This window comes from Ambystoma mexicanum, chromosome 9, assembly GCF_040938575.1.
Source record: "Ambystoma mexicanum isolate Mex_15411 chromosome 9, UKY_AmexF1_1, whole genome shotgun sequence".
Taxonomy (NCBI): Eukaryota; Metazoa; Chordata; class Amphibia; order Caudata; family Ambystomatidae; genus Ambystoma; species Ambystoma mexicanum.
Window position 1 is genome coordinate 172,636,176 of NC_090931.1, and position 142,302 is coordinate 172,778,477.

General features: G+C 46.1%; 1 protein-coding gene and 1 long non-coding RNA gene across 2 annotated transcripts; both read right to left on the minus strand.

The window, feature by feature from the left end:
* Window positions 1-33,856: 33,856 nt before the first annotated feature.
* Window positions 33,857-108,587, minus strand: NLRX1 (NLR family member X1). The gene is made up of 9 exons (XM_069614375.1): window positions 107,915-108,587; window positions 82,507-82,624; window positions 82,269-82,347; window positions 78,210-78,304; window positions 55,940-56,553; window positions 50,657-52,047; window positions 48,246-48,332; window positions 47,024-47,275; window positions 33,857-35,958 (listed from the first exon to the last, which is right to left on the minus strand). Exons 2-9 carry the CDS (start codon window positions 82,610-82,612, stop codon window positions 35,640-35,642), a joined length of 2,943 nt encoding a protein of 980 aa, XP_069470476.1. The 5' UTR covers window positions 82,613-82,624; window positions 107,915-108,587; the 3' UTR covers window positions 33,857-35,639.
* LOC138489606 (uncharacterized) lies at window positions 62,352-63,073 on the minus strand. The gene is made up of 3 exons (XR_011274831.1): window positions 62,961-63,073; window positions 62,737-62,851; window positions 62,352-62,599 (listed from the first exon to the last, which is right to left on the minus strand). It is a non-coding gene; the product is annotated as an uncharacterized lncRNA (long non-coding RNA).
* Window positions 108,588-142,302: the final 33,715 nt, after the last annotated feature.

A 142,302-nucleotide genomic window follows, 5' to 3' on the forward strand; every position in this document is an offset into this window, starting at 1 on the left:
GAACCAAGCTGCACCTCACTGAGGAGGCCCAACAAGGCCGAAACATGTCTGGGGTTTCTTGCGGTTCCATGCAGAGGGGACCTGGCCTAGCAGTTCAGGATGGGCCGATACCATTCATGGTAGCACCCCACTGATATATGGCTGGATCCCTTTTGCAATGGTGCAGACGGGCAAACAAAAAAAAAACAGTGGTGTGGAAGGTTGCCCAGAGCACTGCCAGTGGCTCAGATGTATTCAAAACCTTCCACCCATCACCTTTTTGGTTATGGTCACAGAAAAGGCAGATCAGGAGATTGAAAGCAAAGGAAAGACACCAGCTAGCCACAAAGAAAGATTGTGAATTTCAAGATGGCAGAAATACCTTGAATACATTTGGAACTGAACCCCAATCATTCAGAACTTTCAGTTCAGCCTATTACAGCCAACCAATTCCAAGTCGTCAATAAAGCCAAAGCACAGGTGCAGACCATCCAAGGGAGCATAGCCAGGAGGGTGGAGCTTATAGGTCTTCCAGGCAATAATTTTGAGACGATGGGAAGAAGGCAGGTGTTTGTAGATGTAGGTTGTTGGGGGGGGGGGGGGGAGGAGCTCGAGAAGTTAGAGGCGAGATGTCAAAAGGAGATCGATCAGGTGCGAGACCAAAGGGTGGAGGATTCAGTGGAAGATTGAAAGGAGGATGTTGGGAAACATCACAAGGGAAGGGAAGGGTGATGGAAAGAGACCATGAGATGGTGGTCAATGTGAAATATCAGGGGGTGGGAAGAGAACATTAGGTGGAGAAGGTAGCATGCAAACCTTGCCTGGAGGACAGTACTCCAAAGGAGTAAAGAGTTTACCCAGAAGGGCAAAGAAGGTCTAAAATTAGAAAGGCAGTGGGAGCGGTGGTGCTCAGAGGAGCAAAGAGGATGCCCAAAGGGGTGAAGGGAGGAGCAGTGCGGTGATCATCACAGGCTATGTCAGGACCTTCACAGAGTGAGGTGCCAACCACCCGAGACCTAAACAGGTAGGACAGCCTTCCCAGCTATCTGTGTCTGCCTTTTCATTCTACATCTTTGTAGGCTGATAAAACAATAAACCTCATCATAAACTAGAGCCTAGTGGAATTATTAAAAGAAGAGTTTATGAAACCCAGGAAATCCTTAGTACAAGATTTGGAGATCCAATAACAATATTTCAAAGGAAACTCCTAGAAAGCGGCCAATGAAAAGCACGGACATTACATCAGAGCCTGGCATCAGCTGTAGCAAGCCCCCATAAGTCCAGGAGAGACCCAATGACACTTCTGGAAACAAGGCTTGTGGTCCCAGTGGAAAATACATAAGGGATTTTGATAAGGGTCGGTCAAGGAAGTTAATCCAAAATTGCTGTTCCATTTATTCTAGTCTCTTATTTGGTTGGCCCATCCTCTACACATTATACCAAGTAAACAGCACATTAACCAAAATCAGTTTTTGTCTTGGTTTCTTTTCCGTTACGCGACACCTTTGTAGCCAAACTTGTCACCAGACACCTGCCATTCTGGGACAGATGAATGATATGCAGCCTTTCCCCAAACATGCCAACACCAGAGGGTCATAACTTCAGAGGATCCAGGAACCATCTTCAAGATTTCCAGGGGAATTGATGAATCGGCTCATTGGGCCAAGTCTTGCTAGTACATTGCCCCGATTTTGACTGGAGAACTCCAGGCTGACCAGGTAATGAACGCTGATGGCCAACCCAGCTATGAAACACTCAGAGATGGCACATTAGGATATTGTCAATATGATCCCAAATATCATCAGAAGATAAAAGAGATAAAGCTTCCTCCCTCTGAAATGCTGCACCACAACATGTGTAGGATTCGGGTTGAAACTCGAAATGTGTGGGGAGAACACAGTTAATGAAGTAAAAAAACACTTTGCCCTGGAACAGTTTAATTTCTTACCCTTGCAAGGTGCCCATTAGACAGTTACACGAGCAAGACGTGGAACGGGTTGTTTAAACAGCCACTGTCTGGCAAAGTACTAAGCAGCATGACCACTGTGCCAAGAAGTCATCCAAAGGAAACCCCCTTTTGGAGTTCCGTCAGTGAAAAACAGCTGATAATCTGATGAAGAGCATTGGCAGCGCTTTGGAAGTCCATCTGAAAGTTACAGCGCATTTAAGTCCCTTTTCCACGGGACGGCACCCGAAGAAGCGAAGAGGACGCCACCAGCAGGGTCTGGGAGAGCACCAATCTGTTGTTTTGCATGTGGAAAAGGGGATCCTTGGCCAGGAATAGGCCCCCTGTTGCAGAATCAGCAATGAAGGACACTAGTTTATGTTTTTTGACTACAGAACAGCTAGAGTGGGACGACACCAGGACTGCAGTAGAATCTCCGGCACCATTCCTAGACGATACCCAGACCATTGTTGATTCAGGGGGAAGAACCGCAAAAGATTCTATTTACCAGTGGAAATAGAGGGAACGACCACTAGACCCCCTACTTGATTCCTGGAGCTAGTCAGTCCATCATAGTTTATTCAGTTAACACCATTAAATACATCATACATACATCCACCAATCTGCAGTACGGACCCAGCTTATATACATAGAAGAGCCTCTCTTGGACTGTACCTATCACCTACATTAATGGAGGTCTACCAGAAGCCTACGTCCATCTGAACATTTGCAGTAAACCCAAGCAAGTAGAACTGGAGGTTATTCCTCAACCCATGCTCCTTGGAATGGACTTGACAGAATATCATACCTGGTTAGATTAGTTTCAACAAGACCACCTCCTGATAGTGGACCAAGATAGGGCTTTATTTGACTGGTATGAAGACAGAGGTAACTGTTGAGGGTGGATGGGATTGACCTATGGATTGCAACCTAGAAAAGCTCGAGCCCTCACTGATCCGACCCTCAAACGAATCACACAAGGATGGAATGGTAGGACTCAAGGCCATATATCAAATTTGATCACAAAGCCGTAGGGCCCTTGAGACCTTACAGGGAGTAAAAAGGGTGGGGGCGGGGGTGTATGTCCTCATAGGGGAGCCCAGAGAATGAGGGGGCAGGGGGTCGGGGTGTATGTGACGATGTACCTGGTCTTGCCATGGTTGCTGGTGTAGGTATGTCGTGGTGAGGGCTGGGTCCCATCACCCGCTACATAATGTGGCATCTGGGATGGTGTAGGGACGACCCTTCCTCCACCCCCCTCACAGCACAAGGATAGCTGGAAGGGGACTGCTAAATTATCACTACACAAGTTCTGGTGAAAGCACTCTCCGAAATAATTATAAAGGAGTTTGTGGGTCCCTATAAGGTGGGCCATGGGGTGTCAAGACTGGGCAAATTAAACCACAGTAGCTACAGATGTAGAACACAAAGTTGCTACTAAGACATACTACATCCAGGTGTGCGAGTGTGTGTGTGTATATATATATATATATATATATAACCATGCCTTACTTACCGTAAAAGCATTTCTGATGGTTGTATCTGCTTAGATTCACATGCTGTGCATAGGTCCGACATCCAGTGGTCACTGCGGAGTATTGCATTTTGTTTTTCGTAGTCGAAAAGGGGACGTCGACGAGGCGTGTCTGTAACACTATCCCTATAGTGACGTGCGTTGTACCCACAATGCCTCACGCGTCGAGGTCCCTCTGTTTGTATTTTTTCTGCCCTGAGGGAGCCTTCTATACGCGAGTGAGTACAGAAAAGAGAGAGAGATGTAGAAAGATGTCTATGTTCCTTCCATCCGAGCGGGGAGGAAGGGTGGGCGCATGTGAATCCAAGCAGATACAACCATCAGAAATGCTTTTACGGTAAGTAATGCATTGTCTTCTGATGTTTGTTAATCTGCTTAGAATCACATGCTGTGCATAGACTAGCGAGCAGTACCCGGAGTTGGCGGTGGGTTATGAGAAGGAACAGTAAAGAAAAGATGTCTTAATACTGCCTGTCTTACCTGGGAGTCAGATCTAGAGTGTGCATCTAGACAGTAGTGTTTTGTAAAGGTGTGCACAGAACTCCAGGTAGCCGCTTTGCAAATGGACTCAAGGGGAACGTTTGCAATGAATGCTATAGATGCCCCAGTGCCTCGAGTGGAATGTGCTCTTGGCTTGAAGGGTAGTTCTCTCTTAGCAAGAGTGTAACAGAGAGTGATGCATTGAACAATCCATCTAGATATAGTGGACTTTGAGACTGCATCTCCTTCTCTTCCTGCTGCCACCGAGACAAAGAACTGATTAGTCTTTCTCAGTGGTCTGGTTCTTTCCATGTAGAACATGTACATATCGTGTATGCAGACTTTTTTCTCCCAAGCTGGAAGGGTTTTGAAAGAACGTTGGTAGTTCTATTGACTGGTTTACATGGAATTTCGAGATGAATTTTGGTGCAAACCTTTGGTGTGTGCGTAGAACCCCTTATCCTTGTGAACTGTTACGAAGGGGTCTAGAACAGAAAGAGCCTGTAGTTCACTTACTCTCCTAATGGAGGTGATAGCTATTAGGAAAGCAGTCTTAAGAGTGAGGTCTTTAAGAGTTGCCTTGTGCATGGGTTCAAATGGAGGGCCCATGAGTCTAGAAAGTACCACATTTAAGTCCCATCCAGGAGCTGGGTTAGCTATCGGAGGGTGTATTCTCTTTACCCCCTCCATGAAGGCCTTGATAACTGGTATCTTCCACCACGACACTTTAAGTTGGGAAGTGGTGTATGCAGAAAGTGCTGCCAGGTGGACTTTAATGGAATTGAACACTAGACCTGAATACAGTACATGGGTCAAGTACAGAACAATGTTTGTGGGAGAGCAGTCAACCGGGTTGATGCTCTTACCTCTACACCAGATGACAAATCTTTTCCACTTGCTAGAATAGCAGTGGCGAGTATTAGGTTTTCTGGCTTCCCTGAGGATGTCCATACATCTCTGCGGGAGTTGTAGATGTCCAAATTCTATGATCTCAGGAGCCAGGCTGCTAAATTCATGGTCTGAGGGCATGGATGCAGTGTCATGCCCTTGTCCTGTGACAGCATGTTGTACGGGCAGGGAAGTCTCACTGTTGGAGATAGGGACATTTCCATCAAGTGAGTGAACCATGGCTGCCGGGCCCACATTGGGGCCACTAGTATCATGGTAACCTGCTCCTGGTGCATCTTGTTGAGGAGGGGAGTCGGGGGAAAGGCGTAAACAAATTTCCCTGACCATTATCGACAGACCGTTCCCCTTGGACTGGTTTTGGGGGTACCTGGAGGCGTAACTTTGGCATTGTGAGTTCTCCAGAGTTGCGAACAGGTCTAGTTCCGGGAATCCCCATTGCGTGAAGACGTCTAAGACGATGTCTTCGTGCAATTGCCATTCGTACTCTTCGGGCAGGGGGAAGTCTCTGCTGAGTTTGTCTGCTAGCAGATTGAGTTCCCCTGGTACGTGTTGTGACAGTAGGAACATGGTGTGTCCGAGAGCCCACTTCCATATATTCTGGGACAGCTTGGACAGTCCTCGAGAGTGGGTGCCCCCCTGCTTGTTGATGTAGTACATGGCTGTGGTGCTGTCTGTAAGGACCATTACTGTCTTCCCTTGTAGGTGTTCCTGGAAGGCTTTTAGTGCTTTGAACACCGCCAGTAGCTCCAGTAGGTTTATGTGCTTGGATGCTACGTTCGGAGTCTACACTCCGTGAGCAGTCTGATGGGATAGGTGAGCCCCCCATCCTGTGAGGGATGCGTCTGTGGTTAGAGTGGCCTCCACCGGGGGTGTGGCAAAAGGTTTCCCTATTATCAGGTTTTCCTTTGTCCACCACCATAGCGAGAGAACCAAGGCTTGCGAGACCACCACTAGATCGTCCCATTGTCCACTGGCCTGACACCACTGGCTGTTGAGCCACTCTTGCATTGGGCGCATGCGCAGGCGCGCGTGAGGTACCAAATAAATACACGACGCCATAATTCCTAGCAATTGCATCGCTTTGCGCACCGTCACCTCTCGACCTGCCACATATTGGGGGATCTGAAACAGCATGTTTTGGACCCTCTCGTTGGAGGGTAAGACGAGGCCGTCCTTTGTTCGAATTAGAGCCCCTAGGAATTGTTTGACTTGGCTGGGGTCTAAGCTGGACTTCTTCTCGTTGATGGAGAAGCCCAGTTGGAACAAAGGTCTACAGTCTTTTGGGTGTTTGAAAAGCATGTCTCGTAAGAATCCCCTGTTATGAGCCAGTCGTCGAGGTAAGGGTATACTGGGATGGATAACCTGCGCAGGTGGGCCGCTGCCACTGCCAGTACTTTCGTGAATACCCTTGGTGCAGATGCTATGCCGAAGGGTAGCACTCTGAACTGGTAGTGTGTGTCCTCTATCATGAACCTGAGGTATTTTCTGTGCGCTGGCAACATTAAAATATGAAAGTATGCATCTTTCATGTCTAGTGTTGTCATGTAATCTCCCTGTGATAGCAGTGGGATCACTTCCTGTAAGGTCACCATACGAAACTTCTGGGGTTTGACAAACTTGTTCGCTGGGCGCAGATCTAATACAGGGCGCATGGTTAGATCCTTTTTGGGTACAAGGAAGTACACTGAATAAATACCTTCCATTACCTGAAATAGAGGCACGACCTCTATGGCTCCTTTTTCCAGCAGTTGGTCCACTTCTTGGAGAAGGATGGCGAGGTGTTCTGGTGTCATGTGGCGTCCCCTCAGGGGTCTGTATGTTGGGGAACTGTTGAACTCTATACAGTAGCCGCGGGCTACGGTGGAAAGTACCCAGCGGTCTGATGTTATTCCCTCCCATGCTGGAAGAAAGGATGTTAACCGGCCCCCGACCGGCGTTGCATGGGAGGGGACGCGAATCTTCACGTCACTTGGTGGTGTTGTTGGCTTGGGAGCCCCTGGGGGTGGAACCCCAGCCTCTTCCCTTGCCACGACGTTGACCCCTCTGATTGTACTGGCCGCTATTACTCTGGTAGTTGCTGGCAGAGTACTGTTGTTGATTTTGTTGCTGGCGTTGTCCACGAAAAAAGCGCTTATTACCAAATCCCCGCCTATTAGGGGGTTTAGAGATTTGGTCTAAGGTCTTTATTGTATCAAATTCTTTCTTCGCGTTCTCCAGCTTGTCATCCACTGCTCTCCCAAAGAGGTTGGACTCCTCTATGGGTTTATTAATAAGGGACGCTTGTGTTTCCGCCTTAAATCCGGAATTGCGAAGCCAGACGTGACGCTTCAGTAAAATTCCTTGTACCAAAGTGCGGCCAGCCGTTTCTGCTGCATCAAGGGTATTCGTGACGATGCTTTGATTGACCAGAGAGCCCTCGTTAACTGTAGCCAGTAAACGAGTCCTTAGGGGTTCAGGAGCTTCTTCGATGTCCTGTCTGAGCTTAGCCCATTGAGCATCGGCGTAGCTTGCCAATAGGGTATTATTATTGGCGATTCTGGTAGAGAATGCTGCAGAGGTGGTGATTCTCTTGGCTAGGGCATACAGCTTCTTCCCCTCTTTATCTGGGGGTGCCTCGCTAGTAGATAGTGGGACTCCTGCCCTTTTCCTGGTGTTGGTCACGACCAGGGAGTCCGGGATTGAGTGACCCCTAATATATAATGGGTCTGATTGAGAGGGAGAGAACAGTTTCTCAATCCTCGGATTGACCCCTCTCACCAATGCAGGAGTGGAAAGAGAAGGTGTAATACGTCTCTTAACTGAGGTGAGGATAGGTATAACCTGGCTAGTGGGGGGGGTTTTCTTTGATAATCCTCTCCACAAAATCGGTGTCTGGGGTGACGTCCCCAGTTTCGATTTTGAAATGTGCTGCTGCCTTCTTCAGCAGTGCATTGAAGGTGGGTTGATCATCGACAGGCGAAGGGTTCCTGACTGGTGTAGATTCAGTAGACCCGATGACTATACTGCTACTGCCTGTGTCAGTCGACCTAGCCGGTGACTGCCAGGGATTCTGGTCGCCCTCGCCTGTGTCTTCCTGGAATCCTTCCTCACATAGGTTAGTTTCCTCGTGAAAACCTTCCTCTTCTTGTTGGTCCTCAACATAGGTGAACTCATCCTCCTCTTGGAAGAAGGAGTCTTCCTCAGTGGGATTGTAAGAGTTTATGTCCTCCTGTATGGGGTTATAAAACTTCTGGTATTTAGCCCTTGGACTCTCAAGGGGTGCCTCCCTTGGTCTCTTGGGTGCCCTGTCCTCTGGGATGGACATGAACCTATCTAGTTTGTCCATACAGGTCTGGAACCTTTGAAAGGTCCACTGAGGACGGCCAGGACGGTCTGGGAAAGAAAAGGGTGTTTCTTCCTCCTGTAATTGTCTGGTTCTGTCCCATAACGTCGAAGAAAGAGGGCCTTCTCCTTCTGAGTAACCTTCTTGCTGGCTAGGGCCTTCTGTCGGCGTCAGGAACTGGCCTGATCTGTTTTCCGGCGCCTTCGGCGTATCTTTGGCCTTGTGCGCGGTTTTCGGCGTTTCACTCGCCGTACGTCTTTGGCCGTCCTTAGATGCTATGCGCACGAGGCTTTCGCCGATCATTCTCTCTTCCGAGGGATCGGTCGCCGTCGCGCTATGGAGCGTCGAGCCTTTGCTCGTCGAGTCCTTGGTCGTCGAGTCCTTGGTGTTGGCAACGTGAGCGCTCTTGCGATGCGCGTCGCCGGAAATGTTGGTGTTAGCGCCCTTATTTTTAGAATGCCCAGTCGCCTGTCGCAGAAGCGGTGGCGGGGAGGGCTGACGACCCTTACGGTCGGTGGAAGACGTCGGTGGGCCCGGCGTCCCCGTTGGCGCTATGGCTGTCTTCGTCTTCGACGAATGTGTGCCTGGGGGTATGTGCTTTGGTGTTTTTTTGTGTGCGTCCTTGTCGCCGGGGTGTTCATCCCCATAAAATAGGAGTGAGCCGGGCTTGTCGGGGACGGACGACGAGGAGCGTGAACGCTCCTTTGAGAGGTCTACAGCCTCCGTTACGGGGGCCGTGTAGTCACTGTCCTCGTCACACTCGGCGGCGGCGGGCGAGGAGTCAGGCCTAGACATGGCATAGGCCGCCCACCTTTTGACCCTGCGGTCCTTTAGAGTTTTGGGCTTTAGAAATTTACAAGCCGCACAGCCGTCCTCCTGGTGATCGAGGGGTAAGCAACGGTTGCACCGTTTGTGCTTATCCTTCCAGGTATATTTACCCTTGCAAAGCGGGCAAAACCTAAATGGCGTTCTCTCCATAGCTGAGGTTAATAGGTGTGACTACGACCTCGAAAGAGAGGGAGGGGAAAGAGAAAGGCATTCTTAAAGAAAGAAAGACCACAAAGCCCCACTCTCCCTACTGTGTATGGCCGGCGAGGCCAGGCCACGTGTTCGGCAGCGCCGAAGGATCTCCTCTGCTCGTCCTTCCGTCGAAGATCTTGCTCGGTGGAGAAACTGCTCTGCGTCGAGGGAGGGATCTACGATATTGATATTAATAACAAACGACCAAAGGTCGAAGAAACTATTTGGCAATATCTCTCGAGGAGCTCCGCATAAAGGCGACCAGTAGCTGGGCGGAAAAAAACAATCTGAGGGACCTCGACGCGTGAGGGATTGTGGGTACAACGCACGTCACTATAGGGATAGTGTTACAGACACGCCTTGTCGACGTCCCCTTTTCGACTACGAAAAACAAAATGCAATACTCTGCAGTGACCACTGGATGTCGGACCTATGCACAGCATGTGATTCTAAGCAGATTAACAAACATCAGAAATATATATATACACACACACACACACACACACACGAAAAAAATGCATCAGGACAGTTCCAAGTACTGCAGTCAGATTTTTAATAAAACTGCAGTTTACGTGTTTGTAGATACACTTAATTGAGAGTAACACAAGATACAACAGTATTTACACATTTTGAAGGTATAGTAACCAGTTTGTGAGTGACAAATTTCAAATATTTGTAACGTATTTCCAATGCTTGCACATCCACTGAGGGGTCCTTGGGAAGGAGACCAGTGGATTTAGTGAGGTGATAGCATGTAATAATCAGCACATATACATCAAAACAATGTGGGGTTGATAGCATGTAATAATCAGCACATATACATCAAAACAATGTGGGGTTGAACAAGGACAACGCAGACAATCTTGTGAGGTCTGTTGAGACAAACAGACGAGATGTTAAAGGAGTGGGCACATTTGTGGGTATCTAGCACAGGTGAAGGTATCAATACATGAAGGACCGGTAGAGTCCCAGTCTGCCCAGGATTCTGTGCTGTGAGGAGCTGCTGCTACAGACTGTGTTTGGTGAATTTACCTTTCTGGCCCTTTAACTGGTTGACTCCACCCTTAAAAGGGTGTAGCAGGCGCGAAGCGCGGAGTCCCGTAGAGTCCCAGTCTGCCCAGTCCGCCTCTGAAGGCGAAAGACCTGGCGATAACTAAGATGTCCGGAACTAGTGGAAAAATGACTGCACCAGGCCCTCAGACGCTGTTCGAGCGACGGCAGTCAAAACTGCCCAGAGCACTCGGTATAATGGCTTCCCCTGAAATATTCGAAGAGGTAAGCGCTGATATGTCATTAGCAACCTGCACTCAGTTATCCGTGGCACTACCGGTGCCTTCTTTACAATCGCTTGCATCAGGCCCCTTAAGTCCCAGGTTGAAGGACTCGGGCTTAACACAGGCATTGACTCCATTATCTAATCAACAAGTACATGTTGAGACGCATGCTGAGGCACAAGTCTCGTTCGTAGTAACAACTGATGGACCTGTTTTACCTGAAGTTTCACACGAGGTCCTGCTTGGGGGAGCTATTGATGCCACTCTGTTGAATGCCGATGAGACTGAGATTACAGAAGATGTCGGATATGGACTTCCAAATAACATTACTATTGATCCCTCGTTGTTTCAATCTCCGTTCGATGTCACAGACACCGAACTACTTGAAATACATGTCCCGTCAAATGCTATAGAACAAAGGGAAGTGTTGTTCAATCCTCGGCTCCATGAGGTACAAAAGAAATGCCTCGTGGGTCTTGAAGTGTGTCGACTGTCAACGCAGGTCGAATCAGTGGCAGCAAGTCAATCTGCTTCTACAACATATTCAGCGGATTACGGCTTGATCTCATCCGCTGATCCTTCGACCGTGCCCCGCTCCTGTGGCATTAAATCAAAAACAGACGACGTTTGCTTTTCCAGTTGCCTGCAAGGAGGCGCGTCCAATCATTCATAGAGCCGCAGTTACAAACTGGAACGCGCTTGACAATCAGAGCTGTGAAGTGACTGATACTCGAATGTCTACGGGATACGATGCCGTTGGCCTGCACAGAGCCAATCCCCTTACATCCAATAGGGAAATATCAAACATTGCTGTACCTGACACACTGAAAGCAAAAACCGCAGTCTTGGAACACCATCAAATTCAGACGGCTGCGCAATTAAAAGCAAGCTCTGATGCTGTCGAGAGGGAAGCACGTTTGACTAAACACCTGACCGATGACTTCTTGCAAATAAAAGACAAACTAGCGAACAGCTTTTCACTCCCAGCCAAACCGGTGCTGAGTAATATGATTTTGAGTTCATAGTCAAACAATGTAAACATTACAGAGGTGCGTCGCTCGACAAATAACAGAGAAAGAACAAGTACCCCACAGACAAATAACATGAGAGCCAATGAAAGCTCTCAAGGGATAAGAAGCATTTCAAACGCTCCACTGCACCATCACTGCAATGAATCGACATCGGAAATAACACAAAATAATGGAGACTATTCAGCAGGCTCGAACAACGGTTTATCGAATCAGCCACATATTGAGCAGCCACATAAAGAGCATAACGTGGAAAGTGCTTTAAAGGCAAACATTTCAGTGGCTGCATCTATTCAAATACACAACAACGTGTTAGCTGCAACGTCTCTGGCATTGTTGCCATTTGTAAAATTATATGAATCTCTGAATGAATCCATAAGAGATCAAGGGGCAATATTGGCAAACCTGGACAATAAATTGTCAGTTTTAACTCACAGTTTTGAATTGTTACAGAAGAAAAACGAAATGGAGGCAAATCTATCTCTCCAGTGGCAACACAGATTAAGTGATATGGCAATGAGAGAACATACCAAGTCAGACGACCTCATGGAGGCCATCCTTGAATGTATGAAATGGTTTCGCCATCTGGACAAAAATCGTTGGAATGACCAATCTTCTTGCTCTCATGCACATGGACGTCAACATGTTATGGCCGGAGTAAATACAGCTAAAACAGGCACTCCACGAGAGGCGATGAGTTCTATGACTCAGCGGCCCGCTCATCCGGAGCAGGCTGTAGCTGAAAAAGCTCTAGTACCTGCTGCCGCTCTAACAGTCCTAGTTGATTCGGGAGAAAAAACGCAGGATCAGATTCCATCCATCGTGATAGTGGAGGAAAGCCCCACTTCTGTGTGCCCGAAAACGTCAGTGCAAAATAGCACAAAAGAAAAACACTGCAACACACCTTTGATATTTTTCTGGGCAACGCTAAGATTCTAGAGCTCTCCACAAAAATATTCGATGTTACTAGCAAACAGAAGCCAGCGGTAAAAAAACAACAGAGAAAGCAAAATCCTGCAAAAACCAAACAGTTTATACGAAATCTGTCGACACCGAGCAAACTGGGTCTTTTCCAACAGGCTCTGCCTGATAAGACACAAGCAGTCGTAATAGACAAACTCAATATTCAGGGATTGTCGAAGATTGTTGAACGATCGACTGCTCAAAAACCCAAAAAAACGAATAAGGCTGGACTCAGAAACAAAAACAGTGGAGTCGGTAAAAGAGTCTTCTGACCTTGGAGATTGGTCAACCTATTCGATCGATGAAAAACGATGCTGCAAGAGATGAAAACGAGAGTGCCCCCGGAGCAAATGTGCAAGAGATGATGCCTGTAACGGCACCATCCATTCACTCGCCTTGTAGTTGCAGAACGAACAAAAGCAAAATGAATCAAACAAATAATGGCAAGGCTGACAGTACCATAGCCCCAAAATCCGCTTCGAGGAAGCAGACTACTGAACCAAAGGCGGAGCCTCAAAAAAGAAACCATTCAAATATAGCGCTAAATCCAAGAGTAACTCAAGCGCAAAGGTCAAAAAATTCTGTTCAAGAACAGCAAGTGCGTTTTGAAAAAAACCCTGTCACAAAAAATTCGACTAGAAGAGTTCAGATTGAAAATATCTTCCCGGATGGCAACGAAGTAAATCTAAATAGAAGTAACGTGATGCGCTTATTTCATGTTATTCCATCACTGCGCACAATAACCTCAGATGACATCCGTATTGTAGAATACCTATCAGAGACTTGTTCTGACCAGGTACTACTACATATACGTTCACAGGCAGTAGAAAAAAACACTACTGTCAGCTAAAGACGAACTTCTGTCTTACGGATTTGAGGTTTCACATCAGATGGAAGACTCCAACGAACATCTGTCCGAGTGTACCTCCCCAGTTGAAGATCACCGTACGACGAGCGAAAAGCGAAGAGATGCTTTAAGGGAGGCATTTAAAATACAGCCTAGAGAGAAGGAAAATGACCGTGTGGCTAAAGGGAGAGCAACAGTGGAAATTCAAGGAAGGATGTAACTAGATAGGCCAAATGGAAAAGTGATTTGTGAACTGATTTCATGGAACACACGTGGCTTTAGCCATCTTTTTCAAGACCTACCTTTTTCCTTAGATAAGAACTTCGCGATATGCCTACAAGAAACGTGGCTGCGCGAAACACCGGCAAGAGATGGATATTCCATTCTTCTAAACCCAGCTGGCAAAAATCATAGCGGTCGCCCCTTCTCTGGGCTTTTAATAATGCTTAATAACTCATTTGGATGGGAAATAATCAAAACATACATGCCTAACTTGTTCGTTCAAGGGAATTCATGCCATCTGTCTTTAAAGATTCCAAAAAGTTACTCTTGATCAATACATATTGGAACCATACCATGATCGCAACTAGTGAATACTGGTTATCAATAACATTAGTTATAGACGACAGTTTAGTGCATGCCACGATTTACAGATAATCATATGTGGTGACCTAAATTGTTCTTGGTTTGATGACACCGAGCCAACAAATTGGGCAACAAAAGAAACAGCCGACGCTAATATAGAGAGAAAAACACAATGGCCATGAGCCATGGAAACACCAGACTGATATGTTAAATGGGATGACGAAAAGTGATAATCCACCAGAGTCGACTTGGCATGGTGGACTGCGGCATAAAACCCTGGATTACATATGGTTTTGAAACAACGTGTGGGCTGACATTGTTGATCTAGAAATCATTAGGTGTGCTAGTAGTGACCATGATCCATTACATCTAGCCTGGAGATGTGACAAATACACACCTGAAGGATCTTATGAGACCCCCGTTGTAGTCAACCACGGAGGTAATAGATTAAGGATCAACACCAGCCCAATTAGTCAAATTTTCACGGAATTTTAAGTTGGGGAACCAATCTCCAAAAAGCAAAATAAATGTTGCCCCTATGTTATCAGAATTTCGTGTCATAAACAAATTGGGTGTGAGCGTGCCTAAAGTTCAGAAGCATGCCTTTAGCAGTTCCGTGCAGACGGAAAAAAAGTTGTTGCGAAAAGATCTAAGACTGCTCAAGAAACCTCATGGTCACAATGCTGGTCCATTAATCAAAAAAAGGAAGTTGAAATACAGGAACTGGTTGAGGTCCTTTGTCTGCTTGCGCGATCAGGAAAGAGGTGAACAGATGTTAAAGTTGATCCTAAATCACAAGTCCAGAGAAACTTGGAAGATCTTAAATCAAGGGTCTCTAAATCAAGACATAATGCAATCAAACGGGATATCGAGGACGACATGGGAAGAACACTTCTGCAATGTATTTAGTTCATCATCTTCAAGCGAATCTACTCAGACAGAAGTTAGTAATGAGCCCTGGGATGTGGTAGAGAACACTATAAATATCGAAGAAGTTATTAAACATCTAAAGAACTCGAGAGCTGCAGGGCCCGACAGCAGTACAAATATCATGCTCAAAGAAAGAAAAGAGAAGTGGTCTCATTTCATTGCCTACCTGTTCAAATTAATAGCATCAGTGAAAGAAGTTCCTGAGTCATGGCGAACAGCCATTGTCGTTCCAGTGTTCAAGAAGGGCAGTCGGGACAATCCCTCGAATTATCGCCCGATTGCTCTTCTAGACACTATTGGAAAAATCTTTGCAACCTGTTTACAACAGAAACTAGCGAAATGGGCCCTCGGCGCTGGTTTGATGGACTGTCGACAAACAGGTTTCTCCAAAAGTGTGGGAACCGAAGTAAATCTCATGATACTAAACTTGTTAAAATTGGAGAAGTTAAAGAAAAAGTCAAAGCTATTTTTAGCATTCATCGACATGAAACAAGCATTTGACTCAATAAATAGAGCCAAATTATGGGGGAAGTTGGCAAAGTGGAACTGTCCAACATCACTATTAGATCCGGTGAGAGCCTTACACTCAAATACCACCATGTGTGTACGGATGAATGCTCTAGGTGAGTTAAAGGGATGGTCTAGTAAAAAATTTTATTTAAAAAATAGATAGGCAACATAAAAAAAAATACTAGCATTCTCCGTTTTAAAACTTCCTATGTAAAATTTTGAGCTATTCAAGCTCAAAATTCGCAAAAGCAAGCACATGGGCGCATCCATTTTGTGAAATGGAGGCCCTCCTGTGCTGGCTTTTGCGGCACTAATGAAAGAAAAGCCAGCCAGCTGTAGTAAACAAAGGCTACCGCTGGGTGGCTTTCCCTTCATTAGTGCTGTAGGCGGAGGACGGGGACCGGAGACCAGAGCAGGAAAGCTGCAGCTGAATCTCGGTAAGTGCTATTTATTTATTTTTTAAAAATAAGCACTAGCTGCAGTTTTTTTTCTAAGTTTTCCGGACTGGAGGAGCCCGGAAAACTTAGAAATAAAACCGCAGCTTTAAAAACATTGTATTTATGTTTGCGGTCGCTTTTGAAGCGACCGCAAACATAAATACAACGTTATTGTGTTGGAAAACGCTGCGGTTTTTCTTTCCAAGTTTCTCAGGCTCCTCCAGCTCGGAGAAGCCTGAGAAACTTGGAAGGAAAACCGCAGCGTTTTCCAACACAACCGCGTGTGTTTCTGCCTGCTGTGGCTATCACTTTGGATCTCCGCACCCGGAGACCCAAAGTGAAAGCCACAGCAGGCAGAAACACACGCGGTTATGTTTACATGCCGCGTAGTGTTTCTACCTGCAGCTGATTTCCCATTTGGGTCTCTCGGGCTCCCCACGAGAGCCCCAAATGGGAAAGCAGATTCAGGTAGAAACAACGCGGTTGTTTTCCGCAATGCCGTGTTGTTTCTGCCTGAATCTGTGCTTTACCATTTGGGGATCTCGGGCTCCCTGTGGGGAGCCCGAGAGCCCCAAATGGGAAAGCAGATTCAGGTAGAAACAACGCGGTTGTTTTCCGCAATGACGCGTCGTTTCGGCCTGAATCTGCTTTACCATTTGGGGCTCGCGGGCTCCCCGTGGGGAGCCCGAGATCCCCAAATGGTAAAGCACAGATTCAGGCAGAAACAACACGGCATTGCGGAAAACAACCGCGTTGTTTCTACCTGAATCTGCTTTCCCATTTGGGGCTCTCGGGCTCCCCGTGGGGAGCCCGAGAGCCCCAAATGGTAAAGCAGATTCAGGCACAAACAACACGGTTGTGTTGGAAAACGCTGCGGTTTTTCTTTCCGAGTTTCTCAGGCTCCTCCGGCGGAGGAGCCTGAGAAATTTGGAAAGAAAAACCGCAGCGTTTTCCAACACAACCGCGTTGTATTTATGTTTGCGGTCACTTCAAAAGCGACCGCAAACATAAATACAATGTTTTTAAAGCTGCCGTTTTATTTCTAAGTTTTCCGGGCTCCTCCAGCCCGGAAAACTTAGAAAAAAAACTGCAGCTAGTGCTTATTTTTTAAAAAAAAATAAATAGCACTTACCGAGATTCAGCTGCAGCTTTCCTGCTCTGGTCTCCGGTCCCCGTCCTCCGCCTACAGCACTAATGAAGGGAAAGCCACCCAGCGGTAGCCTTTGTTTACTACAGCTGGCTGGCTTTTCCTTCATTAGTGCCGCAAAAGCAAAAGCCAGCACAGGAGGGCCTCCATTTCACAAAATGGATGCGCCCATGGGCTTGCTTTTGCGAATTTTGAGCTTGAATAGCTCAAAATTTTACATAGGAAGTTTTAAAACGGAGAATGCTAGTATTTATTTTTTATGTTGCCTATCTATTTTTTAAATAAAAATGTTTACTAGACCATCCCTTTAACAAACAAAATTCCAACCAATAGAGGTGTTAAGCAGGGCTGCCCATTGGCAGCACCATTATTCAAATTATACATCTCTGACATCTCATCAGCACTTGGCAATGTCTCATGCTTTCCACCAAAGGTAAATGGGCAGCATCTGAGTTGGGTAATCCATGCCGATGATATTGTGTTAGTGGATCTCACACAAATCGGACTCCAAAGGTTAACTGGATTTCAAGCATATTGTAACGACAATGAGTTAACAATAAACGAAAAGAAAACTAAGATTTTGATTGTCAGCAAGGTGTTAAAGAAAGATTGTGCCTTTAAATGGTCTATTGGTCGTGAGAGTATAGGAAATGTTCCCTCCATTCGCTATTTAGGAATTCTCTTCAACAATTCAATAAGCGAATCAGACTAGTTGAAAGATCTAAAAAATCGGATGGCATGCTTTGGAGTGCAGGGAGCACGCATACATGCAGAATATGGGAAATTCACAACAATTCCAGTGTTGACATTCTTTAACAGAAAGTCGTTCCAGCAATTACTTTCGGCTCCGAGGCAGGCTGGAACCTGAGCTTTGTCTGTTGGGACATTCTTGAGGCAAAGTTCTGGAGACGTGTTTTTAGTCTTCCGTCTTATGTCTCAATAAAAGCCATAAGATATGAGCTCGGTCTTGTCTCCTTATACACCACTGTGCTATGGAAATCTATATCAACACTAAGGAAATTACATTTGAACGAGCCCATGTCTGCATACAGAATCTTGACAGAATCCACACAGCGACCATATGAAGGACTGCTGAGATGCTGGGTCAACAAAATAAAACAAATTGTTGACGCCGCTGACATCAAATGGGAAGCCGTGATGGAACTACCTCAGCTAGCCAAAAAAAAATTCTATCAGTGGAGTTGGATACAGAACGCAGAAAATCGTGCGAACATGAAGACTTCCCTGGATCTAGGTACTGCGATAAATGGCTTGGATAAATTACCAAAATATCTAAGCCAATTTCCATCAAGATATCATCGAAATACATTTTTGAGACTACGCTTAAACATGTGCCATACAAAAGATATATTATGGACCCGACATGATGTAAATACAACCGACGTCATATGTAGATTCTGTCTGGCCAACGACTAATCTTTGAAACATATAATAACTGAATGCGACAAGCTAGTAAAGACGAGATCTCTGTTTTTGGGCAAATATGCTCCTCTAAATGACAACTCTGTGGAGTGGTGGTGTAGGACGCTTTCCAGTCAAAATGTCCATCTAACCTGTGCGGTGATTAACTATTTAGAAAAGATCCTTCCTTATGAAGAACTCACAACGTGAACACTCACCAATATGGGAAGGATTCTGTGATTATTTTTCTGTCCGCTTATGTATATCTCTTCTCTTCTCTCCTCTTGTTCGTGGCTCTGCGTTCTCTTTTGTGTGTTCTTTTCGGTAATAAGAAAGTTTGTAGTAAGTTTGAATAAACTAAAAATTACAATAAAAAATAATAAAATTAATAGATGCACAAATCGAAGATAGCTGACTGGACATTTAAAAGGCTCTGCCCTCGACTATGGCAAAAATCTAATAACCCAATTAACTACAATTGAAAAGGTAAATCCTTCAAGTGCACAGGAATCCCAGAGAAGCAACGATCATGGACCTCATGTTCTAACCCATAGGGAAGACCCAGCCTAGAGGTAGTTTACTGGGTGGTGTAAAAACCTGATGCAGGGAAGCTGTGTGGAAAATTTGAGTAATTGAGCAACAAGGGGTGCAGAGTGGAAGATGGAGATAGCTGAAGGTACAGGCGTTGGAGGTGTAAAGTGAACTGGATAAGCAGGTGCAGGAGAGATAAAACTAACTTTGAAGTGGGTAAAGATCAAAGAAGAGCAAAGAGTACAGGAAAGGCAGGTGGAAGTAAAGATGGAGGAGAAGGGAAGAGCACAGAAGAGGTTGAAGGAAAAGAACATCAATAAGGTGGGAGAGGACAAAGGATGTTACAAGAAGGAAAGGCCATGAAGAAGGTGAGCAAACGATGGAGGGTGGAGAAGGAAAAGAAAGACAGAGGGAGTTGAAACGTATACATCTGGAAGAAAGGAGAACAGGGGAGGGAAAAACTATTCATAGTTGTAGAAGTAGAGAAAGAGTAGGACCCCAGATAAGAAAGTACGGCAAAAGCCACCCCCATACCTGCTGTCTAAGCAGAGTAGGAAATGGAACAAGCTGGCATTGCAACAGCAAGGCGGTCTAGCAATAGCACTTGTAGGTCAGAGGGGAAAGTTTGAGGCATTCCAACAGGCACAAGTAAACATTGGTCTTGCAGGGAAAAGGGCAAGTCCAGTTTGGGTGACAGTTTCGGACACCTTAGAGTGGGAAGCAAAGTAAAACCTAACCAGGCCCCTAGTAATACTCTTAGAACACATTACTTCTAGGCAACAATGTAGGTGTTGCAGTGTGAGAAACCCGACGGCATTTGCACACCTATTCCCCAGGTATCTTCTATTCAGGTGGCCAGGGAAAGGCCATCGCTTTTGGATCCCAACCCTGGGAGTTGGATCACCTGTGTAGAGGTTCTCTGGGGACAGGAGAGAGAATGCCAAAAGGCTAGATATGGTATTCCCCCTGTCCTGACAATTCATCCTAATGTAGGCTACTTTGAAAGTACCTTAACCATCAACAACATACAAAGTACTGCAAAGAGGAAGAGGCATCTTCGAGTGAAAAAGATCACCTATGAAAAAAACAATTATAGTACTGAGAAGAAGATGCGAGCCAAGGTAAACCAGTACTTTCAATACACGTGTCCCACTAACAAGCTCAGGCAAAGTCAGGCACTTAAAGTACCATCACCTTCATCCTATCAACCTTTGCTGGGAGTATACAATGGACAGTCAGGCACCCCGGAGAGAATGGGAAACACAGAGCGCGAGGAGCAGCAGGATCTGGTGTCCCTGAGAGAACAGAATGGTGAGTCATCAGAAGGCTGCACAGGAAAGTTGGCATTGTGGCCAGGGAGCCAGACGGAAGAAGAGCATGGAGACGCTTCTACAGGTGGTCGCTGTGGTGAACACCCAGAACTGGTAGTTATCAAAAATGCCAGAGATCCAGACGTGAACGCCAGGGAGTTTCAGAGGATGAAAAAAACCTGGCGCTCCTCTAATCTGAAGATACATTGTGAGCGCGTAGTCGCGTGCAGCAGGCTGCTAAATTATACAAGTGTGAAACTGAAGGAGAGCTCCTGGCCAGTAATTCAAAGCAACATTAACATTGTAACAAGGCAGAGTCTCCTGATACCACTGAGTGAAAAGCTGCAGAGGGGAGCTAGAGAAGTGGGAGCAAAAGACGGCGAATATATCAACAGCGGTGGAAGTCAGAAAGCGGCAGAGAAGCCTAGCAAAGTAGGGGTCTGATGAGAGGGTCCCAGAGATGGAGTAAAGAGAATGATAAAGACTGTAGAAAGGCCAATGAGCTTGAATCTTTAATAGGGACAGAGAAGTTAAAGTTAAAGGACATTTATACAGCACACTATTCATTTATTTAGATTTGTAGAGCGCACTGCAGCCCATGGGCATCGAGGTGCTAAAATGAGCTTAGGAAGGCTTGATTCTGGGTTACATGAATACTACCCACGGAAGCTTAGATCTGGTAGAAGTTTGTACAACATACAGGTGACACCGTTGCATGGTTACAGGTGCCGTGGTAGTCAAAACAGGTTTAAGCAAATGTATCCGAGAAAAAGCCTAGTTTTGATGCCTTACGGAATGCTGCATGAGGTTCAATGCTCCTGATGTGAGGCGTTAAGGCATTCCAGTTGAGAGCAGCCTGTGTAGGGAAGCTGCTTCCGCCAGAACACCTTTTGTGAGTTTTTGGGACAGTGATCAGGTCTGTGTAGGGCGTTCTGGCTGGCCTGGAGGAGAGCTGTTTTGTGATCCTCTGGGCGAGGTAAGGGGAGGCAAGATGATGGAGGCACATGTGGGTAAGGGCCAGGGTCTTGAAGATGATGCTCTGCTTAATTGGAAGCCAGTGGACATGCCTCCCGGGTCCTGAGATGTGGTCTCTACGCGAGAGACCCGTGGCGGCCCTAAGGGTGTTATTTTGAGCAACCTGTAGTTTAGCTATGTTTTTTCCTGATGAAGAAGGCCGTTGCAATAGTCCAGTCTCAAGCCAATTATTGCCCTTGCGATAGTGAGACAGTTTTGCTGAGATAAGTAAGGTCCAACTGCGTTGAGTTTGGAGAGGTAGGCTGAGGAAGATGCAATGGCGTTGACCTGCCGGTCCATAGTTAAGTTAGTTTCGAGGTAAACACCCAAGGTCTTAATTGCCTGAGACACATTAATGGGAATATTGTGGACAGAGAAGCAGTTGTACTGCTTGTCCAGCTTGCCCAAGGTGGACGGGGATCCAATCAGCAGAAGATCAGTTTTCTCAGTATTGAGGCATAACCAGTTATCTGCCATCCAGGATTGAATTGTAGATAGATTCTATTGAGAGTGTTCGAGTCTGACGCGTAATCGCCCAAAAGGGGGACTAGTACCCGTGTGTCATCAGCATAGTTTGTGTATGAGATGCTCATGACGACAAGAATTTTAAAGAGAGGTCTGGTGAGGAGGTTGTATAGTGTGGGGGCAATGCAGGAGCCCTGGGGTACACTGCATTTGAGGATGCTAGGTGTGGCACATGAGGATTCTGAAAAGACCTTCATGGCTCTTCCCTGTAGGAAGGAGGTTATCCAGTTGCAGGCCCTAGGCGAGAAGTTGGCCACTGTGGTGAGGTGGTGACACAAGGTCTTGTGATCAACCAGGTCAAAGGCTGCTGACAGGTCCAGTAGGAGCGCAGGTTTGCCTGCGTCTCGGAGGTCATCCATTTGGTTCTTCAGATCAAGGAGGGCCGTTTCAGTGCCATGACGTGGCCGAAAGCCTGATTGCCGAAGACTGAGGAGGTGGTTATCCTCTAGAAATGTTTGCACTTGCAGATAGGCTGCCTTGTCAAGTATTTTAAGAATGGGACAGTGGTGATGGGCCTATAGTGCCCTGGGACTAATGGGTCTACGGATGGTTTTTTAAGGAGCAGACAAACCCACGCTTCTTTGAGTCCAGAGGGCACATGGCCCGACTGGAAGGAGGCATTAATGAAGGCAGTGATGAGGGGGGCAAGGGATGGAACGCAGTCTTTGATGATTTGTGCTGGGCAAGCATCACCTTTGCAGTTGGACGGTTTAATACAGTTGAGGAGTGGGATGACTTCAGGGACGGTCACGTCCTTGAATTCAAACAGTGGAGAGTGAGTGGGAGTGGTAGGTGACAGTGAACTACTGTGGCTATGAGGTTGGAGAGAGCTTGCTGGTGAGCAAGGATTTTAGAGTGCAGGGTGACGAGTTTATTCAGCATGGCTGACTGAATATTATTACACCACGCATCATCCTTCAGAAGTGAGGCAGAGGGGCCGGGTTCTCTAACTCTCTGAAGATGGTAAATATTTCTTTAGTTCCTGACTTGGCATTGGATATTCTGGTATTGAACGATGAGGCTTTCGCTTTGATGATCGCCAATTTGCAGTCTTTGGCTAGAGCCTTGAAGGCCGCTAGTGTGATCTCCTTAGGGTTGCCACCGGAGTGTTCCCCTGGCGCTCTGGTGGATCTGAAAGGTAAGAGGGTAGGATGGGTTAGTAGGGTATAGCGGGAAGAGGTAGAGAGCGAGAGAGTTGTGATGTCCTGTTGACAGCTTCAGTTCTGTTCACACTGTTCGCTCAACATGGGTGCGATTGTCATGCCTGCGCCATGGGCACATACATTGGCGATCAATATGGACAAATTGGTATTCATTTATCTACAGAAAACTCTTGGATCAACCGCTATTCCCTTTTTGGACCTTATTTCCCATTTGCGAGAATTTGGTGCTTTTTTATTTTTCCCAAAAAACTACAATAACCACAATGCACTTGGCTATAACCATCTATTCCTGGCTATTCCTATTTTTCTTCATCAGAACTACAATCCCCAGAAGCCCTAGGGATTTGCTCTGCTTCCACCAGCTCAGGAACAGAGAGGGAGGTGGCCGATTGTCTGCAGGTGTGCTGAGCCAGGTGCAACCAATTAGCCTGCCTCTGTACTGGGCTGGGCGGTATAAAAGCTGCTGCCTGCAGGAGCTCAGTCTCTTGCATTAAGAGTCCTTCCAGCACCTTTTTGCTTCGAGCTACAAATTTTTGCTTCCTGTTGCTGCTTTTTCTGATTCCTGTTTTTCCAGTGCCTTGTTGCCCTGCTCCCCTGGGCTTACTCCTTGTTGCCCTGCTCCTTTGGGCCCCCTGCCTTGCAGCTTGCCTCACTCCGCTGCCTACAGCCCTTGTCCTTTTGGCTCCCTGCCTTGCAGCTTGCTTCCCTCCTTTGCCTACAGCCCTTGTCCTTTGGGCTCCCTGCCTTGCAGCTTGCCTCACTCCGCTGCCTACAGCCCTTGTCCTTTTGGCTCCCTGCCTTGCAGCTTGCCTCACTCCGCTGCCTACAGCCCTTGTCCTTTGGGCTCCCTGCCTTGCAGCTTGCCTCACTCCGCTGCCTACATCCCTTGTCCTTTGGGCTCCCTGCCTTGCAGATTGCTTCCCTCCGCTGCCAGCAGCCCTTGTCCTTTGGGATCCCTGCCTCAGCCCCTCTCCTGCTCCTCTGGGCGTACTGCCTTGCAGCCTGCTACACCCTGCTGCCTTCAGCCCTAGCCTTTTGGGCTCCCTGCCTCAGCCCTGCTCCTCTGGGCGTACTGCCTTGCAGCCTGCTACACCCTGCTGCCTTCAGCCCTAGCCTTTTGGGCTCCCTGCCTCAGCCCTGCTCCTCTGGGCTTCCTGCCTTGCAGCCTGCTACACTCTGCTGCCAACAGCCCTAGCCTTTTGGGCTCCCTGCCTTCAGCCCTTATCCTTTGGGCTCCTTGCCTTGCAGCCTGCTTCACTCCGCTGCCTGCAGCCCTTATCCTCTGGGCTCCCCCCCTTACAGCCCTGCTCCTTTGGGCTTGCTGTCCTGCTCCTCTGAGCTCTCTACCTTGCACCTTACAGTCCTCTGCAATCCTCAACATTTTTCCTGCATTTATTACTTTCAGTTACTTGCAGCCCCTCTGTATCCTGACTGCTGCTCCCTTGCTATCTTTCTCGTTTTCAACTCTCAGTTCTTTATCCCTGTTCAGTTCAGTTATACTGCTTTCCTTTCATTTCCTTCTGCCAGTTTGCTCATCGACTTCCCTATTCCTGGATATGTCTGTTATTGTCTTCTCTTGTATTGTTTGTAGACCCTTTTGTACAGGGCTTGTCTGGTGGTTTCCGCCAAGCAACCTCTGCCCCTTCCCTTGTCTTGTTTCTGTGTTACAGACACCCACAGCTGTTGTTCCCAGCCATGAGCAAACAGCGTGGGCCTCTGTTATAGCAAACTGTGCAGAAGGCTAGAGTTGTTTCCTAAGGTCCGTGGAACACTCTTCCCATATCTGCATACACCCCAAGAGGGAATCCATTCTGTTGTACCTTATTTCCTTGCTACACTTGCCTACCCTTTGTTCTCTTTTACTTTCAGCTGTGTGCGTACTTATCTGTCCACCTTACTTAGGCACAACCACCCAAACCCTACCTGGGTGCCCTGTGCCACTCTTAACAGAGTGCCATCCTTGACAGAGATTTAAGGACCGGTAGACTCGAATGTGCTGTTGTGCGGGACTATGTGTGGTTTGATTTGTTGTTGCAGTGTAGCGAAGTGCATAGGGATTGCTGTGCAAAGATCTGGTTGCGTTTATTTAGCATTTGAGAGGTGTATGCAGAGAGGTGAGGTTTTGGCGGTTGGGTTAGTGGGGCTTTTTTTCACCCAGTTGTTTCAGACATCTGTGTTAGGTGTCTCTGCCCATGTTATGTACTCGGGCGTTTTGTGGTGGGTCACTCGCCAGGTTCTGTGCATTGTGAGGGCTTGTCTCTGTAACCGTCTAGTGCTTTGTGGGCAGGAAGTTGGTGAAGGCCTCCCCCTGCCCCCCACTGCTTCGGTTCTCCTTGAAGTGCCCGGGACTATACGAAAGCCAGTTGTCAAAGGGAAAGAAAAGGCTGATGGCAGCACTGGGGTGACTGGTTGCGTGACCTGTAATTGGTGGAGTCTGGTCTAAAACTGTGCCTAGACCAGGAAGCCCCAATATATAAAGAAAAGCCCTACGCCCCAACGTTATGCCAAGGATAAAGAGCCACTGGTTGCATGACCTGTTATGGGTGGACCGTGCAGTCTAAAACTGTGCTACGACCAGGAGCGGGGTCAATGAAAGAGTTGTAAAGGTGAAAATAACCTGTGAACTTTGTTTGGAGAGCAAGAACTGTATTGAGCTTTGGGAAGGGCACACTGAGCCTTGAATGAAGACAACAAGGCTGCTTCTTGGAAACTTTGTGTACTTTTGATAACTGGATACTCCATGAACTGGTACCTGAAGTTTGGGGAATGTCGCCTAAACTTCTTATGAACCACCTTTTTTTCTTTTTACTGAATTTTTGCCAGTAAACCTTGTGTGGATTATAACCAGAGACTATATCCCAGAGAATACGAGCTTTGCAATATCCTACTATTCAAACTGTATCCTGACTTGGGAAAGGGAGCTAGCTAGGGCTCCAAACTTTATGGTATTCACTTCTTCAGTTGAAGCATCCCTTCCCTATAGTGGTCACTTAGTTGTGAGGGCCAAGCATAGGTTTGGACACAGACAGACCTTTTGATTTTGACACCCTGACTTTGAGGATCCTTAAGTTTATTTAGGCACGACAATCCTGCCATAGCGATAGGACCAGATAAGCATTTCACCCATGCTGATTCATTGAATAAAGGTTTTGAAATTATGCCACATGTGTCTGTGTCTCTCTCTTGATATAATCTCCAAAAAACAAAGTGACTCCACTTTGCTAGGAAAGGCGCTTCACAGTTAGCCCCAATTAGGTTGCTCATATACAGTCTACTGTAAAAAGTAGCCAAATGTTATTCCAAAGAAGTTCTGAAAGTCATGAGTTTTCATAACAGAAAATGTTTAATGCACATTTCTGAAATGTTTTCTGGTAAAGTTGTTCTAACAATGTTCACAAGATGCATTGCAAAACATGCATAGCAAATATTATCAAAAATGTTTATAAAAGCACATACCCATTTGTGAACCACATCCGTTTTGGTAGAAAATAAAAAGGAAACAAGAAACAAAAAGCATTTCAATTCGCTTGGTGCAATGGTTATGCATCTTCTATCAGTGTATCCGCCATAAAGGCAAGTCATGCATCTTGTGAACATTGTTAGAACAACAGTTATGAGATATCATTTATTGCAATAATACCGCCCTGATGAAGGTTTTATCCGAAATGCATTGGCACCAGAGTATTATGGGCAATTTCAGATGAATACTCAATGTGTAATTCACACAGATGAACTTTACCAGAAAACATTTCAGAAATGTGCATTAAACATTTTCTGTTATGAAAATGTCATGCCGCCGTCCTTTGGTGGTCGCTGGCGGCTATGGAAGGCTTGGCGTTGGCGGCGCCATTAGAATGTTCCGTGTTGTTTCTCTTCACTTCCTGGTTTGACTGTCTAGTCTTTTTCTCTCGTTCCTGTATTTAACCACGCCCTCCCCTGGGCTCTTTGCGTTGCAACTTTGTTTTCCTGTGCTTTGTTGCTGTGCTACTTTGGGTTCCTTGTTTAACTCCTGTTACCATTCCCCGCGACCTCTATCGCGGTATCTTTTCGTCCTACTTCTCTCCTCTCCTTCCTTTTTCCCGTTCCTGGTGCATGGCGGTTTTTCCACTCCGGTCTCTCGCACTGCTCCTTGTCCAGTATCAGCTTCACCGGATCCTCCAGCCTACCTGCTGCACCGAGGAATACATACCTTGATTATCCAGCTCCGGCTTTTCCTGCATTCCCGGGCTCACAGTCATCTCTTCCTGCTCAGCATTGGTACCAACTACATCCGTAGAGAGGTTTTTTTTAAGCAGCGGCTTTTTTTCCTCTCATCTTGGTTTCTGTGGGAAGGGGGCCGGCTGCTTCCCTGTCTATCAGGGGATCAGGGTGGCTTCTTCCCGCGGACGGCCGTACCTCTTCACAAAGACGAAAAAGCCCCAGACCAAGACCTTCAGAAGAAACCCTGTTCCGGAACAGACAGGTGAGGAGAAAGGGGAGGTGGACATTGATTTATCAGATTTGGAGGAAAATACGCTGGTTCCTAACACTCGCGACAGTTTGCAACGCCAGAAAGAGATTACAATGTCTATTCCGGAACAAGTCCAAGAGCTGCTCACGGCAATGCAGAATGTAACTTTAGAATTACAGGCTGTGAAAGCAGAAAACGCTGCTCTACGACAGCGAGTTGACCACTTCGAACAGTCCCGGAGTGATCTGCCTCCTATGCCCTTACCCTGCGGTAAATATGATGGTTCACCTACTGGATTTAAAGAATTCATGGAGGCTTGCATAATCTATTTCACCTTCAGACCTCAGACATATGCCTCAGATGCAGCCCGCATAGGGTTTCTGCTATCTAACCTTACGGGTAACGCTCTTTCCTGGGCTACTCCGCTTGTGACCGGTGCCAGTCCGTTACTACATGATTACGCCGGTTTCACCGCCCAGTTCAAATTGGCCTTTGAAAGGCAAGAGTCTGCGGTGGTCGCCAGTGAACAGTTACTGGATATTCGACAGGGAAGTTCCGATCTTCTGTCCTACATCTCCCGCTTTAAACGGGTGGCTGCAGACGCAGGCTGGCAAGAGAACGCTCAGTACACCATTTTTCGCCGAGGATTGAGGGAGGACCTTAAGGATGAATTAGCAAGGGTTACCAGACCAGCTACTTTAACCGACTTGTGGTCTACAGTGGTACAGCTGGATTTCCGTCTCTCAGAACGGCGGTCTGAACGTAGAAAACAGCGTGGATTTCCTGCTACGCCTGATCCTGGGATTACCTCTCCTTCTCCTACCTGTACGTCGAAAGAGGAGCCTATGCAAATTGGGACTACTCGAGGACCACTCACCTCGGAAGAAAGAAGAAGACGCAGGGAGAACAACCTGTGTATGTATTGTGGATCTAACCAACATATCCTTAGAGATTGCCCTAATGTACCACCAAGACGTTCGGGAAACGCCATTCCTCGGAGCTAGTAGGGACGAGCTACCGAGGGGGATTTACTGGTCCCTTTGTTTCTTTATCAGTCACACCAATGCTTACAACAGAAGACAACCGTCTTATGGCAGTCGGAGTAGAGTTATTTATCTCTCAGCAGTCCTATGAGGTTCTGGCACTACTGGACTGCGGCGCTGCTGGTTGCTTTATGGATTTGGTTTGGGCGGACAAGGTCGGCATTCGCCGTTTGCAGAAAGACGAGGACCAAAAGGTTGAAGGTGTGGATGGTAGACCACTCAGCTCGGGTCTAATCACCCATATCACACCTCCGATGCAGATGAAGATCCTACATCACAACGAGACCATTCAATTCTACCTCATCCGAGCAGCCCATTTTCCAGTAATCCTGGGAGTCTCTTGGCTTCGGAAGCATAACCCGACCATTGATTGGACAAAGAACCAATTGTCATTTACCTCATCTTTTTGTCGTCAGTCATGTTCTTCACAGACCCTGCATACTTCTGTCCACATTTTACCAGATATAACCTCCAGTTTAGATGTGTTGAAGGTAAACAGCATCCCTAAAGAATATCTCCGCTACCAGGAGGTGTTTACGGACGATGGCCCGCAGGATTTACCTCCTCATAGACCAGAAGATTGTCAGATCATTCTTCAACCCAATGCTGTTGTTCCTTTTGGACAAATGTTTTCCCTTTCCCTCAAGGAAAAGAAGGCTCTCAAGGAATATCTGGATTCTAATTCACATCATGGCCTGATCCGACCTTCATTTTCTCCTGCAGGGGCTTCACTTTTCTTTGTTCCAAAGAAGGGTTCCAATGAGCTTCGTCCTTGCATCGATTATAGGGGCCTAAACCAAGTCACGCTTAGGGATAGGTATCCCATGCCACTGATGGGAGACATTCTGGAAGCAGTACAAGGAGCAAAATTCTTTTCTAAAATCGATTTAAGAAGAGCCTACCACCTTTTGAGGATACGAACCGGTGATGAATGGAAGACTGCTTTTCGCACTCCCTTCGGACACTACGAATACTGTGTCATGCCTTTTGGCCTAGTCAACGCTCCAGCAATATTCCAAAGATTCATGGATCGCATCTTTTCTGATCTACTTTTTCATTGTACCGTCGTCTATCTTGACGACATCCTGGTCTATTCTAAAGAAACCCAACTCCATTCGGATCACCTCCAACAAGTCCTTCAAAGACTGCAAGACAACCTACTTAAAGCCAATGCTGATAAATGCATATTTCAAGCCTCCGAGGTCAACTATCTTGGCTTTATCCTGTCTTCAGAAGGAATCCGCATGGATCCCGCTAAGATCGACGCCATATTGCAATGGCCTACACCCCATTCTATCAAGGACGTCCAAAGATTTCTAGGGCTAGCCAATTTTTATCGCAAATTCATCCAGGGTTTCTCGAATCGAGTTCTTCCCATTACAAAGCTGTTAAAGAAGTCTTCAATGCCTTTTATCTGGTCTTCTGAGGCAAACCGAGTTTTCCAACAACTTAAGGAGGAATTCTGCTCTGCCCCGGTACTTCATCAACCAGATCAGAATCTAAAATTCATTGTGGAGACTGATGCCTCCTCTGCGGCGATAGGTGCAGCCCTTCTACAGGAACATGAAGGTTTGGAACATCCAGTTGCCTACATGTCCAAGACACTGAATGACAGCCAGACACACTATTCAGTAATAGAAAAAGAACTCCTGGCCATGAAAACTGCATGCGAAGAATGGAGACATCTTCTACAAGGGGCTAACCATCCCTTTGAAATCAGAACTGACCACAAGAATCTTAAAGTACTGCAAAAGATGGAATGTGGCAACTCCCGTCAGGCGCGTTGGGCGCATTTCTTTTCCCAATATGATTTCACATTGACCTACTTACCGGGTTCCAAGAACATTCTGGCTGATGCTCTTTCTAGAAGCCCTTATTCCGACATGTCTCAGAAAGAATTAGAATTTCCCAGTCTCATGCTTCCTGAAGTCAAAGTAATCTGTTCGGTGGAGTCTTTCTTAGAAAGAGTCCGCAAGGCCACGCGGTCCACCTCTCCTCTCTCAAAGGATCTATCCCTTAAAGATGGTTTATGTTTCAAGCAACAGCGATTGTTTCTGCCAGACAGATTCACACGTCAATCGGCTTTAAGGTGGTGCCACGATGATCCAACGGCAGGACACAGAGGTGTTAAGAACACTTTGGAATTGCTTCATCGCAGGTTCTGGTGGACCGGTATGGCCAAAGATGTTTCAACCTACGTCAAATCATGTCCAGTATGCTGCCGATCCAAACATTGCACTCAAAAGTCGATTGGTTTTCTCCAACAACAGGATCTTCCCAAGAGACCCTGGAGCATTATTTCCACGGATTTTATTGTGGATCTGCCACCTTCGGAAGGCTGTTCATGCATCATGGTAACTGTCGACTGCTTCACTAAGATGGCACATTTCACTCCCTTGGCTGGTCTTCCTACTGCCTCTGAGATGGCGGTTGTATTTGCCAGAGAAATCTTTCGCTTACATGGTACTCCGGACAAGATTATTTCTGACAGAGGTTCACAGTATACTTCAAGGTTCTGGAAGGAGCTTTGTGAGAGACTGGGAATGGAACGGGCCTTATCATCTGGTTTTCACCCTCAGACTAACGGGCAGACTGAAAGAACCAATGCCACGCTGGAGCAGTATCTTCGATGTTTCACAAACGCCCAACAAGATAACTGGGTTAGTCTGCTGGTCACAGCGGAATTTGCCTATAACAATGCCGAACACAGTGCCACTGGTCTCAGTCCTTTCTTTTGTTCCTATGGGTTCCATCCCAGCTTTCTTCCTTCTCTCTCCTTTCCTCCTTCTACCACTCCATCGGTGGATGCTTTGCTTACCAGTATCTCAGAGGCCCACAAGTCAGCCACGGGAAGCTTGCGGGCGAGCAGTCTTCGGTATCGATCATACTGCAACCTTAAGCGCCAGCCCGTTCCAGCTTGGCGAAAGGGCACCAAGGTCTGGTTGTCTACTAGGTTTCTGCCTCGCTGGCTTCGCCCCTCTAATCTGTCTCCCCGGTACCTGGGTCCTTTCCCTATACTACAACAGATCAACCCCGTGGCCTTCCGCCTTCAGTTGCCTAAACACATGCACCGTCTCCATCCTGTATTCCATTCCTCTCTCCTGAGAGAATGCAAGGATGATCCCTACCATCGCCCTTTGCCACAGGACCCAGTCCCCAAGGCGGTTCCTTCCGATGAGTATGAGGTGGCCTCCGTTCGTGACTCCCGCCATCGGCGGGGTTGCTTGGAGTATCTCATCCACTGGAAAGGGTATCCACACTCGGAGGACTCCTGGGAACCGGTGTCTCATGTTCACGCTCCAGCGTTGATTCAGCGGTTTCACCGTCTGTTCCCGGGGAAGCCGGGGGGTGTGTCCCTTGGGAGGGGGCATACTGTCATGCCGCCGTCCTTTGGTGGTCGCTGGCGGCTATGGAAGGCTTGGCGTTGGCGGCGCTATTAGAATGTTTCGTGTTGTTTCTCTTCACTTCCTGGTTTGACGTCTAGTCTTTTTCTCTCGTTCCTGTATTTAACCACGCCCTCCCCTGGGCTCTTTGCGTTGCAACTTTGTTTTCCTGTGCTTTGTTGCTGTGCTACTTTGGGTTCCTTGTTTAACTCCTGTTACCATTCCCCGCGACCTCTATCGCGGTATCTTTTCGTCCTACTTCTCTCCTTCCTTTTTCCCGTTCCTGGTGCATGGCGGTTTTTCCACTCCGGTCTCTCGCACTGCTCCTTGTCCAGTATCAGCTTCACCGGATCCTCCAGCCTACCTGCTGCACCGAGGAATACATATCTTGATTATCCAGCTCCGGCTTTTCCTGCATTCCCGGGCTCACAGTCATCTCTTCCTGCTCAGCATTGGTACCAACTACATCCGTAGAGAGGTTTTTTTTTAAGCAGCAGCTTTTTTTCCTCTCATCTTGGTTTCTGCGGGAAGGGGGCCGGCTGCTTCCCTGTCTATCAGGGGATCAGGGTGGCTTCTTCCCGCGGACGGCCGTACCTCTTCACAAAGAAGAAAAAGCCCCAGACCAAGACCTTCAGAAGAAACCCTGTTCCGGAACAGACAGGTGAGGAGAAAGGGGAGGTGGACATTGATTTATCAGATTTGGAGGAAAATACGCTGGTTCCTAACACTCGCGACAGAAAACTCATGACTTTCAGAACTTCTTTGGAATAACATTTGGATACTTTTTACAGTAGACTATATATGAGCAACCTAATTGGGGCTAACTGTGAAGCGCCTTTCCTAGCAAAGTGGAGTCACTTTGTTTTTTGGAGATTATATGTTTGAATAGGTCCTAGTGCTACAGGACCATTTATGGACTGGCAGCTCCAGGCGAAAATATTTTGAAACACACCTTTGGATCTCTAGGATATTTGATGCAATAATCCTAAATTTTAATTTTCAAGTGGTGCCCTCCTCTCTCTTTTCATTTTTGTGTCTCTCTTGATACCATGCCTGTCTCACAACAGTTAAACCTTAGGAGGTGCAAACAAGTGCCTACAACACCTTAGCTTAGAGCCATTGCACAAACCAAGATCAGCAGAAAGATAACCCACCCAGGCTTCAAGAGGCATGACTGAACCGAGTGGTGCCTAAAAGACTGAGTGACATTAGGAGACTCTCTGGCAGAGATACGATTTGTCCCAAAGACCGTTTTCTTTCTGCAGTGGAAAAGGAATGTACTTGTACATTCACTACGCCTCTGAGAGCAAATTCCACCAGTACTGGCTGGAAGAAAATATGCTAACAGCAACCAGGAACCCTACCGCCAGAATGGAAATTTACAGAGGGTACAGATGAACCTTGCAAAGTATGTAGCGCCAAGACACAGCAACACCCATGAAAGGGAACCTGGGAGAGACTTTACTCATGGCATCCTGACCAACGACTTGTCCAATACTCGCTAAGGAGCGCTGCTGCGGAAACATATCCATAAGGCTGTTAGTTTGTTATTTCGTTGCCCTCAAAAGAAGTCCAAGCAAAGCTCTAATTTCCAAAACACTTTCATTGTGTGCTGTCATGGTCCTCATGGCATACATCTACAGAAGATACCCACCCTGAAAAAAGCCATTTACAAAGCCCCCACTTTAGAAGCATGCACTGGGGATGGGCTGCTGACACAGAAGGGACACCCCTGTCCTCAGCCTAGCAGGGTCCCAGTCAAAGATCTCCACTCACAGAACATTCAAGGCTCACTACTTTAAAAGTAACATACCGCCCTTCCAGATGTTTTGAGGAAACATCATATGCACCTTTATGTAGCACAAGATATAGGGTTGATGGTGGCTATCATGAGTGAAACGTTGTCAAACTTACCATTTCAATTACATTTTGGCTCCTCCCCGTACATTTATAAAGTGAACCTCACTCAATCGGATCTGTCCAATTAAATTAAAGCATTTGTCTTTGCCTTATGCCATTGGCTGTTTTGCCCTCTGCTCTGGCCAGTTAGGAATCATTCTTCCTCACACACAATGACAGTCTCAGAAACAAAGCCACACTGCGGCCACTTTAACAGATTTTTATTTAAATTAGCCACAATATAGTATTGCACAACCCTTAATTGCGTGTCCTAGGCCCCTTCCCCTCCTCCCCACGTGCCCTTTTTGACCCAAGGACTAGTGCATTTCAGAATTGCAAGGCACAAATAAGAAGGTGGTATGTGGCTGGATCAAGTACATTGTTAGGCGACGGCTGTATGTACAGTTTACCTGTGTCCACCCTAAAGGGATAAAACAAAGTCTGATATGGCTTTGAATCTCAGCTCATGTCATGGCATTCACTAGGATTCCAGTGTACAAGCAAGGTCCCTATTCACATGTGGTCACACAGAAGATAGCGTGATCTTTAGGTCACTGGGACACTCACATGTTACAATAAGTGAGCTCTGTTTACCGGGTTTGCAGTTTAACGAGCCAAAGGCTGCCACAAGACATTCCAACACTGCATCATTGTATGCTAAGGCAGTATGAGTGTACCAAGACATTTTCAGATAGTACAGTCTTTGAATTATACTGTACAGCGACGTGACAAAACTATCAAGGGGAATGCAGAGGATGACATAGGACATGCTCGCGGAGGGAGTAAGCACGCATGCCAATACCGTCAGGCCCAGAGGTGGGATGACCACACTTGATACAATGAAAGAGAAAATGCTAGAACAGAGAAGAGTGAAAGTGTAATCCACAGCAAGGTAAGTGCACCCAAAGGTAGTGAAAGTAAACCATTGGGGGGGGGGGGGGGTGGATACAAATCCATGGCGCAAGAGAAAGAATCCAATGTCAACTTGAGACAGCCAGGTATACAATCAAATAACACATGGTCTAAGGCACTTAAGCTGAAGCACAATACTAAGGCAAGAGGGGCAGAAGAGCAGAACTGAGAACAAAGGGAAAAGATGCTTACAGTGCAAGAATTCAGCAAGGTCCGCTGTAGGCAACTTATTTACTAGGACATAAGACCCCGGGCAAGTCATCTGTACTAGGTTCCCTACATTGCAGTCAGTACAGTCATCACACTGGTCCTGCTATTGTACTCGTACTAGAACAGATCATGTGTATGCACATCACAGTCTCAATGTCAGTACCACCATGGCCCAGTTAAATTCAACGCCCATGTTCAGAATGTTCTTGTGATGGACCCAGTTAAGCACCAACAAAAAGTGTCCATGTCTTAGTACTGCATGACTTCCCACCGAGAGAGAACTTGGTTCTGTGTGACCTCTTGGTACATTAATATTAGACGGAAAGGACGCAGTCAGTAACAGCAAGAGCAGATGTATAGAAAGTTACTGTTCTACAGCACGGTCTGTACCGGTACTGCCCAGCCAGGGCAGCAGCACTCTTGCTCAGCATCACATCATAATACAAGTATACAAGTGCTGTCTAACTCCATTTCAACAGTTGTAGCTACTAAGAGTGTGTTCAAACCCATTGTCTGTACTAGTGATATCTTGATAAGGAATTGTGAAATTATAGTGAGCGCCGCCAGATCGATGTCCAAGACATCCTGATCACTCACAGAGTACATTAAATGCAATTTTATGGAGCTACCCGTTTCCCCAGTTTAGTCCACACTAGAAGCGCCTAGCCCATCGTGGGTGCCCTGCCAGTGCCGGCATGAAGTACAGCGCTAGAAACTGTCAGCAGAATCCCTTTCCAGTTCTCCAGGATACCCGCATTGTTCGGTCAGTGGTGTTCCCATAGCTGCCATCTTGACCTTTGCTTTATTGATGTACCAGAGGCACAGTTTCACCATGCATATGAACATCAGAGGAGCCTGCCATCTGGCTCACATGGACTCCTTCTGAATCTTCTGCAGGACTTTCTGTACCTTGTTTTCCACGCGCAGAAATTTGATCTTCTTCCACGGGTTGTAGGTTTGGCGCCGGCTGCACTGCAGGTCCTCTAGCAGCAGCCGCAGATGCCGCTCTAGCCGCTCATGGTCCCATCCCTTCACGTTCTTGGTCACCACGTTCAAGATGAGGGACCAGTATTGCGACACATCGGTCCCCTCTGCCAGCGACACCAGAGCCTGCACGCCGTCTCTACTCCTCCGCAGCTCGTGAAGTGCTTGCCTCCCCTCCTCGCTGACATTGTTGAAATACAAACTGTTTGGGCATAAAGAAAATATATTAATTTGGTGGAAAAAGCATCACAACGGTTGTGTGCAAAAACAAGGAGGCAATTGCTGAACACAATGAGAGAACCACCAACAATAACCATGGTGGGCAGCTAAACAAAACTGCTTAAATTGTGTACACAGATGACTTAATAGCACTGGAACCCTTCTGAAGGAAATGGATAGTCACCCATCAGCTCAGTGTTCGAATGGTACCAAATTAAATTTATCTTGATCTAATAGCCTGTCATGTCACCCTACAGACGTTTTAAACTTGAACACCCATCAGCCCCAGGCAGTTTGGTCAGCGGTAAATGATACTGGGAGTTGTAGTCCAGAGCCTCATAATGAGTAACCATAGTCTGGGGTGGGGGGTAATCTGTGGCTGCTGTATGAGAGTTGTGGAAAGGTTAAGAGGGTCTCCCTTGCACTCAGGCAGCCACTGCTCTCTACAGACAACACATTGTGTGCACTCGCTAAACTATGACAGCAGGCCACAGACCTTACTTAGAGAGAGAAATTAGGCGAGGCCAGCATTTACAACTGCATGTTGCCCTGGCCATTTAAAGGGCACTTACACACACTCCACGGCTGCAGGACATGGCCGCGGGCGGGCGGGCGCACGCACGCACGCACGCACGCATGCACACACACACACACACACACACACACACACACACACACACACACACACACACACACACACACACACACACACACGCACACACACACGCTCAGGTGCAACGTGCTTGTCTTGGAAGCAAGACGACACGGAGCACCACAGGTTCAATCCCCGGGTCTGCGCTTAGAAACCTCTGGGTATTAAGCGCGTTATAAATAACCTATCATATCATAATTAAGCTCCTGATGGGATAAGGTAAAGCGCCGCAATCCACCACTTGAGAAATGGGACCCCCCCTGCTGTAGACTGCCATAGGTCTAATTTTCTGGACTCTGTCCTGAACCTGCTTTCCTTTGTGTGTTTGACGGTTTTTATTATGAATATAAAAATAAAGTAAGAAATAATTTCCAGATAAAACAGCACGATTGGCAACGAGCCAGCTGACACTACCTCTAATTGGAGCTTCACACGAAGAGTCTGGAGAAACGTACACATTTTCAAGTATTTTCTCTACACGTTATAAACTCTTATCAAAGCTGATTAATGCTCAGTGCTCTAGGCTCTTGTTCTGTCAGGTTTGTCTTTGGTGGAGACCCTGTATAGTTTTTCCTTGTAAACCTTCCCACCATAGTTTTCACAGCCGGTGAATAAACCCCACACCACTAAAGTTGCATGATGCGGTCTGTAGACGTATTGTCAGTGCGTTTGTCCCTGGCAACTTGTCACATCAATGAGTGGCAGTTGTCTATAGACGACTGTGTAGAATGTTTGCCAGTGATCATAAGGAAGTGGAGCAGGGCAACAGAAGACCACAGCAGTAACGGCAGAGACAAAACCACAATGGTACTCTCAGGAAACAGCGAACATGTGTAGTTCCTGAAACCCTGCATTCTAGACCACGTGCTGACGATCACATGCTACTGTGCAGGTGACATCCATGCAGACTGCTGCGAGGGATCGGTAATGAGAGACGGACACAAAGTTGTAGTTTTCTCAACTTTTGACATATTTATTAAAATTAAGAGGGAATGGCATACACACCCGTCTGTCCATATCCTAACCAGAATGTTCCTATCTAGCAAACTAAAAGCTAAAGAAAGATGACCTTGTGTCCAATTGTATCTGACCCTCACAATAATACACACAATCAAAATACATAAGGTAAATACGTCTATTTCAGTTTAACCAAAATGTGCAAAAGCTCAAACTTAGATTTTCCCATAAAGCAATACTTTTAACAGACTGTAATTCCCTTCCCCTGAATCAATTCAGGAAGCCTTTAGAAGTTATTCTGTTTCAACATTGTTCTATTCAGTTCAATGATAAATGTCTCTTTCATTCAACACCTCTTTCAAATGGGTAAAGAAAATGGCTCTTTCAGAAAGCACTTGTTCAAAATCACAGCACCCGTTTCTTCCACAAAATATTCATTCCAAGTAAAAAATAAATATTACTTAAAATTGATGTCACAACCATCCTTTCAATAGAAAACCTTTTGTCACGACAGCACAGCAAATGCCTGTGGTTAAGTAACAGTTTGTCAGAAGGATAAAGTATTGATAAAGTAAATATCTTTTATCCACTGTACTCTGTATAGAAAAAAAGTTTCTCCTTGAATGCAACTGCTCTTTTCCTGGTTCACTACCCTGCCAGGAATGGCTTTCAAGTTCATTTACAACCCTTTATAAACAACAAATATCTCTCCTTGAAAACAACCGTTCTTTTCCTGGTTTACTCACCTGCCAGAAATGGTTTCTACTTCACACAACTAACAATTGTTTCCCTGCTCGTGGCAACTTTTGTTTCAGGTTTCTCCCCACCAACATCTCATATGAAGAGAACTGTAAAATGTTTGCCTGATTATTTGCTTCTGGCAATGTGGGTTCCAGGTTCGCCCAAACTGATATCCCATGTGAGGAAAATTGCACCCTTTCTACCGTTCTCTCCCTTCTTTAAAGTCTTTCGGCTGGTGGCAATGCAGGTTCCAGGTTTCCCCAAACTCAAATCCCATGTGAGGAGAACTGCACCATTTTTGCCCTTCTTTTCTACTAGGTCGGTATTCACAATTGTCTCTGAATTGCAATTGTCCCTTGCAGAGCGCCCCGGGGCTACCTCTGTCTCTAGGTTGACTCACCGGCTTCTTTCGGCACCTGCGCTTTGTTTCCCAGTGTTGCAGTGCAATACTGAGGCGGGCAAGACCTTGGTGCACTGTCGGACCCTTTGCGGCCTACCAGCACCGTTGACAGCTCTCCTGCGGCTGCCGCTGCTCATGAAGCACTTCCCGTTATCTTGCAAGGCTCCACCGGGTCTTTGGGTACTCTGGTCGGCCGGAGCGGTATCCGTTAACTTGGAGCACTTTTTCCTCTCGGCTGGGCTTCTTGCTCCACCTCGGCTTTCTTCTCTCCTCACCTCCGGCTGGGTTTTCGATTTAAATGTCCCGCTCAGCTGATTAGAATAGAAAGAACTAGAATGCACATTTGCTTGGTCTCAATATTGATCCTCATTAATTCTTCCCGTCTCTTCCTCGTCCCAGTACCATAGGCATTCTGACCATTGAAGTCATAATGTTTTTAGGTTTCCCAAAGTTATTATGTTTCAACTGATGGTAAAACGAAACAGAAGATGTCATATGAACATCATGTGCAACAACATTAAGTTTAGGATTTTTACCCAAGACAAAATCATTGCAGTCAGGGAGTACCACATGTGAGCCATACATTTCCAACGTAGAAAGCTCATTCTGTTTAGGTGGTTGCTCATATATTATCATCTGGGCTTTAACATGAGTGGGTTTTGCATATTGGCAACATGCCTCAGGTTTTTGGGAATTATAGGCTCTTCATCCTTCCAAAAGGACGAATACTGTGTCTCTCGTGAAGGAGTCACCACTTCTACACGACAGCCATCTCCTCCCATGCGATCCTCCCTCATAATGCCACCCCCAGGGTCAGGATCAGGTAGTGGCAGCCTCCCCCTGGCCACATGTGAAGAGACTTCAGGCTGGGGACCAGTGATGACTCAGTAGGATACATCACATGCTTTACTCTACTTGCACGGATGCCACTTCAGTCACAGCAGAGCCGAAGGTAACCAAACAGACAGAATAGGGCCTTACAATTATTTGCTACAGTAGGGCTGAGGGTTGTTTTTCCCTGCAACTCTTTTTTACTATTGCTACTTTGAGCAACATTCCCTTTTGGGTTTCTAACCCGGTTTGTGTTCCGGCTCCCAATACAGTGCTCCGAATCTCTTCCACATAGGCTGGGTAATTAAACCTCTGCAATTAAACTTTAGCCATTAACCAGATCTGCGTCCCTGTCCAGCACAAGAGGTATGATACTGATCACAGGAATGCTAAGGGCTGGTGCGTTCGAGAAGGCTGGGTGACAGGTCAGAAGACAGACGCAGGCTCTTTAAGAAAATTTTAAGCACATTTTATTAAATAATAGTAACAACGGCCTAGCTATCCCTATGGCTATGGGGTGTTCCCCACCTAAAGAATAACTAAGGTGCTCGTCAATCATCGGTTTCTCTATGTCCAAAGAATAATCTGTTTACTGTCCAAAGTTATTACAAGGAGTTCCAAAATATCCCTCTCTGGGAACGTTACTCTTTCCTGCTTTATTTGATCAAAGTTCACATTTAGTAACCGTTCTGTATTTCTACTTTCCTACAATCCACGGAATAATCTTGTACTTGTCCATAAACCATCACGCTTTACCTTTGACAATGGTATTTCTTTTGTATCCAATTCTCCTTCACTGAGCGTCATGGATATCTCACTTATTTTATCACAGTTCACAATAGTAACTCTTCTTTTGTACTGGTATGAATCATTTGTTCCGTGTTTCTTTCGTAGTTATTATTTCTGTGCCTTCCCGGCCCCCAGTTACCTTCTCTCCTCTTCTGAAACATCCCTGGGACTGTGACGGGTCTGTCAGCAGTTCCTGTTCTTCGGTATACTTGCAAAGCAGACTTTCTCTGCATTCCTCGCCTGCGGTCCTCACACTTCTTCTATTCAGTATCTCACCAGGGAGCCAAGTCATCTGCAGCAGCGTGCCTCCGATGGTCTCTGCGCTGTTGCACATGACTCTCCAGGGTCACACCACCACGGATTCTTCTTCTCTCCAGCTTTTCAGTATTCTTGACAATTCAGCATTTGTTCACTTGCCCAACAACAAGTTTGGATTTCACGGGTTCTGTGCAACATAATGGCTCTGCCTCGTCCCAGACTTACATTAGCATGCTACTTCCTCTGCATGGAGACGTACTGCTCCCTTTCTGGTCATACTTGTTCCCCTTCCTTATATGACAAGTGTGTGTCTCTTAATCCACTCGTTTCAGTGGATTGGTCAGTTTTCATTAAAGAGATATTTTCTTTTTCTCGTGTAGAATAACATCCTTCAGCATCTTCTTCAGCCCAGTCTATGTTTGACAAGATTTTATAGTCCCATATATGCCATTAGCCTTACTGGAAGGGAGTTCCTCACAGGAACGGGAGTCCTCATCCCCCAAGAGGGGAGTGGGGGGCGGGGGGTGTATCTCCCGGTGAGGTCCCACTTGCCCCGACCCATAGGTAGGTTGTTGTGGAGCGGGCTAACCTCCCTAGCCTCACAGGGGGTGAGGGGATGAAGGGGGGGCTCCCCCTTGGGGAGAAGGGACAAATTCCCTCGATTCGTCAAAGCCACCAGACTGGTATGAAGTTGAGGAACTAATCACCACGTTTCACTAATGTTGAGACAACTACACTAGTGCACTCATGCCATCTGGAATCAGATGGGGATTAGCAGCTGCTTCATCGCCATGTGAACAAGAATGGCAGTTTGATCAGACATATATTCTTTGCAGGCCGAGAAGTCTGGTAAGTAAGTACATGCTTTGTACTGAGGTCCTCTCCGTAAGAAGGGCCACGTTCAAGCACTCCAGTATTAAGGGATGTATGAAAAAGTGATCAATTTTATCAGGTGCGCCTGATTTATGCATGGACAGCTTCGGAAATATCCATTTTATTTTCATGCGTCACCATGCCGTTATAATCAACACTCATCAATGTCAAACTCTGCAACACCAACACACTTTGCACATATCATAGTGGAGTATGAACTGAACTCCACACACCTGGCAAGTGGGCTTCTACAGCTTAATTCTTAGTACAGGCAGGAGTGGATAAATGCCTAAAGGAAGGCATGAAACAAGCTTAACCGACAAAGAAATAAATATTTAAAAAAAGAAAAAAGGGGAGGGGGACCATAGACCACTAGCTGAACTACGCAAACTGAATAGAAGGAGAATAAATAAAACCGTTCAGGAACAGCTTCTCATTTCTGAAGACCTGGCTCGGCCTTCCCTAGTAAGGCTCCTGAGGTATCCCCTCCGGGTTAACCTCACCCCTTGGACTGGGTGGTCAGGGACAGGTGCTGGATAGAACTCAAACAGTCTATGAAGGGAGTCGCCTAAACACAAAAAAAAGAAATCTATGGCCAACAGCGTCAGGATGGAGGATTAAGTAAACTAAGTGCAAGAGTCTATACACTAAGAAGACCTAGCGTCCTAGTCTAAGTTCCATTACCTACTCGAAACAACAGAAGCCCAGGTTTATCGTTCAATGTGGATGATCTCCTGTTCACTCAGAATCAGGGTGTTTAAAGCACCCCATCACCCTTCTTAATGGACATGGTTAGTTGCTCCAGGTATTGGAAGAGTTGTCCTCTCCTCTTGGGTCACTTTCCTGGGCTTTGTATGTGTAGAAGCAGCACACGCATGGGCCAGCACTTATTATTGCCCTGGCTTTAGGGAATAACCAAAATTATTACGGCCAGGTATTTCTCCACCAACCCCATGCCTGCTTGGATGCATTTAAGACTGGGGTTATCACCCACCAGCCGTGGATCACCCTTCAGGGACAGAGCCCACTACAGGCCCAGATCTGCTCTTTTACTTCCTGGTATGCCCCACACCAGCAGGTTCCCGATGCTCTTTCTTAGCTCTCCTGCTCCCTCGAGTCCAACCAAGATCTAAGTTATAGTTCCCAACAGATAAATCTCACTCCTAAATGGCTTCTGGCCTTTGCCAGCTTCCGAGTTCTGACCCCGAGAAGGATCCTTGCATGGAGTTCTCTTTGCTGCCTGATCTCCCTCAGGGGCTCAGCTAACTGGCCAAGTCACCTACTCTTCACTCCTCTCACAGTTTCTGCCACCACATTAAGCTCTGTGGAAGGCTGTCCTAAATCACTCAGAACGTGTCTCTTTCGCTGTCCTTTTATATGGTATCCAATGACTTCAAAAAGGTCTGTGGTTACTCGTGGTCCATCACCCCCTGACAATGGGTTACATGCTTGATCAGGGCTTTGTGGTTCCAGCCCACTTTCAAATGCTACCCTTCCCTTCTCTCATTTGTTGTGAATCTCCAGGTTTTCAATGCTGACTAATGGTCAGAAACTAGTGAGTGTGACAAGGTTTTAAATATGTTGGACACCATCTTAGAATCAGGCAGAACGGTCATTGTGGATTCTCAGGTCTGCTGACCGATCCCCTTCACTTCTAGTAAATGTTCTTTCTTGCTAGTACCGTTTACATGCAATGTGCAGGCCTCACGCTCTCTTCCCCCATTCTAGCAGGTGGCTGTTTCTTGGTGTCTCATTGACAGACATTGTTCGTTTTCTGATGCACACAGCAGGTCTCGCTCCACAGGAGCAAACTCCCAGACTGTAGGGGTCCTTACGAGTTTCCCCCGTCGTAATTCCGGCAGGAAACAGACCTACCGTTACCAGCACCTGATATCCCAATATTACCGGGATATTCCAAGTGCCAGCAACAGTGGTCATTCAGTCCCATAGGACTCCATGGAGGAGATTGCCAGAAATACTGTGTTTTTTGCTAGTTGGGGCCTGATTTACCTCCAGCTTTTGGCTGGAGGTATATTAGTGAAACCCCACCTGCAAACTTAGAACTTTTCCAGACCTGCATACTCGTAATGACCCAATGTATGTTAAAGGGATACTGTATTTGCTGCATTTTCTGTACACTTTCCTAAAATCATCTTGTTGTTGGAATATATGTGCTTGATTACTAACACCACTAAATAAGAAGCAGCAAAGAGCTGTACAAGTCATGTGTGGCTAAAGGTAGTGGAAGGGGAGGTTAAAGGCTACCCATACAATAGTGGTGGTATATACCTCGAAGTAGCAGGTCTTAAGTGACCCCTAGGAATTCATTAATAATCAGGGTCTCGAGTTCCCTCCTTAACTGTAGGAGTGCTGGAGCAGTCCTGATTGCTAACAGGATGCTGTTCCAGAAGGCTTGGGAGTAGCAAGAGAAGGCCAGTTTCCAGCTGTTCTCTTTGCATGCCGGACAGAGTGTTAAACCATACCCACGTCTCTAGATTAGACCCAGAGAAAGCTGCATTTGCTGTGAATCGTGTAAGGTATTTAAATTTCTGTCTCTGCAACGCTCTCTGTGTTAAACCAGATCAGAGATAGCATGTGGTTGGCATGAATTGCCACATCAGGGGCTAAACAGCTTCTGGTGGAAGCCATACTCTTGACACACCACTATAACAAAATACAAATCTGTGACAGACATCATGCTGCATAAATGCTGGTACAAGCAAGTACATTTTGGATTTGTTCTCCGCCTTTTGCTACATTATTCTGAAAGTGGAGAATTTGTTTATGTGCTGCACTAAATTTAGTGTTGGTTTACCACTCAGTGTAAAGTGGTAGGTCAGAAGGAGGTGACAGACCAGTTTTTGTCATTTCAAGGTTCTTTATTTAAACTATACTTAATCCATGGGTTTGCCTACCTACCCAAAATAACTAATGTGCTTGTGGTCTGTTGTAAAGTCCACACAGAAACAGTCTGTACTGCGTCCAACTGTAATCTACTCTGTCCGCACCACTAATGGGAAACAACAAAAGACAAGGAGAATTACTCCATTCTCCTGGATAAGCTTCTTCAGCCTTACTATGCAATCTAGAGATATTGCTTGGCTATCCAGTGAAGTAATTGGTTTAGTTGTTGTAGGGGGCTCTTCACAGTCCTGCGTTCCCGTGATTGTTCCCTTGGCAAGCCTTTCTTCCTCTGCCTGGTTAGCTTAGGAAATCCTAGAAAACAATCTCTCTTCAGTATCTCTAAAAGTCTTTCTCTTCCTTGTTCCAGTAGGGAGACCAATTCCCTCTTTGAATGGTTCTTATGCTCTCTCTTGCTACAGTTCAACTCTTTGTGCATAAGACAATTGATCTCATATTCCCCCCCTCTTCTTATTCAGGGTCTTCCTTCTGTCTATTCTTATTGTAAACTCAATAATAATTCGCTTATTCAGTTCTTATCTCACTGAGACAAGTAGGATGGGCTTCACAATGGTTTTTCTCTTCGGCCCACTTACTGGGACGAGTAGGCTGACAGTATACTTTAATGCTGTGTTCCGTCCCTGGTCTTCTGCCATCCCAGTTAGTTTGCTTTTCAAAAGGTTGGCATCACTGTGCCTGTTTGCAGGAGCCGGGGGACTGTGTTGTCAGGACAGCTTGGTTTCTCGTTCCGTCTACTTTGCTTTCTTCTCTGCAGCTTCAAGGCTCCAACGGTCTCGGCGTAGTTATCAGACTCACCAGTACACCCCTCCAGGGTCACGCCACCGCTCTTGCCGGTTTCTTGGGGCTTTCTTCCCCTCTGCTCGTCGACCTTGGACTTCTGAGATTTCTGGCTGACAACACCTTCTGCCTTCCTCCCAACGGAGGAGATCTCTTGTTTCCCGGTTCAGTCACGACTTAACTGATTTGAAGCTCCCAGGCTTCATTTTTATTCCTCCCCATCTCGTGCGCTCTCTCTCTCTCACACACAGAAGTCCTTCTTCTCTTTCTATTTATTTCCTGTTTGGTCCTCCCCGGTCCTCCTCAGCGGAGGAGCGTCGTCCATCCTCTGTTTGTTGAACACTCCTCATTCTTGGTTTAGTCTTCTTTGTCACAGTATTTTTGGTTCCAGATCAGGGAGTAAATATTATTACTCTTTCATCATCATTCTTCTTCACGGCATTTGCAATATATTGTTCTTCGGTGGGTAATCTTGAATCTTGCATTAACACACAGTGGTTTGGCTTGATGGTGTCCCTGTGGTGTCAAAGGGAAGGATTTTAGGGAGTTCCTCTACGGAACGGGAGCACCTGTCACTCAGGCAGAGTCTCTCCCCATGAGTTCCGACCTGCCACCGCCACTAGAATGATTAATACGTTAGTAGGCTCACTTCCCTAGCCTCACAAGAAAAGGCTCCTGCCTGGGGAGAAGGGACTGAATCCTGCAATTCATCACAGTAAGCAAACGTAGCCTGGTTGACTTCTGTGGAAAACCCTCTGCTGCTTTAATTGGAGTTGTGCTCAAAATCCAACAAAAAGGGTCCCTATACGCGGATGCTGCGATCTTTGCATGAGGAGTGATGTTCATCGCACTCAACGACCAACTAAACATTCTGCAGCTGGTGTTCGAGACTTCAGAAGTTCTTTCGTGACTGGTGGCTTTCCAATATAGTCGGACAGGTAGTAGATTAGAAAAGTGGTTCCGCTAGTACTGCAGGTTATTGGTGGCAGCATTCTTTCAGGGTGTTCATTTCCTGGATCAGCCATGCCCACTGACCCCAGGCCTGGACCCGTGTCACAGACCATGTGCGACAGGGGACATGTACAAGAGTGCATCCCACCCAGCAGCAGCTTTTCTTACCAGCTTTTTTCTCCTCTTCTTTCCAAGATATGGTGCTGCTCTTCCACGCCCCCCACTTTGAACACCAGTGGTCCAGACGGACACTGGCTGTGGGAACAGTAGAGCACAAAGGGCACTGGTACAAATGCAGAGGATTCAGGCATATGTGCACATGGACCATGGGGAGATTGTGGGCAATGAAGAATATAGATGGGCACTGTCAAACCCTGGGAAATAATGGTGGCCAAGGGAACATAATGAATGGGCATGGAGGCATTAGTTGGAATTAAGGGTCACTGGTTATACAATGTGGGGCTTTGTAGGACACTATGGCATTTTGGTGCATATTGGGGACAGGGTGGTATTGATGAGCCTCAACAGACAATAGCAGGTTATGACAACACAAGTGGACCCATAGTGGGCATTGGCACCATAGTACACTGGAAGGTAGTAGGGGATACACACCCTGACTGGTCAGCACAACTAATACTAAGATACACTAGACATCCCTTTGGTACACTAAGGGGGTCACTGGTAGATATTAGATGATACTTGTGGGTACTGGTGAGCACTGGCGACACAGACAAGTAATGTAGCAAACTAGACAATGGCAATGAAAGGGCACGAAGATTCACCGGTTGGTGCCAGAGGGGAGCACTTGTCCTCAACAAGTGCAGACAGTGGCGATAAAAGACAAATGGAGCAGTACCAATGGGGCATGGGAAGCGGAAGAGTCATTGGTGTACTCACTGCACTTTCTGCATCGACGGGTGTCTTTTGGCAACCTCCACAAGGGCCAGCGCAGCATTATCCGTGATGGAGTTATAGGCTAGGTTCAGCTCTTGCAGGTGTGTGTTCTTCGCCAGGTGCTCAACGAGGATCTCTGCGCCCCGGTCACTCAAAGACGTGTGTAGCAGTGACAGGTGTGTCAGGGACTCGTTCCCAGAAAGAGCCTCCCCCAGGAACACCACACCCTCTGCCGTGATGGGGTTGTTACATAGCCTGTTAAGAGTATTGAAGGCAGGTGATGAGAACGTGACTCCCCATATCTATAGAGTAGTGTGAGCAATACGTGGAAGAGGAGAAAGGAAGCATGAAAGAAGGGAAAAGAGCAGAAGAAGTGAAAAGCAGGAGAAGGAATGCTCAATGAGGTGAAAAAGGAGCATAAGGGGAGCAGAAGGCCGGAGAGGGCTGTACATGTTAATAGTGTTTTTATACGGCTCCACTCCCCATTGTAGTGGTTTTCCAGCACAAAGGCGTGACCTCAGCAGGCAAATTGTGCACCTGCCAGGATTTAGGTGTGAGTTTGAGGAGACGGACAATGGAAAAGTAGTAAATGAGATGCAAAGTAAAGGACTGGATAAAGTGGATTGTCACTGTAGACATAGGGATACAGCCAGTATTTGCCCTTTGCATTGGAAACCCAGCATCTTAATTATAGTGCCATAAAGCACCAATCAAAGTTTTTACCCAAGCCTGGTCTTGAGGAATGGACAAGGAGAGACAGCGCTAGAAGGAAGTGGTAAAGGAAAGGAGAGTTGGAGGATGGAAAAAGTGGAGATCGGCAGATCGGGCTTGCACAAAGGGAGCCAGGAGCATACAGGAGGTAGGTTGAGAGAAGGGGGAGGCACACTGGAAGAGAGACTCTGGAGGGTGAGGATTTGATGCTAATGGAGGTAAATGCAGCCACCACAAAGAAATGCCATGGGCTGAATTACGGCATACTCGAGTTATAGGTGTATGTGTATCCTCTTGGGACCAGGCAGTCTGGCTATAAGCCGGGGCAGAAATGTGGCTCAACAGTGAATAATCCTGGGTGTTACTGATGAGCAGGGATGAAAATAGAAAAGTGGTGGGGGTTTGGAAAGGTTAACTACAGGACAGAAGGCGGACAAGGAGGGACTGGAGAAGGAGAGCAAAGCGGTACATAGGGGTTTTAGAAAAGAGGAAATGTTTGAGGTTTCACGCTCACCGCAGCGTCTTCACAGCACAATTCTTGTCCAGCAGCATGTCCCGGATATCTCTGCAAGCTGCAGGTCCAAGGCTGTTCATCTGCAAACTAAGAGCAGAGGCTGTCGTCAGAGTCCATACAGTGGCATACATGCAGGTGGGTTATGCTGCCTACTCTAGGATCTAACGCAGGGCGTTACAAGAACAGCACTATCTACTAAGAGTAAGAATGACCCTACTGCCTTACACATTGGATGCAGACATTCAGAACACGCTGTGCAAAGCCTTATGGGAATTCAAAGAGCTAGAAGCTGCGACATCCTCATACCTCAAGAGACTTTTTTTGTTTGCCTTTTTACCAATCCAAATAAGGTGGTTTTCTTTTAGGCATACATGTGCAGAGAAGAGTGACCAATATTTTTTCGGCAATATAGAAGTTGTGTTCGTTTCCAAAAGGGAATTTATTTTCAGGGAACATACTGGTCCCTTTGTGTCCACCTAGGCGGGCACCTGTGACCTTTGAGGCATTGGAAAAAGATTCTTTTTAAGGCCGAGTCCTACAGGCAAAAGATGTCAGTTCTGTAGGAGACTGACGAATTGTTGATGGTAATTCTTGTCGGCAAGTCCGACAAGGCGTCCATAACAAGCATTGCTCCCAAATTCCTGGCCCTCTACTTAATACAACGCTCAGCTCACCAGAAAGAGTGCCCAGTAAGCGGAACTTCATTTTATCTCAGCTGTAATAAACAAGCACATTACAGCACTGCAACTCAGCAAGATGGGTATGCTGACCACATTGCAACTCCCGTAATTTATATGCATTTGAATGAAATAGTCCCGTAGGGCTGCAGGTTCCGCTTCAGTGGAGAAGCCCCGCTGCATGACATATTTGGCTCTAATCAACTCACTCATATCCTTTTTACCACTCACATTTCCTCCATTATCCCAGTGTCCAACCCATATTATCTATGCTGTATTCCCCTAATCCCTGTGATAATCCCCCCGCTACTTACTCAACCCTGCAATGTCTCTGCTCTACCGATAGCTTCCCTTGACTCTGGGATCGCCTCCTTCCATTCACAAAGTGCATTTCACCTTCATCTATTAATCTACTTCTCTACCCCTTCACCTACAAATATTTCTTTCTTCACCTCTTACATATCCCCACCCCTTCCCCCCCCCCCTTTAGCCGATTTCCCTGTGCCCTGGCTCTGTGATTCGCCTTGACCCAACCTCTCCCCATCTAGTGGTCCCCTTTCCTGCCTTCCTAGATGTCCCTCACGACATGCATCACCCACCACCCTATTCCAAGTTATCCACCCTATTCCCCTCTCACTGCATTTCCAGTGTTCAGATGATCGCGTGATGAGTCAGAGGTGAGAGGTGAGATTTGTCATCCTCCATGGAGGTCATTCCATTAGATGACGGAGATCAGCATATTTGCCCAAAGACAGAAACAAGGCCTTGTCACGAGGGCAGACAGCTAAACCCACATGGCGCAAGTTGGATAAACGCTAAACGCAAGGCTCATTGATAAACGCAAGCTTTGAAGCTGGGAAGGCAAACACTGGAAGGACAAATACATTTGGAGTTATAGTTGGTGTCAACGTCAATCCCAGACCAACAAACAGATGTCAGCTTCAACTTAGTCAATAGTTGGGGGACAACGTTTTTTCAAGGGTCTACAACATGAATGAACATTGTAGAAGACATTCTTAGATTGGTTTACAGTCATTAATCAAGCGCTTGCTCTTTGGAGGGATATCGTGCATTCATATGAGAAAGAGGTCATCTGAGACTTTGCTTGCATGTACGCACACTTGCCGATTTGTGTGCAGGATTGGGCTAATCTTTTTTGTATACTTGAATGGATTTTATTTGAGGCTTTGCAATCATTGCAACTGAACCCAATTATGATCTGTAGTCTCCCCGTCACTCTGATATTCTCCCTCACCTCTCCGGCTGCATTCCCCTCGTCACACTGATCTCCCACCATCTACTTCGTGTTCTCACCCTTTCCTTGCTTCCTATGTTCCCCTCACCCCAGTAATCACGAGTGATCTTCCACCAGTTAACTAGTGATCACCGTGCCCTTTTTATGCAATTATTTTCCTCTTGCTCCCTTGTATTTTTCTCTTCTACCAATGGTCCCCATCTCTTTCCTTGACGTGTTGTACTATCCTTCCCAACCGATTGGTACACTGTGCCCCTTGCATACTACATTCTCCTCACCCAAGAGTAGAATTTCTCTTATTAGCAGTGATATCCTAAATCCCCTATCACAGTGTAATTTCTGTCAAAGCAGTCATCTCCCCCTCATGTTGTATAACCACCTGAACTCTGAGATGTTGCTGCTCCCTGCTAACTTTATATTCCCCCCTCAGTAATTTCATCCCCCTCCCCCATGCCGTTTCTCCCCAGGGATTCACTCACTCAAGACTTTCACAGCGCCTGAAGATGGGGACAAGGTTTTTTATGGAGCCAGGATCCAAGTGGCATGAGGTGAGATCCATAGCTGTAACCAGCTGCCCACTGGTGCCCATCACAGAGGCCAGGATGTGGCACTTGATCGGCGTCATCTTGACAGTCGAAAGGTCCAGCACCTTCAGAGAGCGGACCACCTCTGACGTGAATCTGTCATTTTGAAATTCGTAAAGCAGGAAGAGGAAGTCCATCATCTCGGAAGGCGGCTGTTTCTTCTGACTGTGCTTCAAGAGGTATTTCTTCATGGCCTTGGCGATCTCAAAGGCGGCAAAGTTCTTAATGGAGCAGCCCAGTTGGTCAAGCATGGCTCGATTGCGTTGAGCGAGCAGCCCGCCAATGAAGATGGGGAAGAGCTCAAAGGCTTCGTCCTTTTGAACATCTAAGCTGGGGTGCTGCATGGGGCCCTCCTGCCCGAGAATACTGAAGTTGATCTGATCTAGGACGTCATCATTGAAGGAGTCCTCTTCTCGGAACATCTCCACAGCCATAGTCTGAGCGATGCCATCACGGCTCTTACCACTGATCTTGCCATACAGACGGGGAAAGATCTTCACCAGGTTGAAGAGTGCGAAGACTCGAATGGGCAAAAACTTAGCCAGGATGTTCATTATGGCAGTTAAGTCCTCGCTGGCCTTGCCAATGGCTTCAGAGACCTCACTGCCAATGCGCTGCAGAGCACTGCGGTGCTCACCCATCACCACAAAGAGAGCTGCCAGGTACTCCTGCATCGCAGAGATGGTGAACATGAACATCTGCTCTTGGCCAGGCTCCATGCAAGGTGAGAGGAAGAATCGCTTGACATCCCTTTGGAAGACAGTGAGTAGGTTCAGTTCTTCCTCAGACTTCATCTCCACCTCAAAGACCCGCTGCAGGTCTTCATCAGAGAACTTGGTCTGCCGCTTCTTGTAGCCCTCGTACGCAAGTTTGCCTAGTGACCTTGTCACGTAGTGCATCATGGAGATACGGGAGGGGTCAGTAATGTCCAGGATTTCACCACCAAAGTTGAGGCGCAGGAAGCTGGTGTAGATACCAGTCAGTGTCTGGTTGAGAGAGTCCCCTTTGGTCATGTAGAGGAAGTGAAGAGTGGCACAGGTGAGCCAGCAGTACGAGGGCAGGAAGCAGGCCTTCGCTAGCTGGTTCTGGTATTCCAAGTTGCGGGATAGCATCTCCAAGATGTTCGACATCTCCCCAGTGTCCTCCTCCAGATCAGACAAGCGCATTTGGAAGTACATTTTTTGCAGATCGGTGTCAGAGAAGCCGCAAATCTGCACGTAGCGCCCCACAAATTTGCCTGGGATCCTACTCAGTGCGGAGGGCCTGGTCGTCATAACTATGCTGGCCTGAGAACAGACGGAAAACAAAGAGAGAAGAGACATTAGCAGATGGATAAAACTATTTTCAAGGTGAATGTGCCCACTACATCTAGACTGGGGGTCAGTGTATATCCATTCCCCTTTCATCTATACGTTCAATGCAGGACTTGCAAGCATCTTAAATAAACTATGCAGATTCTCCCTTTAAAGTCCTGTGATCCAGTTCCACCACCCTACTGATTTCCGATACTTTTCCTTGAGAACTTAAAATGTTTCCACATCCATTCTACGACTGCCCTCTTCTTATGCAAAGTTCCATCTTAAAATACCGATAGTGAAGAGTTCCCTAGTTGTCTTCCATTTAACTGTGTTATGTCTTACACCACTTGACACTCCTGTGAGTCTTCATGAGCATCTCAATTGCTTTTACTCGCAAGGTTTCTAGAATGTATGATCATTAGAGTCATCATTCCTTTGAAAGACATTGGCTACTAAATGTTCTCCAAAAACATTCCATGATTTAAACAATGTAATCACATTTAAAGTAAAGTTATTCACATATGTACACTAAGAAAAGTAATTTACTGGTTTGCTAAGCACTTGGGCACCAATTTGGCCGAGGTCCTTGTTACATAAAATCAAATATAAAATGAATAAATGAAGACCCCACCCCCAACCACTCATCTCCACACTATCACATACAAAAGGGTCTCAGAGCATCCATAACGAAACATGCCCAAATTGGAACATACATTCTGTCCTCCACTTGCACACAGGCACCAACAGGATAGCACACAGGAACGGAGGTATATCCACCTGTTAACATACACAAACATAGATAGACAATCCACAGGAACATGTAACACAGGCGGTTTCATTAATGGCTGCATCTAAACAACAAGACAAAAGGTGAAAAAACCACTAACGCTCCGGGTTTGGCCAGTAAAGGTCACAATAACGGTCCAGATTCAAAGTGTCCCAAAGTCTTCAACTGCTCGGTATTCCAGTTTATTGTCTGGTATTTAAGTTAACAGAAACAGCCAGCACGTGTTTTGACTAAAATGATGCATGGGGCTCTGCAATGGCCTGTAGTGGTAACACTGTTTTACACCATTTAGCACATATCGCACAAAATGCAATGAGACACTGTTAAACATGTAGAATAACGCATTGTGCATATTTCTCTTTTCTCTTCCTGGAACCCTGCTAAATGCAGGTATGTACCGACCAATGTTATGTAACTTACTGTAATACATAACTATCTTCATATTATGCGTTTCTATCTGTATCTTACAACTGACTGTGGTAAACATCTAATGTTGAACTAATATTACTGTGGTATCTATTATGGTGTGACATGTTCATTAAATACTAATGTACAGCCTTGAAAAAGTCTTTAGTCGAAACACGTGCTGGATGTTTCTCCCAACTTAAATATCAGACAAACTGGAATACCAAGCAGTTGACTTTGTATCTGGACAATTATTGTGAATTTTACTGTGGCCAAGCCGGACCCACTCCAAAAGGAGCGCGAGTGTTTTTTTCACCTTTGACTAGTATATGTAGTGGTATCAGGGTTAACCACATACTGCTCACCACGCAGTTGGAACACAATACTCCTATCTCTCTAGCGCAATAGGACACAGTGTATCCCGGTTTCAGGTTTCTAAATAACAAGAGGCACAGAATAGACATTGCCAGCTCACATTTGTCTATTACTAAACAATATTGTTTGTCTGGTGCCTCCCAAATCTTCAATGTAGTGAATGGAGTTGCTACACTAGGACTTAATCTTTGCATCATCGTGAGCAGAGATGTTGGTTTTCCATGCATTTATTTCCAGTGTTTTGCATCCTTGAAGCAAATCAGAACAGCCGACAACATTATAACACACGCTTCTCGAGGGAGCCAGACCAGCAAGGTTTGATATACAACTGACACACAAGCAAAAGACCAGGAAACGGTCCTTCTCTTGCTAAGCCCCAGCACAGTAGGATACCATCCTAGATGCGAACAGCACCGCTCAAACGTTCCTGCAGTTCAGAAAATAACTTAAGAGACTGCTTTTTTGGGAATTCCTAGGTGTGACTTAGATATCACTGTCCCTGGATTACCACATCTCTGGAACCATCTTGTACATTTCGGATAAAATTGCAGTAGATTTGGTCAAATGCAAAACCATCAAATCTTATTGACCAAATGTGGCTGAAAATATATGTGGATGTTGAAGGTGGGTAAGGTTAATAATTCAGGTGGGGGTGGGGGGAGGAGTGGCAGGGGGTCTCCCCCCACATATATTGAAGGTCAAATGGATTTAAGAAAAAACAAATGTGATTGTTTTGCATTCGACCAAACCTCAATTTGTTTTTGAAACACAGGAGTAGGAGGAAGTCTGTGATTCCTATAGAACACATTATTGCAAAACCATCCACACCAGCGTTTCCTAAAATAACCCCTAGACCGGATTCAACAGTTATGCTTGCTCCTTTGATGTAAATGTCTAGCAGGCGTCTGGTCAAGTGTGTGGGATCCCAGAGTGTTTTGCTGAAGGACAACGCATCTATGTTCCCCATCATTCCGCGCATGCATATTCTCCGTCTGACCATCTATGGAGTGTATATCCCATTACTAATATTTACGGGCAATCGATTGAGGATGCAGAGCTAATCAGATTATTTTATATGGGCATGGAGCGTCATACCCGGGGGATTCGGAGTGGAGATTTCAGGATGGGTTGGCATGTTTCTATAGTGACAAATGAAGGAACAGCGGCTTACCAGGCATACACTAACGTGTTCATTATTCCTTAGATCTCTGAGCAAATTAGTTGATCTGCATGTGCTGCCGTCACACCACCCTAATCGTTTAGCTTGTCTGTTTTTGATAATCCTGTAATTAGTGTTAGCATGGCATCGGATACAGTGGCCGAACAGTCAGCAAACTACATTTCAGTGATCCCAAGAACACAGCATTTGCTTTCGGTCCATTAAGTGAGGCGTATTGAAGCAACGTTTAGGAGAGGAACTGTACAAATGACAATCACTCAATCGCACAGAGAAGCAGCATCAGCCAGTTATTAGAACAGGCACTTAAGGGGAATTTGGGAATCCTATCTCAATTCAAGGCAATAGTAGTTGGCACAGTTGGTAATCCCGGGCAGGGTTAATAAAATCTTTTTTCCCCCTCCATCATCAGCAATCTACATTCATGGTTCCAAAGAGCCCAGGATGCAGCCGGCCACTAACCCATGATGGGCCTTAGGGAAGGACTATTTTTGCTGGTCTCCGACAACCGCATAAGCTACTAGTACACCAGAGATTTCAGAATGAAGTAAACTGACCTATGGAGAGGGGCCGCATTACATCTTCAATAGAATACCCAATAGCGCTCTACCTCCCGGGCTGTCAGATCAGATAATCAGACACTACAAGGATTCAAACATTCTGCGATGGGTAGAAACAGGTATAGTACCCTGCTAAGAGCTAGGCCGATCCCAAAAGAAAATAATTTTGAAACGCTTGCATTGTCATGTAATAAGGTTAATACATTACTATGTGTACTTAACCCCTTGCGTCAGGATCAGCTAATTAATTACTACCAATAGCCCTTAGTGGCCCACAGCAAACGGCATCAATCTGTAGGAATGCTCTCTCAATTTACATAATTTCCGTAAACAGACCATCCTTCATGAAATCTCAGTGGATTGAGTTGTTCAGGTGGAAGAACATGATTTACAAGTGTTTTAGCTGGCTCACACAGGCAAATAAATAAATGGGAAGGCTGGTCAAGTGAGTAGACACAAGACGTACAGATACACACTAAACAAGTACAGATAGACTCACAAATACTGCACAAATGGTGCCCTGTCCAACAACTGCAGCAACCATGCATGGCACAAACATCACCTGCAGATATGCACCTCAGGGAGCATGTAGCTCCGGATAAGGTTAACTAGAATGGTTGCAGGAGTCTGCGGCTCATCAAGATCACTGCAGAGCTCGGCCCCGGCCAAGCGAAAATCCAGATTCAGCCACTCCATCCCATTGAAGACGAAGAGCACTTTGAAATCGGCAGCTCCAAGTCGAGGAAGCAACTCCCGCAGATACACGTACTTCTTGACAATCAAGCGCTTTAGTGATATCGGGGTGCTACTTTGGGAAAGGTCCTCACAGGAGAAGGGCAACACCAGGTCAAACTGAGGCAGGCCTCCATGGCACCAGTCCATAACCATCTTCTTGATCAATGTGCTTTTCCCTGTGCCGACAGTGCCATACAGAACCACATTTTTCACCCACCGGCCGCTGGCATCAGAGTCGAAGAGATTCTGAATGCCAATGATACGTTGGCATTTTGGCTTCATTTGCTGGCTCTGAAGGATCAGAGGCTTCTCATTCAGCTCCAAGGGGCCTTCCCTGATGACTGGGTGAACGTGCAGGGCACCGAAGGTGAAGGACGGGCCATAATGCTTCTCCTCTGTAGGAAGGTGGCTGAACCATTCCGCCAGCCTGCGCTTGTGCAATGTGACTGGGTCTGCTGTGGAGACGGAAAGGAAAAGCATTTAATACTTTCAGCAAAATATTCTAAAAATAACCTTGGCTATAGGACAACTATCCCCAACATGTTTAAGAAGGTTCCAAACCCTCTACATATGATATTGGACAATCTGCTACTGGTGGCCACGTCAGCAAAGCGCATTAGATAATGTCAACCTCATCAACGTATGCCCCACAGCCCCAAGGTATGCCATGATGCAATTAGGATAAGAACGAGGCTCAGAATTCCAGCCTATCCCACAACAGGTTTCCAAACCATGTTTATGCATAGGGGATGCCCGGGATGCTTGGGCGAGTTTAGTCCCAGGGATAGACAGTCCAAAAAAAAAGAAGAATTACAACACAAGACAACAGGTGAGTGACCTCTCTTTATTCCACAGATGCAATCTTGCATCAACTTACAAACAATAGCCTAGACACGGACCTCCTCCACCCGCACAGCCCAGGCATGTCTCAGTTCGGAGGTTAATTCCAGTCGGCTGTATCTTATTAGCCTCAAGGAACACAGACTAAGAAACCCCGACATTTAGAACTTCAGGCTAGGGGGTCAAGAAATATGGCACCAGAGGTCTTTGAAATACAGAATGCTCCTTTAGAAGATCTTCCGACACCCAAGTACTTGTTTTATGTGCTACATGTAGGCGCAGTAAAATAATAGTTATCAAGATATAGAATATCTGCTAACACATAGTGCACCCTTAGCTGAAATATAGGCAACCAAGAGAGCTGGGTTTGACTCTCATCTCCATCAAAGTCTTATTCGCCTTAAATGTTATTGTCCTTTTTAAAATCATTTGCTTTTGTTCTCCCATTTACAACCAATATAATAACAGAAGACAATTTGGGGCTCAAACTATGTATGCTTGGGGCAGCAATTCGCCCCATAGCTTGGAGCAGAGGTAGTCTATGGCACCCTGTGCAACAACTTCCTAGAGTCAGTCTAGTCAGTTTTGAGAGCAAAGGGCTATGGTTCGAGAGGCCTTGACAACCAATGCTGTTTTTCCTCTTCCCATAGAACTGCTGGCAGACGCATAGATTGCTCTGGAAGGTGAAGGAGTCGAGCCCACCCCAAAATAATAGGAGAAAGAAAACAGGAGATTACACCTCCGCCCCAGCCAATTGAAATGCGCGATAGGTCATGCTGCGTCACGCAAATAAAAAGGCTCTAGAGCATGTGCCTGTATTAACTGACATTGGAGTAATCTCCTGCAGGCTTAATGGGTCAGAGCCACCCAAATTAAGGTATTTGGTTAGTAATCACTGTTCTCAGAAGGTGTTGGGTACAATATATGTATTGTATGAATAGCTGTGGTTTAACATTTCAGTGTGTTCAGGGTCATTGCCAGAACCATAATCTTTGATCAATTCAGTGATGGAAGGTACCAAATTTCTTTTTTAAAGAAAAATAATAATAAAAAAGGTTCATATCAATTGTGGCAGTGACTCAGAATACAGGTAAAGTATGCCTATGCCAACACAAAATCAAAGTGCCAATGCTGGAGTAACTTTGAATTATGGCTGTGTTCACACAAGAAAAGACAAGTGTTATGACATGCACCGGCAGGACCACGGCAGGCCAGCCAGCAATGTTCGGGAGAAGAGGTTCACCTCTAAAGTTGGGAAGCATGCTGCAGGTTTGGTCCTCTATGATAGCAAGTTGTGAGCGCAATATATAAATTTGACTCAGTTGGAGATTATTTGGAGGAGAGATTTTCAAGGACAGTTGCACAATACCCTATGAAAGGTCACATGATCATTCTTGACCAGGTACTCCCATTATAATTTCCTTAACGTATCCCTCTGGGCGGCACTGCAGTTGCAGATGGTGGTGTTCATGCAGACTCCTTAGGGCCTGATGACCTATGGTCACGAGCAGAGCGTGGGGTGTCATTTCATATGCTGGAGACTCGCACTGAGCACCCTGCCGTAGGATGACAATCCCGGGCCCGAGCACAACCCTCTGTGCCAAAGGACCTGAAACAACCAGTAGATCTGTGACTTACGACTTGCCGTGGGCAAGAAGGATTTCTAAAAGGCCCAGTGTCTACTTCATCAATTTCAACTGCTGAACCGAGTCGCAGGCCATCCCACTGGGAAGGAGTGGTGGGTGGCTTGCGGGCATGAGCCAACAGGGGATACTTCTTGTATCAGAGTGAGAGGTTAGTGGCCTCTCCCACATCAAGTGCAAGGGTCCCAGGCACATCCCAGACATACCATTTTCTTCTGTCAAGGTGAGAAACAATTTTTCTAGTGAGCCTGCATCATTTTTACAGATAGCATGGCTAGTTACAGCTTAATACGCATAGGAGTACACTCCAAGGATAATATTAACCCACAAAACCGGTTAGAGTTTGATAAAGACTTGTTTAGTCTCCAAGGGAAAATTCGGAAATTGCAAATGTATTTAGGAAGAGCACTGTTCATCCCATTCAATTTCTCATGTCAGGAACTGGAATCCGAGTGCGTTTTAATGAGCGGGAGCTTACTGCAGAGGCTGTCAAGTAACCAGAATGACAATCTCCCCCCTTTGTAATCTGGGGGTAACAAATGGGGTCTTCAAGTGAGCCAAGACCCTCCCCAAGCTTGTGTATTATGGCCCTTGGGTGGAATGGGAGGATCCCTTGTTCACACCAATTTGGTCCTGCATAATTTCTCACAAACTTGAGTTTAACAGAGGTAATGATATCAAGATCATAAGAGTTAGGACACTTGCGGTCTCATGCTGTGCACACCAAGCTAGCGATTGCGGCTACCAAGGTGAATATATTACCTAAGTAAATGCTCACTAGCAAAGGAGGAGACGGAGGGGGAATGGCCCCTGTTACGCTAAACACATTACCCAACCAAATGCTCACCAATGCATGCAGGGATGGAGTTGGACTTGTTGTTACTGCAGTGATCATATTATACTGAAACATTTACCAGCCCATATGGAAACAGACAGACGTGGGACTACCACAGCAGGAATTGGGAGGACTATTACTCCACTCACAAGGGTTAGAGTCTTTTCAAAGGCTTACAGGGTACAAAAGTCGAATTCCAAGACAGTGGACTAGGCTTTTAGAGCTTCAGTCTGTTCATTAAATGGATTTGCCTCCCAAAGCTCACACACTTGAAAACACAGGTGCTGCCCTTTTCCCCAAAGCCCAGCCACGCTGGGTGGGGGCAGAATACCAGGATATTTAATTCCCTGAACATAGAGCCAATAGTGTGAGCGTTAGAAGGAGGTTGTGGCAGGGAGGCTGGAAAGGAGTCTGAGAGGAGCTGGTAGGAAAATAGAGGGAGGCGGGCATCAGGAGGTGGTAGGAGAATGCTAGGAGGCAGAAGTAGGAAGACACCAGGAGGCGGAAGAAAGGAGGCACAAGGAGGAAGGCATGATGAGGCAGTGGGAGGGAGGCATGATGAGGTGACGGGAGGGAGGCATGACGAGGCGTTAAGAGGGAAGACATCAGGAGGCAGAATGAGGGAGAAAAAGAGTAGGAAAGTGTCAAGAGAAGGAAGGCGTCGAGAGGTGATCGACGGAGGACATCATTAGGTTATGCTCAGGAGAATTTTAGAGGAATGCAGCAAAAGGTGGGGAAGCTGGGTCACGGTAGGTGATGGCTTATTTGGTAAAAACAAGAGGGTACTCTGCGCCAGAGAAAGAGGTTCAGGGTGATACCAGAATCTCAAGGGGTTAATCCTACAGTGGGAGGAGAAACAAGGGCATGGCACCGAGGAGGAACATGAGTAGAAAGGGAATGGCGAGGTGATGAAGAGAGATTAAGTCAAGGCCCTAGGAAAGGGAGATTACAATTCCCTTCTTATCCAATCTGCAGGAACTCAAATAACCAAACCCAGCTGCCTCAGTCATAAGATGGAAGAGAAACTCCACCCAGATCGAAGGCTTGTGGCGGAGGCATAGACCTTCATTTTTGTTAGTTTCCAAAAATGCAGGGAAGAGCAATCCCTCATAATAGTTCCAAGAAAGACATGATTTTCTTGTGAACATTATTATGTTAAAAGGTAGTAATGTGGATGCTGTCTGTGGTAAATAGACAGGGCCAACCTAAAATGACTTGAAGAAGGGATTAGGTTGCTGCCTGTCTACACCGGATTGATGTAATATTTATTTGAAGTCCAAGAGCCATACACCAAGCTTGGTCTAGTCTGTTGGTCCATGTCAGGACACTGAGGTACCACAGGGAGTGGGACTCTGGGAACAACAAGGCGAAGGAAAGAGGACACTATGCTACAGAGGGAGATGGAGCCTGGGTAGAACAGGACAAGCCAAAGAGGATACTAGGTATTGCAAGGGGTCAGAAAAGAAATCCGGACATAAAGTTGTTTTGGTTAAAGCCTTTTATTCAACTGAAATGGGTTGGAAAAATGCCCCTCTGCCCCTATTTTAAAGCAGAGTTTCCCTACCTAAAACACCCAAAATGAAGGATCGCATTCATCAGGAGGTTATAAATTAAAAAGCCGTCCTTTCTGTTCTGACCCTCACACTAAAACAAATAATAAAGTGATAAGGGAAATGTCTTTCACCTGGTATTGGCAAAAGGGTTCTCAATCAAAAAACAAAATTGTTCCAATGTAAAGGTTCACCAAATTGGAAAGGACCTCAATTTTAGAGGGGGGATTCCCTTCCCCTGGATTCTTCTCTTGTATCACAAAGGTCTCTGGGTTATAATTATCTTTGTGTCTTTCTTGGCTGCCAACAGACAAACACTGTTCAGCCTTGTAAGTTCCTCTTCAACAAAAGTTCCTTTTTGTAGCACAAGTTCCTTCTTTGTTTAACAAATACTATTTCTGCTTTATACTCTTTGTAGGTTTGCAATTGGCCTGGTATACTCACCTGCCAGGATTTCTCTTGTGTTCACAACTGCCTGGTGCATGTTTGCCAGGACTTCTCTTGTTTTACAGGCTCTCCTTATCCCCAGGTAGGATATACCTTTCTGCTTGGCTTGGTATATTTACTTGGCAAACAATCTTCTTATTGCTTTACTTTCAGTAGTTTTACAATGTTCAAAATCATTTGTCATGTCACGTTCTGTAACTTCACAATGTCTGTTTCTCTTTGGCGCGGCCACGGAGTCCCCACTCTGCTCTGGCAGACTCACTGGTTCTCTGCAGCGTTTTCAGGTCTACTTACGGGGTGTACCTTCGCCACCTGCTCCCCACTCTGGGCGGCTCGGACATCTCTCCAGGCTTTCTCGCGGCTCCACTCGTGCACGCTGGCTTCTCCAGTAAGGACCACGCTGCCTCTCTTGATTGCTGGATACCCAGGGACCCTCTTGTGACCCTCCGACGTTTCCGCGGCACGCATCTCTTGCACCATGTCCATTTCCTTCTCTGCCGGTGAGATCCATTGCTCCGCCATGCCGGCTCACGGCTCCAGCTTGTGCACGCCGACTTGTGCCTCCAGCTTCCGCGCACAAGCTTGTGCTTCCAGCTATCGCCCGCCTTCCCTGAAGCAGTCATGGCTTCTCTCGAGCTGCCCCTTACCTTCTGGTTTACATATTTAGGTGTATTCAAAATAGGTACCAAAATTCCTATTTACACGTACCACATCTTACTCCACCAATAGGAATATTGATATATATCATAAAAGAAGGATAAGACGGTAAACTTTGTCTACTTATACCCCTCTCTCACCCCCATCAAGTAGAACCCTCTGAAAGATTTTCCAGGCACTACAAGTCTTGACAACATAGACCGCGTGCAACATTCCAAATTTCAAAAAACATTCTGTTTTATTCAAAATATTTAAATTAAAACATGAAATACTACCCTCACCTAACAGTGTAAATGCTAACACTAAAGCCTAAAAAGCTAGACTTCAAAATAAACATATACCCAAGACACAAACGAAATTACATATCGCAATACCCAAAAAAACCTAGATGTGTCAATAAAAACATATAATCCCAACATGTTTCTGTTCTTTAGTCCCCCTTTCGGGCGAACATTCTTCAGGGGAAACTTTTAAAACATCCAATATTCTCCTCAACACCGTGTTGAATGGGTAGTTTCAGGCAAACAGCCTGCAAGGAAAAGAGACAGAGGAAACCATCAGTCCCACAGGGGAGGGGGTATTACCAAATGTAAGTGTGGAGTCGGCTCAAAAAAGGGAGCAGCACCACCAGAGGTCTAAAAATCAAATTAAACCACTAAGATTTACCTTAACATGGTGAACCTTCAATGCACGTCTGTGAATGACCGATAAGCTAGTTTTTCTTCATTGAAAAACCAAAGTACTTCAAAAGGCGTCCTAGTCCGCCAAGATATCGTCACACCTGGAAAGAACACATCAAACTGCCAATGAGCCATCCATACTATTTTGGCCACATGTCACTAAAGGGCAAGTCATGGTGAGTTCGGAAAATGAAAAACACTGAGAAATACCTTCATACTGTTGAAACAACCCACAATGTGGGGCAACGAAAGGGATTCCCTTGTTGTAACACACGGATCCAATCCACAGAAAACTGTACAATGCCAAAGTACCAATCTGCAATTCAAACAGAGAATCACAAGCCAACTCAAGATCACTACACAGTGTCTCAAAACACCACAATTGCCAGAAGTTGGAGTGGAAACCATGGTGCTCGGTATTTAGGTCTAATGGGGTGCCGAATAGAGTCCCACAACCAAGCCACCCATGGTCATGCATTCAAGTTAAGGGCATACATCCTGCCGGACACAAATAATCCTTTCCAAAATGAGGAAAAAATGCGTAAACATGCGTGCTAGCAAGCTGGGAGTCATGGAGTTGCAAAAAGCCGTGCCCAGCAAACCTCTACTTCACAGGTGCAGCGTGCGATGGAAAATGAATAAAACGTGCGGTGGAAAATGAATAAAACTAGCCCACAAAACCGATCGTCACATGTCTACTGTGTTAAAGAGACAGCATGCTTACCTTTAACTTCACAATAGCACATTCGCTAGTGACTCGCGGAGGTTAAGGACAGATCGAGCAATTCCCGCATGCATTTATGCCAAATATAATGACAAGGTCCGGATAGCAACACGCTGTTAACTTCCAGGCAAACACTGAAAAAGGACTACACTCTACAGCGGAGCACTCGCTGACCAACAACACGGCGGCCATATTTGCATGAAAACACCCAGCAACTAAGGCAAGCAGTGTTGAGGGAATAAGTGCAAAGAGGGGGCACAAACAAACAAAGCCTGTAACATGTTGCAGATGTAAAGTAGAAACATATTCAAAATATATATATATATATATATATATATCGATATGGCAAATACAAATGCTGAGAGGTTACAAGCTCATACTGTACAGCAGAGCACTCACTGACCAACAGCACGGCGGCCATATTTGCATGAAACCACCCAGCAACTAAGGCAGTATTGAGGGAATAAGTGCAAACGGGGAGCACAAACAAACAAAGCCTATAACACGTTGCAGATGTAAAGCAGAAACATATTCAAAATATATATATCTCGGTATGGCAAATACAAATGCTGAGGGGTTACAGGCTCATGTAGGCAAAAGACCAGGCATGGCCAACATACTTTTATATTTGGCTAACCAAAGGCCAATCAATACTTTCATTGAGCCCCAAAACATTGCTTTGCAATTTAAAAATAATTTTCTGTTCCAGGTTAAGCAATTTCTGGTCAGTCTCAGCTTTCCCATGGCCATGCACGTTTTTCAATATGAGCCACGTAAAGTCATTACAGCCATGTTTCATATCGAGGAAATGTGTCACTAAAGGGGCTGCAATCACTTGATTTCTAATGCAGCTGCGATGTTCTACCATGCGGACTTTGCATGGTCTATTGATCTTGCCCACATAATGTAAGCCACAAGGGCACGTAATTAGATATACAACATTAGATGTATTACAGTTGGTCATTTCATGAAACACCCATTTAAGATCCGGCAGAATTTGTATCGATCTGATTTCTTTGGTTTGAGCACACATACTTCATTTACCACACGGAAAATGACCTTTTATTTCAGGTAGGCCCCACAGTCTAGTTTGTCTCACCAATGGTATACTTGTTTCACTCACATCATTCCTAATCAAAATGTTCCTTAAATTCTGACTTTCTGAAAGCCACCAAAGGAGGCAAAATGTCTTTCCTCTGTACACCTTCTTCCATGTTTTCATCACAATAGATTTGATAAGATAAATTGGAAAAAGTGTTAACAAAAACAGTACCAATCTTTCTTTTCATTTTCACATTTCTCTCCAAAAGAGCCTCCCGATTGTTATTATATGCTCTTTTTGAGGCAGTCTTAATCACTCTGGGAGGATAGCCTTTGTTTAACAGTTTACCTGAAATAAAAGGTCATTTTCCGTGTGGTAAATGTAGTAAGTGCATGGCCATGGGAAAGCCGAGACTGACCAGAAATTGCTTAACCTGGAACAGAAAATTATTTTTTAATTCAAAGCAATGTTTTGGGGCTCAATGAAAGTATTGATTGGCATTTGGTTAGCCAAACATAAAAGTATGATATGATCATGTTTTGTTTAAGTCATCTTTTGTATGATACATGTTGCAATTTTGGCCATGCCTGGTCTTCTGCCTACATGAGCCTGTAACCCCACAGCATTTGTATTTGCCATACCGAGATATATATATTTTGAATATGTTTCTGCTTGACATCTGCAACGTGTTATAGGCTTTGTTTGTTTGTTTGTGCTCCCCCTTTGCACTTATTCCCTCAATACTGCCTTAGTTGCTGGGTGGTTTCATGCAAATATGGCCGCCGTGCTGTTGGTCAATGAGTGCTCTGCTGTACAGTATGAGCTTGTAACCTCTCAGCATTTGTATTTGCCATATCGATATATATATATTTTGAATATGTTCTGCTTTACATCTGCAACGTGTTACAGGCTTTGTTTGTTTGTGCCCCCTCTTTGCGCTTATTCCCTCAACACTGCTTGCCTTAGTTGCTGGGTGTTTTCATGCAAATATGGCCGCCGTGTTGTTGGTCAGCGAGTGCTCCGCTGTAGAGTGTAGTCCTTTTTCAGTGTTTGCCTGGACGTTAACAGCATGTTGCTATCCGGACCTTGTCATTATATTTGGCATAAATGCATGCGGGAATTGCTCGATCTGTGCTTAACCTCCGCGAGTCACTAGCGAATGTGCTATTGTGAAGTTAAAGGTAAGCATGCTGTCTCTTTAACACAGTAGACACGTGATGGTCGGTTTTGTGGGCTAGTTTTATTCATTTTCCACCGCACGTTTTATTCATTTTCCATCGCACGCTGCACCTGTGAAGTAGAGGTTTGCTGGGCACGGCTTTTTGCAACTCCATGACTCCCAGCTTGCTAGCCCGCATGTTTACGCATTTTTTGCTCATTTTGGAAAGGATTATTTGTGTCCGGCAGGATGTATGCCGTTAACTTGAATGCATGACCATGGGTGGCTTGGTTGTGGGACCCTGTTCGGCACCCCATTAGACCTAAATACCGAGCACCATGGTTTCCACTCCAACTTCTGGCAATTGTGGTGGTTTGGGACACTGTGTAATGATCTTGAGTTGGCTTGTGATTCTCTGTTTGAATTGCAGATTGGTACCTTGGCATTGTACAGTTTTCTGTGGATTGGATCCGTGTGTTACAACAAGGGAATCCCTTTCGTTGCCCCACGTTGTGGGTTGTTTCAACAGTATGAAGGTATTTCTCAGTGTTTGTCATTTTCCAAACTCACCATGACTGTTGCCCTTTAGTGACATGTGGCCAAAATAGTATGGATGGCTCATTGGCATTTTGATGTGTTCTTTCCAGGTGTGACGATATCTTGGCGGACTAGGACGCCCTTTGAAGTACTTGGTTTTTCAATGAAGAAAAACTAGCTTATCGGTCATTCACAGACGTGCATTGAAGGTTCACCATGTTAAGGTAAATCTTAGTGGTTTAATTTGATTTTTAGACCTCTGGTGGAGCGGCTCCCTTTTTTGAGCCGACTCCACACTTACATTTGGTAATACCCCCTCCCCTGTGGGACTGATTAGTTTCCTCTGTCTCTTTTCCTTGCAGGCTGTTTGCCTGAAACTACCCATTCAACACGGTGTTGAGAAGAATATTGGATGTTTTAAAGTTTCCCCTGAAGAATGTTCGCCCGAAAGGGGCACTAAAGAACAGAAACATGTTGGGATTATATGTTTTTTATTGACACATCTAGGTTTTTTTGGGTATTGCGATATGTGATTTCGTTTGTGTCTTGGGTATGTGTTTATTGTGAAGTCTAGCTTTTTAGGTTTTAGTGTTAGCATTTACACTGTGTTAGGTGAGGGTAGTATTTCATGTTTTAATTTAAATATTTTGAATAAAACAATGTTTTTTAAAATTTGGAATGTTGCATGCAGTCTATGTTGTTAAGACTTGTAGTGCCTGGAAAATCTTTCAGAGGGTTCTACTTGATGGGGGAGAGAGAGGGGTGTAAGTAGACAAAGTTTACTGTCTTATCCTTCTTTTATGATATTTACATATTTAGGTCCCACGCACAGGTGCCTTCATCCAACAACTAGCACAATCAAAACTCAACTAGCATGCTCTCCAACCTGGACTATAACATTCCCTCTATCCTCATCCTACTCGATCCTTCTTCTGCCTTCAACACGGTCAACCATACCATCCTGCTCAACCGTCTCCATGACAACCTGGGCATCACTGATCAGGCTCTGGCCTGGCTGACCTCTTTCCTCTCTGATCGACCCTCCCAGTTCCAAATTGGGTCCTACCTATCATCTATCTCCCTCTTTACCTGTGGTGTTCCCCACGGGTCTAACCTCTCGCCTTGGCTTTTCAACCAAATACCTGGCTACTTTTGCCCACTGCATTGGCATTCTATGCTCTAATTTCCAGTACACTCAACTCATGTTCAGGCTTCCCTCAGCCACGTCCGTTCTCTCTCTCTCTCTCTCATCTCTGATTGCCTAACTACCATTTAAGATTGGTGTGCCGCCAACAATCTTTGCCTGAATGCCAGCAAGACTGAGATCCTCCTCATCGGCACACCTTCACCCTCCTTTCCCCTCACTCTCTGGCTGGCCTCCCTTTGCCCTCCTCCTACCCCCCCCTGCAATGCCAAGAACCGTGGGGTCATCTTTGACTCCACACTTTCCTTCTCTGCCCACATCTTCGATGTCTCTAATAAATCAAACTTCCTACTGCACCTCCTCAGAGGTACTCTGCCTTTCCTCTCCTTCCCCTAGAAGCTCACTGTCTCCCAAGAGGTCATGGAGTCTAATTCATCCATCGAGAAGGCCTCTGCACGATTAAGGTTATTGTGTAGGTTGCCATGTGGTCGGGTCAATGTCACTTCCACAACTTGAAAACCGATTTGAACAATCTGATGGTGATCTTGACAATGTTGCCCCTGCTGAATTCAGGTTGTTCGAGCTGTGTTCATTCCAACATATGAGATGTCTGCTAGACTGCCTTATGTAATATAAGCTGCAGGGGCACCTTGCAGTGTAAATTAGAATGGCAGTATCACATGTGGCAAAATCATATACCTTTATCCTTTCCCCAGTTCGAGCATGGTGGATTATGTAGCCTTTAGTAAAGTAAACAGTTGGAGCAGCGGAGACAGGGAAGGTTCCCGGTTTCTTTAAGGATTGTTGTTTTAGTCTTTTTTCTTATCAGTTTTGCTGGACTATGGGCCTCATTACGACCTTGGAGTTCGCCATTTCACTATTTGCGGCATGGCTAACCCCATTCCGGATACGGGGTCTGGGTTCCCTGAATGGGGAATTACCAGGCCATTCCGACCTTGGAGGGCCCGATATTTCCCCATTCAGGGAACCCGGACCTGGTACATCCCCATTCAGGCCCCATAGGGCTCAATGGGAAGGATGCAAACAACGGGCCCATTAATAACGGGCCCGTTGTTTGCATCCTGGTCTGCTCGCGGGACCCGCTTTGGACGCCTGGTTTTACCAGGCGTCCTTACCGGGTCTCGCAAGCAAACCTTGTAATGTGGCGGTAGCGGTTTAACGGGGGCCAGCAGCTCTACCGGCCCCGTTAAACCCCTACTGCCAGGGTCGTAATGAGGTCCTAGTCTTAGGTTGGGGCCTTGTGTATACGAATAAAGAGCTGTATCTATGAATAGATTTTTAACCCTATTGTTACATTTCAAATTGTCAACGTTTTTAGAATACAGATTTGATTTTTAACTGCGTGGAAAATGTTGAAACTTAAACTAAAGGGCTCTCCTTGCCGAAGAATGTGGGTTTAGCACCCGTTTCTTGTCGTGGTACGAGTAACTTGTCGGTCACGGTCTCGACTTCCTCATTGTGGTATCCTCTAACACTGCATTTCTGGGCCATTCGCTGCATTTCCTTTTAACATCCGTCATTGTCACTCGCAATCCATTTAACCCCAAGAAGTTGGCTATATGTCAGAAGTTTGTTTGAACTTAGAGGGTGAAATCTCAAAAGATTAAGCAAATTGTTCCTGTTGGTGGGTTTGCAAAAAATTGTACTGTTTGAGGATTCTATAACATGCACCCACTAAGAGTTGACACGGGTATGAATACAGAATTACTGTATTGCTTGGCACACTTATTGCCTAAAAGTAAGCACTAGGGTGACATTTCAAGCAGTTTCAGAGTCATCTCTACACAATGAGAGGACAATTTAAGAGTAGGTTCATACAGGTACGGGGAGGAGATTCCAACAGACGTGTGAGAGAACGGACTCAAGATTTATAAGTGGCTATAGAAAGACTTCAGATGGGTGCAACCACAATTGGGAAGGCATGCCAGGAGGAATTACAGAGGTGTATTTAGGAACTCAGCAGAGATTCTAAGTGGTATTGAAGAGGGACCTCCAAATACAAAAGGCGATGGCTTTTAAAAGATACACAATGGGAAGGATTTAAAAATATGTCAAAGAAGTGCTCATGGGGAGGTCAGATGTTGGCTGCTTAAATCGACACGCTCCGGACCCACAGAGCAAGAAATGGGACCCGAGCCCCCAGTTTCACCCCTGCATGTGCGGGTGTTCGAAGGTGTCAACGCCCAGCCGGGTGTCCAGCGGCCCCAAAGAAGTAGTTCTGGGGCAATAGCTCCAACGGAAGCCCAGTCAGTATGTCTGGAAATCCCAATGTGCTTTCTCTCAGAGCGAACCCGGTTGCAGCTCCAGAGCAGAGTCCTCTGAGGCCCACCGCGTGGGGGAGGGTGGCCCCTGAAGGTGCATGGTGGAGTCCCCGGTGGATCTCAACGTGCCCTTGGATAAGGGATCCCCTATGTGCCAAGATCACGAGAGCAATAGAGTGCCAGCTCTGTGCACTGGACACACCGCTCGGGTGGTAGCTGTAAGGAAGGCATGGTTATCAACACAGTTCAAGGGTGTTTATTGAACCTTATCGTGGGTGTAATAAACATCTATCTAAACCTGAATTTAAGATGGGAGCAAGCTACGGCCATCAAATAATAATGCAGTCCTAGTGGAGTCTCGCAAAAATAAAAAGGGCCTATACTAAAAAACCTATTGCCAATCCACAACGCTCATTTTCTAATAGTGTGGGGAAATGTTCATGAAAAAGAAAGAAGTGTTCACAAAATGATAAGTCAAGGTGATCAGACCATTGGCCTCTCTTCTCCCCCACCCCCTGTTTTCAGCACGGGACAAAGTGGTGCACTAGAGCATAGCACACACTTGAGTTTCTTCGCCACGAGGACACAGTTCTATTACAAGCATCAAGGCCTTCTATGCCCAAGTCTCTTAAATTATCAAACGTCTCTTCATCCAGAGGGCCTGATGTATCAAACATACAAAATAGTTCCTTTCCAAGTATTCAAGTAGGGCGATTAACTCTTCACCCTGGATCCTCCCTCAGCCTGGCTCAGAACCCCTTTTTGTATCACAATCCTTTCTTGATTGACGCACGGTTCACCCCGGATCCCCCTCAGTTTGGCTCAGATCCTCTTTTCACAATAAGTCTCCATCAGCCGGGCTCGGACCAATTATAGTCCGTGTTACCTATCGAAGACTTTTGAATGTGCACAGGGTTTGGCTTGACCCGTTGCAGGACCACTTCGATTTCACAGTTCACAATTTTACACTCAGTTGGATACCGAACAGATGCCTTCAAACAGATGGCATCTGCTTTGGTTTCTTAAGTTCAGTAATTCCTTCAATATTTCATTATATTCGCGTTGCTCAACACATACGCCTCTTACTTTGTTCTTTGCAGATTTCTGATTACAATGTTGCCCCTTGCAACCTTGGTTCTAACACGGACCGGTTTGCTAGCAGTCTCACCGATTCACCGGCTGTGCTGACTTTACTGGAGCGGCTTTGTTATCTGAGCCAAGGACAGTACCACAGCTGCAATCGCTCCTCCCTGCCTCAGCTATTGATGCGGGCGAGCGCTGGGTAACTTCGATGCACTATGAACCTTCTTTGAGCTTTAATTCCTGGTCTTACGTTTTCTTCCTCTGAAAATGCCAAGGGCAATTCCCTCCGTGCAACCCTTTCTGATCTTGCCGTCTTTCTCCTCGTATTAAACTGCCATCTCAGAACTGCTGCTTACTCGGGTGGTTTGCCTTGCTCAGGGTGTGCTTCATGCTCCGCCTTTTATCTGTGTGGGGGAAGTGTGATGGAAGTCCGGTGTGTGTAATTATCAGTAATTGCCTGACCTTTCTGTTGGGACATGTCAGGTACACAGCTTTGGCGTTAGTCCGTTGTCCCTCTCGGTGTATTGTCCATTAGAACATGTTTGAGCCGGGAACAGGGGCTAGCGAGTTCCTAGGTATCCTACCTGGTAGGATGGGGAAAAGGTGTTACAAGGAAGGATACCACCTTTCACCTTCCGGTGTCCCACTTCCATTCTCCGGGGACCCCCCCCCATCCAGGTGATCCTCCTGCACTAGTCCACCCCCCGGAACTGGATCCAAAGCGATGGCCATGTCCTGGCCACCTGGATTACAGCTCTCGCTCTCTCTCTAACAGCAAAGACTCTGGGGAGTTGAGAGGCTAACTAGTATAGGTTACCTCTGCACCATTCACAGAAGGAAGATGTTACAGACCCCCAGGAACTACGTCCCGGCCCAAAAGAACAAAATACCAAGTGTAAGGCTGCCCTTCAGCACCCACCTCTGTCCGAACATCAATAAGCTTCTAAAAACTCACGTGAGGCGGCACTGACCCACATCAAAGGGTCACAGTTTCTTGGAGAAGCAGTCAGAAGCCCACAGGGGAGGAGAGCTATGTCCATTGATGAGGTGGAAAGAAGCCATAAACCATATAAAAATCCGAAGGTTGCCCCCCCCCCCCTGCCAGCCCACATAGCCCCAGAACTCACTCGAACAAACAGAAAAGCAGATGTAAACAAAAATAAATAAAAAACAACAAACACTGTCGCCTTTCTAGAGGAAATACGAGGCATCAGAAAGGACATTGGCCACAGACTCGATGAGCTAGACAAACAAATGGAAGCCATTCTGGATAGGCTCCAAGGGTTGGAATCTAATCAATCCACAGTAAATGTGCTGGAAATAGCTTGATATGAGGATCTCAGAGTCGGAAAAAGCTAAAGTGTTAGAAAAGGTCAGAAGAGGGCCCTAGAAGCCAGCAGAAATACAAAGATAGTCATAAACACCTCTCTGTCCTCAGAATCTCCAGGCGCCACCAGTGTTCTCCTGTCACCCGATGGCTGAATGAGAAGGCAGTGAGGTACAGATGGGGATTTTCCTTTTCCAACTCATTTGAGTATGAAGCTTAGAAGTACAAACTTGTATCTGAAGAGGACATTCAGAGAGGTTTGGAAGAGCCGCTTCCAGAAAATGAACCCCGAAACACGAGGCGCCTCATAGACGGCAAGGGGGAGACAAAACAAAAGACAGATGGCGAGTAACAAGCTCTTAGAAGTATTTTTTTAAAAATGAACACCCCATCACCTGAGAAGAGATGAAGGTAGAAAGATGGAGGAGAGTTGGACAATCATGGCTTCATGGTATGGTTGTAGCCGGTTTGGCTACTGACAGACTTGACAGGAAGTGGACAAGCAAAACAATTTGAGGGTAATGAAAGCATTTAACCAGGTAACAGGGACACAGGGTCTGAAGTCAGAAATGGTCTTTCAAGTGGGGGACGCCATAACAAAGGGGGGGTGGGATTACTAGCATCAATAGTGTTCAGAGATGGGGGCTCAGGATATAGGGGAACAAAGAAGTGGTATCCCGGGAATAATCTGGTGGTCTGGTGCAAGGGTGAACATGTTACCAATTCAAGACTGGATGCCAACAAGGGGTGGGAGGGATGGTCTTGTTTGGGGGCTATGGGAAACCCAAGGGCATCCTCGCATCTACTCCCCCTCGATCCCCTTCTCAGATGACCAGAGAAAAGCCATCGCTCTTGGATCCTGGCCCTGGGGGTGGAGATACGAGGGAGGATCACCTGGGTGGAGGGACCTTGGGGAGTGGGGAAGAGCATGTCTTTGGGTGAGCCATGGTATCCCCCCCCTTTCCCTTGTCAAAATAACCCCTACCTTCCGTCTGCCTTCATAGGTTATTATCAGTCATTTCCTCTTTCTTACATTCAGTACCACCACTTTGGTAATGAGGCAAGGAAGAGGACTGAAGGAATACAATTGCAAGAGTCAGGCATGTCCAGCAAATAGGACTAATTATGGTCGGGCTACTGAAACCAAGGACTTGCACCTGCAACCAGTTAACAGGCCACATGTGTATAAAAGGAGGGACTGCCAGCAGAGAAGAGGGAGAAGGAGAAACCTACCTGAGGACAAGACGCAGCAGACGGTGAAGAAGGCTGGAGAGGGGTGGCGGGAAGGACGCTGGTCGCTGCAGAGGCGTGTAAGTGACGCCGGGGCCCCAACGGGATGCGAGAGGGTCAAGACACCTGCAGCCTCCATTGCCTTGTGCCCACAGTCAGAGCTGTGGGACACAAGAAGGCTGCCAAGCATTACAGGCTGCCGGTAGCATCCACAAGGGAAGAGCAGAGCTACCTACAACAAGCAGCGAGGAACGAAGAAAGCGAGCACAGCTCGCCGGGCTCCTCAAAAAAGTATATAGGAGCTAAAGGAAGCTGGAATGAAGAGCGAAGACGTCCGTAGAAGCTGCCGCATATCGGTGAGGGAAATAAAGGGAACACTCATACCTAGGCAATCCTGCGGCCGCAAATGGGCATATAGTATGCTGAACAATTTGAAACCTGTGACAATTGGTCGTGGAACCCAGATTGAGGGTTTTTGAATGCAAGCAAGCTACAAGTTGTTGTGAATGCATTTAAAGATGAAACAAGTGATACTGAATACTGGACTAAAAGAAAGTTATGATGAATGTGTAAAAAAGGGTAACACAAGTAATGAACATTGATGAACAACGTGAAAAGCAACGGATGAGCACTTAGGAATACTGAGAAAGTAAGGTGATGAAAAGGATGTACACCATGGAGTGAGTTGTGTGGAAAACACGTTGCGGCAAAGCAAAAAGACTGCGAAGGCGAATCAGAAATAAATGTAAACTCATGACACAGGTACAGAGAGAGAAAACCTGTGTGGCAAGAAACCCAAAAGAATACAGAAGGATAAAAGGGTGCTAGGAGTTACCGGTTGCATGATATGTAATGGGTGGACCGTGTGGTCGTACAAAGGTACCTAGCCCCAGTGACCACTGTCTGGAAAGGGTCAACTAAGTTAAAGAAAAGGAAACTGTATTTGATAACCGGATTACTGAAGTGAATGAGAAAGAGAGCAATCTGCACAGACTATTGAAAAGATTTAAGGATTACAAAGTTGAACTGGAACGGTTTTTGAAAGCAAAGAGATTTGAACTGATTGAATGTTTTGATGCTGGCGGAGCCTACCTCTTGGGGAAGGGAACCACAAGACTTTGCGAACCGCGTTAACCTCTTGGGGAAGAAACCCCTGAAACCTTTTGGAACTATTGGGAAGGGGAAGCTGGAAAGTAAACCAGGAGCTGGAAGGCGCTCAGAACTTTATTTGGAACACTATTTCTATTGTTGCTGACATCCCTACACATTGTTTATCTTTAGTTGTGAGGGAGTTGTGAGGGCAAGTGTAGGTTTTGGACACACACAGACTTAAGTTGAACTTAATGACAGACTATCCTTAGTTTCTTTAGGTAGGGAAATCCCACCTTAGCATAGGGCAAGTTAGGCCTTATCCATCCTGACATTTAAGAAAATATATAATTTTTATGAGAAAATTCAATCTGTCACCTGTGTCTTACTTCATGATGCCTTCATAGGGCTTGTTGATCGCAGTTGGGGGAATTTAGTTATTGAAATGCTTCTAGAAATATAAATATGGGTTCACACAGGAACTCAGCATAGGAGTTGTAGGTACATGGCAGAGAGAACCGTCAAGGGAAGACAACCGGGTGATCTACTGTCTCCAGCCCAATGGCTGACACCGCAGTTACTCTCACCTTATGTTCCCTTAACGTTAGAGGGGTCAATTCCCCAACATAAAGATCCCTCGTTGTCCGAGAATTTAACTGCTCAAGATGAGACTTGCTATTTCTACAGCGTACTCACTGGCTGAGGGGCAAGGAACCATCCCTAAAGCGAAGATCTATAGAAGCTGTATTTCATACAGTGGGAACTACCAAGAAGAGAGGGGTAATGATTATAGTGGCTATTCAATTGGGAATGATGGTTGTGGAGGAACTGAAGCAACGATCGGGGAGAACTCATTAGGATCGAGACACCCAAAGAAAAGAGAACATCAGAAGGAAGAAGCAGACCGTGGGAGAAAAATAGAAGCCATGCAACCTGATGGTGCGTCCAACGAATACATCATGCCCACGTTTACAAAACAGCTTCACAAATATTAATCCCAATTTAAGGCCATATTGGTACAAGACAGCAGAAATTACTGTTCCTAAAACAAAAATATAATGAAAAAGGGGACATGGCAGACAAGAGAGAAGCCAAGGGAAAAAACGTACATCTAAAACGATAACCGTGATTAAACCAGAAAATAGCAGATTGGTGTACGACACAGATAACATAGGGAAGGAATTTAGATGTTATTATGAAAGGTTATACACAGCGGAATATATGGGGGATGGTTCTCACAGAACACACTTCCTTGATCAACTAAAGATCCCAGCTGTCTCAAGGAAGACAGCAGACCCCTTGGATTCCCATATAACTGACAAAGAAGTAATTCAAAGTATAAAAAGAAAGTAATCAGGGACTACCCCATGGGGCAATCGATTCTCGGCCCGCTTTTACAAAACATACCGATTTACTTTTGCCCCCCCACATTTGACAAAGGTGCTTAATGCGATTCTTGTGGGGGGTCGGGGGGTGTCCTGCCTGACTCAATGTTAAGGGCCTGAAAATAATCGTAACTAAGTTGAGTGTAATGTCCATCCGGCTCTTAGATCCAGTATAGAACATACGATGGGGATATTAGGTATGAGGGTGGAGAAAGACACAATCACATACCTACAGATCCAGAATCCTACAGATCTTACAAGAATAGGCAACTGGAATTTGGTTCCTTCGCCTAGAAATAAAGGGGGCAAACCTAAAGAGATGGTACCTGCATACACCATCATGGTATGGGAGAATGACATCTATTTTCAGCAATCCCAACAACGGTCCTCGAGACCTACTTTAAGACCCTTGATTACTTGATAACCAAATTTGTGTGGCAGGGCAAAAGACAAAATTGAAAAAACAATACTCACCCTTCCCAAGGAACGCAAGGATTCTGGCTTCTCAGACTTCCAACTGTACTATAAAGCAACCAACTCAAGGTCCTTATGGAACACGTGAGAGATTGCTTGGGTAGATACTGGACATATATAGAAGACATGGTTACACACCCTACAACAAGTCATGGCTATGGGCCCCACTCAAAACCATCCCTGTAAGAATAAGAAGACATCCAACCTAAGGGGTCCTGTGGATACTACGGAAAAAGGAGGGTTTGAATAATAAAACTTTCCTCCTGGCATTTCCGATGAGCTTGCTTTGGGGAGGCCTTGTTGATCTTGCTCGATTGGGCAACAATACAATACATGCAAAAATGGTCCAATAGGGGTCTGGAAAGAGCCAGTCAACTATTTACAGAGGGTAAATTCAGGGGGTATGAAGACATCAGCAAGCTTTTAGGACAAGATGCTATCTCCATTTTCGAATACTTGAGATTGAAAGGGAAAATCACAGATCCAAACTGGAGAGATGAACCGCCACGTGATCTCCTTTTCAAAAGATCAAGATCTCAGCGAACTCAAGATAAGGGACCCTCTCAAGTTCTTGTAACTACAGAGACCAGAGGAAGGCAAACTTAAATTATATTGGACAGCCTTAGCTGGGGAAGAAATCTCAGAAGAAATAAATATGGGACAAAATATACAGAGTTACTTTCCATGGTAACCTATTTAAGGCCGCAATGGAGCAGAACTTTAAAATGTTGCATGGTTGGCACCTTGATTCCTTAAGGCTGTCCAAGATGTACAATACAGTTTCCCCACGGTGTGCCCGAGCCCATGGACAAATAGGATCCCTCTTCCACATGTGGTGGTACTGCCCCAAAATTCAAAAATTACTGGGCCGATATCCTGAGCTGGATGAAAGTGATACAAGATCTCAGCTTAAACTAAGCCCCCTACAAATGTTATTCGGTGTCCCCCGATAAATGGTGAAGAGTACAGGTTCCAGAGAATATTGGAGGCCATGTTCCCGGCTGTGAACTGGCAGTGTCCCAAAAATCGAAAAGACAGAGTTCCTAACAAAGTAGACTGGCTGCATAAGCTCTGAACAGTTTTATACAGGAAAAATTAACGTCCCCGGTACATGACCACATGGGTACGTTTCAAGAAGAATGGGAACTATTAATCTATGTATGGGACTCTATTAGACCCTAGATGGGACATAACAAAAGAGGGAATAGATCCCATATCTATTGCATAGCATTCTACTTCTTGGGAAATATCTTGACTGGAAGGGGCCGGTATGAGGAAGAGGGGGTGCAAGTTGGGGGTGAGCATCAGGAGGCAGAAGGGAAACAAGTATGACAGGGGGGGGTAGTTCAACTATGACCTCCGAATGCAACTCTTATTTTTGTACGCGCTCATTAATATTTCTCGAGACCCTTGAAAGATAAGAAATGTCAATAACCTATTGTTTAAGGGGAGGAGGGGAGGGCGCGGTTTCTGCCTTTCATTTTATTATAATCACATGTATCTGGTATGTTGCTTAAACAAGAAATATAAAGTATTCAAAAATAAATTTAGAAAAAATAAGTGTTCATGCACTAGGAGGACATACCAGGGGGCATTGGATTGATAGAGATGCACACGCTAAGATAGTACAGTGCTTCTGCAAGGCGTCTAGGGGATGCACTCAGACCCTAGGAGTTGGGGCTTCCGAAACCACAGGGGTGCCCCCAAACACTACCACAAGGGGCTTCAGAGAAGAACAACAAAAATGCCCTCTGGCGAAAAAAGGGACTGCAGAGAAATTACCCCAGGCACTAGGAATAAGGATTTTAGAGAAATGCCAGCAATATGCACCAGCAAATTGAGGCCTTTAAGACGTGCCAGGGAGTTCCCCCCCCCCTCCCCATGTATTATGTTGAGGGCTTCTGAGGATGCCAGACAGTGGCAGACTTGGGCACAAGGATGGACAGATGCATTGCAAAGATGAAAGCAGACTTCTTTCCTCACCTGCCATAGTCAGGGTCCGGCACAGCTGTTCCTGCCAGTCTGGTCCTGGATGCAGAGTCTTTTCCCATCTTCCTCTGGGGCTCAAAGGAATGTGACTGCAGCAAAGGAGAGAGGTTAGTGAATGAGATGCATTTATGGGCTTTGTGCCCCTGTACGAGAGAAAGCGGTTGCATTGCAGAAAACATGGTGTTCTTTTCAATGAAGACTGAAATACAAATCTAATACACCAAGACTCTGTAATGCTACTCCTCTTTGAAAGCTCCTGCACCTATTAAACAAAATGCTTAACAAATGGGGAGACATTATTTAAAACTATGTAGCGTTAGTAAATGGAATGGGAGGCAGATAAAAAACAATTCCAAGAAAGGCCAAGCGTTCACAAATTCTTTTTCAAACATACTTTTGATCATCCACATATGCATACCCGAAAGATCAAAGGGTGAGTGAAATGGTCATTGGATGCAAAAGTTGGTAAATGAATCCCATTTTGTTTAAGGGTCAAGTAAGACAATTCAACTAGCGAAAGTGATAACATGGTGCCGTGGGCGTATGCCCGAGGGAGCGGATGGTCACGAATCACGGTGTACCGCGATCACCCTGGTATCTTTTATGGAGAGTTGGAGCAGGTGAGGACTTCATTTCCCAAAATTACAGCCTCAGCATCGCCAGTCTCCTAATGCATGCATTATCATCAAATAGTCACATGATGCCCAATGTAGCCACATGGCATTGCCGGAGCCCACAAACGCAAGCAGCAAGAGGTGGGCGAATTTGGTTGGACGTTTCTGGAGGAGGATGTGACATCAGGAACAGGTGAAGGCAATGACAGCTGGAGGAGAGGATAACAAAATAAGGAGTATAAAAAAAAAAAAAGGTACAAAAATGTATGGCTGGAAAAAGTTGAAGGAGGCACGAGATCGAGGCAGGGAGGAGTCTTGAAGGAAGGAGGAACCAGGATACTGGCTGAAGGGGGTTAAGGGACCAGGTATCTAAAGAGTGGTAGTAGAAACTCCTAGCTACAACACCAAGACCCTGAGAAGCTTGAGTACTAGAAGATGGTGGAGGCCATGTATAGGGGAATGAAGCAGGGGTCCAAAGGAGCTGGATTGAACATGTTATGGATGGGTACTTGTGGATATAGGTACTTTGTTTTTCTGTGCCCTGGTCGAATAGGACCAACAGGAGCTTTATGGAAATGGCAATATGTGGTAGCTCATGGAAATGGGTGGTCACTTGAGTATTGCAGGCAACTGCCACTGTGTGCTGTCTTGGCATTCTTTAGGCTGAGCCCTAATGCAGAGACATAGGAGAGTGTAAGGAAATGAGGCCCTATGCGGCCGGAGTCACCACACACGGGGTAATAACCCCTGGTGATTTAGTGTGCTGGGACCCCGGACCGAGCTGGAACTACAATTCCCATTACCTGCTTTGCACGGGTTCGCTGAGCTCGATCCAGAAGCACAGGTCAGGAGGCCTGTTAGTTCCTCCTTGTGCCACTTGCTGGTAATTGTTTGGTGTGCAAGCACGGGCCAAGGAGGGGAAGCTACACAGAACGCTGATGTCGGAGAGAACGGAGACAGTAGAGTGAACCTCTCCTCTCTGACTAGCATTTGTCCTCGCTCCCACCGATTCGCCTGGGGAGACCTACGGAGGCTCTGCAGACGCGAGTTAAGTGTATTGTATGTGTGGACCTTGGTGTTCATGTGGAACGTAGAGTCCTGTGAATTTAACAGGGAGATATGGATGCCACAGGAAAATGTGATTGTATAGAGAAAGTGATTACTGAAAAAGACACAAACTATTAATGTTTCACGAGAGCTTTCTGGCAGCCATTAGACACGTGCCAGTTGTCAGTAACAGTGGTAACTGCCAAGTGCATTTATGTTGCTTGCCGTTCACGATGTGTTGCTACCAATATGCCCCATGTACATGCATGATACTAACCAACGGTGCCAAGTTTCATGTTTTTTGCTGCATTTTGTCTGCTACACGTTCTTCAGTATTCGCACAACTATGTTATGTGGTAGAGGAGGGGGCAGGATTGCAGATGCTCATTGTTAAGTTGGGACAAGAGTGCCAAGAGCACAGGGAGTCACAGTAAACCAGAAAACAAGGTTATCGCTCTGGTTCTCTGCTGTGAGGGTTTGATATGTCGTATTCGTTACAAGTGTGTCAAGGTATCCTCTGTGGGTACTTATGGTATGTTTTTCCCCTCAATCCTTTTACCTATCCACTCAAGTTTCCTAACCCTCTTTCCGGTTTCCCTAACTCTGCATACCCATCCACAACTTCTCCCTAACCCTCTTCCACCCCCCCCTATTGGCTGCCTTGTGGTTACCCGTTATTCACAACCAGGAACCTGTGCCAACCAAGGTGGAAGGGTCGACTTTCATTCGGCTTCCGTGGTCAGGAAAGAGTTGTGTTACTCCCTTGGGCTTGACAGAGTATATGGAAAGTTGCTCATTTGGTTTTAGGAGGTTATTAGGTGTAAACATATTATGCTAACTGGGCTAGTAAGACCTTGTAGCAGGATGCAATTATTTGCTAGCATTTGTGCTCTTATTTGTTGGTGATGGAGAATGTACACGCTTGAGGCTACATTTTACTACTATGGGACAATGTATCTTGAATTCTTGTTGGTCGTCGAGAGGTAGTGCTACTGAGTTTGGAGGTATTCGTGACGGTGAAACCCGCTTTGGCGAGCGCCATTTTGCCGCACCACTGTGGCCGCAGATCCCCTTTCGCCATAGCCACAGAGGCGTGAGAGCCAACTCAGCTCGGCTCATTTGGTGCGAGGGCGATTCTTAGGCTCAGCCGACTTTACAGCCTATTTCTATATCACCCATGCGTCAAATGGGCGCATAACCCTAGCGTATAAAATATTTTAAAAAGGAACTACATTCAGCAGTATAGGACGCAAGGTCACAGACAAAGGGGAGCTTAAAGTTTCAATGCACGTTTTGTTTTCACTTCCCCTGCAATAATAACTGTTGTGCATCACCACACTCTAAGACACGTTTGGATTTGTGGCCGAGGGCCGGACCTTGTAATGCAACGAAATACATCATTGCAGGTTGCGTTTACTGTGTTAGGAGTAGATATATAATAACCATGTATTGCATAGTAAGTCTGCTGAACTGTCGGACAGTTCGCCAACACCTTTTGATATGTGAGTCTCCAGTTAGCAAAGTTGGACTTTACCTTTTTAATGACAGACAATCCTCGAAACAATGATGGCTGGAGCATTGAAGCCAAACGAGAGGGTGGTTCATAGCACAAGACAATAACATGCCTCAGTGCATGTTTATTGATCATTGTATTTGCTGTCTGCCAATGGCCATATGCTTGTGTGCAACAAAGAAACTGAGTCATATTTGCCATCCAAAGTTATATTAATAAGGCATGGCTGTGAGCTGCTCTCAAAAGGGTAATTAGCATTACATAGGTGTATAGAGCAACCATACTATACTCATATTATGAGCGCCCTGGTAACAGTCACAAATATTACCAAATATTCACTATTACTTAATATTAAAAGACAAATTATATATATATATATATATATATAAATAAAACAAAAATGGAATGTGCTGCCAGGGTATGAACCCAGGTCGCCAGGCTGAAAGGGCCAACACTTACCCACCAGACTACATTGAAATGATCCATCATTATCACTTGCGTTTTTCGGCCAAACTATGTCAGTGCCAATTGGTCCCTGCGCCCGGTTGGCCGAGGGTATCTGCATAAAAAGGAGCAGCGCCCAAACGTCTTGCTTGATTTAGTGATGACTGGCAAGGTTTGGGTGCTGGTAGACTTGATAGTGCTTTTGACCGAGTTAGTACTTGGCCCAAGGGGACATAAAAAAAGTCATTTTCAGAGATGAAGCCAATGTAGGGAGAACAGAATTAAAAAAAGAGAAACATGATCGATGAGCGACCAAGCAGCAGCAAACTATATAACTCAAATTGAGAACAAGGAACATAGGCACAAGTTTATTTGTGTACCAGGGTTCTACGAGACCGCTGTGCACCCCTGGCTCAGGGTGACAGGCGGGCTTACCTTTGGGTCAAGAATGGCACGGTGCTGGGGCGGGCCAGAATGCACAGATCCCTCAGAGGAAAAGAAGTCCTCCCTGCACCTAAAACAAACAAAAAAAAAGGTGCAAGCACTCCATGTGAGATAAACTGCAGAACCAGTAGGCATGACTGGGCCTGAGCGAGGTGGGCACGGGCCATGGCACACTCAAATGAACAAGCTTTGCTGCATTACTGCACAATCACTGGAGAGGGATCCTTACCGTGACCCTGGGCCGGGCCATTCTGCTGGTGCAAACCAGGGATTCTCCCAACTCCCACAACAGGCTCCAGCCCACAGAGCTTCCAGAAACATCTCCGGGACAGCATGACGGCCCAAAGCTAAAAGAGGGACGAGAGGTGGAAATGTTAGTAGGAACCAAAGTGAGTAGGGGGAATAAAAAAAGAAGAGGTTGGAAGAGCTGGAGAAGCTGGGGATGGAGAGGCAAGAGGACCAAAATAAAGATAAGAATAACATTCAACAGGTAATGCAACAAAAGATCAAGGTAAACTGTGCGGACCTCACTCTGTCCAATGCAAGCACTGAAGCCTTGGCGAGAGGGGCTCCAACACAAGGGCCTCCCGAAGGAGAGCGCTCTGAGGAGTCACTCTGAAGAGACTGAAGCCATGGGAGCGAGGTGACCCAAGCTGAGGCCTCCCCTCACAGACCATTTGCAAGAATGTGTCAGTCCGTCTATGGCAGGAAATGAAAACATGGCAGGGTCCTTATCTTCCCGACGATGGAGCAGAGCTCCTGCAGCCTGAACCATGGGAGCAGCAGGGAGTTGCAAGATCGGACACTGCGAGAGGAACTCCCTAATATTCTCATTATAGCCCCACATCATCCTGGGGTGCCATGTGTCTTTTTGGGGCAGCAGGGACCTAGGTCCTTTGATCTTTAAGCCAAAATGGGTGGTACTTACTTGATATGGGTTCCTTTGTGGTCCTAGTCAACATCACATTTAAGTTTAATTATTCAGATAATTTCAAGCTGTGGGATTCCCGAGCCAAGGCATCATCCCGCCTCCTCAATAGATTTAGTTACTTCATTTTAAGGAAGTGGTGGAGGTGCAGAGGGGTGTGGGGGGGGGAATTAATTCTTGCAGCAGCAACTGGACTAAGGTTTACGCTTCCTTACATATCATCCGGCAACTGCTAGCATTGCAAGGACAGCTGAGCATAGAGGCACGGGGAGTATCCAAACAACCCTGTTTACTATAATTACATGCATACTACAAACTGCAGGGAGACTATGAGATGCAAATAAAATACATGTACAATAAGACAAATTCCCATGCGAGAGCCCAGTTGGAGGGGATCTGGGTACGCCACCTGCTTTGTGATGTGACCTCTTGAAGGCAGTATATGGAAGGATACCCCCCCCCCACACCCTGCCCCCACTGACAGCCTTCCCTCTACAAACCTTCTAGGTCAGGAAATAAGCACTAATCACACTCCACAAGGATAGAGGCACTGTGGAGGTGTTTGCTGCACTTAGATTCCTCACGGGAGCGTACGAGGAGAGACAAATATGGAGTGCACATAACTAGTTTCAATCTTTTTAGCCCATCCCCATCTTCATCTCCCACTGGAGATAAACCCCAAGTATTCCACAAACCCCCTCCAGCTACAAAAGGTCTTGACCTCCAGACAGGGACACTGCGGAGCAGTGGGGGTGCCATCCTACAATGTGCTTTTTGCATTCTTTAATGAGCAATAAAATAAAACAAGGTCCCTTCCGGACACCGGATATGGAGGGGTGAGGACTTTACAGGAAGTTAAGAACATCCACCCGGAGGACCTGCATGGCAAGATTTCAGTGGCGACAGGCTCACATTCACAGTTCATAGTTGAAAGACTAAATTGCGGAGTGAGAACAGACACGCTGGGCCTAAAATGGAGAACCGCCTCGCATTTAGGCAGCTGGTCAAAATTACGGATGCCAGGGGGCTATGAGACTGGCAACAGAGAGTCACAGAGCTGGAAGATGGCGTGCCAGTCGAGTGAACAAAGGGATGGCCTGGCGTACTACCTTACGTACTGCTCAATGCGGCCTCTGGCTAGTTGACAAAGGATCGCAGACTTATGATGCGCGCAATGCAGCAACGCTGCCAACATGGAAGGCCATGTTGCGATGGAAAGCCCGTTTAGGAGCGTGTGCATCATGGGCCTTGCTTCCTGTAAATACAATCAAGTAAAAAGAATATTTGGAATGTGGTGCTGTGTTGTTTTAAGGGAAAACTACAAATACAACAGTGACCCTAAGCAAAACCAAAGAGAAGAGACAACACATTGTAATTTAGAGGGTTGACACACAACTTTCATCTCAATCCTGCTCCTCACCCAGAAAAAGGAGAAAGATGGGGAAAAAAAACTATCCCAAATACAAAAGTGCAAATGAGATGGTGAAGAAAATCATGACCTCCTTAGAGGCAAAAAAGTAAGTAAGCAAAAGAAAAAGTCCCCTCCCATCGCCTACCACAGTATCATTTAAATCCTGCTCATTAATATCTGGTACCACAGGCCCTCAGCTCCAAGAGTCTTCAAGGGCTCTGCAGTAGAACATCAGGCGGGCTGTTTTACTTCCAGGAGATTTTAGGGCAGCCCTCCGTGTGGCTTCAGGGGTCATGATGGCTACCTCATATGGGTAGGAAGGGAGTGCATTTATTTTTTAAGTCAATGAGTACCGATTTTATTTCCTTAATTGCGACTACTGAGGAAATAGGTCTGTCCCAAACCAAAATGGAGGGTGGGGTCTAGATGTTGAGACCTTGGAATGACCATAGTGGTCAGAAGTTCTACAACTGTCTTCCAACATAGGACTCCAGGTGATGGGGGTTTGGGTCTATGTGATCTAAACATTTGACCTAATCACATTAGATCGAATTAATTTGACCTTTTTTCAGTCTAGATCCCCCGCAACCCCCCACTTACCCTTAACCTACTCTATACCCTTACCCACCCCAATATATTTATTTGATCAAATTTGACTGAAAAAAAAAGAAAAAGTCCAAACAAGTCGATAAAATGTTTTAGATCAAATGTTTTTAGGTCAATTATGCTAATACCATGATGGCTTTTGCCTAGAACTTCATAATAAACTGTTTAGTTTTTAATAAGTATCATTGGAGCTTCATGGGACAAGTTCCAGTCAAGGATGGTGGGAGGGAAGCATTTCCACCAAGTCCTCTTGACAGAGTTTTAGAGAACCATCTCGCCACCTCTTGCAAAATTTAGGCCATAGTTGGTGAACTTGCGAGCAATTATTTCAGTGCCTGTATGGAGATTTCCCAACAAGGCCACTTTTCAAGAAATTGTTTGTAGTTGGCAAGAGGCACCAGCATGAAAAAGCCCCCCAAATGTAAAGAAACTTTCAGCAAACAACTTTCAAAAAGGAGCAGAGAAGCACTTCAAAATATGGACACAAGGCAATAAGATTTTAACAGAATAAAGCAACACTTGGAGACGCGACGCAAAAGCACAGATATGTAAGTAATATAGCATGCAGAGTTAACTACACGCTCCAGGCCAGGGCAGATTACATGAGACTTTTTATTTTTAAAGGGCTCACGTTTCGTGAAGCAAAGGGCTTCAAAGGTTAAAGCAGGGAGCAAGGCACACTACTCGAGATTTTGGGTTATGTTGTTTTATCTAAGAAAGGAAATAAGTAAGGTTCTGCACAAGAAGCAGTTCATCTGCAAGTTTCCAGGAACTCCAACTTCTCACTTAAGGTGAATGCATTTAAGGTGTGGGCTATGGCTTCACATTAACTATATGTTTTAGTTGAAATAGCCCATTCAGGAAGCTTCAGGAGAACTCCTCCAAGCACCTCAAGAAGAACATCTCTCTAACCAAAAAGAAGATAAAAAATGTTTTTAAAGAACCGATTCTATACGAATTCCCCGTTCCGTAAGGGGGCGCTTCGAATGCAGCAGTGAAGAGAAATTGCAGCAGGCCGGATGATCCTCGGGATCTGCAAGGTTCAGCAGCTCCCGCAGATGTCAATCACTGAGGATCCGACATCATCCAGCAGATCTGAATACTCCCGAGGAGGGACCGACTGGAAAAGTGGCCGGACTGGGAAGCAGTGGCCGGGGTAACAAGTGACCAAAGCCATGGGCTAGAAGAGGGAACTGCAAATTATGCTACGGACCGGGGTGGGCTGGCTTATAGGGAACCCTAGAGATTTCCCACTGGGCCTATGCATCATGGGCCCCTTTTATGTGGTTACCCATTTCCTAATGCTCTTACGGAAAAAGGGTTGGGCTTGCTCAATATGTGCAATATGGGGCCACTTTCAAAATAATTTCCGGGGTCTCTTGGTTCCTCGTCCACCCTTGCCTATGGCTTGCCAGAGGTTTTGGACTACAACTCCCATCAATCCTAACCAGCATAGTCGGTGGTCAGAAATCAAGGAAGTTGTAGTAGTGAAGAATATCTGGAGAGCAATAGGTTGCAGTACCCTATGCTAGAAGCCCGAGGGCCTCCTGGTGACCCACAAATAAGACAGTTTGGGCATACTGTAAATAGGGGTCTTCAGTGATGCTACACAGTAAGAAGAGACTTCTCAGAGAATGGAAGGAACTTGGAAAAAATATCCATAACACAATTTATATAAAAAATCTTCCATTTAGGAGCAAAGTAGATGACTATGCCATAACATGGAGACTTTCAATCCATCAAGCTTTGCAGGGTTTGCCGCGATGGGAGCCATTCTGAACCATGTGGATAAAAAGATGCACTCTGCCTTAAAGAAGACCAACGTGGGTGCTTACATGTCGCTGAGAGCACTACATGTCTAAGGCAGTGCTAAATGATTTTCAGAATATAAATACCACTAATCAAAGAGTGCATGGATTGTGCACCGATAATTACTGATATGCAGAATTTCGGTTGAATCTGGTCTTTGTTGGGGTCCTGGCCACCGCAATGGAAGCCTAATTTTTCTAGGACTAGACATATCAATGTACATGGTTGGCACGCTGATGGGGGCGGGTGGGGGTCACAAAATGATGGTCCTGAAAAGGCAATTTGAAAGGGCCAAATTGCATAGTGGCAGTCTAGAGGAAAGAGTACAGAAAGCGGTTTCGAAAGTGCAGGGAGATCTCGCTCCCAGCCCCGGACACCAACAGCTTCTAGGAGCTGCTTTTGTCTCCGGAGGCAAACTGGTGCCAGACCAACATATCTATGGGGCATTAACTTTCTGCATCTGGAATGCGCGTGAGCTACTTTTAGCTCCTGATATCTTAATTTCGACCTCTGTAAAGTTAACCAGGAGGATAAACTAAGAAAGAAGGCAATGGCAGGTGCTACATGTGTACATGGCTGGTAACAGGCCGAGCCAAGCGAAGCAAGGGCTTTGGCAACGGCTGCAGGCTGTTACCGGCCATGTACGCCCACCCCACAGATAAGGCGATTGCCATTTGCACCCCAGCGGTTGGCCCAGGGTGCAACTACTTAAAAAAAAATAAAACAAATATGGCCCCAATCTCCCCCTCAAAAAAACAAAAAAGAAAAAAAAAGGTTGCCTGACGCCCTTAAAAAAAAAAGAGACGTAGTCCCTTTTCCATTTCCATAGCAGCTGCGGACAAGAGTAGTGCCAGGATTGGAGCACAAAGCTCCAGTCCAGCACGTAAGTAGAGTGGGAGGGAGGGAGGGGTGTGGGGAAAGGGAGCAGGATCTTTTTGGGGACATCAATCAATATGGCACCTTCCGGGAGAAGGCCCTCAGTGGTTAGAAATAACGGGGGCGGTATGCAGTGGATGCTCGCCCGCACTTCCATCCACCCGATAGGCGGAGTGCCCTTTCCTGGGTGCGAATATTAATTCAGAGCCCTTTACTGTTGCCTGAAGACCGAACTGCGGGTGTTCACAAAAGTCCTGCCATCTGTTATATCAGTCTTGCATCTGGAGTGTGTAGACGTATTCACTTATGGACGGTGGTTGATCAGTAGAAAAAACACACATACCAGGAAAAAGGTGAACCATTGATGAAAAGCTGTGAGGGATTCGACCATCTGCACAGTGGGTGTGCGCTCCCCCGTTTTCTTTTTACTTTTAAAAGAAATTGAATAAATGGTAGATTAATCTCCGGAAAATGTGGGAGGCTAATCCACACATTTTCATATGCTCACTGCACAACATACACGTTGACCCGTGTACTCTGGGTGGACACGGCCTAGCGGCAACCCCCCCCCCTCATATTTAGTTGGACTATGAAAGCCAAGAGTACATAAATGCATCTCAGAAGGGGAGGGCAAAACCTTCCTCCTGCCATGGCAAACCTAATTAACTAACAAAGGATCCATGGACCCACCCTGTCCTTTGTTAGGTCTGCTGGTGCCAGCTACGCATACTAATACAAATGTATTCAAACAGGCCCATGGACAGAAGAGACAAGAAACCCCAACAACCTTTGATATGCAAGGGAATTAAGAAATTGTGGATTTGATATATGAGGACTGTGCCCTCGTGACCACTCTCGAAATTACATATGAAAGATAAAGGACTAAGTAAGAATTCAATAGAACCGGCAGCAACCACTCTTGACCCTCCAGCTCATCCACCAGAGTTGGAAAATAATAAGTCAAAGTAATTGTAATGGCAAGGTAAGTCACGCTCCAGTTGCTGAAAGAATCAATCAAAATATCAATGTATATTGTCCCAATATGAATGTTTTCACAGGCATTAGTTGTGACAGTGATGATAGTTATTCAAAAGGTTGGACAGCCAACACGTGTTTCGACCAACGGGTCGTTCTCAAGGCTGTATTAGTTCCACATTACAACAATGGAAAGACACAATAACCCATAGGTAGAATATAATGTCTGTTTCTGTACATAGAAGAATGAATTACCAACAACAGAGATCAGTGGAAGAAACATACATAATTATGCAAAGATAAGCAACATTAAAAGTCAATAAGACACATAGCACAATTCGATTACAGGAGGGAAGGTTCAAGCAGGTGATGAACAGCATTGATCAGTGAGCAAATTAGGAGAAAATGAAAAAGTAAACAACCAAAGAGGATTATAAGATTAACAGGTCCAAGGCAGTTATGGAATTTCTCATAAGTGTATCCTGAAACCCTTACTCCGATATGGTGGTAAACTTAGAATCATTCAAAACTGTACAGAGTATATTTCTAGAATTATGGCCATATGACCAGAAACATGCCCGACTCAGATTGCCACCAGAAAGACCCAATCCAATGTGTGTTTTGAGAGAGACAACAAGAAAGATATAGATTGCCAGCTGCTATGAGCTGTCAAATATGTTATTCAAGAACATCCGTATCGCTAGGATTCACCATAAAAATGTATACTCCTACATGTGCACCCCTTCCCAAGTGTGCAGGATTAGGGTGTTCTGAGTAGATATGGTCTTATCCTAAGAATTCATAAACAGCCAGTAACTGAAAGAAGGGGAGGAAAGGTAATATGAACGTGAAAAAAAATATTTCCCTGTAAGAAATAACAGAAACGCATGCTTGAATCATACCCGAGAATGGATGTTTGACCCGTACTCCTCAGAGAAGAATGATGGTGGAGACTGGCGTGAGGCGTAAATAACAAGTCATTAAATGATAAGATATATCCCTATATAAATACAGCCAGACGTAATTGGTGAGCGAGAGATATATACCAGAGTAAAAAATTAAACATATCCCAAATTAGATAGTAAAAACTACAGGAAGGTATAGCAACGCACCATAGAACGCCGTGACATACGAGAATAATTCTAGCCAATATCAGCAACTTGAGCGCAACTTACCTTGCCATTACAATTACTTTAACCTTTGTGATGCACTGTGTCAACCTGAAGCCAGCTCCCGCATCTCAGTATCAAGGGCAGTGACCGGTCATGTCTGGGACTGTGCGTTTACAGTAGGCAAACCCCGCAGGGGGACCAAACTCAGAAGGTACGAGAATGTGGTTCACTGGAGACAGAAAGTCTGTTCTCACTGCAGCTTCAAGGAAGACCTGCCGCTTTGATCAAGGACCACAGAGCTCAATTAACCAGAGAGACCCTTTGATCCACAACAGACAGGAAGATGGGCGAGACCAAGTATTACATGTTTTCACCCCTTTAGCTTTTCTGTTGCAAAGCACTCTGGTTAGGACCTCGGGCATACAGGAGATTGTTGGTGGGGACCGATGATTGGTTCCCTAAGGTAGGCCTACACCAATCACTGTGGTCCACTTGGCTTTAAAAGAAAGCTGAGCCCCTCTTTTTGGCAGATCATCTGAAGACTTTGCAAGGAGTAACAAGAAGAACCCTGGGTGCAGGTCCAGTCTGCCTTATATCTTCTGTCAGTGAAGGAAGGCCAGGATTTCTAAGAGGGAAGCAAGATCCCTCCCCTAAACATCTCCAATGGAACAGAGGGAGATACTGAATCCAGAGGACTCTCCTGCAGCTCCAGAACCAGTACCTAGCCAGCCCACAGCGTGCCCTGCGAGGCTCTGCAGCAAGCTTCCTAGGTGGGAAGTGCCAGAGAGTCTGAACAAAACCAAGGACAAGGCAGTTGCCTGCAAAATTCTCCTCACCTTTGGACCGCCCGCCTTAAAGGATGACACGAGCCCAGTGAAGAAGCTAGAAGGATTGCATCAACAAGCATCCACCGACGAGCATCCACCAACATCCGCCTCAAAGGCGTTTTCAAGCCCCTCGAGCTGCAACCGAGTGCACCGCTGGCTGTTACGCCACTTACCCCGTCCGAGATGCCTTGACCAGTGCTTCAGACTTGCCAACCAGCAATGAGACAAAAGTTCCTGACCCTGAGCCGATGTGTAGACCAGCCTGCAACCGTCCGTCCCGCCTTGCTCGCTGAATTGCCTGTCGCCTTATACCCACAGCTGTTTCCAGTCTTGAACTCTGTTGCAGAAGCTGCAAAGCGCCCTGAAACCGACTCAGTCCAGTGGAGCAACAAGAACTTTTAGAATCACAAGGTACATTGTGTACCGCCGCACCCACTGCCACCCATGCTCCCTCCCCCAAACCCCCCCGCCCCCCCAAGTCATTCCCTGAAGGCCCCTAGTGACATTTTATGACCCATTGCTCCCTTTGTGCTGAATCCAAGTTTTCTTGAACTATTGCGATGAATTACTGTACCGACTCCCCTCCTGTCAGTATCCAGAGTGCATCTCTTTTCCTTCTTTGAAACTGTCATCTGCATTCCTGCACAGGGTGGTTGTATTTTGTAGCATGCTAGAACTGTCTGTTGTGACAATAATAAAGTAGATATTTGTATATAACCATGAGTGGACAGTCCCTTTTATCATTGGGTAATAACTGTATTTTCGCTGTCTTGCAACTAACCAACAATCCACGACCTTGCGGAGATAAGCCTGCCGTTAAGTCCACGTTACCAACATTGGACAAGGAGGTTTATAATTTGCTTGCGTTTCCAATCTGTTCAGATCCCTTCTGGTATACTAGAGGTGTGGGGCCGATTGATGGTTTAATAACTGATCTTTATCCCTGGAACCCTGGTGCCCCGGAAGTTGACTCGTCACAATGGCGAATCACTGATTTGGAAAGAGCTAGCACTCGATTTCCGAGCTTTTGAATGGTTGCACGAGAGCATCGTTAGGAGATCTGGAATTGTCTGTAAGCATACCACCAAAACCATGTCCTATCTGAACTGACAGGTTAGAACCAGATTGAAGCCTCTGGCCAGGTTAGCTTTCCAACTCGATTGTTGGGCAGAGAAAGGCAAGCTCTCTTTGGGAAACTCCCATTAGGGGCAGACAATTTGCCGGACCCTGCCTGGCAAACAGAAAATGACTCTAGAACCGTGCTACTCAACTTCTGAAAAGGTTTGGTGTGAAGTGACAGTGGAGTAGATACTACGTCCTTGACATGGGAGCAGCATTATTATTTGCATCTCCTCCAATTCCTATGATCCCGAGAGTGTGGCTTAAGGTCAGGGACTGCAGGGTGGAAGTAAATTCTAATAACTCGAGGAATCACTGGTTTCCGCTTTTAAATGGGAATGGCGAAAACTCAGGTGTTGATCTTCCTTCCACCTCCACAACCACTCCACTGCCCACATCACGGAGCTCTGTGTTGGGGCCATTGAGGCAACAACTGAAGATGGGCGGCATGGGACATAACAGGAAGAACCTGCTGGTTAGCACCTCTGTGACAGCTTTAGCGGTAGAAACATTTAAGGTATACAACTAACACAGTAAAAATGTGATCGTTGGTGGAATGAAAACATGCAACCCCTCTCTTGTGGGATCCTAGCAGTGATGGAGCTCCCCCAGGGTGAGTTCTTGGGGGAAGAGCACAATCTACACCCTCAGGCGACAGCTAGGGCTAGAAAGGCATTCCGGGCTCGTTGGGTGGAGAATTCTCATGCAAGGTCCAATTTTATTTGAATTTTTGTTTAGACCTGGCCCTACCCATTGTGCCTAACATGGTTCACATATTGAAAAAGTGGGAGTGGGAAAAAAAGTTACAAAACGTTTTCAGGAAAGGATAGGAAGATTGCGGCAAGACAAGTGATAGCAGTGGAGGAGGGCAGGGTTCCGTGTGGGGACACCGGTAGGTTTTGAGGCTCTTGCTGAAAGTGGTGATGGAGGATGCAGTGGGTATGTGGAGAGGTAGGGTGTTCTAGGCCCTGGGTGCCCAGTGGGTAAATGCAAATAACTTTTCTGCGAATGTGAGTTTGCATAGTGGAGTGTGTAGAAGGTGCTGGCTGGCTTGTCTGGCGCTTGTGTAGGTGATGGCTTTGAGTTTGTCATGAAGGTAACATGGATGGCTTTGAATGCAATGAAAGCTCCTATGAAGTCAATTCTCTAGCCTATGGGGGAACCAGTGAAGCTTGGCAAGAGTGGGGCTGATGCGTGAATGTTTGGGTAGGTGGAGGATGAGTCTGACTGCTGCGTTTTGTAAGGGGCAAGGGTGTTGTTGAGGACTCCAGTGAGGAGAGCATTTCCATAGTCCAGTGAGGAGAGCATTTCCACAGTCCGGCTTAGAGAGAACCAGTGCTTGGACTGCAGTGTGAAAGTCGTCAGAAGGAAGGATAGGTCTGATTTTGCGTAGGGGGTGTATTTGTAGTTTGCATGTTATAGTGACAGTGGCTATGTGGTGTGTGAAGGAAAGGCGGCTAAGCCAAGGGATTTTACAAGTGTGAAGAGAGATGTGTGGTTTGTCCTTTGCGAGTTCTTGGATCCAGGGGGGTGAGTTTCAAGTGGGTGGCCATCCAGTTGGTGGTGGCGGACAGACAGGTTTTGAGCGTGTGGAGTTGTGAAGGGGATGACATTTGGAAGTATATTTGTGCGCCATCCGCGTGTTGATGGAAATGTAAATTGTGTTTGCTAAGGGTCTGTCCAATGGATTCAACATAGAGGTTGAAGCGGAGCGAAGATAGGGCGGAACCTTGCGGGACCCCATACTTGGGGTGGAATCTGATCGATAAGGGGGCATGGAGACAAAGTGTCTGGTCAGTGCGAAAGGAGGTGAACCAGTCGAGTAGGGTGCCAGAGAGATTCATCCGGTTGGCTAGGATGTCTAGTAGAATGGTGTGGTCAATAGCGTTGAAGGGTGCACAGAGGTTGAGGAGTAAGATTAGTGTTGTGTGTCCTTTGTGATGCTGTGGAGGTCATCAAGAATGTGAAGAGTAGCCGCCTCAGTGATGTGTCCAGGTCGAAAAGCAGATTGAGTAGGTGGTTTGTGGTGATGTGTTGTTGCAAAGGGTTCCATGATTCTGGCGAGGTATGGTAGGATAGCAATGGGGCAGCACTTGGCAGGAGCATGGGCAAGGCGGGGGGTTGTTGAGAGATGTTTTTTTGAGGAGGGGTGAGATTTGTTCCGTTTTGAGGGCAGTGTGAATAGTACCATGTGCGAGACCAGAGTTGATGATGTTGAGCCAGTGGGGAGCTAGGGTGGCGATGCAGCTTGAGGCGGGCATGCATCATCCAGATATTGTGAAGGTTTTGTTTGGCAGTCCCGAAGATGAGGCGTCTGTGTCGATGGGGTGGAAGGTGTTGCATGTGTGCGAATATTTAGGAGTGGGGGGGCGGAGTGGGAGAGAAGAGGTTAAGGCTGTCCTGGTGTGTATTGTGGAGCTTAATTTGTTCATGACGGAGTTGCATACTGCAGTGGATGGGGATGTTGATGGTGGTTTAGAGAGGTATGGAGATTGCTGAAAATCCTCCTGACATCTCACCGTTCTCCTCCCTCAGGTGTCCCTTCTTGAACCCTGCCCCTAGTGCTGCAAGTGCTGCAGTCCCAGCCCTCTGAACCAGTGTAATCGATAGAATTAAAATTCTCGACTATGTAAAGCATATTTTGATTGTAAACAACATCGGCTCGTAGACCTGTGCCCTTGTCACCAGAGGACGAGTTACAGCACCACTTGGAGGTGGGGGGTGGGGGGAAGCAGTTCATACTTCACTTTAGAGAACAGAAACTACTTTTGGGTAGTCTCTAAGTCACATTCGGGACAGTTGATGAAGATAACAAAGCGTCACAAATCACTAACAGTGAACGGATTTGATCAACCATTGATCTGGCCAAAAAGTGGCCGAGATTTCCCTCCATGCAAGAACCCAATGTCGGTCCACGTGGGGAAATGGCAACCTCTTAGGCTGATGCACAAGCGATTTCCTCTACTTGATATCTTCAAGGCATTCAACAAGTCCGATCCAATCACTTTTGTTGGGCACCACCCTAACCCACACAATCGCTTTCATGTCTGCCCGAGAGCCTGGGGGGCGGAGGGGTGCAAATGGCAGCCGTGCACAGTATTAATCCCAGTGCCATAATTTCACAAACTAGAGGTTGATTGTCAGTCCTCATGCGCATTTGGCACAAGAGTCCTGTAAACTAGAATCCAAAGAAAGATGCTGGGGCTCAGTTATGGCTACAAATAAATGATGATGGGTGGTACAGGGGTATACATGGTGGTCCATATGTATTATTCATAGGACCCTTCCATGGCTGCTTTGAAATGCCTCACAGAGGAGTACTAGCATGGGGGATAGGGCCGTGGAGGTTCCGTGTATTCTTCATTAATCCTAGTCTTACTCTTCGTCGTCACAGTACTCACAACCCACCTCTCGCACTCACAGGTGGAAGGAAGGGCCCAAAACACCTATATGCCTCCAGCACAGTCTAGAAACCCTGGCTACCTATATGAAGAATCATGACCTGTCTTTTAATACACACAAATCTAAAGTAATGGCTTCTACCAAGGAATCGATGCATATAATGGACCAATATACTTACGTAGGATTTACCATATACAATCGTCGGGAGACTGTCCTCCATCTTAATCAATTAAAAAAGAAATGTAGGGTATGCATATCACAGATGAAGACTAAATTCTAAATATGGCCGTTGTTCCCATCTCTCTATAGCAAAGTACCATAGAGCAAAAGTCCTTCCGGCATTGTTCTATGACACCGAGATCCTTCTTAAATCAAGGATCTTGTATGGCAAAAATTGGAAAACCTCATCTGGTGCAAAGCAGTAGACCCAGCTTTACAGATAAGGGGTGTATCGGACACTTTTACTCCCTAAAAATGGGCAAATACTCTAAAAAAAATACAAATAGGGAGTCAAAACAACAACAAAAAAAAGGAAAATGACATGTAGAATCTTGACACCTGCTTTCACCCTCAGAGCTCATTGGATAGGTTTGAACCAGTAGTGATCGTAGTACCACAGGAAGAAGCTACGATTTTAACTGACTGGAAGAAGTAAACATGTATGTGCATGAATAACTGGGAGCAAAGAAATACATATTACAAAAACATTCAGTTTTTCTGTTAAAGTACCCACTTATAAAATACTCTCATTGGGAATTGGACTTATATTTTTACTCCCTAAAAATCATTTTACTCCCAACTTTAAAAAATAGGGAGTAAAATACTACCACTTCCAAATCCGATCTGGAGCACCGAGTAGGCCTGCCGAATTGTGTTCCAGCTCCTATAATTAGGTATGAATTTGGCCTACTTTCTATGGCGTCTCAGATTCAATAGAGATCTCTTACATTTTATAGGAGGAAAATATTGGGTGTCTTTTATGAGATTACGACTAAACCCGTTTCCAACTCTGGAAGTGGGGGTGGGGGGCTAGATCTGGCGTCTCCAGGGGGAATCTGCTAAGTAGATCCTGCTTAGAAGGGGGTGTAATCGAGAGCACCTTTTAACAGAATGTCCTCAAACTAAATTAAACCTTGTTCTCCTTGCAAGAGGTGTGAATTAAACCTCGTTCTCCGGAGAATACAGGCATCAGCTGAAAGGCTCAGTAGATTTGCACTATCCCGCAATTGTGAAGATATAGAGTGATCAAGTAACCAAAGTGGTATTTCAGCAGGTTAAAAATACTGTATGAGATATTCAGCAATACCAGAAGACTTAAGCATCAGAAGAAGGGCCTCTAGCTTGAAACACATGACAGGCTGTCTCTTCATACAATAAATCACATGCAATTAAGCTTGGAACTTGTGGATGTTGGTGCAGCGTAACTGTTTCTGTTTCTATATTGTTCTCCAACTGTGGAGTATCAAGCTACATAGCCATGCTTTCCAATTACCTGCGGCCTTCTTTCCTCCCCAGAGTTCTGTTGAAAGCGCTTTGGACTCTATAGACTGTGTTGCTACCTAGGCACTTGGCTTCTCTGCATAGCACACAAACACGTTGCGAGTTTTCTAGAGGAAAGATAACCTTGGAGCACCTTTTAACAGAATGCCCTAAAACCAGCCTTGTAAGACACAAACACTTTGGGAGTTGTCTAGAGGAAAGTAGTACTTTTGGAATGCAATTCCGGCTGGATCCCACATTACTGACAGACATGCCTGATTCATGGAAGCGTTTTATAATGGCGCAATCCCACAGGAAATCGTTCTGTGAATCAGGCCCTAAATGGGCTGAGGAGATATTAAAACCATTCAAAGGAAATGTAAAGAAATAATGGCTATGATGTGAATAATGTCTCAGTGTAACCATCTAGGTCGATATATGAAGAAGGTGATCGGATACAAAATAAATTGAAATAATGAATGCTTTTGTTGAAAGAAAAAGATAAAAAGGAATGAACTGATGTTGCTTTTAGCTTTAAATGGATGAATTTTAGAATTAGGAATGTATCAATGTGTTAGGAAGATTTGCACACATTTGTATATAAATGTATTTTTTGTGTTGTTATTGATTATTTTTGCATATGTACATTCAATAATATCCTGTGTAGTAAGGTTTATTTAAAATCATATGCACAAATAAAACCTTTTATAAATAACAATAATGGATTTATATCGCCAGCAGGATGAAAGAGCACTGTTAAAAAAAAAACAGAAGGATTGAAAAGTGGTTCCTGTGAAGGGAGGTGGGCACATCATAAGTACGTACTGTGGCTAGTTCTAGGAGTAGTTGCCCCAAATAGGTTTAAAAATATCAAAAACTTACATTGCATCGAGAAGTTAAGGGGCATTCTTCACCCCATGCCACAGGGGTGTGCAACTCCTCCCCGTTTTTGGGCTCCTTCTCTCATTAAAAGAGTGAAGGGTGCTGGCTAACAGGTGTTTAGGGGGGCACATACTTTGGGGGGCCTGAAAATACCCAGTCTGCTCTTGGCCTGAAAGTGACGGCCAATGTGCCGGTCCAGCAACACATGCACAACTCAACATCGTGATGCCAAGAGGCCAAGCCAGGGCCCATGTAAAAGTATAACATGCCATACTTGCCCTAGACAGAGGTGGGATTTTAGAGCCTAGAAGAGAGAGGAGTCCTTCTAGGAGGCACTCTCACCCATTTATTCAGGCCACTTGAGTGGCACGTGGCAGAAGCCTCGTAGCCTGCATTACGTTGTGGCATCTGAATTATGCCTTTCTCGTAAACGTAGAGTAGGAAATAACAAGGTACCGGTAGACCCAGTTCCACAGTCCTTTTGGAACCGCGTCAGTCCAGCTCGCTAGATCAAAACCACATATGCCACCAACGTGGGCCAAAAGAAATACATATGTGGTCCATTTAATGATGGTGGACTTAAAAGGATTTCCATACAGGCCAAAGGCCAATAGTGAAAAGGGATGTGCTTCTGGATAGCAGGTAGGGCTGGGAAAGCGTCAGTCACGTGTACTCGACATGTGAATAACTGTGCTAGTCCTTCCAGCCCTTCAAAGGCCTGCTTACTTTACAGGGCTGTCCCCCTCGAAGCCATGTCAATCGAACATAGATCTTAAGGGATCGAATGACCGTCTCATTCTCCTGCCCACCCATCCACATCAATGTCAATAGCTCTTACTCTATCACTAAAGTCTCCCAACCTGTTTGATAGCAGCTTGTCTGTCTCTCCCGCCCCTGTCTTATTTGTCTCCCCCTTCAGCACTATCTGAAATGTCGTCAAGCCTAGTACGATTGTCGCTTGTTTTGTTCATCTCCTGCACCCTTACTCCAACCCCCCTTTGTCTTGTTAAATTCCGAAACGACCTCAATTGTCGTCAGGCCTAGTAATGTAGCAGCTTGTCTGTCTCACTCTCCCTCACCTCCTCCTCATCATTGGTTATAGCACTTTCACTATCTGAAATGTCGCCAGGCTGATTATGATTGTGAAAATTAACTTTCTGATTGTATCAAGGACTTGTAAGAATGACACTGTATTCTCCCATGTTCCCTCCCTGCCTTGAAAATCATCGTGTATAGGCGCTATATAAATAAACAATCAATCAACCATGAAGCAGTGAGCAAACCTGGCTTCCGCTGCATATCCTGATTTATTAAGCGTCACTAGACCTCAATCTCCATTACACAAACCCAAACCCACATGGCACAATCGGACAAAACTTGGCCCACATTGTAAGGTCAAAATCCAAGTAAGAAATTTCTGAAACTGCACCAACAATCAGTTGTAGAGACAAAAAAAAAACAAACAAACCACAAACAAACAAAAAAGTAACCACGAAAAAACAAATCAACATTTTTAATAATACTTTAGTGGAACTATTGCTTGTGGGAAAAAAATGGCATAGCCAGAAATCAAAGAAGGGTGTACTATGGGGAGTCAAGAGGGGGCGCATATGCATGGGACAAACTTGAGAAACCAAAAATTGCATCAGAGTAAAGCTGGAGACCACCTACTCTGTTTCAAAAGCAGGCAGGCTAGGCGAGTCAGGCTAAGACAAAGTTTCGATATCCTAAACGCATTTGGTCGAGCTTTAGTTGGGCCGGTGTCCGTTTCCTCTCTTCATTGGAGGGGGTGGGATGCTTGAGGGTGGTGCTCTGGGAGAGGCAAAGGCCCCTTCTCTAGAGAGATGCCCCAGCCACACGTGAGCCTCCATCTGTAAGGAGGAAATGCCCGCACACGCCATTCCGGGACAGCAAACGAGCTGAGCCCACTCGCCTGGGTCCAAAATTAGAAACACTTCAGGGATAGTAAAATCTCAAGGACGATCAGGACAGACAGACGCTAACCAGGAAAAATATACCAGGCCCTGCCAAGACTGACATTGCCCAGCAGAACGGGATTAGAAGGACAACACGACATTAAGGAATTCTTGGCAGGGCCCCTTATCATTCAGGAGATACACATATTAGTCATTTGTTCCCACTTTGCCTTCTAGGACACGAGTCATGGATTTATAGTGCAAAACAACAAAGGTCCATGCAAGTCCCACAATGCAAAATAATAAAACAGGACCGAATGAATAGCAAGTAACATGTTGGCCTCTATGAGACAGGACGAGCCTTACCAGGCCTGAGACAAAAACCCAGTTAAAGTTTTGATGTGCCCAGAGAATCCCTGGATTTTTATTTTAACATCCCCCCCTTCCCTCAAGTTACATGGTTCGGCTGTAATCCCAGGGAGATACGAGGGGGTGGGGCATATCCCTGGGACCTGCCGAAGCCCTAGGCATTCTGTAAGAAGTGACGAAACTAACCAGACTTTTTTCAAGAGCTGAAGACCCCGATCAGTAGGAGTGCTAACAGCTTGACTTGGGGCAGTAGTTCCAAGATTCAGGTTATTGTTGACATTGCATATTGAACGTGGATGCATCCCATCCTCTTCGCCAATATGTTATGGTGACGTGGGATGAAAGTACTTATTAAGGTAACAGGAGCGGCCCGGAGGCGTGCAGCTCCGGCCTGCTACATGGAGATTAGACCATTCCAGAACCAGGGCAAGAGGTAAGGCTGCAGTGTGGGAAGTAAGGTAGAGGAAAGGGACACCAAGGCCGCAGATATCTGGTGCGGTCACCGGACATTAGCATGAATGTAAGAGGACGATATACTGGTTCCCTGGCTAGAGCCAGCAGATATACCAGGGGCGATGCCTGCATTTCCGTTGATGTTCTGTAGGCATCTCCAACAGCCTGGGACTGATTGCCACAAAGGATGCTAAGAAAGACTGACTTCCTCCAAGAATTGATGCCGCCACCACGGGCAAACACCGCCACCGTCCTTTGAGGAGCAGGTCTTCCCCTACAGGCACACCAGGCCTGTATCAGACACCATCAAATAGAAAACAATGCAGACCCATCTACTCACCAAGCCTGGACTGGAAGGTGATGAGGTCTGCTAGGTTTATGCACTCCTGCCAGGACCTTCCCTCCTCACATGGGCACATAACTAGCCACCAAAAGGTTAGGACTGTAGCGATCACATAGGAAGGTCGCGCTACAAGGAGAGGTAAATCAAAAAGTGAGTTATACAGATGCTACATGAAGTAACCAAGGAATTGTTCTCCCCGCTCCGTCTGGCTTCCAGGGCCCAATACATGTACTCAAACATGGCAGCAGATGATAGACGATGGTCTGTCAAGTTTAATGGCATGCATTTGGTCCAGAGTTGCCACCATCTTAAAATGTGAACATTGTTTTGGTGCTGTGGCCACCTCCCCAACTATCTTGATGGCTCTGAATCAGGACCTCGAGCTTCACAAGGATCTCAAAACAAAGAACTCCCAAAGTAGGGGTTGGTGCAAATGCCATTTCCTTCCCAGCAGAGATTGTCTATATTACATGGCTAATCATTATATGACCCTCCAAATGCTCTGGACTTCAAATCCCAGTATCCCTAGTCAATAATAAAGGATCATTGGAGTTGTAGTCCAAACCATCCGCTCCACGTGTTCTTGACCCAAGTAATCTGATTTTAGCTTTGGGAGGACAAGACACACTGCACACAGAGAGCAGAAATTAACTGTCAATTCCAGGAGTCGCGATCTACTTGCACCGACCTGCATCATCTCCTGAGCAGCCCAGTGGAGCTGTACACTTGAGAGAGAACACGGTAGATCCAGGTCAATGAACCAAGCCAACAGATCAGCAGCCATGACCCCCAAATGTCACGCCACTTACCTGTTCGAGGGGTCGGGGTCCTCGGCTCCGGCAGTCTCCCTCCTGGAGAGGGAATCTGCGCTGGCGTCTTCGCCGGCATCCCGTGGTCCGGGCTCCCTGGGCCCAGCCATTGTGAATGTCCTGCACATGCGCGATCGTCAGCGTCCGACGTTCCGTGCATGCGCAGTGACAGAGGCTTGCGCTCCAAGCCTCGTTCTGGCCCCAGGCTATGTATAGCCTCTGCAGACCTGGAAACAACGCGTCTCAACGCGGTTGTTTGCCTATGTATGCGCTCCTGGGGGCCTGCTTGCCTGTGTCCCTGGTTCCTGTTCTTGCTAACCTTTTTGAGCCTTGGCTCTGTGTTCCTGGTTTGCTCCAGCCTTGTACCCTTGGGGTCCCAGTCCTGCTCTGGTTCCCTGCTCGCTCTGGTCTCCCTGCCTGAACCCTGGTTCCATGTGGTTCCTAGGTTGTTCCTTGTCTGCGTTCCCTTGGTCCTGTCCCCTTCTTGGTTTCCTTGGGTCTGGTCCTGGGGTGGTTTGGTTCTGGATTCCACTCCCTCTTTTTTCCTTCATTTCTTGGAGGATCAGCTTTCGCATTCCCACATTCCTACATTCCTTCTGTAATCTACTGGTCTTGTGCCCTGCCAGTATCTGTGCCCGTGACTACATCCAAGAATATACTGAAGACCAGACCATCGATCAGCCAGTTCTGCAGCGGACTTCACCAGGCCTTCTCTGTCAGTGTTTACACTGTCCTGACGTCACGATAATCAGAGAAGTGCTACCCGTGGTGTTGGGAGCTGGTTCAGCTCAATCCTGTCGTTTAGTGTCAGGAGGGTGTTGGATCAGTACCCCGTGTCGCTCTTTCATCTTGCGAAGATTCACCAACAGACTGGCAGCCTCATCTTCTCGTTTCCCAGGAACAAAAGGTAACCAGCAATCTTGTGACGCCATATATAACACCAAATCCCACAGTGAACTTTGGCTTGGTCCAACCAATGACACACCAACACGCCCAAGCAACCTCTCTCCACGACAACCGTAACCCTGGTTACAGCCCAAGGGTCAGCTTCAGGGTACTGGAAGGAGCGGGTGCCCACTTCACCGGCTCCTGAGAACACGAGTGCCCCCATAGCCATATGGACTTGGCCGTGTGACCAACCATCCCATATCTTGAGGGACTTTGCCGTATTGATGGGTTTTGTCCCGCATCCCGAACACACCATCTGCGAGATGGGGAAAAGTCCTGACTCGCTTCAGGCCCACGGCCTGTTCAAATCCTATTCTGCTCGGAGCTCATACATCCGTGTGAAAGTTGGAGCTCGGGCAGCAAAGCAAATCTCCCAGGGGCCTGTGCAGCATCTTAACACTTATAATGGGAGCAATTAGACATTGATAGGACGGAGGGACAGTTATGTGTCCTTAAGAAATGGGAAGGGCGCAGCATGCAGTGCGAAATAAGACTGTTTTAAAAAACCCATGGGGGATTGTTTTGGTTCACAACAATTTGCCTGGTGCTACTCTGGCCTTCCATTGAGGATGGGGGAGCCAACCCCTTACTCATCATGTTTCTATGACAATGCATATAGTGTAAGGTTAGTTTATTATGGCATACTAGCGTTGTATGTTCTTTTTAAGGCATTTCGATAAACAAAGCCTTCATAAATATCCATATCAACTAAACCTGGGAAAATATGTGGTCAACTGCTTAAATTGCCCAAATCTCCTTTTCACCCCACAAGTGTGCGATACTGGGCAAATAATTTTACCTCATGGTGTCTTATCTGAAGTCCCCCTAGTGATCCAGTTCACAACTTATGTTATTATATGCGATTATTAAAACAAATCCCTACTCATGGTTGACTTTAGAGTTGGTTCATATATAATAGTAGTGTCATTTGTGTACTTCACACCACAAAGTTATTTGCCACCTGCGCTTGCACACGATGGGAAGTGACGTGAGTAAGTATCAACGGCTGATGATGCTTCTTGCTGGGACCTTTCTGTGAAGTCGCTTCTGCTGCGTCAACACATAAGCAAATTAGGAGGTTTGTATATATTTCCCCCACATGGCCTACACAGAGCCCTAATAGATGAGTGGCCTGGGTGTACAATGGGCCTAGCTTTTTATTTGTGTGCTGTGTATGAGTGAAAATGCCATCTGCCACCAATGTTACCAAAAGAAAGTGGATGGGTGGGGGCAGGGGCAGGTGAATGACACCATATGGAACAGCGGACACCGCCGGCCTCTTCTGATGCACTACCACCTCTAATGTGGAATGCAAAACCCTTTGGTAAAGTTGGCCACGCTAAAATTGATCTCAGCTTCATCTCATTCCAAACCAGTGTCCCAGCTAAGCATCTCTCCAGGATGCTGTCCAGCCACTGCCACCACTGCCACCCCTCCTCCAGCACCTGGAACTTCTATGAATACTGCTAAGTTACCTGGCCCAGCAGTGGAGGAGACTCCAGCACCTGGAACTTCCATGAATACTGCCGGGTCACCTGGACCAGCAGTGGAGGAGCCTCCAGCACCTGGAACTTCCATGAATACTGAAATACTGCCGGGTCACCTGGCCCAGCAGTGGAGGAGTCTCCAGCACCTGGAACTTCCATGAATACTGAAATACTGCCGGGTCACCTGGACCAGCAATGGAGCAGCCTCCAGCACCTGGAACTTCCATGAATACTGAAATACTGCCGGGTCACCTGGACCAGCAGTGGAGCAGCCTCCAGCACCTGGAACTTCCATGAATACTGAAATACTGCCGGGTCACCTGGACCAGCAGTGGAGCAGCCTCCAGCACCTGGAACTTCCATGAACACTGAAATATTGCCGGGTCACCTGGTCCAGCAGTGGAGGAGCCTCCAGCACCTGGAACTTCCATGAATACTGCCGGGTAACGTGGACCAGCAGTGGAGGAGCCTCCAGCACCTGGAACTTCCATGAATACTGCCGGGTAACGTGGACCAGCAGTGGAGGAGCCTCCAGCACCTGGAACTTCCATGAATACTGCCGGGTAACCTGGACCAGCAGTGGAGGAGCCTCCAGCACCTGGAACTTCCATGAATACTGCCGGGTCACCTGGACCAGCAGTGGAGCAGCCTCCAGCACCTGGAACTTCCATGAATACTGAAATACTGCCGGGGCACCTGGACCAGCAGTGGAGCAGCCTCCAGCACCTGGAACTTCCATGAATACTGAAATACTGCCGGGTCACCTGGACCAGCAATGGAGCAGCCTCCAGCACCTGGAACTTCCATGAATACTGAAATACTGCCGGGTCACCTGGACCAGCAGTGGAGCAGCCTCCAGCACCTGGAACTTCCATGAATACTGAAATATTGCCGGGTCACCTGGCCCAGCAGTGGAGGAGCCTCCAGCACCTGGAACTTCCATGAATACTGACGGGTAACGTGGACCAGCAGTGGAGGAGCCTCCAGCACCTGGAACTTCCATGAATACTGCCGGGTCACCTGGACCAGCAGTGGAGCAGCCTCCAGCACCTGGAACTTCCATGAATACTGAAATATTGCCGGGTCACCTGGCCCAGCAGTGGAGGAGCCTCCAGCACCTGGAACTTCCATGAATACTGACGGGTAACGTGGACCAGCAGTGGAGGAGCCTCCAGCACCTGGAACTTCCATGAATACTGCCGGGTCACCTGGACCAGCAGTGGAGCAGCCTCCAGCACCTGGAACTTCCATGAATACTGAAATACTGCCGGGGCACCTGGACCAGCAGTGGAGCAGCCTCCAGCACCTGGAACTTCCATGAATACTGAAATACTGCCGGGTAACGTGGACCAGCAGTGGAGCAGCCTCCAGCACCTGGAACTTCCATGAATACTGCCGGGTCACCTGGACCAGCAGTGGAGCAGCCTCCAGCACCTGGAACTTCCATGAATACTGAAATACTGCCGGGTCACCTGGACCAGCAGTGGAGCAGCCTCCAGCACCTGGAACTTCCATGAATACAGAAATACTGCCGGGTCACCTGGACCAGCAATGGAGCAGCCTCCAGCACCTGGAACTTCCATGAATACTGAAATACTGCCGGGTCACCCGGCCCAGCAGTGGAGGAGCCTCCAGCACCTGGAACTTCCATGAATACTTCCGGGTCACCTGGCCCAGCAGTGGAGGAGCCTCCAGCACCTGGAACTTCCATGAATACTTCCGGGTCACCTGGCCCAGCAGCGGAGGAGCCTCCAGCACCTGGAACTTCCATGAATACTGCCGGGTCACCTGGACCAGCAGTGGAGGAGCCTTCTGACCCTTCAAGGTGCCTCTGCATTGTTTCTCACTAAACACATGTTCACTGCCGCCAACGAACAAATACACACCTGTGGTTCTGATACTCCCAAAAGCGATATGCATATAGGCCCAGCAGCCGACTCGACCTCAAACGAAGAGCTAGAGGCCAGGAAAGTATGACAGAGGCAATGAAAACCAAGACCTCAAATGATGTAATAGTCATGATTCCTGAGCCAGTTAACATCTTAATGACAAGTTCTGAGAATGTATCGATTCCACGCCTGGTGTAACCAGGCCTGCGTCTGGGAGGTGAAAGGGCAGACTTACGCAGGGGGTCGGGGCAAAGACTAGAATTTCGGCTGCTCTGTAACAAGCAGGCGCGTGTTTCTGCTCGAGCGAGTGGGATCTCAAAGCTGTTGGACTGGCAGAGGTGTAGCCGGGTAGGCGTTTTGGGCAGGTCTATGCAGGCCTCTGGGTGAGGAAATAGGGCGACAGTGATGAGCCAGCATCCCGTCTTGCATTTTAGAACGGCCTGTGTACTTTATTAAGAGACACGTGAAGAGTGAATGGCTGCAGGGTGGGTGGGAGATGTGCTCAAGCACGCACTTGAAGTCTACAAGTTGTTGAAGATGTGGCATTGTACACATTGTCCCAGATCTAACAGTCAGGCTGTTAACGCCTGGGACTGCTATGGTCTATGTTGGGAATCATCACGGAGTCGAAAGTTGAACGGAGGCTCTGGTGAATGTAAGTGACAACAAAACACCTGCTCCAACCTCCAACACAGGAAAACACTGCATGGGCTAACATGGACCGTATATTGTCCATACCCACATTAGCCCCACTTTGGTTGTAGGGACCAGGACTTTAAAACATTTAGGGCTAGACTGCAGGGGTCTTTAAGCTGTGGCTCTCCATATGTTTTGGACTGCAACTCCCATCATCCCTAACCAGCATAGTCAATTGTCAGATATCATGGGAATTGTAGTCCGAAACATCTGGAGAACCAAAGGTTGCAGAACCCTGGAATAGATACCGTTTTCTTCCTGTACACTTACATTGCCTATAGTATATACGCATTGTCTGAATAAAGAGTCATTTTTTTAAAAACCAATGCGCAGCCGACCTTTTTTGTCTTGGTGGCATTGTACTGTAATTAATATGGTGTCTCCTCCCAACCCGTACTATAGAGAATTGGACTCGGTTGCTTGGACACCACTACCCGAAGCAAGCCATGCAAGCTACAGAGCCTGCCTAACCTCTGCAGACATAGTACCCTGGCCCTGAACGAGAGAGAGCGTTAACGATACTGCATCAAGCTTGCTGGTTGCGCTCCCCGAGGAGCGCTATATGTGTGGGAAATCTAGCAATGCCGACTGCTACTGAAAAATACTGGCACAACCAGTAACACCAGCAGCATAGGACAGGCATGTCCTAGCGTGCGCATATCCAGGGAGGGGTGGTAGTCACCAGGCACGCACGCGACATGCATTTCAGGAATCGTCTTACCAGGCACGCGGCAAGCATTACCGAGCAGGGAAAGTCAGATCACTGGGATGGATTCGCATTACCAGGCAGGACTGGCATCACCAAACAAGCAGGGTATCTAACATTCCCACCCTGCCGGATATAGCATTACCAGGCTTGAGTAACATTAAATAAGCATGATATGGGGGGGAACGTGATAGGCATTAGCAGGCGGGCAGGGATATCAGACAAGGCAGGCTTTGCTGTAGGCCAGGCAGGCAGGGGTGTTGATAGGTCTGGAAAAGACCCGGGGCTACCCTACTGTCTGAACTCGGGGCTAGCTAGCCTTTTGGTTGTAGCTCCTGAGATTCTATCCGGGGCTACAACCAAAAGACCCGGGGCTATAGCCCCCTTACCCCCACCCCTAGCAACGCCTCTGCAGGCAGGTATTACCAGTGGGGGCAGGCGTGCATTCATTACAAGTCGGGGAAGGCATTAATTACCAGTCGGGGCATGGCATGCATTGATTACCAGTCGGGGCGGGCATTAATTTCCAGTCGGGGCATAGCATGCAATCGTTACCAGTCGGGGCAGGCGAAACGGGGTGAAGCACGAACTTTACCAGAGCAGAGACGCCTCCCGTTCCACGTTGCTCCTGTGTCTCAGGGGGACCCCTCTCCTGGCCGTCTTCCCATCACAGGCAGTTTGGGGGATCCCAGGGCTGCTGGGTCTGCAGCTCCTTTAACTTCCTGACGGCTGCCTCTGCCAGGGCTGAGGGCTCCTCCTTCTACCGGTTCCATCGGAGCTCCTCCCCGGCATGTGCATGTGTAGGCAGAGCTGAAGGCCCCTCCTTCAACATGTTGCAGCAGGTCTCCTTCCTCGCCAGTCTTGCAGCCCGGGCTACTCACTGCATTCAGCAGTAAGGGGCGGGGCGCTATGCGGGGCGGGGCGCTATCCGGGGCGGGGCGCAATGCGGGGCGGGGCGCAATGCGGGCACACTCCGGGGCTGGGGCCACGCCCACAAACTTCCAACTCGTCTTCCTGGCTCCGCTCCTGACGGTGCAATCAGGGCTCGCCTCCAACCTGCCAAATCATTGGTCCGGCTCATCCCCTACATGAAGCTTCATTGGTCCGGCTCCTCCCCTACCCGAAGCTGCCAGGGCTGAGGCCTCGCCTCCAACAATGCTAATTCTAGGGCCCGCACGACTCGTTCCCCGGTCCGAACCTGGCCGGTGTAGTCAGGTTCTAGGCCCTAGCTCCATCCTCCCGTGGCTGGGAACCCCCGCTACTAAGTCGAGGGACTAAATGTAGTTCCGCTCTGTACCAACAGCGCCATGGCTCCGCCTTGCCATTCTGCATTACGCTCCTCCCCTGGCCTGTACCACAGGGGGGTGTGTGTGATGAACTCTTCCCAATCTGCAGCCTAGGCTCCAGTGGCACGTCATACAAGTAAAATTAGAGCAATCTAACATTCGGTGCAAATGTATCCGTGTGCCTGTACTATCTCTCTGCAGATTAGGAGAGGTGGTGCTGACATTTAATTTCCCTGCGCCGCCATCTGTTGGGGGAGGGGGGTAAGGGGGATGCACTCCACAACAGTGTATATCAATATTAGGATTTAATGAGTAATTTGAATAGAGTTGTGACTTGTATAAATAGGCAAACATTTAAAGGGGGAATCCCATAAAGGCCAGGTGGGCCGTGGGGGCAGAGTTTGGAGGAGGGGGTGGAGTTGGCATTTGAACTCCACTCAAAGGAAATGTTCAAAATAGTAGTTTGTAGATGGGGCAATTTCTTTCATGCTGTTTCTTTCCCAACTCCGCATTGTACATCAATTCCACTTGAAATCGCTTCCATTGCAGTGGTGCACCCAAAATACGGTTGGTAATGCAGTGATTTTTAGTACATTAAGGGATCGATAGACATTATCTACAGTAAAACGTTACCAGGGTAGCTCAGCAGGTTTCAGAGACTGTTTCTGAGATGTTATATATTTAAAACTGCATGTTAATCATGTGACTTTTTGCAATTCCTTATAAAAAAACAAGTGCTATAAAATGTGTTTGGCCGGAACAGAGGTTGGGCTGGTTGTTTCCTTATGTTCAAGGCTGAGTTTGGGGTATTTCTGCCCCTGTAGTGAAAATTAAAAGTTGGCACCCATGGACCCACAGTTTAATTTCCTAATAACTGCTGTCAGCACAACAGAAGCATATATTTGTGATTACTCAGTTTCACAAGCATATAACATCTTTAAAAATATAACCTGCAATAAAACACAAAGGAAGGTGCACAAAACATACAGGGTATTTGTGTGGTATGCTACAAAAAATCACACGTTTCAAAGAAAACTAGTGAATACAAGTTTAAGCAGCATTTTCGGGTTGCAAATGACTTTTTTTTTCTATGAAAGCCTCCATTTTAAATTTGATTTTATGTGTGTATAGTTTATACATCTCTGTATCACTTATCCATTGTAATTTTATTCCTTCTGAGTCTTCATTATTCTCTCTGATTCAAGCTACTAAGCCTCCTAGTGAGTTTAACCAGAACCGCACAGTGCAGTGCTGCCACTCCTCCCTCACTCCTTGGCTAAACCTCTGCCCTCCTATGGCTCTCTCCATCTCTCCCATATTCTCTAACTGCTACACTATCACCTATCCACCTTCTCACTCCAAGTCCGGCAGGAAAAAGCACAAAAAAGATATCCTGACTGTAAACACCTGGACTTCCCATTGCAGACACCTATGTCAGTGCCTCCTCTCGAGAGGTTTTCACTGATAACCTTTTCTGTCCCCTCTCCAGATAGCTGGACCCCTCACCTCATTTCCACTCTCTCTCCTTCCTCACACTCCTCTATTAACGGTGGCTCGGTGATACCCTCGGGTACGCTCGCGCATTATAAATAATAAACAAACAAACCAAGTGGGAAGTCCTCTTGGCTGGCTTCACATCCTCGCATTGCTTCATTAATGTCTACCACACTGGCACCATTCTGGTTCAGGGTCCTCAACCCAACCTCCTTCTCTTCGACCACATCCAGTCTTCTCTCATTAATTTCCTTCCTTTGCCTGCATCTCCTCCTTCTGCCATCTCCCTCCCTCCTCTGAATGGTGTACCATGCCTCTGTACCCCACCTCAGAAATCCTTCAAAAGCACAGACCACCTCTACCTGGCGACTCTCAATGCTCGCTTAGCCAACAAACACGCCTCTGACATCTGTCTCCTTCTTGAAGACATTGACCTCGACATTCTCGCTCTTACCGAGACTTGGTTCTATGCCAGCTTATCCACTGCTGTTGACTCTCTCCTCCCTGACAGATTCAAGATCATCTCCAAGCCTCAACCTCACCGCACTGGCGGGGGGGTTGCCTTAATCTTCCCTGAGTGGGTTCCTGCTTCAATCTTACCTACCCAGTCCTATTGCTCTTTTGAATGCCAGGTTTGCAAATTGGTCACCTCTCCCACCTCCACTCTGACCATCGCTACCATCTACCGGCCTCCAGGCGATTCCTCCCTATTCCTCTCTGAATGGGCTGACTTCTGCTCTTCTCTAGTTTCTTCCACATCTAGCCTACTCCTGGGTGATTTCAACATTCAACTGGACTCTCTGCTCTGCATCCACTCTATTGGCCGACCTCTGCTCCTCGCATTCCCTCTCCATTCTCCCTTCTGGGCTAACCCACACAGCTGGACACACTCTGGATCCCCTCATACACTGTGACCTCTCTCTCTCTCTCCCCGTTCAGCCCCCCCTCTTTCCTGGAGTGACCACTCCCTCCTCTCATCCCATCTGGGTCCCATTGGCCCCCTGACCGCCCTCCCAAAAGCCGCACCAACCTCGTTCACTAGCACCCACCCTTTGAAACGAGTGACTGCAGCTGCCTTCTCCTCCACCCCCTCCCCTCGCCCCCATCCTGACCCCTCGACCCCTGATTCTACCTCTGACTCGACCCTCAGCAACCTCCATCGTTTCATCACCAACCCTCTTGACATTCTTGCCCCAGTCACGAGGATCCGTCTGAAACCTGCATCTAAGCGTAACACTTGGTAGGACATCTAACTCGCAGCGCTGAAACGAAAGTGCAGGGCAGCAGAACGGAAGTGGCAAACCTCTAGCTCATCCTCTGACAAACTGGCATGCCGCCTGCTCCAAAGGCAATAAAAACTCGTCATCCATGAAAAGAAAAGAGCCCACGTTCAGGCATGGGTCTCAGGCGCATCCAATAACTCGGCTGAACCTTTCAAAATTTGCACAGAACTAGCCAACCCCTCCGCAGTCTCCTCCTCCCCTTCTCCGTCCCAGGTCCTCTGCAATGCACTGGCCTCACACCTTGCCACCAAAACTCAGGACATTCTGACTACCCTCTCTACTCTCCCTCACAACCCATCCTTCACCCCTCCCCTCCCTCCTTTTCCTCCTTCTCTCCTGTCACACCTGAGGAAGTTACCAGAGTTGTCCGCTCCATGAAGGTTTCTTCTAAACAGGTCTCCCTTTGCTCATCCAGGACTATCAAGGATAACATTGGCTCTCTTGCCCCTACTCTCACTGATTTCTGCAATCACTCTTATATCACTGGATCTTCCCCTCCCCCTCAAGCACTCCCTTGTGCGCTCACTCCTGAAAAACCCTTCTTCTGACCCTACCTGCCCTGCCAGCTATCGCCTTATCTCCACCCCCCTTTCTTGGGGAAGCTAATTGAGAAGCTGGCCTTGCCCCAACTTAACTCTCACACTGAACTTGGTGGCCTCCACAACCATCAATCTGGATTCCGAGCATCCAGAGGCACGGAAACTGCTCTTCTGAACACCCGTGAAGAACTGCTTGCATCTCTGGACTCCAATTCCCCAGCTGTCATTATCCTTCTTGATCTCTCTTCTGCATTTGACACAGTTAACCATTCCTTCCTCATGCAAAGGCACAACGATACTCTTGGTATCTCGGACTGGGCCCCTTCCCCTATCCTACTTCCATCTCCTCCTGTGGTCTCCCCCAGGGCTCTATACTATTCCCCTGGCTCTTTAACATCTACCTTTCTCTCCTTGCATGCCTCATCTCCACCGTCTCCTCCAACTTCCAGTTTTACGCAGAAGACACATAGCTCTTTTTCAGACTCCCTGCTGACCCTCTTTCACCCTCCATCATCCATGACTGCCTATCTGCCATCCAGTCCTGGTGCACCTCCAATGATCTCTGCCTCAGCGCCTGTAAAATTGAGATCTTTCTCATTGGGACACCTGCTCCTTCCTTTGACCCCGACTCAGGCCTTTCTCCCTGTACTCACCCCCTACACCTTCAACTGAAGCCAGAAACCTTGGAGTCATCTTCGACTCCTCTCTCTCCTTCCTCCCTCACACTTGGGACATTGCCAAGAAGTCTGACTATCAGCTCTTCCTTCTCAAAGGAATTTTACCTATTCTCACTTTCCCTCAGAGGCTCAATGTGACTCAAGCCCTGGTTCTCTATAGATTTGACTAACGGCCTCCTCCTGAATCTGCCTTCTTCCACCCCTTCAGCTTGCCCAAAATAGGGCAGCAAGACTTATCATTGGCCTTAAGCCCAGGGACCACATCTCTCTTGCACTAAAAAGTCTTCACTGTCTCCTGGTTGCTGCACGGATCAAATTCAAATCACTCTGCATCATCCACAAGACTGTCTGAGCCAGGGGACCACACTCTACACTACCTTCGACTCTATCTCACAAAATACGCTCCCTCTAGACCACTCTGGCACCAACCCTTTGTCTGTAAAGCGTTTTGCTAAACAGAGGGCACAGGGTCGCTCTCGTTCCTCGGCAGGCTCGCTCCTTTGGAATAGCCTCCACCTCGCCATGCGCCTTGAACAGGATCTGCTCAAGTTCTGGAAGCTCCTTAAGACTTTCCTCTTTTCCTCCTCCTTCCATCCTTCTCTCCTCTGCTAATCTCACAAGTGCTGTATTGGTGTCCTTGGCCCTTATGCATCTTCGGGGCCTTGACCTCCCACACCAATTCTCCCTAGCTCCTGTCTATTCACAGCACTTTGCATCTGAACACCCTCAGCCCTGGAGACTTGCACTTACACCTGCCGCAGCCCAGGCCGTGTAGCACTCAACATTCCTAGAACTTCGTCCATGGCTCACCCTGAGGCTCGGACTCCCCAGCACTTAACCAATGTCCTTCTTCCTGTCTGCACTTGCACATTGTGAATACTCACAAGGCATAGTAGGTTCGTCTCTCCCCCTTCTCCCCCTGTGCTCTTAATATTGCATTGTAATTTTATTTCCCACCCTCCCTCCCTGCCCTCTGGGCGCTTTGAAACAGTATATTCCTATTGTATAAGCGCCTAACAAGCAAACAAATAAATAAAATAAGTAAGATGCACATTTGGAAAACAATAGTGTGCCCTGCAGGTAGAAAGCTTGCTTTTAACAGTGATGGCCCCCACCCCAGTGTTAGTTATGGCCCATTAATTCCCATGGTGTCCCTTCCAGGCCAGAAGAAAGAAACAGGTTGAGCAAAAAGAACCTGCAAACATGTGCGTGACGGCTCGGGAAAGGAGCACAGAGCAGATTAGATCGATGAGCCCCCAGCTTCCCTCAGCGAAGCTGGGCGCTCGGTAATGCCTTGTCAGGGCCGAGGCAGGCTGGGTCCGAGATCCGGCCAGACATCTGATGCCCGATTTCGTACCCGGCAAGAGCCGGCCCATTGCCCAGCGCTGCAAATAGCAGTTTAAGTTAAAAGGTGTAATCAAAACAGACCCTATGCCTATAGATCCATAACCCTCGCAGACTAGCTCTCAGCTATGTATTATGATGCGTTTCTAACAAAAAAGCGTACAAAAAGACCTAAGTCGCTCACTGCAAATTCTTAGACTGACATGTGTTTTGTGCCTAGGTCAAAATAAAATGACCTACAAAAACGCCTTTTCAAGGCCTATGCAGTCGTTATTTTTAGCAAGAAGCAGTCCTCATCAATAACCCATAGAAATGATAGAGTAAATGATTCTGCTGTTCCTAATTCAGCGAGGTTATTTATAAATTAAAGACGGGCTAAAACAAGTGAAGCCAATTCGCAGGATATGTTTGTTCACCAGTGTGAGCCTAATTTCTGTCAAGCGTGAACCCAATCAACAAGGGCTTAATCCTACCGCTCAACCTTTTGAGTAGCCCCTGTAGGTGAAAGCAGATTGAGTGGATGAGAGCCCATTGAAATCTATGGTCGGGTATGTGGCTGCCCATGTTTATGAACTGATTCGATGGCACGTGGCACCCGCCAAAGGCGTGTGAGTTGAGCGGTATAGTTTAAAGCACAAATGAAGGCGGTATCGCTAGCATCCCTTTGCTATCTCTGGTAGGTACTCCTGCACAGATCTTGAAAAGTGGGCTGTAGGTCACTTATATTCGACCTCAGCACGAAACGCGGATCAATCAATTAAAAATTTTTATTAAATCATAAGCCTGGTTCTGTATGATTTGGTCAAAAACAATCCATCAAATCCGTTTTCAACGAATGTTTTCTTTGTGGTAAATTTTGCTGCAAATATATGCAATATGCAGGGGAGACCCTCCACAGCCTACCTCCATAAATCTGCCACCTTAATTATTACCCTAAAACCACCCCCAACATATATTTGGGGCAAAATTAGATCCCAAAAATTTGTTGAAAACGAATTTGATGGATTCACCCGCGATAAAACCTCCTGTGCACTAGCACTTTGGGCGTATCTCATGCGCAGAATGGAATTAGCATAATAAGTGATCTCAGACCCAAATAAGTGGACAGACTCAAAGAATATGGCAACATACTATTTTATTGTCAGCTCAAACAAGTAGGGAAATCTGGCAGCATAACAAGTCGCAGTTTACTCAATCTCAGTTACTTTTCCATTATACAAAGACTATACATTGATGTACGTCAGTTTATGACTTCATCCTGCGTGGCAAATAGTAAAACCTATTGAGGGGAGGGATTGGTTGGGGAACACATATACCTATTGTATGCATAAGTGTTAATAACATAATTGGCGGCCCCTTATCTATTAGGCACGCCTCAAACTACCTCTAAATATGTATAATACAGATTATAGAGAATTAATAGCAGCGGACTGGCTTCTAAAACATTGTATAGCATGCCACTACATAACCTCTTCTAATTGGTTGGCATACTCTCCTAACCTTGGACATTCAGGTCATTAGCAGCACGTAAGCAAAACGAAACCCAGGTGCGGGGAACAACGTCAGACCACTGCCCACTTTGGTCAATTAGCCTACGATCTCTCATCAGTTAAACCATGAGCCAGGGCTTCTCCTTTGTAGCTGGCTGTTCTCTTTTCTGGGATTTTTAAGGGAGTGTAAGTACATCCCTATCTTCAGTTGGCGCTTAATGAATAGGCCTTGTTTTTGAATCTTACACCATGTGTCAGTAGGCCACGAATTTGTCAATATCTACCTTTTATTTACTGCTATTTGATTCAATTATACAGAATGTTGTTACTACTCTTGGCCTCTGGACACTTTGTTATTCCATCTTACATGTGCTTTCTGCATCCTTGATTGTTCAATACTTAGCACTTGCAAATGTTTTTGCTTCTGCTTAATCTAAGAGAGATATGTCCTTCGTTCATAATTTATCCATGTTGACTCCTTATGTACCTTCCAATTAATTCTTGATGTGCCATCCTCAGTCTTTGCCAAACAGATATCCTTTGTTCCTTGCAAAAACTGTTTCTTCAGCATCTTTCAGCCTGGTAGCCTTGGTTTGTCTCTGAGGTAGTTTTAACACAATCCGACGTCCATCTTTTCATCATGGGTGCTTTCTTCACGTTATAGTTTCTACAGCAGCAAGCTTCTATATGTCTCATCTACCTTGCGTTTCTAATCTGATACATTTGCTAGTTCTCTCCTCCCTTACCTTCTTAGTATATATGATTTCTTCGTGTCTGCATACATCTTTCTCTTGTTACTTCAGTTACATTATCATTCTTTAAGTATTCACATATCATTTCAGTACGTATTAGTATCTTCTCTTCAAGACGTCACTTTGCTCTGGTCTGATTTCACTTACATCTCTTCTGTGTTCAAACGTGTATGCTGATATCATTCCACCACATCAGTGTGAGGGTACATTTGATACAGTTGTCTGAGTGCATAACATCTCTCATATCTTCGATGCAGTATTAGGATCATACCTGGTGTCATGCAGAGAGTCTTCTAGTATGATGGAGGTGAGGTGGCTGGCACTAGAGATACCGTCATCTGCTTCTCTGCATCCCCCCCTCTGGACGCGCCCTCACCCACCTCAATTCTCTCTGCCGTCTCTTCACACTGTGGTTTCTTTGGAATCCATATCTTCTTCACCTGCTCGGGTTACCTGCATTTATTATGGGTTCATCCGCACTCCAAGTAATATAGCAGCACTCCCCAGATGGTTACAAAATACCCAACGGCCTATATATTTCTTATGATCCTTAGGGTAATAGAACTTTGATACTGGGGGTCGCAGGGGACTTCCTTTATATTTTCACGGTACTATCATTTTGCATGTTTTCACTGGTTTCAGCATTTATGTCAATCATTATCTTTGTCTCAACAGCTTTCTTTCCTGTCTTCTGACACTGTCCAAAGATGATTCTCACAATGCAGTATCCCAGCATCACCAACCCTAGTATTGCTCCTAACAGTTTGAAGACATTTGCCATCCAGGTCGGAATCCACAGAAACAGGGACAAGAACCTGTCATCTCCTTCAGTCTCATCTACTTCTCCTTCCATTTTCGTATGTAGGTTTGACAACATGGTAATTGCCTCTGTCAGGGTTCCATTTTCTCCATCATGGGTAGGTGTGTACGTACAGCAAGAAGGCCTCATCTTGGCGCAAACGCCACCTTCCATTGCTTTAATCAAGTCCTAGACATACCTGTTCTGGAGGGTCATCAATCAAATGGTCCTTAATTCTTCTCAAATCGCCTTGCATCCTTTTATTGTTGTGTTAATTGTTTGTAAAAGCTCCCATCTGGTGATTTGTAACCACTTGGCATTAACTGCAGTCTGTAGTCCTGGCATAAATATAGATGGAAGTATCATTATTGTCCTGCGAAATAGTTTATGCTCATCTGGTATATTGTCATAAGCTTTTTGTCGATTTTGCTGATAAACAGTTCTCTCTCTTCAGCCGAAGAAGGGTTCTCTGGTGTGCATCCATTTTTGGAAAGCTTTCAATCTGAAGATCACTCTGGTGACTTACCAATGCAGGAACATGTATGACTGCTAGAGAGCATATTCCTCCCCAATCCTTGGGCAGCTGCATTTAAACTGTGGATCGGCAGGCCCAATAGTGGTCCATCAGTGCCGCAAATCCTCCATTCATTACTGGTAAATCAATTATCTGGTTACATTGTTTATTTTCTCCAACTTTAGTCAGTCTCCTATTTCGGAAACATATTGTGGCATTCTTCATTGAACATATGGATACAGGCCCTGCTTCATCCTTGTCCCATTTCAATAATTTTGAATACTTGGCCCATGATTTCAGACATTCGTCATTCACTTTTTGCACAATCTGCACCAGTGCTATCATGAGTAAATTTACACTGCAAGCTAGAATTTCATCTTCCCATCCTGTGCTGGTTCCCAAACGTCCATATACCAACATCTGAGGTCTTTCCCAACATTCTGGCAATCCTGGCGTTTCTCAATTGTCTGCACAATTCAATCATTTCTGTTAGATTATTCTTATCTGGACGCTGGTCATGCCACCTTGTGCATATAAGAGCATTCGGCTCACCCAAGCTGGATCTTTCTCCATCTTCAGCATTTTTACATATTTATCGTTGTATGGGAATGTCTTTCTTGACCCCCATATTAGAGTTGCCCATTTTCCTTCAAATTGTCCTCTTGTTGTGCAAGCTGCTTGATGGCTGAGACACTTCGCATCATGTAAAGGTATTTCTCTTGCAATAAATGTTCTGGCTGTGCTCATGGCATAAGGGATGAGAGAATACACGTAGCAGCTTTCCTCTGACGTTCTCCTCCCCACCTCCCTCCTGTGCCGATGCCACATATTATTCTTTAAATGGGCAGAATTATCAAGATATGAGTTTATGTACTAATTATCTTCTTCAGCATCTCTTTTTGTTAGAACAATTTGTTCAGAAACATTAGGGAAACTATTGTTTGTACCTTTGTTAGGGATAATCATAGAAGTATCATCACTTAATATTTCATCTGTATTATTAAGAATCAACTGTCGAAAGGCCATAATAATGAAAAAGAAAAGACAGATCATTGTACATAATGACAATATAAGCATCTATCCAAATCAACGTATTGCTCTTCTCCATAGCATGTTATTTCTTGTACTCTGGAACTGTCAATCTGGAAAAATGAATACCCTTCATTTGAATGACAGATGTAACTTGATGGGCGTAGGCCAACCGTCTTATGCACCGAATTATAGAAATATAAACTGCTATGCTTGACCAACAAGCGGCCATTTTAAACGTAGCAAGAATCGCCATTTTGCTTGTTAACCATTGCTCATTGCTCATTGCTTTCTGTCTAAAATTGCTTTGCAGCTTGCAATTCTTGCGAATTCTGCTTACTCTGCTCAACTGTTAACATTGTTGTCTGAATAGGAAAGGACAAGGTCGCGGGACTGAAGAGTTCGTTGAAACTCCTCATGAGTAGCCCAGAAAGGAATGCCCACGCTCCCTCTCTGTAGCCTTGGGAGAGAGCTGCAGGGCATTTAATCACTTCACAGATGCCAGCCAGTCTCGTACGATGGTGGAATATGTTAGAATAAAACAGCTAAAGGCTTGAATTATGCTCTTCCTACGGCCCCCCTTCGCAAAACCCTTTAGAACGTGTCGGCTCCCAGGACACGAATAGTACCTCATAGATAGTAAAGCTTGGAATGTGGCTCTTCCCCCGTGTGCAGCTTGCTTCCAAGAACAGAACCACCGTGTTCTGTTCAACAACTAAAAGATGCCTCTGCACTTTCAAATTGCACATTGTTACTAGAATAGACATCGAAAGTGTCATAATCGTCATACTCGTCGGATATGTCCATCGTCATCCCGAGTTCAAAGGAACTTAATAAAGAGGGGTGTTAAATTGCTGATTGTATGATATGCATTTTGTATATATGTAACTGATGTACGTAATTCGCTCTCTTGCGTCCCTCGAGGTCTAGGAAACTCACGTCGCGGGGCGTGAGATCAGAATTGGCCAATTGATACTATTTTTGCTTGCAATAAACCCTAGCATTGGGACTTTGAACCTCGTGTCTGGCGCATCTTTTCGTGTATGGTTATTGCCTTGTTTCCATAGCACGAGGGACCCCTACGGGCCCCTTTCAAGATGGCGCCCGAATAGGGACCCTCCCCCACTTGCCCCATCATATACGTTGTAACGGAGTAAAGGCGGAAGAACGGCGAGGACGGGACGGTCGAGCCGGGATCAAGAGGTGTACAGGGCGCCCTGTAGAAGTGAGGAGAGATTCCTTCCGCAGATCTGCACACATCTGATCCCTGATCGACGTACCGGGCCAGAGGGCAAAGGAGGCGAGGGTCCCGAGGCAGAAGCCAGAGAAGCGCAGACACGACGTTGGGAGAGGTTGCGTTAGGACAGGCAACTTGTTTTATCAGGTGAGTCATTCCCTGATTCAAAGAAAAACCTGATTTTTGGTAGAGCGTTGATTTTGCAAATTCAAACGTCCAGGTAAAAGTTAGCTAACCAAAGGCGAAGGTTAAAGAAACATGCCTGGAGTACTATCCACTTTAGCGGGGCTTTTCAGCTGCGGTAGACAGTCCTTGGAATATGGCCAAAGTGCACCGCCTGGGGGAACGCTGGCTTATGATATGTATGCAAAATATGGTGCGGGTGCGATAATATTTTGTGAAATTTGGCATAGGCAAACTAGAAAGCAACCCGACCATCAGTGGCCGATTAATGGTAGTTTTGAGATTGGGAGGATAGATAACCTAGAAAGTTTGCTAATTAGAAAGAAAGCGCGACCTGCAGATTTTGAGACTGTCAAAGATTGGAGGAGGGAAGCAATGCTCTGACTTAGGAGTAGAGAGAAGCATGCGCGTAGGCACAAAACGAAGCTTGAGGTAGCAGAAGAAAAGGAAGAGGAGTAGTGGACGGCAAGTCTAAGACAGGAAGCGAGCCGTGACCAAATGAACATAGAAAGAATATACCCGCAGCGGGAACTACACATAGCAGACGAATTAATGGAACATTTGTTAACTAACACGGGTCGAGGCCCAAAACCAGAATCAAAACCAAACACGCCAGCAGTGACTGCGCAGGCCCAACCAGTAGCTCTCATACCCCCTCCCGTAGCCCAAGCACTTCCCCTCACGCAAGCATTAACCCAAGCCCCACCCACAGCGCGAGCACTCCCACAAGTGCAGACCGCGGACACACAATTTCCCAGCATCCAGGAAGGCCCTTCACAGATGCCACCTGTGTCACTTGTCCCATCCGCACCTCCCGCTCCAGAGACCGATTCAGCACCATCCGCCCTTCCCGAAGTCGAAATTGAGACCGGGGAGGCGAGAGGCAGGGCTGAAGGAACAGGATTTGGACGGGTAACTCGCAGCGCGATTAGCAAAGAAAGAAAGATTGAATTACGGCAAGAGGCAGAAATGAACAAAGAAGGAAACGATGGGACGGCAGCATTGGCCTCATTGTATGGGTACCGAAGAAGCAACGAGAGACAGGTAGTGTTGGAATGCATGGGGACATTTTTGGTGGGAGAATGGAAAAAGTTACTTGACAAATTACCACCACAACGATTGTTAGATTTGAACCAATTAGCATGTTGTAGAATAAAAGATGAAGAAGTAAAGGAACATGTGAATGGACTTTTTGATCTTAAAAATTAGTTGGATAATGAATATGCCGAAATGTTTGCTGCACCTGGATACAGCGGTTGGGATATTAGAAGAGAGGGGAGAGGGACGGTAGAATCATACATAGAGCGGAGACATTCAACGTCATCTGTAAAGAGGGGCGAGAAGTGGAAAGTATGTATACGAGAAGCGATAAAATGGGTATCGAATCCTAGTATCCCAACAATGGTCATACATGACATATTTGACGAATATTCCATGCCAATGAAAATAAAAGCACTGCAATCGATGGATGAACATTTGATGGAGAAGGATATAAAAAATAATAAGGCTAGCCCACCTGAGATACTAGCGGTATACAGGAGAGCATTCGAGCGAAGTACAGGAGAAACGGGCTTATCACTGGACTTAGGAATACTATTGAACCTAAGAGAAGGGGGAGGGATCGTGAGTGGGGCATTTCCAATGAGAGAGGTTCCGCCCACGTTTGTACCAAAAGTAGAGATCCCTGCGATGGGTACAGTAGGAGCGCAGGTAACACCAGCCCATTTCACCGCCCAGTATGTGCATGTCCCCTTTTCCAGGCAAGAGGTGAATACTATAAAACAGACGATTCCCGATATAAGAAAGAATCCAGCAGGTTTCTACAAGGAAGTAGAGTCAACCCTGAGATCCGCAGTGCTTACTATGAGCGATATAGATTTGATTTTCCCAGTCATTTTGCCAGCAGATATATGGAAACAGATGAGGACGGTAGATGACGCGGGGGCTTTTGGCACCACATGGGCGGAGTTACTATTGGAGGACAAAAATAGGAAAGTAGGGGAAAATCCGGGAACCCGCATGGCAGATCTACCAGAACGGATAATGCGGAGATTGAGGGAAATAATTCCAGAAAAAAGGATTCAGTGGGACAAATGAACTACGTGTGTACAGGGCAAGGATGAGCCAGTAACGGATTATTTCAATAGATTTGAAGGAGTATTCACAGACTTCAGTGGGCAGGATGTGAGCACAGAGTCGGGGAAAAGGCTATTTGTTGATAAATATGTGAGGGGACTAATATCACCAATTCAAGATATGTTAATGACGTCGGAAAGTTCCTGGGCAGTAAAACCAGTGAGTGAGATATTACACATAGTCCAGTATTACGAGAACAGGGTAAATGTGGCGAAAGAAAGAGAGGTGAAGGATGGAGTAAATTTAAAAACGAGGGTGTTACTGGAGCAGGTCATTGGATACAATAGAGGTAGAGGAAATGCACAAGGCAGAGGAAATTTGAATAATACGCATGGGGTGTCACTGGGATTAAATCAATCTGCGTACTGTAAGGAGGAAGGACACTGGCGAGCACAATGCCCGCACCTACAGAATAGAGGTGGGTTTGGTCAGAGAAGGCCTCATAGAGGACATCAGGGGTCAAACGGCCCAAGCAGAAATAGCATGCAGCAGCAGCAGGGATATACCAATGGAGGTACTCAAACCCAATCCTATGATCAAAACCAAGCGCAACAGAACCAGGCATTGAAACAAAGTGTTTCGAACCAAAATCAGGGCGGGCAGGGCCAACAGAGAAATTATCAGAGTGGAGGACATCGAGGGGGAAATGGGAATATTTTTGATACACAGCCAAACACGTATTATAGCAGTAGCGGTGACTACACTACACATCGGACGATGTGTTATTTTCGCGATAGGACAGCCCACGGCAGGGGTCGGAACCAGTGTCTATTCCCGTGAATCAGAGAGGACCCTACGTAGAAATGAGAGTCGGGAATAAGGAGCACCGTTTCCTTGTAGATACAGGGGCACAGAAGTGCTCAATAGACCACCACTTGGTTCCGGAGAAACCACTGTCGGGGCAGAAGAATGTTTCTGTAGGGTTCGCAGGTACACCAGTAATAAACCCCATGTCCGAAGCTGTCCCAATTACAATAGGACCATTTACAGAACAGTGTCCATTTCTTTTGACAGAAAATTGTGGAGAGAACTTGCTAGGATTAAATTTGTTGAGAAAATTGGGGACAGTCATACATTGTACGGCCGACGGGGTGTTCCTCACGATGTGGCCTCACGATGCACCGGTAACGGAATTTATGTCAAAAGAGTTGCCAGAAGAGCTAAGTAGAGTACCAACCTGTCTGTGGGCAATGCATGATAACGACGTAGAATGCTTGAAAATAGAGCCAGCAAAAATAACTTTGAAATAAGGTGTCACACTACCACGAATTCCCCAGTATAAAATTTCTGTTGAAGGTGAGAAGGGATTGAAAAGCATTGTTACTGACCTGGTGAGATTGGGGGTGCTTGAGGAAATTGCAGGTAGCACGTGCAACAGCCCGATTCTTCCAGTTTACAAGAAAAGAGGCAATGAGGTACCCTATTGTTTCATAATTGATCTGCGCGCATTAAACAACGTGGTAGACCCACAATATCCTTTGGTCCCAAATGTCACAACAATACCGACAATGATACCGGCCACTGCAGAATACTTTAGTGTAGTTGATTTGAAGAACGCGTTCTTTAGCATTCCAGTGGATAAAAGCAGTAGATATCTGTTCGCGTTCACTCTAGGAGGTCGATCATTCACATTCACACGCATTCCACAAGGATATACAGAAAGCCCGAGCATTTACAGCAGAGCGCTAAAAGAGCAGCTAGACATGATAGAATTACCCGAAGGTTGCGTACTCTTGCAGTACATAGATGAGTTGTTATTAGCTGCTGATACGAAAGAGATCTGTAAAGAAAGTACAATATTACTATTGACACACTTAGCGACCCATGGTCATAAGGCAAGTTTGAAGAAATTCCAGTATAATCAGAAGGAGGTGTCTTATTTGGGTTACCTACTTTCGAAAGAAGGGAGAAGATTAACACCAGAACGCATAGAAAGTATTTCTAGTATGCCTATTCCAAAAACTCAAAAAGGAGTGAGAGCTGTAATAGGCATGGCCTCTTATTGTCGGCAGTGGATCAGTAATTTTGCGTTGATTGTGAGGCCGATGATAAAGTTGACTAAAAAGGATGCAGAGATGCCTTTACAGTGGGATGAGGAATGTCAGAAAGCGTTGGAGCAATTGAAAGCTGCATTGTGTGCTGCGCCAGTTTTAGGCACTCCTAACTATAAAAAGATCTATAGACTATTTGTGAGTGAGAGTGAAGGATGTGCATTGGTGGTTTTGACACAGGAACAAGGTGGAAGAAATAGGCCGTGCGGCTATTTTTCTTGCGCGTTGGACCCTGTAGCACGCACACTACCACGATGTTTGCGATCTGTCGCAGCGGCTGCTGCGTCAGTGAAACAAAAAGAAAGAATGGTTTTGGGGCACACTTCAATTCTGATGGTGCCACATGCTATAGACGTTCTATTAAATAGGACACAGACGCAACACCTCACCTCAGCTAGACTGACAAGATATGAGCTCATCTTGTTTGCACCCCACATCCAAATTATGAGGTGTAGCGCATTGAATCCTGCAGAATTAATGCCACTGCCCATAGCAGAAATTGGTGACAACGAATCACCACCCCATGATTGTTTAATGGTCACTGAAGAAGAAACAAAGGGAAGAATTGACTTGAGCGATATCCCACAGAAAGAGCCAGATGGGGAGTTATTTTGAGAGGGCTCTTGTTTTAAATTACCTAATGGCACATCAACGGCCGCATATGCAATTACTACCCTAGAGAGTGTTGCAGAAAGCAGAAGAATCCCCTACAATTCGGCGCAAGCCGCAGAAATAATAGCACTGACCCGAGCCTGTGAACTCTCTGAGAATTTGAACGTGAATATTTATACTGACAGCCAGTACGCCTTTGGCGTGGTTCATAACTTTGGCCTACTTTGGGCTGAGAGGGGTTTCTTGACATCACATGGGGCCAGGATTCAGCATGGCCCGTTGATTGTGCGATTGTTGTCTGCACTCACGTTTCCAAAGCGCCTAGCTATAGTGAAGTGCGAGGCGCATAAGAAAGTAATATGTAAAGTGGGAGAGGGAAACACATTTGCAGACAGGATTGAGAAGCAAACAGCCACAGATTTGGGAAATAAAATGATGACAGTACAGACTGAGGAAGTACCTTGTGTGATAGAGAATGGAGTTGCCACAGTCAAAGAAATGCAGGCTGAGGCCACGACCGAAGAGATTCAGGGGTGGGCTGAGGGCTCTGCTGAGTTAGATTTGGAAGGATGTTGGGTGGACAAGGAAACAAAGAACTGGATGTTGCCAAATTGTTACGTGACTGCAATGGTTATAATGGTGCATAGCCCTACCCACATTTGCGCGAAGAAGATGGTACAGCATTTATCCACAGTATGGAAAAATGAGCACATAAAAAGAATGCAGAAAGACTAGTGCAGAATTGTATTACATGCCTGCAACACAATGTAGGGAAGGGAACCGTGACTCCAGCAGGTAGTTTCGGCCCACCCTCTATGCCATTTGAGGTGGTCCATTTTGATTTCATAGAAATGGAAAGGTGCCAGAACTACAAATATGTGTTAGTGGTGATTTGTGCATTCAGCAAATGGGTGGAGGCATATCCTTTAAAAGACTGTACTGCCATGTCAACAGCAAAAGTAATGTTAAAGGAGTATTTCTCCCGGTTTGGGTTGCCCCGTGTCCTGTGGTCAGACAACGGCCCCCACTTTGTGGGCGCAGTAGTGCTACAGATCTGTGCAGGTCTGCAGATAGAGAAGAGATTCCACAGTTCCAGGCATCCCAGTTCTGCCGGGCTTGTGGAGAGACATAACGGAATCTTGAAGTCAAAGATAGCAAAAATCTGCGCTGGGAGCAAGTTGAGTTGGGTGGATGCATTACCCCTAGCGCTGTTGTGCATGCGCACGTCTGTGCAGGCTAAGACTGGGCTCTCCCCCTATGAGATTATAATGGGGAGACCACCAAATGTATGGTGCGCACCGCAGCCCAAAAGATTATGTGAGGTCGAGCATCCTATGTTAAGCACGTACTGTGGACTTTTAATACAGAAGTTGCGTTTGATTCATCAGCAGGTGCAGGAGGCGTTACCAGTGCGATATACCGGACCGTGGCACTCGCTGGAGCGTGGAAGTTGGGTCTTAATAAAGAACTTTGAACGGAAGACAGCATTAGCACCCAGGTGGCGTGGCCCCTACCAAGTACTTTTGGCGATGCAAACGGCCATCCGAGTAGACGGACGGAAGGCATGGATCCATGCAACACATGCAAAAAGATTCGCAGGACTGCTGACAACTTCCGACGACCAGAGAAAGGAAACGGTCTCGGAAACGAAAGAAACTGTTGCCAGTCCATTGCCACAGCATCAGCCTGAGCGAGAAGTGAAAGTTGAAACAAAGCACAAGCAAGAAGTGAAACTCGAAACAGAGCCTGAGGAGGCTGCCAGTAAGGGGAGAGGGCGAAAAGTGCACCAACGTTGCTCAGCAGAAACAACATCACTGCTGAGCGACACAAACCCTGCATTGCAAACACGAGCAGAAACAACGCGTGTACCCCTTTGGCACCCACCAGATTCTGCAAATGCACCAAAGCCAAAGAAAGAAACTACATCATTGCCACGACGCTCATCGCTACCCATCATTGTGCCACAGGCTGGCACTGAGCATGATACTGGAAATGCAACGGCACTATTCACGGATCATACAATACCAGGAGAGAATCGGTATCATTTGCGGCCTCGACAGGCAAAGTGATCCACAGATCTTTGGTGCTTTTCTTTTGCCTTTGGTTCCACTCACGGACAGAGTAGGAGCCAGGGGCGTAGAGGAGAGAAGTGTGAGAACTGTGCAAGTCGGACAATTCAAGACTCACGGCTCCTCGGAGCGCTTATAAAAGTACATGTGTCCTAAGCCAGAGAGGGACAAGTTGGATGCACATAGTACTCTATCAATAAAGAACTGTTCAGAAATCGTCTGAGCAGTGGGAGAAAGAACAACTAATCTTGCTCGGAGTGGATAAGTGATCTAGGCTGTGAACAGGCTGGCAGAATTGAACTGTGACATTTTTCGTTGAACTTTTCTGGCATCAAGAACGAGAGAAATTTGCGACGAACTTTGCCAGCAAGAAGAAGGACGATGAAGAAGAAGTCAAGACCGGTTTCAGCCTCCTGCTTCACCCCTGCTGAAAAGATGATAGATTTAGAGACTGTAAATTTAGGGAAAAAGCATGGTAAAAATAAGGTACTGATTTGGACATTGGTCCTGTGTTTCTTAAGTATGGTAGTACCAACAATAACAGCTATTACACTATGGTTCCTGGAGTACGTGCACCCATTAGAAACATTTTTGCCAAAAGCAGCTACTGAAAGCCCGGTTCATGTAATCACTGGTACACGAAATAGAACCCATGTACGTAAGGGACCCTGTTTACTTTATATGTGGAGAAAAAGCATATCCATGGTTACCTAGGAACTGGGGAGGTACATGCTACCTAGGTCTACTGTTTCCAGGAGTGTTCCTCTTGGAGACAGCAGAAGTAGCCAGATGAACAAAAGGTAGAACTCAAAGGAGTAGCGAGGATGGAATGATAGCAATGGATATAGCCAAATCATTTATACCATTCTTGTCCCAAATAGAAAATTCTTACAATATAAGAAAACTGTCTGGAATAATACAAAAAAACAATAGATTCAACAACGGATATTTTATTGAATATGACGTTAGAAGAAAAAGGAATAAGACTAATGGCACTTCAAAACAGGATGGCTCTCGATATAATATTAGTTGATCGTGGGGGAGTTTGCAAACTCGTAAAAACTGCATGATGTGTGTATATAGATGATTACTCCCCTACGATATTTAAAGTGATCCGGAAATTACATGTCATAAGTCCCACACTCTCTACTGAAGAAGGGGGTTGGGGGATAGGATCCTGGTTTTGGGGATTATTGCGGTCTTGGGGATGGAAGTTAATTTCGATACTAATGATGGTACTTGGGATATTCATAACATGCTGCTGTTGCATACAATGCTTACCAATAGTTTGCACTGAAATAACTGATGGATGTACTAAGGGATGTATGCACATGGTGTCGAGAGGAAAACAAACGCATGGCCGAAATAACAGAGACACTGAGGAAACAAAAACTGTAAAACAATACATGGCTATAGACATTAATGATGAAGATGGTTCAGACATAGATACCCCACACTTATCCTCATCGGAGGAGGATACAATGAATGAATAAGACGTTTGGCATACGGCCAAAAGGAGGGTTTGTCAATCTGGAAAAATGAATACCCTTCATTTGAATGACAGACGTAACTTGATGGCCGTAGGCCAACCGTCTTATGCACCGAATTATAGAAATATAAACTGCTATGCTTGACCAACAAGCGGCCATTTTAAACGTAGCAAGAATAGCTATTTTGAGTGTTAACCGTTGCTCATTGCTTTTTGTCTAAAACTGCTTTGCAGCTTGCAATTCTTGCGAATTCTGCTTACTCTGCTCAACTGTTAACATTGTTGTCTGAATATGAAAGGACAAGGTCGCGGGACTGAAGAGTTCGTTGAAACTCCTCATGAGTAGCCCAGAAAGGAATGCCCACGCTCCCTCTCTGTAGCCTTGGGAGAGAGCTGCAGGGCATTTAATCACTTCACAGCTGCCAGCCAGTCTCGTACGATGGTGGAATATGTTAGAATAAAACAGCCAAAGGCTTGAATTATGCTCTTCCTACGGCCCCCCTTCGCAAAACCCTTTAGAACGTGTCGACTCCCAGGACACGAATAGTACCTCATAGATAGCAAAGCTTGGAATGTGGCTCTTCCCCCGTGTGCAGCTTGCTTCCAAGAACAGAACCACCGTGTTCTGTTCAACAACTAAAAGATGCCTCCGCACTTTCAAATTGCACATTGTTACTAGAATAGACATCGAAAGTGTCATAATCGCCATACTCGTCGGATATGTCCATCGTCATCCCGAGTTCAAAGGAACTTAATAAAGAGGGGTGTTAAACATGACATTGCTGATTGTATGATATGCATTTTGTATATATGTAACTGATGTACGTAATTCGCTCTCTTGTGTCCCTCGAGGTCTAGGAAACTCACGTCACGGGGCGTGAGATCAGAATTGGCCAATTGATACTATTTTTGCTTGCAATAAACCCTAGCATTGGGAATTTGAACTTCGTGTCTGGCGCATCTTTTCATGTATGGTTATTGCCTTGTTTCCATAGCACGAGGGACCCCTACGGGCCCCTTTCAGAACATTCTAATTTTCTTTTAGTCTCAATTTATATATACCTAGGTCCCCTTTATGAATTATTTCTTGTTACAATAAGAATTGCAGAATGATCGTAAAAATAATTCAGAAAATAATAGGACTGTTTTTCGGATTCCCCAAAAATGTAACAGCATCCACGTGTCGTCTTACAAAAGCTGGGTAAGACAGAAGAATATAGGTAAAAACAGCATACAGAAATATGTGCAATGTTAAAATTATGGGTAACATGAAGTGTTATATATGTATGTTTTGTTGCTTTGTTTCTGGCACATTGTTCCTTTTTCCTAACTAAAGGTGTTCTAGAATTATTGCAATGTTCACTTCCCTTCAGACCTGGGAATGGCTGAAAAGTTCAGAAATGTTTGATATTCTTTAGTCTTTGTTTTGCCCCTTGGCAGCCGATCTTGTTGTCATCCATGGAACTTCTTCTCTAGCTTCACTGTCATTGGTTGCCCGAGGGGTCAGGGTCTCTCCTTTGTAGAGCTTCACGTCATTCGGATGCAGCCAGGCTCTTCTGTTTTTGAATGTAACTGCTGTAGGTGTAACCTCCTCTACTAGGTATGGTCCTTCAAAGCAGGGTTTATTCCAAGTGCGCACAAAGCTCTATGTTAGCACCTGGTCCTCTGGGTACAAACTAGGCTATTTTAACAATTTGCTCAGATCACTGGTTTGGCTGTCTTCTTCAATCATCTTCGATCCTTCCCTCTGATGTTTGATCTGTTGAGAAACACTAGCTGTCATATTTGTTAAATAACCATGCATCTCATCACCTAAAGCTTTTGCTACACTGTGGGCATCATTTTCTGTTCGAGTGGGAGGGGCAAGGGTATTCTCATGCAACCTCCAGTCACCAACTCATGAGGAGTCAGGTGGTGATCTGAGCCAGGCTGGGTTCTCAGTGCAAACAAAGCAAGGGGGTAGACAATGCAGCCACCTCTTTTTCAGAGTCATTTCTAATTTAGCCATTCTTTCTTTAAGAAATCTGTTTAATCTCTCACTAACACCATTGGCCTTTGGGTGATAAGTGTACAAAAACTTGTGTTCTATGCCTAATAGAAAAACTATCTGTTCAAATAACTTGTTTACAAAATGCAGTCCATTATCAGACCGCAGGACTTTGCACACACCCCATCTAGGAAACACCTCACGCATGAGGCACTTGGCAGCACATGTGGCATCTGGGTGCGTGCATGGACCTGCCTTGATCCATCTGGAAAAGGGACAAACTACTACTAACATGTACCTGTACCCATTGCATACTTGCAACGTATCCACATAATCTATATGTAGATGCTGAAAAGGACCATTAGGCCTTGGAATTGCTCCTCTCACTGTCCTTAAGGTGTGTGCTGCTGTGAACATCTGACATACAATACAGTTCCAATAAACTGCGACACCTGTCTTATAAATATGGCCAGAACTAGACTTCCGCAAATCTATTCTGTCCTTTTAGTACAGGCTGCACACTCCATGACATGTGATGGCAATGGAAGCTTCATTACTTTAATAAGCTTATCCAATAGTGGCGCCTGTTTCACTGGTGAGCCGTCTGCGCAAAGGAAACCCCTCCTTTTCCAGCGTGACAATCCTGCGTGTACTGTTGATGTCACATAGGCAGAGTCAGAGTACATTGTCACTTCCTCATCCTCATATTTCTGGAGTGCAGCGATAAGCACCACTAATTCTGCAGCCTATGCGGAACAATGTGAGGATAATCTCTCATTCACCACTACCTCAAACTATCCATTCTTTCTTAACTTCACTACTGCCGTCCCAGTATGCCTTTCGCCAGTCATTTGGTTAATTTTTGAAGAGACATCAATAAAGAGATCTCTCCCCTATCCCCTGCCCCCTCCGAAGGCATTTTCTCTAACATGGGAAATGTCACCATAAAACTCAGTATCCATTATGCAATCATGTACATAATCCTACCAAATCTGCTAAAAATGTTGCTGGATCCACTATTCCTCATCTAACAATTTTAATCGCTGGATTTGAAATAATTACCTCATATCCTGATGCTCGTTTGTAGTCAATGTTCTTTAAGGTTTCTCTAAAATGTCAAATAGGGAGTGCTCGACAAATAACATCATTGAGCACCTCATTGTAATACTTAGAGCCTTTTCAATCACAAAATTGTCCGCAGCTAAAGCTTGTTTGCAAGGGTAATGCCCTTTCATTACTCAGTCTAAAATCCTGCTGTAGTAAGCTAATGTTTTGTGTCCATGTGCTAAAGTGTCATGATTCATGGCCTCATGTCCCCAGCCCTCCAAGATGTCAGGCAGGAGCCAGGCCACAATCACCTGCATGGCCCTCAATAGCCTCTCCATCCCTCCAAAGACCCAGTTGGAGTCAACTTGCTTGTGGCACCAGACTCACTCACTCCCATAGGATAACATTGGGGATTGGACTTGTAGTGCATTGATGGGGACAAGATGGATGCCCCCACATATTTCGGTTCCCAGAACTGCATGTGCAGTCTAGTCTTTTGGGTGTGGTTCAGCCCAGAGACACCTGGGATACCCAGAGACTATTTAAGCCACGCCCAGGCTGAGAAACATGCTTTGTGTTTTCTGCACCTGCAGCGTCACACTCACCGTGTTCGGATCGGTCTCCAGTAGGCCTGCATCTTTCTTCTGCGCTCAGCTCCTGCAAGAACACCATTAGGAACAGCCTTACCTTGCAGCGCTTCTGCCCATCATTCATCGCTTCTTCTGTTCTGCGGGCATCTTCACCGGTGTCATTCCCATCCCGGCATGCCGCTTCCTAAGGAAAAGGGAAAAGAACAGAAAAAAGGCATTAGTAAGCATTCAGCAAATCTTTGCTTATTTTTAAAGACTGTACGAGCTTCAAGCGCTTAGCGGAATCCCAGCCGCTCTGGGGAAACTCTCTCCGGAACTTCTCATCCATCTGCAGGAGGGAAAAGACACTCCAGGTTAGCGTGGAAACATCTAGAGGCGCTGCATACCGCGCTTACTCACCGCATTTCTTCTTCATAACCGGCATCCACGCTGAAAACGTTGCGGCACCTAAAAGACACAGAAAAAGAACTCAGTTCAATACAAATACGAAAGGGTCGCATTGCGCATCGCGCTCTCACTCCCCTTCAGCGCTACTCATCTCAGCAGCACGTCGCCATCCCCGGACGCCGGCCATCATCTAAGGAAGGAAAGGAACAAAGTTAGAGAACTGTTCAAAAGACTCATTATACTTACCTGTCGGACTCTTGCCAGTGAAGTAACTAGGCAGCAACGAGCCCGCATCAATCAATGCGCCCCTGCGATGAAAGCAGGACAGAGAGCACACTTTCCAAGAAAACAAGGTGAGCTGTGGATCAAAGGGAAGGGTTGGACCCCGGGGAAGAAGGGGTTCAAGCACACAGAGACAATAGGGAGTTAAACTCTACCAATCCTGTGTTTCAGGCCCAGTCTCCAGTCGAGTAGACTCCAGGGAAGGGTTTGAAGTTGTAAAAGGTCAGAACAGGCTGTGTGATGTCCCCGTGGATACCAGGTGAGCGTTACATAAAGTCGGTTTCTGTGTGAGGACTGCTGTCATTATCTCTTTGTTATAATCTAGTATTCCTACCACAGTGGCTGTACACATTGCCCTTTTTAATTCTTCAAACCCCTCGGTCATTTCCTCTGTCCATATTATCTTGTTCTTGCCCACATGTGCTTCCTTGAGCCCTTTTAAAAGTGGTCAAATATATGTACTGTAATCACAAACCCAGGCCCTGCAGTAGTTACATAGGCCTAGACATGTTTGCCTTTCCCTTGCTGTCTCTGGTTCAGGAGACTTCTGAAAAGCCTCTGCTCTCTGAGGTGTTACTTTTCTCCCATCTTGAGAGAAAAGTGGTCCTATATACAGGACCTCTCCCTGACAATATTGTAGCAACTCTTTGTCTACATTATATCCTTTCTTTGCTAGTATGATCATGTGTTGAACTGAGTCTTTGCTGCTTCTTTCTTCTGTCTCACTACACACTAATATATCATCTACATACTGAATTATTGCACTCTCAAGCTGTACATTACCTAGGTCCATCTGGATGACCCTATTAAAGATTGACTGGGACTCACAGTACCCCTGAGGAAGACAAGCGTATTTTAGGTGCTGGTTTCCATTTGAAAATTAGGTCAAATCCTGTGAGTCCACATGAAGGGGAATTGGGAAGAACATGTTTTTTAAATCTGTTACTGTAAAATATTTAGCTGTGGCTGGAATATTGCATAATATTGTAGCTGGATTTGGAACTAAAGCAAACTCTGCTTCAACAATATTATTTAGAGGGGGCAGAGATCCTGAATAAATCTCCACAACACCCCTTTTGATTTCTTCACTGTGTACACAGCCATGTTACATGGATATTCTGATGGCACCAATATTCCTTGCTGCATTAAAGCAGAAATGGTTTCAAATATACCTTCATCCACTTCTCTGGACATATGGTACCGCTATGCCTGTGGCAAGATAGCTCCAGGCTTGAGCTTAATTGTAACTGCTCCTACTCCACTTAGTAGACCTACATCATAAGGACTGCTAGTCCACAGGATGCTTGGCACCTGTTCTAAATCTTCCTGAAAGAATGACGGTTTCTTTTTTACTAATGCCATTCTCTGTGGTATTTCTCTACTCTCTATTTTAATCCAATAAGTAAGACTTATAAAAAATACTAATTCATCATCTCAATAATCATCTCTGAACAACTTCTCGTCTGTCAAGTCTCTCAATCTTGTGAGAAACCTGAAGGTGTCTCAGGCGCTATCCCCAGGGATCTGTCATCCAGGTAGCCAGGACATGGCTATTGCTAGTGGATCCAGGTCCTGGGGGTGGACCAGTGCAGGAAGATTACCTGGATGGGGGATCCTCTGGGAGTGGAAGTGGGACACGGACGGGTGAGACGTGGTACCCCCTTCCTTATATCACCTTTTCCCTATTCTACCCCAAAAGATACTTAGAAGTTCTACCTCCCTTTTCCAACACAAACACTTTCTTACACCACGAATGACAACGGACCAACAACAGGGCTGCTTACCTGACATGTCCCACCACAAGGGTCAGGCAGAGTCAGGCAATTGACAATAACCACACACGCCTGACAGCCCTTTCCGTTCCCCACAGGGATAAAAGGTGGTGCAAGAGAGCTCACTTTGAGAAAGGCAGACCGAACGATGAGGCAGCTATTCCAGGACGGCAGTTCAAGAGGAGGAGAAAGGCAGCAATAACCAAAAGGATGACAAGGAGGTAAGTGCCCTTGCCCTTTTCGACCCAGGCCCGCAAAGCCTCTGTGAAAGAAATCATAAGGCCAGGAACAACAGCTAGCGTGTGGTGTAATAGAGGCCAACGGTGCACGGAGCTCACCTACATTGATAACCAAGTCAGGGAGGGAAGTTTGCGACCGTGGTACCTCCCTTGTCTCCAGAGACAAGAAATACCAAGCGGTTCATCACAGCCAGTGAGTCGGAGGGAAAACCGATAGTAAATGGAACTGTGTAGAGCGAAGGTTGCAAATGGCAACAAAATGTGAATCAAAGAACAATGACTTTGTGTGTTACGGAACTGTTGAAACAATCCAGGGAGAGACCAGCTGCAGAGTGACCAGGCACAATGTGGCCGGTCCCCATTTGGTAAAACTAGAGAACTCAGGAGGCCCTACGAGAGCCGACGCAGAGGTCAAATTAGTCATATAAGGTAGAGTATAACCCCTTGTACAGTCGAAAGTCTTTGACCCGTAACCAAAGCAAAGGGAAGTAAATCCTGCATTGTGTAAAGCAAAGTGCACTGTCTAACTGGCAAGTGTGAACCCGGCTGAGGAATGCCTGCAAAACGGGGTGAAGTATGATAACCCTGTGAACATTGTGTTGACAAGAGTGAATCCAGCTGAGGGATGTCCACTGTGAAAGATTGTTTCAAAAGACATTTAGGCACGTGAATACAGCAAGTAAAATATTCTGAGCAAAAGGCCGTAGTGAACCCGACTGAGGGAGGCCCACATTGCAAGCAGGATCAGAGCCCAGTTGAGGGGGATCGAAGGATGAAGAGAAATAACCCAACATGAAGATTTATTGAAGATACATTTTGTTTGTTGTTTATGGTCCATTAGGTCTTCTAAGGAAAGAGACTTTGTAGAAACGAGACTTGGCCTCAGAAGACACTGATATTGTTGCAAGGAACTATAACCTCATAACGGCAAGGCCCAGGAGTGTGCTGTGCTTGAGAGTCCCGCCTTGTCCCATGCTAAAAGCATGGGAAGGGAGACCCCAGCCATACCTTCCTGACGTATTATTTGGTGAATACTTTTTTCTTTTCTGGTGAACATTATCTCACACTATTTTGTAACTTAGAGGTAAGGATTGGCAATATTTTTTTTTTTAGTAAGGGCCCTTTTTATTTGTCAAGACGCCCACTAGGACTGCCTTATTTTTCTTTGATGGCTGTAGCTTGCTCCCATCTTAGATTTAGGTTTAGATTAGACGTTTTTCTCACCCTGTCAAGGAGTTCCCCCCCTTCTCACCTGAGTTCGATCTTTGCTGGATTTCTTGCTCGATGCCTTCTTGCGGACGGATCGAGTCTTGAATAAGGCTGTACGAGTCTCTTCCGACTCCAGCGTGCGTTCAAAGTTCCGGGATGCCAGGATCCAGGAATCTGGGAAATTTACAGAGTGCGCTACTAGCACACGAGTCCAGGAATCAAAAAAGGAAGGAAAGGGACTAGGAATGGGGTTGGTTGGAAAGAAGCAACGAAAACAATACTGCAAGCTACGGAGCACACGTCAGGTCGCTACTTCGCAATAGCATTGAGACGCGCGTAGCCGCGGGAGGCGTGGTCTATAAATAGAACACGCTACGTCCAAGGTGTAGACCGAGGAAGGTGATTCACAGTGGACGGCCATGTTGGGAGTACAAGGGAGTGTAAGCCCCGTTGAGACAAGAACCAGGAAGTCCAAAAGGGGCGTGTTCTGTAGTTCATGACACACCCATTCATACAGTTTAATACCGTATGAACTGTGATCACTTGTGTCTGTCTTTACTGTTGCCATCATGAGTTCCTTACAATCTATAGCCTATGCCGAGGGCTATCACTGCTCTCCACCCTCTTCCCTCATCATCTGTCCCATGGACGACCAGCCTTTCTTCTCTTACTCTGCTGCTTCTAACTCTATGGGAATTACCTGCCTGTCTTCACCCTCCATGGGTATTTCTGACCTAAACAAAAATTCATCAGGTATTTTCTAAATGTTACCCACGATTCTGGGGAGCCATGTTAACAGAACAGTTACTCCATACACAAATTCTTATGGGTCTAGGGGAACCCCTTGTAATGCTTTTTGACCTGCAAATCCCATTATTAACTCTCTTACATGCATAAGATGTATTCCTGGAGTGGAACACACAATCCTTTTATCAGTGAAAGATATTGTCATGTTTAGTTTTGTCATTAAATCACATCTGGTGTCTGTCGAGAAAACAATAGTGGCATTGATACGTCATGTTCTCCTATAGAAATTGGTAGCTCATCAGTTAAAGGAACTAAACTTGTAGTCACACTAATATTCATTTTCGGTTCAATTTAGTCGTTACATGTCTTTATACTGAAAAACTTCATAGTGAAACATGCATATATTGAGTATTTTATAACAAAAACCTGTATAACGAATGCATTTTTGTTTTCTTTTTTTGGGCGTGGGGGGGTTCCATCCCCCAAACCCCTGTTTACTGCCCTTAAAACCCACCCCAAACATTTCTCCCAAAAATGTAACCCTTTACCCCACCCAAAAATACATTTGGTATACAGGTTTTCGTTATAAAGTACTCGATATATGTGTGTTTCAATGTAACATTTTTGATATAAACACTGCATACCAATCTGGTCCTGTGTGTGACTCATTTAGTGCCTTGTAGGTCCCTCATCCCTGTGCCACAGATAAGCCAAGAGGCAGGCCGGTGTACAGAAAGAATATATATTTATTGAAGACTAGGAAAATTTATATTTGTACAAAATCACAACCACGCCACCTCACTCCGTTGCCCAAATGCTTTTCTTTCCTAACAATTCTTTTTCTTTTTACACAAATTGATAACACTAGTTGGTTCAAGATAACACAGATCACAGACTCTTTAACCCCACAACATGTACAGTCAAAAACACGTTGCCTCGGGTTCACTTTTACTAGCATGTAGTGCCTTCAAACATGAATGAGAATTTTCCTTTTCGGGCAATTCTTGCGAATTAGGAACAATTGCGCAAATAAGACAGATTTTGTAGTTGAAGTAGCCAAGTTACAACAAAATGTAATCTGCGGAGGATATCCAAAAAGAGTAGTAAGGCAGTGCAGAAAGATGGCCTCAAATACTAACAGAGCAGAGTGCCTAGCTCAACACCAGAGAACAGGACAGGACAAGTTAGTTTGTGTCACGACTTATAGTTGTTGAGCAACCTCAAAAGGAAAGAAGTGCTAAACAATTGGCATTTACTAAAAACCCCGGGCCTTGAGTTAAACAAACCTTTGCTTTAAAAAAAAAAAAGTCAAAACATTAAACAAAACTTCATGAGAGCACAACATGAGAGACTAAACACAGTGAGTAGAGATCAAACTTGTTGGGGTTTACCCCAGTCATTGGCCACTTCAAGTGCGGCCAATGTTCAGTTTGCAATTTGTCAAAGAGTGTAGAGATCAATGGGATCCAGTGAAAACTTAACAGGTTTACCAAATGTAAGACTAATTACCCTATCTATGGGTGTTTATGGTGTATTTGGGGAACACCAAACAATATGTTCGACAGAGGATATCCGAGCATCGCTCCTGTGTCAGAAACATAATTCCAGATAAACCCCTTGTTGAACATCTTATGCTAAAAAAACACACATCAGGAGATATATTCTGGTTCATGATTTGGCAGATCAAACACGTGCCATCTGGCAACAATGAAAAACTACAAAAGTCGATCGTGAAATGTGATGCTGTCAGCAGGGTCCTTAATGTGTGCATTGAGTCAGGTCCTCTATTAACAAAGTCTTAAATCATAAGCGCAGAGTATCATGGTGGAAGCAAAAAACAGTGAGCCTTATAATCTACCAATATAATAAAAGGCCAGATGTATGTTTGTCCCTGTATGTTTGTCTGATGAGGCAGCTTCGCCTGTTGTTGCTGCTAGAGGGAGCTCTAGGCTTACAATATATAGTGGCCCTTTTAATGAAAACCTGCACTTTGGCCCGTGTACATCGGTCTGTACACTAGTATAAAGATAAATCACCAGGTGAGTAATACAATATATCACGCTATAAGTATTTTTTCCCTTTCCGATGTTAAAAAATGTAAAAATATTTTGGTGTGAGATACCTTTCGTAATCATCTGTGGCATTTTGCGATACATAAAAGTGACTTCACAGTCCTTTATGGACATGATACAATGCTGGAGTAGTGCCTCAAATTTTTCGGGCTTTGTTTCTAATGCTGAATGTGAAAATTGTATCGTGCCTCCTTTCTGTAAATAGGAAGACAGCACTGCGAGTTTTGCACCAGCCGTATGTTGAAGAAGAAATCAACAATAGTAGTGGATATGGTACAGGTAATTCTATGTTAAGTCACAGAGGCTCGTATTATGCTTTTCTCACAACTTTACTGTTCGAGCAGCTTCACCCAAACACAATAACAATGGGCCTCATTACGAGTCCGGCGGTAGCCGTGCCGGAAAAACCGGCAGGCTGCCGCCAGACCAGTAATTCCATTCCGCCTCTGTGATTGCCGGAATCACCGGGGCATTACAACCCCGGTGACCCGGTAATTCTGGAGGCGGAATTCTGTAAAGCCCTATTCACATGGCGTTCCATAGAACTCCATGGGGGTGGGGACCATGGAAACACCGGTTCCGTCTATGACAGAGCTGGTGTTTCCATGTCCGCCTGCAGGCAGGTGGTGTTACTTCCTCCAGGTCAGACCTGTCGGTAGTGACACCTCCCGCCTGCAGGACACGGAATCAGCCCGTCCGGAAACAACGGTAGCAGCGGATTTACCGGCACCGTTGTTTCCGGCCCGGCTGACTTGTAATGAGGCCCAATGACTTCCAAAGCAAAAAACTCCAAGTCACATCATTTTATAGTCTTTTGTAGTTCATCTGTTATTGGACTTCAAACATGTGACTTTAACTACCAATCACCACAGTCCATCCGTATAAATCCAGTCCACCATATTGATTCCTCCTCTTTCTTCGCGGCTCTGGCAGCCAGTTAAGTACCTATCATTGCTTTACTTGAAGGTTAATGTGTATGAATTTATGTCAACTACTGGCAGCCAGGAGATAAGCGAGCGATAGCGTGCAGCGTATTCTGTTGTGGCGGAACATATCTGCAGAATTTCAGTGTTGCTATGATAATTTATTTGTGCGGTCACGATGGGATAAACAGTTCAGGCGACCGCTGTAAGCATTAACAGAGGGGCACTACAGTCACAGAAGTGCAAGGTTCTGGTGCTCCTCGTTTACACTTCCGTGACATTTCAGTAGCCCAGAACAAGTCGGAGAATGGAGCGTTCTACATATTCTATAAAAATCAGTATCAGGTCCTCTAATGATCGGATCGCTGAGGAGATCAGCTGTTGCGGACTGCAGCGAATGCACAGAGCGTGCAAGCTTTCCCTGGAAACATGGCATGAAGCGGGTGAGGGATAAAACAACGTTAGTCAACGCGGAACAATAGAACAGTTCCACCTAGTGGCCGAAGAAGGCAAGTGAGCCTAAAAGAGGCTTATAGTGTACACAGAGTGCTAAATAAATTATATTCTGCCCTAAAAATATATAAAAGACTGGTACAGGCCCAAGATACCTGTGTTTTTTTTAACAGTGGCATATCTGTCTCCATTCAAGTACAATAATGTCCAGCTCAAGTGAAGAGGGAAGAGCTCAAGTGAGCCAGAAAAGAATACAACCCAGCATGGGGGAAATATTGCACCAAGCCCTGGGTCACACTATGGGATGGGGCACAGCTCACAACAGCGGCAATCATGGAAGGCTGGATAAAGTTCTCCAAAGGGATGGAAGAACTTAGATTGACAGATGGCTAAGGAATAGAGAAAGGGGGAAGAAAGAGCGCCAAAAAGGCCAAGACCCCCCCCCCCAGCCCCCAGGCTCACCTCTGAAAGGAAAGGGCAAGAGAAAGGCGGTAAGCCAAAAAAATAAAGAGCGCAAATGGTGAAATGCAACCTCTGAAAGTTCAGAGGGATATGATGAGGATGAATGGGGTAGTCAATCATCAGAAAAAGAAGTCGAGATTATATCCTTGGAAGAAGAGGAAAGTAATACATCTTCCAAGAAAAAGAAAATGGAAGACAATGAGGAAGAAGCCGGGGACGGGTTTGACCCGGACGCCTTAATACGTCAATGTTCCTCAGAATGGGAACCGCCGACTAAAATAGCGGCATACATAAAGAAAAGACTTAGAACCCCACTGGCAAAAGAGCCCAGAAATAAACTGAGGGCAGAGTTCCCAAAACCACACCTGCCAGAAGGCATTGCGGAAACCCCAGACATTGATGACTGCATAGCACATTCAAGGGGAGGTACGTTAAAGACATTAAAAAAGGGCTAGACGGGTCCTGGCACTCATGCCAGGACAAAATGCTAGACATGATAGGGCCCCTTACAAAAATCATGGAGGTGGCAGATGAAGCAAAAGAAAAGAATGAAGCTATAGACCCAGCTATACAGTCTGGTTAGGCCCAGAGAGCAATATGTTTAGTAGGCAATGCCAATAGTGTTATCATGGCAGAAAGAATGAGATCAATCCTCTTTAATATCGATCCCAAGCTCGGCGAGCTGGCCACATCGGAGGCGGCAGCTTCCGCCAAAAGGAAACATTTTGGAAATACATTTATAAAAGAATTAACAAAATTTGCAAATTCATACATAGCGATTGATAAAGCCCAGGCTTCCTTAAAGAGAGTATTCAGCAGACAGGTTTTTGGCAAGGCTGGAAGAGGCAGGGGCCGCTCCGCAAACCGCTTTGCAAACAACAGGTTCCACGCTGAGGAGATACCATTGGAAGCAAGAGGAAAGGAAACCCAACCTGTTCTTCCCTTCGAGAGGAAGAGGGCGAGGGTGGAGACACACAGATAACCAACATCAACCTAACGCAGGTGAGAATGAATGCTCAAGCGCAGATAACACAGATTCACCCCCCCTCCACAAAACCATACACGGTTTTCACATAGATTGGCAAAGTTTGCCACAGGAAGAGAAATGGCCAAAGGCACTAGTGGTTAGCACAACAGACAAAGAGTTATTAGACACAGAAATAGGAGAACTAGCACGGAAAGACGCTATAAGGCAGGCAACAGATATGAGGAACAGCATTATAAGTAACATGTTCCTAGTGAGAGGCTGTCACAAGAGAAGACCAATAATATATTTAAGAGAACTAAACACCTTTATAATATACAGGCATTTCATGGAGGGCATACGCCTCCCGAGGGACATATTACAGCAAGGGGATTAGCTAGCCAGGATAGACCTCAAAGATGCTTACCTGACCATACCTACGGCAGTAGAACAACAAACATTTCTGAGATTTTTGTGGCAAGGTCAAATTTGGGAGTTCACTTGCCTACTCTTTGGGTTAGCATTGGCCCCATGGTGTTTCACGAAGGTGATGAAACCAATAGTGACATTCCTCAGGGAAAGAGGAGGCAGACTGATCATTTATCTGGACAAAATTTGCATAATGTTCCTGGACAAATTGCTGATCAAGGAACAGGTAGAGTTCACTTTAGACCTCCTTCAGCAACTAGGGTTTATAATAAATTGGGAGAAATCAAGCCTACAGGCGGAACAGAACATGGAATTTCTGGACTTCAGAGGTTAGACACAGTACTGGGAATGTTAAACCTCCCTCTGTACAAAGTAAACGATATCAAGAAAGAGATAAGGAGCAGATTATCATCAGAGATGATATCACTGAGAGAAC

Coding starts and splice junctions, on each gene's coding strand:
- NLRX1 (XM_069614375.1), bottom strand. CDS start 82,612: ATGCTGTCCCGGAGATGTTTCTGGAAGCTCTGTGGGCTGGAGCCTGTT. Junction 82,348..82,506: donor TGGCCCGGCCCAGGGTCACG/GTAAGGATCCCT, acceptor TGTTTGTTTTAG/GTGCAGGGAGGACTTCTTTT. Junction 52,048..55,939: donor GGAGCTACATGCTCCCTGAG/GTGCATATCTGC, acceptor GTCTGTTCTCAG/GCCAGCATAGTTATGACGAC.